The 114,107-nt window shown below is 30.3% G+C and overlaps 14 protein-coding genes, 1 long non-coding RNA gene and 1 other non-coding gene across 27 annotated transcripts in view; 9 read left to right on the top strand and 7 right to left on the bottom strand.

Annotated features, from left to right (window-relative positions):
- Positions 1-1,619: 1,619 nt before the first annotated feature.
- Positions 1,620-4,711, bottom strand: LOC122521093 (ATP-dependent Clp protease ATP-binding subunit clpX-like, mitochondrial). 5 transcript variants are annotated; one of them, XM_043641530.1, is made up of 7 exons: positions 4,625-4,711; positions 3,792-3,942; positions 3,510-3,716; positions 3,267-3,418; positions 2,997-3,183; positions 1,953-2,854; positions 1,620-1,878 (listed from the first exon to the last, which is right to left on the bottom strand). In XM_043641530.1, the coding sequence occupies exons 2-7, from the start codon at positions 3,859-3,861 to the stop codon at positions 1,624-1,626; spliced, it is 1,773 nt and encodes a 590-aa protein (XP_043497465.1). In that variant the 5' UTR covers positions 3,862-3,942; positions 4,625-4,711; the 3' UTR covers positions 1,620-1,623. The 5 variants fall into 5 exon arrangements, with proteins under 5 accessions (XP_043497465.1, XP_043497469.1, XP_043497467.1 ...); XM_043641534.1 differs by having other exon boundaries at positions 3,009-3,183; XM_043641532.1 differs by lacking the exon at positions 4,625-4,711 and adding an exon at positions 4,547-4,617.
- A 677-nt stretch (positions 4,712-5,388) lies between these two features.
- On the top strand, positions 5,389-6,968 carry LOC122521484 (serum response factor-binding protein 1-like). Its single transcript, XM_043642268.1, has 2 exons — positions 5,389-5,424; positions 5,523-6,968. The coding sequence occupies exons 1-2, from the start codon at positions 5,398-5,400 to the stop codon at positions 6,966-6,968; spliced, it is 1,473 nt and encodes a 490-aa protein (XP_043498203.1). The 5' UTR covers positions 5,389-5,397.
- Positions 6,969-7,589: 621 nt separating this feature from the next.
- On the bottom strand, positions 7,590-76,108 carry LOC122521480 (elongation factor-like GTPase 1). Its single transcript, XM_043642265.1, has 5 exons — positions 72,976-76,108; positions 72,770-72,892; positions 72,533-72,687; positions 13,084-13,271; positions 7,590-8,102 (listed from the first exon to the last, which is right to left on the bottom strand). The coding sequence occupies exons 1-5, from the start codon at positions 75,495-75,497 to the stop codon at positions 7,914-7,916; spliced, it is 3,177 nt and encodes a 1,058-aa protein (XP_043498200.1). The 5' UTR covers positions 75,498-76,108; the 3' UTR covers positions 7,590-7,913.
- On the top strand, positions 21,871-37,070 carry LOC122521482 (protein giant-lens). The gene is made up of 4 exons (XM_043642267.1): positions 21,871-22,139; positions 33,413-33,633; positions 34,303-34,474; positions 35,200-37,070. The coding sequence occupies exons 1-4, from the start codon at positions 21,894-21,896 to the stop codon at positions 35,443-35,445; spliced, it is 885 nt and encodes a 294-aa protein (XP_043498202.1). The 5' UTR covers positions 21,871-21,893; the 3' UTR covers positions 35,446-37,070.
- On the top strand, positions 39,783-53,234 carry LOC122521483. Of its 2 annotated transcripts, none has more exons than XR_006304779.1 (2): positions 39,783-39,913; positions 53,126-53,234. It is a non-coding gene; the product is annotated as an uncharacterized LOC122521483 (long non-coding RNA). The 2 variants fall into 2 exon arrangements; XR_006304780.1 differs by lacking the exon at positions 39,783-39,913 and adding an exon at positions 45,494-45,642.
- Positions 53,427-71,072, top strand: LOC122521481. The gene is made up of 5 exons (XM_043642266.1): positions 53,427-53,925; positions 68,917-69,171; positions 70,376-70,526; positions 70,640-70,762; positions 70,867-71,072. Exons 1-5 carry the CDS (start codon positions 53,494-53,496, stop codon positions 70,980-70,982), a joined length of 1,077 nt encoding a protein of 358 aa, XP_043498201.1. The 5' UTR covers positions 53,427-53,493; the 3' UTR covers positions 70,983-71,072.
- A 3,356-nt stretch (positions 76,109-79,464) lies between the features above and the next one.
- Positions 79,465-81,021, bottom strand: LOC122521068 (very-long-chain 3-oxoacyl-CoA reductase-like). Its single transcript, XM_043641488.1, has 3 exons — positions 80,361-81,021; positions 79,945-80,288; positions 79,465-79,830 (listed from the first exon to the last, which is right to left on the bottom strand). Exons 1-3 carry the CDS (start codon positions 80,772-80,774, stop codon positions 79,569-79,571), a joined length of 1,020 nt encoding a protein of 339 aa, XP_043497423.1. The 5' UTR covers positions 80,775-81,021; the 3' UTR covers positions 79,465-79,568.
- A 1,950-nt stretch (positions 81,022-82,971) lies between these two features.
- On the top strand, positions 82,972-84,946 carry LOC122521067 (caspase-1-like). The gene is made up of 4 exons (XM_043641487.1): positions 82,972-83,238; positions 83,447-83,706; positions 83,799-84,110; positions 84,229-84,946. The coding sequence occupies exons 1-4, from the start codon at positions 83,174-83,176 to the stop codon at positions 84,474-84,476; spliced, it is 885 nt and encodes a 294-aa protein (XP_043497422.1). The 5' UTR covers positions 82,972-83,173; the 3' UTR covers positions 84,477-84,946.
- A 569-nt stretch (positions 84,947-85,515) lies between these two features.
- Positions 85,516-87,886, bottom strand: LOC122521066 (ADP-ribosylation factor-like protein 13B). Of its 2 annotated transcripts, none has more exons than XM_043641486.1 (8): positions 87,868-87,886; positions 87,271-87,341; positions 86,909-87,042; positions 86,642-86,757; positions 86,298-86,474; positions 86,035-86,218; positions 85,908-85,941; positions 85,516-85,820 (listed from the first exon to the last, which is right to left on the bottom strand). In XM_043641486.1, exons 3-8 carry the CDS (start codon positions 87,014-87,016, stop codon positions 85,519-85,521), a joined length of 921 nt encoding a protein of 306 aa, XP_043497421.1. In that variant the 5' UTR covers positions 87,017-87,042; positions 87,271-87,341; positions 87,868-87,886; the 3' UTR covers positions 85,516-85,518. The 2 variants fall into 2 exon arrangements, with proteins under 2 accessions (XP_043497421.1, XP_043497420.1); XM_043641485.1 differs by lacking the exon at positions 87,868-87,886 and adding an exon at positions 87,425-87,552.
- Positions 87,887-88,245: 359 nt separating this feature from the next.
- On the top strand, positions 88,246-88,318 carry Trnak-uuu. Its single transcript has one exon. It is a non-coding gene; the product is annotated as a tRNA-Lys (tRNA).
- Positions 88,319-88,430: 112 nt separating this feature from the next.
- On the bottom strand, positions 88,431-91,438 carry LOC122520978 (ribose-5-phosphate isomerase). Of its 4 annotated transcripts, none has more exons than XM_043641331.1 (7): positions 91,403-91,438; positions 90,323-90,583; positions 90,102-90,162; positions 89,630-89,745; positions 89,416-89,549; positions 89,201-89,342; positions 88,431-89,103 (listed from the first exon to the last, which is right to left on the bottom strand). In XM_043641331.1, exons 2-7 carry the CDS (start codon positions 90,482-90,484, stop codon positions 88,915-88,917), a joined length of 804 nt encoding a protein of 267 aa, XP_043497266.1. In that variant the 5' UTR covers positions 90,485-90,583; positions 91,403-91,438; the 3' UTR covers positions 88,431-88,914. The 4 variants fall into 4 exon arrangements, with proteins under 4 accessions (XP_043497266.1, XP_043497265.1, XP_043497264.1 ...); XM_043641330.1 differs by lacking the exon at positions 91,403-91,438 and adding an exon at positions 91,200-91,287; XM_043641329.1 differs by lacking the exon at positions 91,403-91,438 and adding an exon at positions 91,183-91,269.
- A 228-nt stretch (positions 91,439-91,666) lies between these two features.
- On the top strand, positions 91,667-95,739 carry LOC122520977 (dynamin-1-like protein). The gene is made up of 8 exons (XM_043641326.1): positions 91,667-91,888; positions 92,234-92,798; positions 92,874-93,121; positions 93,214-93,744; positions 93,823-94,005; positions 94,184-94,487; positions 94,564-94,775; positions 94,874-95,739. Exons 1-8 carry the CDS (start codon positions 91,787-91,789, stop codon positions 94,928-94,930), a joined length of 2,202 nt encoding a protein of 733 aa, XP_043497261.1. The 5' UTR covers positions 91,667-91,786; the 3' UTR covers positions 94,931-95,739.
- Positions 95,692-98,541, bottom strand: LOC122520865 (SET and MYND domain-containing protein 4-like). Its single transcript, XM_043641183.1, has 4 exons — positions 98,397-98,541; positions 97,159-98,011; positions 96,361-97,006; positions 95,692-96,194 (listed from the first exon to the last, which is right to left on the bottom strand). The coding sequence occupies exons 1-4, from the start codon at positions 98,411-98,413 to the stop codon at positions 95,692-95,694; spliced, it is 2,019 nt and encodes a 672-aa protein (XP_043497118.1). The 5' UTR covers positions 98,414-98,541.
- A 1,072-nt stretch (positions 98,542-99,613) lies between these two features.
- LOC122520989 (RUN domain-containing protein 1) lies at positions 99,614-103,389 on the top strand. 3 transcript variants are annotated; one of them, XM_043641353.1, is made up of 11 exons: positions 99,615-100,079; positions 100,180-100,289; positions 100,402-100,586; positions 100,670-100,763; positions 100,837-101,004; positions 101,432-101,615; positions 101,700-101,794; positions 101,884-102,636; positions 102,746-102,843; positions 102,920-103,014; positions 103,091-103,389. In XM_043641353.1, exons 2-11 carry the CDS (start codon positions 100,287-100,289, stop codon positions 103,195-103,197), a joined length of 1,782 nt encoding a protein of 593 aa, XP_043497288.1. In that variant the 5' UTR covers positions 99,615-100,079; positions 100,180-100,286; the 3' UTR covers positions 103,198-103,389. The 3 variants fall into 3 exon arrangements, with proteins under 3 accessions (XP_043497289.1, XP_043497288.1, XP_043497290.1); XM_043641354.1 differs by lacking the exon at positions 100,180-100,289 and having other exon boundaries at positions 99,614-100,079; XM_043641355.1 differs by having other exon boundaries at positions 99,615-100,289; positions 101,435-101,615.
- A 1,369-nt stretch (positions 103,390-104,758) lies between these two features.
- LOC122520988 (tyrosine-protein kinase transmembrane receptor Ror2) lies at positions 104,759-110,206 on the bottom strand. The gene is made up of 6 exons (XM_043641352.1): positions 109,947-110,206; positions 109,666-109,856; positions 109,315-109,573; positions 108,994-109,236; positions 108,700-108,887; positions 104,759-108,614 (listed from the first exon to the last, which is right to left on the bottom strand). Exons 1-6 carry the CDS (start codon positions 110,005-110,007, stop codon positions 107,613-107,615), a joined length of 1,944 nt encoding a protein of 647 aa, XP_043497287.1. The 5' UTR covers positions 110,008-110,206; the 3' UTR covers positions 104,759-107,612.
- A 2,295-nt stretch (positions 110,207-112,501) lies between these two features.
- The window catches only part of LOC122521176 (S-adenosylmethionine mitochondrial carrier protein-like), a 6,616-nt gene continuing 5,010 nt past the window's right edge, over positions 112,502-114,107 (top strand). The window contains exons 1-6 of the mRNA XM_043641675.1: positions 112,502-112,672; positions 112,904-113,060; positions 113,131-113,240; positions 113,324-113,564; positions 113,633-113,771; positions 113,849-114,017. Coding sequence (XP_043497610.1) covers positions 112,607-112,672; positions 112,904-113,060; positions 113,131-113,240; positions 113,324-113,564; positions 113,633-113,771; positions 113,849-113,969 — 834 coding nt within the window. The 5' untranslated portion in view covers positions 112,502-112,606 and the 3' untranslated portion in view covers positions 113,970-114,017. The remainder of the gene's footprint in view (positions 112,673-112,903; positions 113,061-113,130; positions 113,241-113,323; positions 113,565-113,632; positions 113,772-113,848; positions 114,018-114,107) is intronic.

The following is a 114,107-nucleotide window of genomic DNA, read 5'->3' as shown; positions in this document are numbered from 1 at the left end:
ACATTTTCTTCGATTAAATATAATATATCAAAGTTTGATACATTTTAATGATTAATCAAATCATTGTGATTTATTTGTGCATGCCATATTCTAGAACAATATTACTTAAAATAATGAATAAATTTAATAGACATTATAATCTTTACGTAATTTAGCTTTCAATTATATTTTTAAGTAGTCCATCGATAAATCACTCAAATGAGTATAACACATAATGTATATTTCAATTGAATTTATTACAAATACCAAGTCATACAATATAAATTATTTATAATAACAATTTTTATAAAATTTTATATATAATAATTACATGTAATAATATGTGTATGTATATATGTATATTTATATGCATTATTATATATAAAATTTTATATTACGTTTTTATAGATAAATATTTTACATTTCATAGATTTTTATATTGTACACAGCCCATTCTAATTTCATATAATATAATAATGCATTAATAATTAATATAATTTCACACGTACATGGGTATTGTAATCCTAAATATTGTTAGAAATATTATTAATAATAATTTCACAAAAATAAAGTAATGATTCTAAAAAGCAGTTCTTCTAGATTATCATTTAATAGGAGTACAAAACTAAATTAAAACTAATAGTATAGAAAGGTTATCTATTAATATTTTGTGTTCGTTTTATTTAATATTTACGGTAGTATCTAATCACAAAAAGAAAAGAACTATTGATATCAATGTTAGTTAATTTCAATCGCAAGATTTCCATAGTTCACTAATTCTACCTACTTCTATTTACAATATATTACAATAAATTTCTATGTTAATATATATATATAATGATGTAGATAATTATTTCTTGAACAAAATTACAGAGATACGTTAAAACTTTATATTTTATTTTTATAGAAATATTGTACTTTTTTTTGGAAAATTATTTTTTAAGTAGTATTTAATTTTTTTGTATCTTTACGCTAATTAATTTTTCAATACAATAACAATGTATTTTTTATTTCCGAATTTCGCAAAAAAAAAATATTGATGACTAAACAAATATGTGATAACTTAATATCGATTTATTGATTAGATTTCGTTAAAATAACAGGCGATGAATCTATAAGTTAATCTAAGATAGAATAAATAAATTTGGCAGAATTTAAGATGTTTCATAAAATGCATATGTACATCGATGTTTATGGAATGCTTCATCATCTGTTATAATATATTTCTCGGTATTCCGTATATGGAATATTACTTGCATCTAAAATCAAATTTAATGAATATTTGTGTCTAAATATAATTAAGCTCCAATTACATAGTCATCACATAAAATATTTTATCAATTTATTCCTTTTTTTGTGAAACTATTTTACAGTTAATTAAAATATAAATACTTCATTTTTTTTTTTTTATTTGTGTGTATGTTGTTTTTTTGTGTATGTGATTACTTTCAGTTAAGAGTACGTACATTATATCTTTTCTATCTAAAAATCATAGTGTTCTTTTATTATCTGGAAATTATTTGATTCATCAAATTTCCATTTAAATTTGTATAGTGAATTTATATCATTTAAATGTTTACAAGAGACAATACTAATATAGCATTAAAACAGCTATATGTTAGTCTCTTGTTTTTTAATTATTTGCTAGTTTTGTACATGTTGCGCTTGTTGTAATTCCTCTTCTGTTGCTTCACCTCTTCTTATGTATTGTGCCTTTTCTTGACCACGTACACATGCTTCTGTTATATGGACTGACATCACATCGCTTCCTGGTACATCAAACATAGGTTCTAAAAGTAGAGATTCCATTATGGCTCGTAAACCTCTTGCACCTGTTTTCTTTTCCATGGCTAATGCTGCTATAGCGCTCAAAGCATCGGTTGTAAATGTTAATTCCACCTGTAATGAGAGTTTATTTAGACTAAATTATGTTCAAATATGTATATAATTACATCAGAAATATCTATATTTACCTTATCCATAGAGAATAACATCTGATATTGAGGAACCATAGCATTTTTCGGTTCGGTGAGAATTTGAACTAACATATCTTTGTTTAAAGTGTGGAAAGGTACAAGTACTGGAAATCTTCCTACAAATTCAGGAATCATACCAAAGTCTATTAAATCTCGCGCTTCTACTTGTTGCAATAACAAATCTTTTTCTTCGTTGTCCGTTGCCGCGGAAGTTGACATATTGGCTACATCGGCGAGACTGGCAGCTCTTCTTCCTGGACTTTTCGATGGAGGTGTCGCACCAAAGCCCAAATATTTTTCAGTCTTGCGTCGGGCGATAAGTCTGTCTAAACCGTTGTAAGCACCAGATGCGACGAAAAGAATATTTGTTGTATCCACTTGCAACGTATCACCTCTAAGCTTTCTCGAACTGTTTCTTTCAGGTACATTGACAATAGTACCTTCTAGCATTTTTAACATTCCTTGCTGTACACCTTCACCTCCGACATCTCGTAACTGATGTATACCAGGAACAGCACCTATTTTATCAACTTCATCTAAAAATACAATACCCATTTGCGCTCTATCCACTATATAATTGGCATCTTGCAAAAGTTTAGCTATAACACTCTCTATATCTTCTCCGACGTATCCTGCTTGTGTCAGTGTGGTACAATCACAAATTGCAAAGGGTACATCTAAACATTGAGCTATTGTTTGCGCCAATAAAGTTTTTCCCGAACCAGTTGGTCCGAACAATAGAATATTACTTTTTTCTAACTTCAATTGATGTTGTTGACTGTCCAAAATGTCAGATCCAGGTGGAGACTGATTCGATCCTTTCTGTTGATCATTACTACCAGAAATATTTTGATATCCGACTCCTAATGAATTCCCGACGCTAGATATGTGCAATAAATCTAAAAAACAAAAGAAAAAAAAAGAAAAAGCCTTTCAATATTTGTCCAACAATTTTTTACATTAAATTATATTAAATGTGGGAGAATACAAATATTTTCTAAATTAAGACAATAATAAATTATAATAAGAGATATTATTTACGTGGTTTAAGACCTCTGTGAGTAAACGGATGATTCATTTCTTGCGAACCAACTGAACCAGAATTAGGTTGAACACTCTGTGCTGGTAAATTGTTATATATCCGTTTATAATGATTATATACAGCAACACTGAGTACCTTTTTAGCAAATTCTTGACCAATAACATGCTTATTCAGATATTCAAAGATCTGAAATTATTCATTGATAGTATTTGTATACTATATAATTAATAATAATATTTAGTTTTATATATTAAGAGATATTGTATCACTTTTTTAGGAGGCGGAGGTGGTTTTCTATAAAATCCATGTTTGGAATCCGTGTCAGGTCTCAACGCATCTTTCAAAGTTCTTTTCGAATCTACTTCGGACAATACTACAAAGAAGTGATGACATTTTTCGCACTTCACAAATCTCGTTGATGCTATTAAAGAAAATAAAAATATTGATGTTAATATTATTAATTATTTTTAAAAGTCAAAAGAAATAAAATAGATAAAAGTATTTGTACTTACACACAAAAGTTTCAACATGAGTACAAGGGTCTCCGCACTTTGGGCAAATAAGAGAATCTTTTTTACCATTATCTCCACCAGATCCTGATGCTCCGGATGTTGTACTACCACCACTTTTACTTGGTGGTACCGATTCGGTTGGAGCCTTAGCTAAGCTTGTACTTGTCGTAAGTGATCGAGTAGCAACAACTCTAACAATTTTGTGAACTAAACAACCGTCAAATTGAATAGTTAAATGTTATTAAATATTGGTATATGCATATTATTAGAAATCATACTCACAGTGGCTGCTGACATGATTGGAAGATGCTAAACGTCCAGCACTGATCAAACAACATCTTACACAACTCATTATTACAATCACTACTTGCAATGTTATATCTCCAAAATAAAATATGTATTATACAGTGTAAGCTCCTGTATAAATTGAGATCTACAAAAGTATAAGAACATTGTAAGTAATATTATATTCAAGTGATCAATATTAATGAAAATACAAATTAAACAATCATTAATTGCCTTTATTTTTAATCAACAGGGATAGATCATTTTTAGAGAAGATATTATTTTAATTTAACTAATAACCTACATATATGTGCAAAGTTAATTAACATCGTAATGATATTATTAATTATCTTACAAAAAGTGATCTAATGGCGAAGAGTTAATATTTGAAAAAGTGAACTGCGTAAATGACAATATATGGCAGTAGATGACAGAAACAAAAATAATACACTGCACGAATTTACACGTCAACAGAGACTACTAGTGATCTTATAGATCTTCACACGTATATAAATACGCTTATAGACGATAATATAACTTTCATCGGAGTAAAAAATAATTTTTAAATCTTTCGAACGATTTGACAAATGTCATTACGAACAATCGAAACTATCGATGAACGATCGATAATAAAGGTAAAAGCGTTTCAAAAATAAAATCATACAAATATCTGACACATCATGAACGCAGGACAAAACAGGCTAATGTCTTATGTAGAGAAAAAAAATACAGTTCAAGGTCAAAGATAATACCGCAAATCATCCAACCGCATTCCTAACGATGCTCGTTTGCAAATTTCTTTGTAAAACTTAATACATTACATAATTTACCTCTATCTTGAACAAAACAGTGCAAGATGTTGCGATGATAGTTTTTACCAACGTTTCTAGTTTTGTAAACATATACGAATGTATACGTATGATCGTTGACCAACGCGCTATCTACTGAACAACTTTATATGCAATTAATGTGCACGCTTAAATAAAATGCCCGAGTTATATTAATTTTTATCCTTTAACTTTACGTACTTTCCTTGCTAATTATCATAATGTGTCTATATCATTTAAAAAATATAGCTATAGATAAGATGTACTGTATATTATTTATTTAACAACACATTCTATTTTTTAATAAGCATTATACAAATATTTTACCTATACGCGTTGTTGTAAGATATCATATACGATGGTGCAAAATTACAACTAATTTCATCGTTTACTTTTTTTATTTCAATATTTTATTTAAAAAAACGTTACTCTGTTTGTTTATTATTTAAACAAGAAAATTTGATTGTAGATTCCTTTATTTGATAATTTAAATTAATTCCATCTAGCGGGTAAATAATGATATTAAATTCGTTATCCATTATTTGTTATTTTCAGTATTTTTATCGACAACAGTAATTTAAGTTTTTATTATCTGCCGTCAGGGGCGCTAAAGTGCATTCGTATTTTGCATGTTTCTTAACATTTATGAGTTTATAAGTTTGGTGCTGTTTTTTATTTATATATATAAATAAAATATATATTTATATATATATTAATAATACATTATTTAGTATTAAATATTATATACAATTTAAGAAGAAAAAAAAAGTTACACGATGGAAAAAATCGAAATTAATGACGAGGTAAAAGCTATAGTAACTTATTCAATAATTTAGAGGTTATGAGAGTTTGTTGAACTTTAACAAAGTAACAAGAACACGTGTTTGTATGTTTATTACAGATTGTTCGAATGCGAAAATTAGTAAAGCAGGCCAGGGTACGTGTAATTCATAAATTGACTAGAGAAGCCAAAACATTACGTGCAAAAAAAGGGACTGAGAAACAACTAGAAAAGAACAAGAAGAAAGCTGACAAATTGATCAACGAGATACACTTTTTGAAAAAGTTAAAAAATGATAATATTACCAAATTTGGCATTAGTAATAAAAAGAGTTTACAAGAAATTTTACAAAGTAAAAAGTCTAAGGTAAGTACTCGTATCATGGCTAGAATAACGGAACACAAGTTGTTGAAAAATGCCATAATTCAATTTCGCGACAAGTATCCTGATTATGAACAACATTTACAACCTGGAAAAAATAAATCTGCTAAGCAAAATAATAAATTTGATAAGCAAGATGAGAAGGAAATAACAGTGAAGAGAGAAACACTTAATAGTAGCGAAATCACTGAAAGTTTAGTAAAAAATGAATTAAATTCTGACAACCAAGATAGTGATGTAAAAACAGAAATAGAAGATAACAGTATAAAATCAGAAATAGAAGATAATAATGTAAAATCCGAAACGGAAGATAATAATGTTCTATCAGAAACAGAAACCGGAGATAACAATCTTTTTAAAGAAGAACAAAATTCAGAAGAGAAACATGATTCAGAAGCAGGAAGTATTCTCAACATAGAACCTACGATATCTGAAAAAATCGAACAAATAGATAGTAGGAAACATTTGAAAAGGAATAGAAAAGAAATAACTGAATCTATAAAAGAATACGATAATAATGATGACAAGAATATCAAAAAAGCACGAATAAAGGAAGAAATATCTAAGACAAATGAGAAAAAAGGAACAGTTAAAGTTATTAGTAAAGAGGCAACAGTTAAAAGGTTTGTAGACATTTTACAGGAAGAAAATTCGGAACAAAATTCGGAAGAAAATGATTCATTGAAGGTAAACGATAAGAAATTTTCTAAGAATAAGTTAAAATCTGAGAAGACAGTTGATCCATTTTTCATTAGCGGGGATGGTGATGAGTATCTTAGTTTGGCACCATCGAAAACGAAAGAAAATTTGTCGTTGGACGAAGATAATAACTTTTATAACAATAACAAATCTAAACAGTATAATAGTAATAAAAGAACATTCACGAACGATAGATTCTTTAGTAATGTAAAATCTTCTGAAGATATAAGAGGAAGAAGGAGAAGACAGGAAGAAAGTCGATACAATGACAATAATTTTAATAGGGATAAAAGTTTATTTAAAAAGCAAAAGAACAATAATGGGTCATCGTTCAGAGATACAAAAAATCATAATAAGAATGTCATCATGAATGCGAATTCAAATGAAAATGAAAATTTACATCCGTCTTGGGCGGCTAAGAAAAAACAACAAGAAATTTTAAAGCAAGGTTTCCAAGGGAAAAAAATTGTTTTCGATGACGAATAATTTATATCTAATTTATCATTGATATTTTTTAACAGACGTTGTAAATAAATTATTCTTATTCTTATACGATATAGAAAGAAGAGATTTCTTTTTAGTACAAATTTAAAAGAGAAATTTGAATGAATATAATGCTCTTATATGATATTATCACTTACACCAAATGAAAAGATTACGGAAATAGAACAACTAGACGTGACGGGAAATGAATAATTTTATAAGCTCATCACTTACTCCGCTTTGATCAGTGATTTTCTACGTCGGAAAGCGATTACGTTCGCCAGGACGGTTCAACATCATTTATTTCTTCGCTTAAGAACAATTTTCGTACGCATAATTGTATTCCATGATTAATTATTTATTTTCAAGAAAGAAGAAAAAAATAGATTCCTTGAAACGTTTTTCATGTTTTGTATATTTTTAAAAAATATTGTATCGTTTAAACTAATATATTCAGATACTAGTAATACTAAATACAAATGAATGCTATTAGTCGAGTAGTTCACACTGAACTTTTATTATAACATGTATGTACATATATATACATATATATATACACAATGGGATACATTTTTATTATTAAAAAAATCAATTCTAATTAAATCTAGATAAAAAAAATTGATTAAACTTTTATAATTAAGTTTATGTAAATGTCGAAAATATAAAATAAAATGTAAATTAACTAAAATACGCTTAAGACTGTCTTAATTTTATGATGTCATTTAAATAAATTTAGAAAATAATGAATTACGATTAATGATCGAAGGAAACGATGATCACGTATAATATGCGACTAATTTTTTTTTTTTTTTTTACAAATTACAATATTTAAAAAATTATAGTATATCAAGGGTGGGTGGGGGGGTGAGGACAGGAACAAAATTTAGCTCCTCTCATGAGTCCGATTTCGTAAAGGAGGGATAGGAATCAATCTATTAAATTTTCTTCTTATTTCTTTTTAGACAAAGTACGTTGTTTTTCTCCATGAGTAACCAATTGTGAATCAACTGGAAGACCTTTCCGACGTCTTACTGCGTCCATGTATTTTTTCGCGCGATTTTCACTGTCTGCTTTTTCGCCATAATGAAGATATTCTTCTTCCGTGGATGGTACCCAATATGGATCTTGTTCGATTACCTAGAACATAAGTAAATAACAACAAAAATTAGATTAAAAATATACAATCAAATATATTATTAATGTGTAGGATAATTCTAATGGTTAACGTTTACTAACATAAAAAGATCTTACAAAAAGAAAAAAGAAAAGAAAAGAAAAAGAAAAAACGAGGGAAATAATTTCAATTACTTATTAACATAGATTTATTTCTTATTATTTGGGCCCATTCTGAATAGGTCGATTAAATTTCTCGAAACACGTCGTCGGTTCTCGTTTTACAAGAAGAAGACGATGAAGAAGACCCTAAAAGGTAAGAAAGAAAGAAAACAAGGTAAAAAAGAAAACAAAATGTCGTCGTTCCATCCTAGCTGTTAACCGGACGTTAAGAAATTCCGTCACAGGGTATACCTATCCTTCGGTTATATACGAAGACGCACCAGGAAGAAGAGGAAGACCCGAGAGGAACGAAAAGATATATCCGTGGGACGTATTATTTCACAACACGACAACGCTTCTTCTTCATATATTCACAAGACAAGTTTGATTATTACCATTATCCCTTATTATTATTAATATAACAATGTGTCAGAGGTTTGTATAAAAAAGAGACACGATTGTTATTTTTCTGCCTCCTTTTTCTTTCTTCTTCTTCTTCTTCTTCTTGTTGCTTTTTTCGCAGAAAAGAAAACCCTACGGATGAAAATCATGCAGGTGATTTTATTTTTCGTTCTCTCTTTTTTTTGTTCCCTTTTGCACCCTTAGAGTTCCTTTTTACATATATTCTCTTTTTTTTTTATTCCACTTTTTACGGATACGTAGTTCGTCGTTTCTCTTTTTCTTTTTCTTCTTCTTCTTTTCTTCTTTTTTCCTTTCTTTCTTTCTTTCTTTCTTTCTTTCTTTCTTCTTTCCTTCCTTCCATCCCTTCTTCCTCCCTTTTTTCCTTGCTATATATATATACATCTCTTTCTCTTTCTCTTTCTCTTTTATTCGTATTGAAATTTATAAGATGCGGACACCTGGTGCGAACCGAAGCAAACGAGAAGGATAATCTATAGCCCGTGGAATCGAGTTCGAGGGAGTCCGCAAGAAAGGACTATAGTTTTCCTCTTTATACCAAACAACGAAAGATGGTAAAAGACGGACGACATGCTCGCGTCACCCAACAACAACAACAGATGGTAGATAGCACTTTTTGTTTCAAGCCAGATTTGTTTTCGTAGGTTTTCGGAATATTATGTTCTACAACCAACCAACCAACCAACCAACCAACTAACCAGCCAAACACTGCGACGTTGTTAAACCATCCTATCATTTATTTTCCTTCTCCCCTTTCTAGTGTATCCCAATAAAACAGTGTATGTACAGTGTATAGTCATCTCAGTTTTCCTGCGAAACGATACTTTTGATTGATTTCTCGCGTTACAAGTTAACAACGTGTATCTCAACAACCCTTTCTCACCCTCCTCTATTCCTGTTTTAACAAAATCCTTCAACGCTATCCTTCTTCTATGCAAAATAGTAACAATTGAGGGCTGACAAACGGGGTTTCTTTTTTATCCGATTTTAATCTTTCCTATATAATAATAATTGTAAAAAAGAAATAGCCATAGGAACGATGAAAAATACTTTTATACTTTTCGCCATATACTTTTATACTTTACAACACGATCCTTCTTCTTCTTCTTCTATGCAAAATAGTAACAATTGCGTAGCGGCGGCGGAGCGGAGGGGGGAGGGTCAGGGTCAGGGGATGAAAGAGATTATTTTTTGATCCGATTTTCTATAGAATAATGATTTAAAAAAGATATTGAACGGAACGACGGAAAATACTTTTATACTTATTTCTCACTTGTATTATACTTTTTCCTTCTTGTTCTCGATCTTTTCTCGTTAGGATTCATAGTGTTCGAATTTAAATGGTTTTTTTTATCCTTATATATATATATATATATAGTTCATTCGTTCGTTTCGTTTCGTTTCGTTCGTTTCGTTTCGACTAGTGGAGAAAAGTGTGTTCGGTGAAGAGAAAGATGATGGTAGGGATAGTTTCCTTCTCCTACCCAGCACAGCAGCAGCAGGGAGTCCGTAGAAAAAGAAATGACCATCCTCATCCTCCCCCTCCCCCCTCCTACCCTCTTCATCTTCCTCCTCCTCCTCTTCCTCCTCATCGTTCGGTTGTTTACCAGCAGCGGTTCTTCGCGGTAGCCGAGCAAAAGATGATGATGGTCGAGAGAGAGAGAGAAAGAGAGAAAGAGAGAGGAGCACTAACAGCAGCGCGCGTCCTGTATATACGATTTCCGGTTCTAACTATCGTCATTATTTCTTCAATTTCCGAACGGAAGTACTAATTTCACCGATTTAATCGCGCACCTTCTTTTTTCCTAAGCCCTCTCCCCCTCTTCGTCCCCACCCCTACCTGCCCTTTCTTTTTTGTTTTTTTTTTTTAACTACACTAACTAACTTGCGTGTTGTCCCCTTTCCACCCCACCCTCTCCCCTCTATGTGTATTTCTATTTCTTCTTTCGTTCGTTATTTTCTTGACACCACGTGTCAAAGATCATTCATCTTATTTATCTATCTAGCGTAGAAGAGAATTATTGTGTGTGTGTGTTGCCCCTTATTATTTCAATCCAATTAAATTTGAAGGAATAAAATTGTTTTCCTTTTTTTGTTCAATTTTTTTTTTAAATCGTCGTCGTAGAATAAAAATCTTGTCGTTTACAAGGTTACCTCCTTCATTAAATATGAAAGTTTAATGATGAAATATTAATTAGTATACGGTATAATAAGTAAATAATAGTAATAAGTATATATGAAAAATTGTATCGAGAACATATTATTCAAATAAATCTTTATTAGAAAAAAGTTAACGTTCTCGATCTGTCAAATTCATTTATTTTCTTTAATCATTAGGGTTAATCAAAAGTTCGTGAGATTTCTTTTGAAATTAATATTACCAATGTAAATTATACAAAAAAACAATCCGTTATGTATAATACAATTTATAATAAAATAAATTCAGGAACTTTTGGTTTTCACCCTAATATTATATAATAATCTCTTTATTTAACTCTAATCAAAATATTCTATCCGTGACAAAAAAAAAGTGTATATCCCATTTTATTAATCTAAGGAAACCAAAAAAAAAAAAAAGAAAAGAAAAAAGATAGTCGCAAATACGCGCGTTCACGAAACGCGGAGGGGAGCGTTTAAATAAAAAAAGGAAAAAAAAAAAAGATAGGTAAAAATAATAACCATAAATTGTATAAAATTTATAACCAAGAATGTATCATCGTATCTCGTGTAACGAAAAGTTAAAAAGAAAAGGAGATAAGTTTCCTTCTTCTTCTTCTTCTGCTTCTCTTCAGGGTCCACGAAACGGCGTCAAAAGATTTACCCTACGATCAACGATAATATAGCATCTTCTTGGAAAAAAAAAAATACTTAGCGTGTTTAATAATAAACGTTTGAATTTCGAAATAGCTATGATGGTTGTTGGTTGTTGGGAGCGGGGCGGAGGGGGGGAGACTTGACTTCTTTTGTAGGAAGAAGGCGTATTTTTTCTTTTTTTGTTCTTTTCAAGAAGATAAGCGAGCTAAGATATCTTCGAGGGGGGCCTCCCCCTTTCCTTTCCTTACCTCCCTCCCTCCCACCATAACAATTCTGTCCTATCAACTATCAAAGGTTTTATATGTCCCCTCGTAAAGGGCTGGTGGTGGTGGTGGTGGTGGTGGTTCTTCTTCGAGGTATAGTCCTTTCTTCTTCATTGTCATCCCGTCACCGGTCGATCGTCTTCATTGTATGCGGAATAATAGCACGCCAGGGGTTTGAAAGTTATACCGAAAAATTTCAACCGTAAGATGGAAAAAAAGATCCTGACACCCTCCCCTCATCCTCATCCTCATCCTCATCCTCATTCTGCTCTTACTTTCATCATCAAGGGTCTTTGGCTACTTTTCGACTTCGTTCGAACTAACCTCTAATGCTTTTCCTTTTTTCCTTCTTTCCTTTTCCCTTTTTTCTATCATCTTTTCATCTTATCCTTAGATTTTTATCGAGTAACAGAAAGATCTTCTGTTAGCAATTCTGACGAGATTAATGAGGACTATTTTTTCTCCCCCCTCCCCCCTGCGGCCTACATTTGTATATATCTGAGGTTTTAGATCATTATATAATACATTATTATTATTATTATTTTCTAGGCTTACTAAGAAATTTCATTGATCATTTTACATTTGAAATATATTCGCTACTGAAAAAGAATATAGTACGAGAGAATGAAAAGAAATATCTAAAAAGGAAATTTGGTCTCTCGAATATATGAGACGATTCTCGAGTGTTCTTTGTTACCTATACCACCTGTTAAATAAAAAGAGGGTTGAAACAAAGGTGACTATTGACTTTTTGATACTTTAGATTTAGGGTTCGAAGGACTGTTATGTAAAACGATATTGTTATTAGGGGATTTGTCTGGAATTCATAATTTTGTTTTCTTTTTCTTTCGTAATGTTCTTCTGTCAATTGATTAATATTTATCAAATTATTAATCGTATTGTTTGATAGATTTTTAAATACATATAATTTTTTTAATATTATTAATTTTAATTATAATTTTTTAATATTATAATATTAATATTTTTAAATATTTATAATTTTTTAATATAATAATAATTATATATTATATTATTATATTATAATATATATTTATATATATATATAAAAGTGTGTAATCTAATTTTAAAATTTTCTTTCAAAATTGTCACGAATTTTTCGTATACAATCGAATATTTATTTTCTAATTATTATCGGCAAACATGGGGGAAAAAAAACTGTCGACGAAAGATAAAAGTGTTTTATTAGGAAACTATAACGGCGAGGAAAAGCTTTTAAAATAATCTCGAACTTTGGTTTTATATATCTCTTAAGCGTATATATCTTTGGTTAGGCAGATCTGATCTACCTATTACTACCTTTACTAGGTTTATGGTGGTCATCTTACCTCCCAATGGCTAAAAACCAGCTGAGGACTCGCTAATCCGGACGTTTGTGTTCTTAGTTCCCTCGCAAGTTGAAAGCTTTCAGGAACAGGTAACGTTGCCAGAACACGAAATTGTCCACCGAAACCCAAAGTATTTTCAGCGGCTACAACACGACCTTGTCTTTTCCCAAATGCTGCGTACAATTTGCCTGGAAATAGAAAACAAACAAAACAAATCAAAAATTATTCGAAACGTTCGCGCGGTTTGGTATCAGTTTTTTTTTATCTATAAACTTACAATTAAATTCTATGATTCAATTTTTTCTCGTTTTAATTCATACGTTTCCAATAAAGTATTACAAATTTGATTTTTGTATCGAATTTATCGCGTACAAAATAATAATAATCGAAAAAATAAGGTAATAAAATTATTTATATATTTAATATTATTTTATTTAATTAATATTTAATCAAATATTATTTAATATTATTTAATAATCGAAATAACCCAATACAATTATATTAATATTTAATATTATTATTATTATTATTTTATACAATATACGTACAAAATAATAATAATCGAAAAAATAAGCTAATAAAATTATTTATATATTTAATCAAATATTATTTAATATTATTTAATAATCGAAATAAGCCAATAAAATTATATTAATATCTAATATTATTATTATTATTATTTTATTTAATTAATATTCGATTTGTTCTATAAATATTCGAGAAGAGAACAAATTTTCGAAGTTTGTAATAATAAATTTAAATTAATCGTAATATGTACGATAGGGGTAGATGGGTGGGGGTGTATATTTATTGTTAAACGATGAAGAATAGATAAAAATCGTTTTCATCTCGTTTCTCTTCTCATCTCATCTCGATAACGAAATAAGATGACGACGAGGGATCGATAGAAAATAATGATTCGAGGCACGTAGAATCGTTGCAAACGTTCGCGTTGGAAAACAACAACCAAGGAACGTTCTCATACATTATTTATTCGATATATATAGTATATACCTGCTACCTTTTCTCTTTCTCTCCCCCCCCTCCCGTCTGCTGTACCCCACTATTTCTCTCTCTCTCTCTGTTTCTCTCTTTTACTACCGACAACACGCTCGACATAATCTGTGATACGAATAACCGATGATGATTTCTCGGCTCCGGTTATATTAGGTATATTACACCGTGAGTTACATCGTAGAATTACAATAATTCGTTAAAACTCGTAACGAAGATTTTGTTATATGATATTACGTTGTTTCCGTAAACAATAGAGGGAATTTAAATTGAAAAGATAAATTATATTATTATTATAAAGGAGAAGTAGAGACGAGGATTATATTAGAAGTTTGAAAATATACATAACAGGATCGAAGAATTCTATATATATATTAACATTTACTTTACAATCTCTTATTCTATTTCACAAAACGTATTATCCGTTCTACAGTTTGCATCTACCATCATATAGCAATCGTTTTAATTTTATCGGAATATTATAACAATCTTGTGTAAATATTTTTAAATTGTTCTCTAATTATCTTTAATGTTTAATCATTATTTCGTTTAGCAATATTTTTTAAATTCAAGTAATTTCGAATATATATTAATTAACACTAAACGTACCGAGATTTAATATATATTTATTCGTATATAACATATATTTTATTAATGAGATTTTAGATAGTGTGAACAAATATATCTTATTTTATTTAAAAATGAATAATATACATTTTTTATGCGTTTTCACCGAATTTTTTACACAAATTACCTATAGATAATATATTATATATATATTAGATAATATAATATTATGTAATATAGTTATTTACAATATAATATTATATATAAATATACTTTAAATTTACATCTTTATAAATTACAGAACGCAATCATTTGACCGGTCTCTCTCATGATACGTTTAATATTAATTAATAAATAATATATTACAATATATAAATATATAAATTAAAACACTTAGAATTGTGGTATAATATTAACAACAAAAAATAACGTAAAAATAATTCATTTCAAATAAGTATTAAAACTCTTCGGTTATATCCGATTTAGTTAAAATAAATACTAGGACAAAAATGGATCACCGATCGTTGCCACGAAGCGTATCGTTTGGAGATTCGAGATCGACGGGTCTCCTCCCAAGGAGTTTCCGGTCGAGTCTCTCTCGAGGCACCTGCGCGCACCTGCCCTGTTTCATTCGTCCCTGGGAGCCCCGTTCTTCTACTCGGAAACACCCACCACCAATGCACAACCGTGTTTCTTACCTCCCTACCACCTTCGTCGATGATAATCTTTCTCTTTCTAATACCTTGATTTTAGAGAGACACAGTCGGAGGCCTGTTGCTATCATCATCATCATCATCATCAACAACAATAACAATAGCAACAACAACCACGACAAGTACGAGAGAACAGGACAGACTTGTCTTAGGCGCCATACAGCCCCCTTTCCCTCCCCCTCCGACCCTCCGTCCCCCTTCGCCCCACCAAGTCATCCTCATGCGATTTTATAACATATTTATGAGCTACGTGACGTTCATCGGAAAGAGGAGCCCCAGTGAGTAATAGTAGTAGTATTAGTAAGTAACAAACAGCTACCGGCTTCCAAAGAGACATTTACCCCACTTTCATCATAGATCGTCTAGGATTATCGCGTATTTTAACGAGCATAATTTATCCAACTACCCGATGACAAACGCCGGCCGGGATTATTCGATGCCATTTGACACGATTAATAAATGGCTTATTTATGGAAATCATATAAATGTTAAGTGTGTATTTATACATATGTGCTCATAATTATGAAAATGGTCCAAGTCAAAATTAAAAAAAAATAAGTTTATTAGTTATTTCACACCACATTATTTGAAACTAAATAAATTCAATGTAATTTTTTTTAGTGTTTGTTATTTCAATATTATATAGAATTCATTTAATGTGCAAATGTAATCCTTTAAATATCTCGAAACAAAAAATATATGACTTAGACCACTTTCATAATTATGGGCACATATGTGTATTTATATATATATATATACTCTAAAAATAATTCCAACAGAGTATAATTATTTTTTTTCATAGTCTCATCTAAAGAGTTCAAGTTTAAATTATCTTATTATTATAAATTATCTTATTATTATAAATTATCTTATTATTAAAAATTATCTTATTATAATTGTCTTTCCGAATGATCTCGTCTTTCGTTTTCATAATACTGTAAGGAAAAAATATTATGAGAAAATGAAATTTAATTGAATATAATTAATAAATAAATAAATAAATACAAGGATTAGATATACCGTTAGATTTAATAGGAAAGATCGAACAACCAGTTGTTGGTTTCGTTGACAACGTTACCGATATCGTTTCCAAGAGAATTACTGAATCGGGCGAAAGGGTACAACAACAACAACAACAGCAACTACTCTACTACTACTACTACTACTTGGGTATTCTAGAATCTAACGACTAGTTTGTAAGAGAAGAGGAAAGGAGTGGAAAGGAGTGGAGAGTAGTGGAGAGGTGAGGTGAGGGAAGAGGTGACCATGGGGAGAAGGAAAGAAGAGAGGAGGAAGAAGAAGGTGAGGGGAGGGGAGGGGGAGTTTGTCGGGACAGGGCAAGCCAAGGTAGGATAGTGTACGATGCCGTGGCCCAACACGAGAACCTAACTTTGGAGTGGGGGTTTACTGAGAAATGGAGAGGGGAGGAGTGAATGGACCGCAGCCTCCATCAATGAACCAGTGTTTCCCAACTACTTTCAAACGAACACCTCTTCTTCTTCTTCTTCTTCTTCTTTCACTTTACCTTTCGATTCTCAATCTTATTCTTATTCTTATTTTTATATTTTTATTTTTATTCTTATTTTTCTTTTTATTCTATTTATATTAAACAATTAATTTTTGTGGCATAAAAATAAATAGGATAAAACGTGGCCATAATTATGAAAGTGGTTTAAGTTAAAATTAAAAAAAAAAGAAAAATAATTTATCAGTTATTTCACAGAACATTATTTTAAATTAAATTAATTCGATATAATTTTCACGATATTGTCAAACATGAAACGTTAGATGGTGTTTGTTATTTTAATATTATATAGAATTCATTTTAGTGTTCATATGGTAATCTTTTAAATATCTCGAAATAAGAGATATATGATTTACAATTAGATCATTTTCATAATTATGAGCACATATATCCCCCGTAAAAAATATATAAATATACGTTTGAAAAGTTTTTCCTATTTTTCTTTCTTTTTTTTTTTTAATTTATATGCTATAATACCATTAATAATAAATCGTGATTTAATTCGAAATAATTGTAATTGAAATATATAATTTCTACTTCTCTTTTTTTTTTGATACTAATAAATTTGGTAATAATTATTTACGCGTTTCTACGATTAAATACAATATTTGTATGTATACTCTATTACATATCTACATTTACGTTAAGTCAAAAGTTAATAATTAATATTTAAACGAATCTGAGTTTATTGCTCTTGAAACAAATAACGAATGAGAATGATGAAGGGGAGGGGGAGGGAAATAAGATTTTAGAAAAAAGTATGCTTTTAGTTAATACTTTTCACACCCTACTTATTGATACTGATTATTTTGTTTCTTTGCAAAGTGACGATTAGTAAATTGAAAAAAAGTAATTGTCTCATGAAAAATGATGAAAATTGATTGAACATAAATTATAAACAAATATATTACCATGAAAGATCGAAATTGGATAATGTTAAGATTCACATAGTCACTTGGTATATGTCCAAAATATTAATGAACCCAAATATTCGATCTTGTTGACACTTCACCGTGTGAAGAATCTTGAACAGTCTCCAATTTTCATTCTATCTTTCACCGGTAACCATAGATAATTAATTTCTCACGAGATACGATATATATATAACAGAAAATTCAAAAGAGAGATATTTATAAAAATTAATTTCAAATAATTAATAAAATTTATATATATATAAAAAAAGAAGAGAGAAAAGAAGAGGCTCGGTCGAAGACGAACAACAACGAGAAAGAAATAATGTATAAAGAAAAAAAAAAAAAAAAAAAGTAAGAAAAAATCATCATCGGAGAAATCGGCGCGAAGATCTTTTCTCGTCCCGAACCCGCCCACGCATTTGTTCGTTCGTTCGTTCGTTCATTCGTTCGGTGGTGGTGATGGTGGTACCGAGCGAATCGATATCATGGCTTCGAGCAAATATCTTTCTCTCTCTCTCTCTCTCTCTCTTTCTCTCTTTTTCTCTTTTTCCATCGTATTACACACATATATAATACACGAGTATTAATTCGAAGCCAGTGGTGAAAACGCGACTCGTTGATACGCCTACGCAAAAACCCTCCCTCCCTCCCTACCTAACTCCCTCCCACCCTCCTGCTGGCTGATGCTGACGCTGGCGTCGTTGCTCGTGTCATACGTGGGCAACGAACTATGTGTGCCATTGCGTGTGCTCTCGTGCATCGAAAGAAAACATCGAAAGGAATTGAAGAGAGAAAGAGAAAGAGAGACAGAGAGAGAGAGAGAGAACGTATCGTGTCTCCTTATACACGGGGTGACGAGGGGGAGGGGGGAGGAATTAAAGGAATGGCATGAAACGTTACTACACACAACCTACTACTATGTAAAGCTCGGAGAGTACTTGCGCAAGTATGTTCAAGTATACGATGTTTATACCTTTTGATCCACGTTACATACCATTTTACGTATTTATTTATCTGTATGTGCATATGTGTGTGTAAGAGAGAAAGAGAGAGAGAGGATCTTGACGTGTGTGTGTGTGGGTGTAAATTCTTTCCCTTTCTTTCTCTTTCTCGTAAACTTACGAAATATAACACGGAATCTACGATAAACCATCATTCAACATCTTGATTGGAATTTTCGAAACTATTCGGCCTAGCTCTTCCTAAACACACACCCACCCCACACCCTACTTTCTCTCTTATTCAATTTATTATTTATTATCAATTTATCATCATCTCGATAATAATTGTACGCCGATTTGATAACACGTGATGATACTGTTCGTTTTACCGTGATGATATTTATCGAACTCGAATTGTTTGTACTTTTGGTTTTTTCTTTTCTAATCATTAGAGTGACTTATAAATTCGTAAAGTTTTTACAATGAATATATCTCATTCGCGCGTATAAGGTAATTTTATTGATTTGAAAACAAAAACATTTGCACACTATCTATCCGAAACAACGCGTAATAAATAATTAAACACGCAAAGAAAATTTTAATTTCACCCTAATATTATTATTTGTCATATTTTTACGGGATAAAGTAATCGATTCGACGTTTATCATCGAATAGTCTGATATTTTTTCGAAATAGGAGACAAAAAAGAAATAAGAAAAAGTCTTTAAGCGAGAATAAAATGTTTTGGAAGCAAGTAAGCAAGCAAGCAAGCAAGCAAGTAAGCAAGCAAGCAAGCAAGGTTTCCTTCTCTCTCCTTTTCTCTTTCTCTGTTTCTCGTATGGAACTCGATATGCGTGTTTCCGAAGGACGTCCGTAATCCTACGTGCCACTCCCGTTGCACCTGGTGGATCCCAGAAGGAGAGAAACGACCTACATGAAGTGGGCCTTTAACGACACTCCGTGAGAGGAGGGGTGGTGACGAGGGAGTTTCCGAGTACGGAAACAGAAAGAACGAAAGAGAAAGAGAGAGAGAGACAGAGACAGAGACAGAGAGAGAGAGAGAGAGAAAAGAATGTATCCCACGAATACGTATACACGCGACAACATGTGGGCCACGCATTCACTTGAGCCAACCTGTGCTCGGTAAACCTGCAACGAGTAGAAGGTATATATATATTCCTTCTAGTATACCACCAAACGGTTTTCTCTCTCTCTCTCTCTCGCTCTCTCTTTCTCTTTTCTTTCATAGTCAAGAATAAAAATAAAAATAAGAATAAGAGAAGTGTTGAAGAAGGAAGAAAAACGCCGCGAGCACGGAAGAAGAGAAGCCGATAGAAGGTTTTTCCCCACTATTGAAACAAACAACACTGGGTGCACACCTCCACCTCTCTCTCTCTCTCTCTCTCTCTCTCTCTAGTTGTTTCACATACACATAATACACTCACACACACAGAGAGACGTGTGCGTAAAGTTAAACGCGTGTTCAAAGAGAGAACACGCGTTCCTACCAATGCGACGGTTCGCATAATTTTACAACCGATCCGTGAGTACGCGCTCTCCTAATGGATAAACAAATAAGGATGCTTCCGAGAAAGCATCGGAGAGTCCCTCTCCTCGAAGGTAAAGAAGAAGAAGAAGAAGAAGAAGAAAAAAGAGAATGAGAGAATGAGAGAGGAACAAAGGGGGAGGGGAGGGGTGTGGGGTTGGGGGGGGGAGAAAACGGCAAAGTTCCCCTCTCTCTTTCTTGAATGACGTTGAACGAACGGAGAGAGAGGGGGGAAGGTGTTCATAGGGGAGGAGAGGGGAGGAGAGGAGAAAGAAGGGTGGCACAAGTTCGATGGAGAAAGAGAGAGATAGAAAGAGGAGAGAGAGAGAGAGAGAGAGAGAAGAAAGGAATAGGTGGGGGCACCCATTCATGCTTTGCCTCTAGCTTAAGAGTCCAGTTCAGCTCACGACATACCTTCGTGTAGCCCGTCAGCGGGATTCTACTCTCTTCTCGTCGAACTCACTCGTAATAGTATTTTCTCGAGTCCTGAGAGAGAGAGGAGCCTTGGTTTAATCGAGTTGCGAGATCGGAAAGAAACAATATAATATATTTCTATTCTATCATCGAGTTTTTATTCGTGCGATTTATTATTATTATTATTATTATTATTATTATTATTATTATAATTATTATTGTTGTTGTTGTTGTTGTTGTTCGTTAACAGTTTGAATCTTGAAATTTGTCGCTATTTTATTTTGTTACTATCATTTACGTTCGTTCGTACGTACGTACGTACGTTCTTTTTTACTTTTCAAGAGATCATGCTAGTAGTAATAGTAGTTCGATCAAATGACCTATAAAGAGAAAGTGTAAGAAGAAGAAGAAGAAGAAGGTGGAATTAAAGTTGGTGGTTGTTTTTTTTTCTTTCTTTCCTTTTTTTACCCCCTCTCAAAGAACAATATTACACTTTGAAGGGTGTCTTGAAGAGAAGATTCAATTATATGTAATATTAATAATAATAATAGTTATATATATATACGTTTGGTGATAGTGCAGCGAAAGGACGACACGAACAATTTCATTGTTTTTTTTGTTCTTAATCTTATCAAGTAATAATTCTCAAATACAAGAATATAAGAAGAATAAGAATAAGAATTGTAATCTGCTTCGAATCTTACATGTTAATTTTGGAATGTTAAGTAAAAGCAAAAGAAGAAAAATATAAAACAAACGAGGAAGAAGGAAGGAAAAAAAAGGAATAGAAAATAATTAATTAATTAATTAAATAAACAAATCAATCAATAAATCAAGGGAAAAAAAAAGGAAAAGGAAAAGGAAAAAGGTCGCAGTGGGTCAGCCGTTCGTTGCATGTCTCGTCTATGTTAACTTAGAGTATGTACGTGCAAAGTGTAAACCGCACGTAGAGTCGACCCCGGGGCGGTGGGGGGGAGGAGGAGGAAGAAGAAGAAGAAGAAAAAGAGAAAGAGAGAAAGATAAAGAGAGAAAGAGAGAGAGAAAAAGAAGGCAAAACTCGTCGTTAAACCGACACACGAGAAAAGGATAAAAGAAGTTAGTGAAGGAGGTGTGGAGGTGGTGGTGGTGGAGGAGGAGGAGGTTAAGGTGGAGGTGGTGGAAGTTGGATTGCGGAGGATGGAGAATCTCTTGTTGTATCTCGTGGCGATCGCCGGGATCGTTCGTAAGAGCCAAGGTAGCTTATTGGGTGTTGGCCTCGACGAAGCTGGGGAAGAGTTCCTCAACGAGTACCTGTCCTTAGACGAAAACAGATACCTAGCCGAATTGCAAGAATTTCAGGACGCAGCAATCGAGATCGATCTTATTGGCAATAAGAAACATCGTTTACCTCATCAGGAACCTAGGGTACTATATCAAATTGGGGTAAGTTATATTATATACGATTTATAAATCATTTCGATTATATTATTTGAATTGTGTAATGCGTTAAAAAAGAATTCATTTGTAATTTCAAGACGATTATTCATCATTTGAATTCATTTATTATATTCATTCAAATTATTATATTTCTTTTTTCTATTTTTTGAATTCAAACAAACACTATCTAGGAACGAATTAATATGATATTACCTCTCGTTTGATCAATGAAACAATTTATTTCGAATAATAATATTGAATATATGAAAATAGATTGCTTGACGGTACGGGGAGGGGGCGGGATTGGTTTGTTCAACAATTAAAAGAACATTTTGTTCTATTCGTTCATTATTTTCAACAATTGTCTCGCAATAACTGAGATCAAGGTTGTATTGTTCTGTTGAAACAATTTATCGTTTTTATCTCTCTCTCTCTCTCTCTCGTAAGGCTTCAATTTACGCGAATATTCAGGTTAACCTTCGTTACGAAAAAAGAAAAAAAAAGACAAAAAATTCCATAATCTTCCTTGTAAAAGTTAGTAATAGAAACAGTAGTAATGGAATAAATTCTGCCGTTCTTGTGAATTCTCTATGCGTAAAAGATCGATGAAGCAAGCTATGACTTATTTTGTAAGATATCACGTTCTTACAACTTACGTTATGCGATACTTACAATCTATTGAGATTCGCAACTAGTTGATGCATGTATACTTTTCACATACACATACACATATGTATATATAATGTTAGCATACGCGATGAAGTAACGCGAGAATGAGCATACTCGTTGATTCTCAGGAAAAACTGATGAAAGATATGAAACGAAAGAAAGACTAATCTATAATAATAATAATAATATTAATAATAATAATAATAATAATAATAATAATAATAATAATAATAATTCACGTCTTAATAATCCTTTTATTTCCACGTAATTTCTTGCTATTATCTATTACTAAATACTAAGAAGACGTATTTAACAATTAGAACACATGCGAACAATAAGTAATCACCCCAGCCTGACCGTTGTTGTTGTTTCTACGATTCGATTGATTTCACGATCACGATCGAACGTAAACGAAACGTGAATGAAATACCATGAACGAGAAGAGAATAATATCATTTTCTTACCTTAAACAAATCCAACGGTAAATTCTAACCAAAATACATAAATACTTAATGACCAATTGAATATCCCTTCTAGAATTGGTAATTACAAATTTAATTGAGAAAATCGTTTGAAAAATACATTCCAAAAAAAAAAAAGAAAAAAAATAATATGCATTCGTGATAAAGAATTGTACTGGAATGTACTAATGAATATTCCACACACAAAAATTGAATTAATATTAATAAATATATATATATAAAATAAAATAAAATAAAATAAAATAAAATAAAATAAAATAAAATAAATAAAGTAAATATTGTTTGTAATATTAACGATACGACAAACATAAAATGATTTAATTGATCAACTTATTTGAAATAATACGGAACAAATTGAGATTATAATTGATAAACGTCTACCAAAAGTGTACAAATGAATGAGGATAAATCTTTTCCAAAAAATATAAAGAAAAGATATTTGGATTGAGATCTTTGTTGAACGAAAAGAGAAAAGGGAAAACTAAAAAAAAAAAAATCAGAAACAAAAAGATAACAAAATGGATTCGCAAAAGGACACGATTTTCTTTTCAATGAGCTGAACAACAACACTCTAATGACAAATGACATATTTCTCTCTCTCTCTCTGTCTCTCTCTCGTACTTTCTTTTAACTCTTTCTGTTAAAGAACGACGAACTTTCTCGAGGCCTCGATAACTCGAGCCACGATGTGACATTCCGGGGGATACGAGGCTAAATTACCCGCTTTACGATTGCGAGGAGGGAGGAAAGGGGAAGAAAAGGGCAGGGGGGGGAGATTGTCGCGGTGGTGTGCGGAGGAGGAGAAGAAAAGGGGGTAAAAAGTTAGCCGCGAGCTAAGAGTGGCGCCCACTCGGCGACGTTCGAACCTGTTGCCTCGTCCTCGTCCTCGTCCTCGTCCTCATCCTCGTATTCCTTGTCCTTGTCCTCCTCCTCCTCGTCGTTATCGTTGTTCTCTTCTTTTTCTTTTTCTTCTTCTTCTTCGTCGTTGTCGTCGTTGTTTCTGACTATTTCGCTAATTTTACGCAAAGTTACGCACCTGTGGGTATTACGCGGGTCTCCCCCCCTTCCATTAAATTTTCTTCTCCGTTATATTATCTCATTTTATTTTTCTTTATCTCATTGCACCTACGCTATTTGCACGAGTCTACTACTCTTTAACGCGCACGTTCGTTCGATTAAACTAAAGAATTAATGGGTCTTAAGTGAAAGAAATCCAATCCCCCCTTCCTTCTCTCTATACATGCATGTATGCATATATGTACGTACGTATGTATGTATGTATGTATGATCAATGCATGTGTGTATATATGTATGTATGTATGTATGTATATTTGAGTGTATGTATGTATGTATGTATGTATGTATGTATATTTGAGTGTATGTATGTATGTGTATATAGATGAGTGTGTGTATGTATGTATGTTTGTATGTATGAGTGTATGTGTGTAAGTAATAAGAAAAAGAAAGAAAAGATGAAAATAGAGTGAGTGAGTGAGTGAGTGAGTGAATGAGTGAGAGAGTGAGAGAGAGAGAGAGAGAGAAAAGTATATTCGTTCAGAAGTACCTGTTCCATTCATAACGAACTTGTACGAGTATAGAAAGAAAGAGAGAGAGAGAGAGAGAGAGAGATAGTTTCTTGTTATTTTCAAACAGCTTCTGAAGGAATGTCACCTTTGCTGTCGATCTCGGTGACGTGTTTTTCTTCGACTACGACGACGACGACGACGACGACGAGGAGGAGAAATGTCTTCTGTCTTTATTTTTCTTATTTGATAACCTCGAGAAAATAAAGAGTGAGAGAGAGAATAAAGAAAAACGTATAGGGACAAAGTTGGCAAGTTTTCTTTTCGAAACGATCGCACCCCAACCCTTTATCCTTACCCTTACCCCTATTCCTACCCTTTTAACGTTCAGTGTGTTGTTTTGTCTTGTCTTGTCTCTTGATAAGTTGCATTTAAAAGAGAGAGAGAGAGAGAGAGAGAAATATATGCGAACTTGAGTAATCACCGAGCTAGTATAAACGATTAACTTACGAGGTAGTACGGGTTAGCTTTAACAAGTAGTGGACGGGACAATGGGTATTGTCGATTGACTCGATGACGATGATACACCATCATTCGTTCAGCTTTTCTCTTTATCCGAATGAGTGAGTAAGTTTTTTTTTTATTCCTTTCCTTTCCTTCCTATAACACGTTGTTCCTTTTGGATTTCTTTTTTTTTTATTTTTTTAAGTAATTTTTTGTTGTTGACGTGAATATAGATTGACACGGTGAGTTGTTAAGTTCAAAAGAATGTTACAATGATAAGTGTAAAAAATGGATAATATATATATCTGTTATAAGAATAATCATATTATTATTATTATTATTTATTTATTTCTTACTCCGCCCCTTTCGGGTTTGGAGGGCTAATCATATTATTATTTAACAAAATTTGATTCCTAAATTATAAGGGTAGAAGCTTATTGGTCTACGTACTAAATTTGAATTTTTAAGCATACGTTGATTTAATAAAAAATATAAATTGTTATCATAAATGAAAATAAAATTACTAGAATAAATTAATTCGGATCATATTGTTATATATGAATAATAACATTTTTACGATAGTAAATAAATCGTACAAATTCTTAACGTTTCTTTTTTTCTTCTAATTCTTTTTTCGTTCCACTTTCACAGTCCACCGTCTTAATTATCGTTGTGTTAACGTTACGTAAATGTATTAGTTAAATGGTACTCTTTTTTCTTTTTCTTTTTTTTTTCGGTTCAATTGCATTCACTTTATGAGATGTTTAGTTAGTAGTATTCATCTTGACGATTACAAGAGAGAAAGGAACATTAGTAGTCACATACCAATTTACTGCAATTTCTAGCACCCGAGAAGTCATTTAGGTGCTCGTTTCCCCCCCCACTCCCTTCCTACCATTCATCCACCCACCATCCCCTTCTTCCTCTTTCTTTCTTTTTGTTTTTCTCTCATTGTAAGAGAGATAACCAGGAATTATAGTTACTTAACAGTGACGGTGCGTAGAACGAATTAAATACTACGCTTAAAATGAGTAGTGAAAATGGCCCGGTTGTCTGTTCCTGGATATACTGTTGACTACTACTACTACTATTACTACTACTACTACTACTACTACTACTACTACTACTACTACTACTACTACTACTACTACTACTACTATTATTACTACTACTATTATTATTATTATTACTACTACGTTATGTATTGTTGTTGTTGTTGTTGTTGTTGTTGCAAGCTAGTAGTAGACGTAACGAGACTTTCCGTTAGCAGAGTCACGTTCGCATATTATTCCCCCGTCCCGTAACGTTTCATCGCGTCAATTAAACCATTTTCCCTTTTTTTATTTTTTCCTTCATCCCTACCACGACCATCACCACCATCACCTCCTCCTGCTTCTTCCCTCTGAACAAGTTTCAAAGCAATAGAATAACGTGTACTCTGCTAGCAGAATTTCAAGCTTCTTTTCATTCATTCATTCATTCATTCATTCATTCATTCATTCATTCATTCGAAGAATATCCTACAAAAGGAAAATATCAAAAAGGTATATATTTTTCTTCCCTTTTACAAAAAAAAAATAAAATAGAAAACTACCCTCTACCGTCAAAATCTATCTGTACCCCTTCGTTGCTTTTCATAATAAATAAAAAAAATATAAATTTATAAAAAAAATATAAATAAATTTTCATAATAAATAAAAGAACACGTTAAACGTATAGAATATTAGTATTTATATAAATAACGTTTAGAATGAATGAAAAAAAAATGAAGAATATCTAAAAAAGGGAATAGTTTCGAATCTAACAATTCGATTCCTATTTTTTTTTCTTTTTTTTTTTTACAAGAAAAAAGGTAAGAGGGAAGAATGAATGAAAGAAAGAGATAAAAATAGATATATAAATATAAATATAAATATAAATATAAATCAACAAACGTGGAAGGAAAATGAAACGAACGGGTTAAAGGTTTGACGATTATTCTTATTCAATAATTCTCAAAGAAGAAGAAGAACAAGAAGTAGCAATGAAATAAGATGAAGATAAAGATGAAAAAGAAGAAGTAGTAATAAAAAAAGATGAAGATAAAGATGAAGAAGAAGAAGTAGCAATGAAAAAAGATGATGAAGAAGAAGAAGAAGTAGCAGTGAAATAAGATGAAGATAAATATGAAGAAGAAGAAATAGCAATGAAAGAAGATGAAGAAGAATAAGTAGCAGTGAAATAAGATGAAGATGAAGATGAAGAAGAAGCAATGAAAAAAGATGAAGAAGAAGAAGTAGCAGAAGTAGCAGTGAAATTAGATGAAGAAGAAGAAGTAGCAGTGAAATAAGATGAAGATGAAGATGAAGAAGAAGCAATGAAAGAAGATGAAGAAGAAGTAGTAGTGAAATAATATGAAGATGAAGATAAAGAAGAAGAAGAAGTAATGAAAAAAGATGAAGAAGAAGAAGAAGTAGCAGTGAAATAAGATGAAGATAAATATGAAGAAGAAGTAGAAGTAGCAATGAAAGAAGAAGAAGAAGTATCAGTGAAATAAAATAAAGAAAAAGTAGAAGTAGCAATGAAATAAGATGAAGATAAAGATGAAGAAGAAGAGGTAGCAATGAAAGAAGATGAAGCAGAAGAAGTATCAGTGAAATAAAATAAAGAAAAAGAAGAAGTAGCAATGAAATAAGATGAAGATGAAGATAAAGATGAAGATGATGAAGAAGAAGAAGAAGAAGTACCAATGAAAGAAGAAAAAGATGATGAAGAAGAAAAAATAGATCTTCCTACTCTCTCTCTCTTTCTCTCATTTTTGTCTTTCTTTTGGATCATGCGAGAGAGAGAGAGAGAGAGAGAGAGAGAGAACTCAAAGAGGAATCGTACCCTCTCTCTCTCCGTCGTTCTCGGTCATCCGTGGTGGTGTATGCGTAGCCGAGTGCCAGGTGTCATGTTCATTGCGGTCGTGAGAGAAGCGAGAGACGCGTGAGAACTTCCGGGTGGGTTCGCGAGCTTCTTCCGGTCCTTCTATTATCCCATTTTAGTTTACCGCCACCGTTTCGATGCGTCCTCCTGTATATTTCTACTCCTCCCCCTCCCCCTCCCCTCCTCCTTCTTTTCCTCCTCCTGCCGTAACACATCCCCCCTCCCTTTCTACATCCCCCTACACCCTACCCTACCCTTCCAGAAGAAACGCCTGTTTTTCGTTTCCTGAAGAAAAAAAAGAATAAGGAGAACGATCTGGGTGTGAGGGGGGATGGGAGGGTGAGGGTTAGCAAATGGGAAGGAAGAAGAGTCTCTTCTTTAAAAGAGGAAAAAGAAAAAAGACGAGAAGAAGAAGAAGCTGTTACGCATTTAACGTTATGTTGTCCTTTTTTTTTTTTATCAATGAGATGTGATTGTGTGATATAGGATTGATGGATAAATAAGTTATATGGTAAAAAAAATTCATTGTAATATTTTTGAATTAATTGGGAGACACGTTAAGTGAATACATTTAAGATGATAGACTTTTTGTATAATAAAACGCGTAATGATTTTCGTGAATTTTTTTTTTTTCTAATTTAGTTAGTTATATTCGGATGTCATTATATGTAAATATAAAAAAAAGAAAAATATATATATTTATTGATTAATTTTTAAGTGGATAATTAATATTGTAAATAATTATTATTCGGAATTTCTTAAAAAAAAAAAAAAAAAAAAAAAAAAACTATAATCTTTAAAAATATATTGATTATATATAAATAAATGAAAATATTTATATATAATAATATTTTAATTTTATTAATATATAATAAAAAAAAATATATATATAAATAAAAAATGGTACAAAGGATATACTAAGTCATTTTTCGATTATTTGTTTTAATAATAAATAATATAAGCAGAATATAGTAGAATGTATCAATAGTGTTCGAATAATAGAACGTTCGAATATTAGATCGTCGGGTAACTAAAGGTTCCACCGTATTTCGTTCATTCAATCTTTCCTTTTCCTTTTTCTTTTTCTTCGTCTTCTTTTTCTTCGTCGTCATCGTCGTCGGTTACCTCTAACCCACTTTTCTTCTCCGTTCGATCGAACTCGACTTCCGGTCGGAAAGTTTCCGTTATATTATAGTACAAATACTAATCCACCTATTTCGAATTTACTATAAGAATATCGTTCCATTTATTTATTTATTTTTTTTTCTTTTTCTTCAATTTCCTAATCCTTACAACAAATAATAGAATATTTTCTTTGATAGGAAAAAAAAAATAAAAAAGATAAATAAATAATAATAATAAGAAAAAAAAACAAGAAATCTTGTACAGAAAAAAAAAAAGAAAAAGGTGCAATTTGATAACACGGAAGGGAGGAGAAGAAAAAGAAAAAGAAAAAGAAAAAGTAAAAAGGAAGAAAAAATAAGAAGTACTACCACCAGTAGGGTGGTGGTGGTAGAAACGATGGTGGTTATGGGTGGTGTTGTTAGTGGTGTGCTAGTGTTGTTAGTGGTGGTGGTGTTGTTGTTGGCAGGATAGAGAAGAGGGAGCGGCCAAGAGATAAAAAAAAAAACAAAGAAATAAAAAAACATCGAAGGAAAGATAGTAGACGGACGTGGTAAAAAGTCGAATGCTCGGTGGTAAAACGGCGGAAGAGCGTTTCCTCGAACAGACTCGAAAGCCAACTACTACTACTACTACTACTACTCTACTACTACTATTACTACTACTACTACTACTAACTTTATCTTCTCTCTCTCTCTCTTTCTATCAGTAACACGACTCAGCGATGGCCTAACTGCCGTGGCTCACGCATGTGCACGCACGCACGCACCTTTTCGTGCAACTCGATCACAGGGTTCTGGGGGGGTCGAGCGGTTGGTGGTAGGGGAGGGTGGTGGTTAATGTAAAACGATTTGTTAAATCATCTTCGATTATTGGCACTCGTTTAAAAAGGTGTGTCGTCTTTTTTTCTTTTTTTTTGTTTTTTATTTTATTTCAAGGATTAGGCGTTAAGGAAATTGATTCTTCTTTTTTTCTTTTTCTTTCTCCTTTTTTTTTCGGTACGCAACATTTTTATACGCAACTATTGAGATTTATGACTCTCGAGATTTATCTCTCGTTTCGTGTAACCGGGTGGGGGGGAGGAAGATCATCGATTGATTGAGACACGTCGTTTTAAGGATTACAAAGAGTAATAAAAATTAAATAAAAAAAGAAAAAAAGAAGAAAAAAATGAAAAAGTCAAGATTAATCGTAAAGAATCTTTGGTTAGATATATACCTGAACTGCTAAGCGAATAAGATGACGACGAGGAAGAGGTGGAGGAAGAAGGAGTGGGAGGGGAGGGTGAATACGAAGAGTAGGACGAGTGGTGAGACACACAAAAGGGTTCACGACGCGCCGAATTAGTCTCTCTCGGCGGTAGTGAAATAATGGCTGAATAGGTTTCCTCGAGAAATGGCGGAAGTCGTTCGATGAATGAGCCGGAAGACCTCACTCCGAACCTTACAATGGTGACCACCACCGTACCGATCCCGGTATTACGGATCAAAACATCCTTACCGATCCAACAGATCCTTCCGCGATCTGTCGTCGTCGTCGTCGTCGTCGTCGTCGTCTCTTCTTCTTCTTCCTTCTCTTCTTCTTCTTCTTTCTACCTGGCGACACTAATCGAAAACGACTGCGCCAAATCGTCTCCGTAGACCGAGGATCCGACAAATCCACACTTCTCCACGACGGGAAGTCAAATGTCAGATCATTTTTTTTTTGTTTCCTTTCCTAACCCCCTCCCAACCCCCCCCCCACCCCGCGTATTACACCGGTTTCTCAACGAACGTTAAATTTTCTTGACAACTTTTAACACTTCGCTAACGACCGTTCTTCTTCTTCTTCTTTCTTTTTTCTTCTTTTTTTTTTCATGAAATTTCTCGCGATTCATTGGTGAAACGTAAAAAAGAAGAATGGCAATGAGATTTGCTCGCTTTTTGTTTCTTTTTTTTTTTTTTTCAATCTCTTTTCGTAACTTTCGTTGCTTTCGTAAGCTTTGCGCAAAGGTAACTCGCCATGAAAAATATCATACCCTGTTGAATTATGAAACTTATTTTAACAAGATAAAAAGAAAAATACTACCTTTACAATATATATCAATTGTTAGGTTAACAAATATTTGGATTTTTCATTCCCTCCCCCCACCCACCCCTAAAAAATAAAATATATAATAATATGTTAAAGATTTTAGGTGTTAAAAAAAACATTTATGACGAACATAAAAATCGTTGTTAAAAAACAAAACAAAAAGAAGGAAAAGAAAAGAAAAGAAGAGAAAAAAGATGTCGGAGACGACGGCGTACCCCCACCACTCGCTACTTCCCCCACCACCGAGAAAGCGCAAAGAGCTATTCGTCCTGTTCTCTTGTAAGCGCTTCTCTCATTCGGAGGTTGTCAATCCGGTCAATGAGGCAATCACGTACGTCCTGTCCAGCTCTACGTACGTACATACGAACGTACGACGTTCGAGCATGGCGCAGAGAGAAGAGAGTCTTCTCTCTTCTTCCCTGTCTCTCTCTCTCTCTTCTCTCTTTCTCTCGTTAATCCGATCTCGTCGGCTTTTACTCGGTCACGATTGGTCATTGACATTGCGTCGCTGCTGCTCCTCGGAAATCAGGGACGTCCTCGTCGTGCCAACACGATAACAACACCAATCTTTGCACCACCATTTCGTTTATTATTATTTGCTTTCTTCTTCCCACCCCCCGCCCTCCGCCCATTCTCCCACTCTCCTTATATCACCGTCTCTTTTGAAAAGACGTAAAGGGGGCGGAGGAGGGGGATTTATACGAACAATTCGACGTTAATTGGTTCGAATTAACATCCTTCGTAAAAGGGGTGGGGGTGGAGTAGGTGGGTTAGGGGAAAAGTGAGAAAGAAAGAGGAAGGGGAGAGGAAGAAGCATATCTTTCGTTCAAATTTGTTGTTTTCACAAAAATATTGATTGATTTTTTTTTATTATTAATACTTATATTTGTTGAACCATAAAATAATAATAATAATCCGACGATCAACAAAAGAAGCGTTCTCGTAGATCCGATATTTTTTTCTTTTCTTTTTTTTAAGGGATGCCTCAGTTTTCTTTTTTATTTTTGATTTATTTTTGTATTTTATATATATATATATTCATCAAACAAAAAATATCGTTTGTATATCTACGTTAAAAGTAGTATATATATATATAAGATGGGGGTTATTTACTTAGGTACGAGGTAAACTTATCGAAAGCTAGTCGTCTCAAAGGCGACCGGAAGTCCGTTGCCGCGAAAACACGTTCTTAGAGAGAGAGCTGGGGCAAGGAGAGGCACGTTTCGTTTCTAACAGGCACGAACGATCCAGAAATGGGAGCCGGTCGACCCTGAATGATATGGCTTCGTGGCGTGACGAAGATCAACGCCGTTTCTTTTCGAACAAATCCCCAATACCTTCTTTTTTTCTTATCCCCTCACCCCAACCCCCAAACCCCCAACACCAAGCCCCTAGACGATTTTTGATTTCTTCTCCTTCTTTTTAGTTTTCAATAAAAGATAGCGAACTTGTTATAGACAAAAGTATGTGGGGGGTGTATATATGTATATATACAAATATGGATTATGTGTATGTGTACTACTCGTTTAAAAATCGTAAAGCATGCGTGTCTGATGTATGAGAGGGGTAAGGGAAAGGGTAGGGAGATCTGGTCTTGCAACAGGCGAATTGTTGTTAGTTGGCACGTGATATAGTTTCTTAACTAATGTTAAGAAACTTGGTTTGCACGTGACGGAAACGTCTAATCCCTTTTTCCACGCGAATTAACATTAGAGTTGATATTTTCGATAATATATATCTGGTGTGATACTTTCGAATAAACAGGCGTAGGCAGGATATGTCTGTTGTTGATCAGTCGCGAATCCTGTTTAACTTTTACGTAATGATGATAATCAATCATTCTATCCGATCTACAATATTTTCATTGATTTTTTGTTTATCCTTTATCTTTAGCACCGATCGATTATTATTATTATTATTATTATTATTATTATTATTATTATTATGTGATCAGATTATTATGTTTTTGACAGATTAGTTTGAATTGATTTTTTTCTAGGACAGCGAAGAAGAATTGCCAGAGTGTTCGGATCGTAGCGAAGTATGCAGCAAAGTGGATCTTTATGGTGCACCATGGGTCGAGAGACAATGTCGTTGTCCAGGTGGCCGTGCTTGTCCTAGTAGCCTTCACGCGGATGATGGACACACGATAGTCGATAAAACTCGACAATATAAATTATGCGAACCCGTTAAAAGGCTTCCCATTTGTCGATATTTCAAGTGAGTAATGGTGTCCGTACTTATTTTATCGATGTTTCAACAACACATTGCTGCGAACGTATGACGAGTATAATATATCTCGTTTTTCGTATTTTATTTAAAAAAAAAAAAAAAAAAAAAAAAAAAGAAAAAGTAATTAAGAGAAAGAAACAAACAAAAAATAGCCAGATCATTAGGTACAGTGGGTGTCAACAAATGTTTCCTATACGATTACGTATTAAGTGGCGTGTTGATTTTGATATTACAAGTAACCCTATAACGAGATAAATAAGTTCCTAAAAAATATCATGTTGAGTGAAACCGTGTTATATACGAGACCCCCCCCCATAGTTCATTACTCCGCGTTATTTATTTAATTAAAGTATTTAATTTTATTAATTTATTTTATTTTAATTTTTTCCGCATTATTTATTTAAGTAAAGTAATTTATTAATTACTTCGCGTTAATTATTTTCAATTAATTTAATTTTTAGATATGTTATGCATAAAAATTCATGTTAATCAATTTGTCAGAATTTTCTTATCGTGTTATGGTTCCCCTCCATAATTATATAAGTCGTGTTAAAGGGTACCACGTGATAGGAGGGTTATGTGATACTTTCAATAATGACGTAACCTCATAACATTTTTGTTTTATTGGAAATAATTTGAGGATAATAATTGTTTCAGGGACGTCACGTGGACGTTGGCACCCGGAGGAGGACCAGCTAACGCAACGGTGCAACGTGTACATTGCCGATGTCGTCCCGGTAGTGTACCCTATCTCGTCCGAAGACAACCCCATATCTCTCCCGAGGGGAATTCTGGATTCATATATGCTTTTGCCTGTTCGCCACAAAGCGTAAGTAATTGTTCATGTATACAAATTCATATATTTTTAACTATTATTTTCATTTCTTATTGATCAAATGTTCCCCCCCTCCACTTTCTCCTTTTCTTCCTACGGTACTACAAATTGATTCTATCACTTATATTTCATTTAATATCAAATTTTGATACTATAATAATAGATAAGAAAAATAGTACTTTATATTATATTTATCTGTACTTGTATTAATTAAATTTTACTTATTACCATGTATTTTTGATATTACTAACATTATATTAATTAAAACTAATGATCATTTTTAATAATAACGATAAGAAATTTCATTGATTATCTCGATTATAATATATTATATTTTTATGTTCACGTAAATAATGAATTTAGTGATCAAAAATAAAAATGATGGTACCAAGGACAGATATAATATATAAGTACATGATTCGTTTCATAAATTTATATATTATAATATACAGAGGGTTAATTAATCAATAAATAAATTACCAAAAACGAAATAATAAACCCTCTATATATTATAATGTACAAAAAGTTAATTAATTAATCAATCTATTATCAAAAACAAAAATCATTAACCAAGAACAAATATAAACGAGTACACGATTCGTTCTACAATATACAGAGTGTTAATTAATTAATTAAAAATGAAAGATATTAAATGGAGAAGTAGAAACGTAATATTATGAAAGAAAAATAAATGAATTAGACATTTTGTCTCGTTACAGAGGCTACGTTGTCAGCACAAGGAACCCTGTAGGTTGTTCACCGTTCGTAAAAGAAGGAGTTCGCAGTTGGAAGAAGTTAATGCCTCGCCTCTTTGCCAATGTCCCAGGGGACATCGTTGTCCAAGACGTCACACGGATCCTGGATCATTGCCGGCAAGATCTTATTCTGGCATATTGGAGATCAAAACTTATAGCGGTTACTGCGTACCTTCTTCGCATCATCCTGAACCAGTCTACACAGTTTGAGAAAAAAAAGAGAGAGAGAGAGAGAGAGAGAAATCTAACGAGAGTGAAAAAAACAAGGATAACAAATATTTCTTCTTCTTCTTCTTCTTTTTATTCTTATTCTTTTTTTTTCTTTCCTTCTACCACAATTTATTATCTTCGTTAGAACATTAATATTCTCAACGAACTAACTAACAGAATTTTTCTCGTCGTAAGGATTTCTTATCGATCATTCTGAGAAATTAGGGAAGAATATCGACGATTAAACAAAATTGGTTAGGTAAAATAGAAACGAATGGGGGACGACGAGTAAAAAGACATTTGTTTTCAAAATCTTAATCATAATTATATATTTAGGAATAAGATAATTTCATTGTGACGTGAACGCAAAAAGAAAAAAAAGAAAAAACAAAGTGCGAGAAAGTGGTGTATTCGTCTGTCGAAGATATTTATTATTATTATTATTACTATTATTATTATTATCATCTTGTTTTTTTCTTCTCATTTTCTTTTAAACATCTAACGGAAGAAAGAAAAGAAATAGGTAGGGGAGGGGCAAAGGGGTGTGTGTGTGTGTGAAAAATTCGTTCGCGGTGCGACGATCTTAATTTCTCATCTCTCAAATTGACATTCGCGACAATCATGCGCGAGGAATTGTTTGTAAAGAGCTTTAAAGTATCGTGAAAAAGGAAAAAAAAAAAAAAAAGAAAAAAAAAGGAAAAAAAAAGATCTTTTCTTTGATATTGTGTACGTATGAGTTAGGATGTTATTTCGTTGCTATGTTTATATTATTGATAGTTAACAGTTTTGTATAAACAGAATGTTATAGTTCGCGTTCGTTTCGATAATTATTTCGAATCCTGTTATATACATATAGATATATAATTATATATAGAAATATATATATATATATATAGTTACACGTATATGTATATTAATAAGTATAAATTTCGAGCGAGTATCCTCGAGTAAAGGAATCGATTATCGAATCGAAAAAAAGGAAACTCGGTTACCTGGAAATACTCTCCTCCATTATCAACTTTCATAAAATAAATCATTTAGTTAGTTTGTTTCATTATCCCTTAGCTAGCGTTACATAATTTATGTTAAGCTTATTGTATTATTATTATTATCAATATTATTATTATTATTATTTTGATTATTATCATTATTTGTTAATTTAATTTAATCCATGAAATTTTTTTTAATTATGTCGAAAGTGGCAAGTTCCAGGCAAACAGGTTCTAATTACTATTATTATTATTACTTATTATCATTATCGATATAAAGTTATTATTATTAATGTCATCATCATCACCATCATTATCATCATCATTTTGATAATTGCATTATTATACGCTTAAAGAAGCAATCACTTCGATTGGATTTTGATGTATCGTTTTGTTAAGATATTCCGCTTTCCTCATACTCGACATTCTATCACATTCATTTCTTCGATAAACACATTATTATTAATATTATTGTATAATTATTTTTGATTTTAATTATTACTTGTAGATATATATCAATATTGATTATGCTACTTTTAGTTTTAGAGATCGTTCGATGATGAAAAGCCGGCTTAAACACATCGACGTTACTCGTGTTTGTATAATTTACATTAATTTAAATAAAGTATATCGCCTTATCTGTTGAAATAAAAAGAACAAAACGTGACGGAGGGTTTGTCGTGAATTTTTTTCAATTAGAAAATTAGAAAATTTATTTAAAATTTACAGCGATCGTCGGTAAGGTAGAACGCATCTCGCGATCGGTATATCAATCCTTTAGTTTGAGATCGCGACCGTGAGATGTCAGGTCGGAATTAATTTTCTAATATAGATGGAGCTAGTAGTTAGAATATAAAAAAATATCTCATTTTAAAATTGCAACCTTTTCGAGATAAGAGAAAAAGATAATTATTTAGATAATTTATATTGAAAAACATGTCTACAATCGTATTAAAATCTAACGATACTTCTTCAGAAAGGAAATTATTTTAATATTACCCTTAAATTATATATAAATGTTATACCTTTCGTACTTTGATTTTAATTATCGTAAACAATTAAAACTCGTATATACGGAACGGTATTTATAATAATATAAAAATGTAAGAACAGAATTATAACCAAAAAAAAGAAAGAAAAAAAAAAGAAAAAGAAAGAAGAAAACGAAAATAAAAAAATAAAAAAATTTATCATTATAGATTAAAGAAAGGAACTACTACGTCGCAGAGAATGAAGATGTTTCGAAACTCATCATCGTCGTTCGCTATTTATCGTCGTGTATCAACACTTTTTCTTGACCGCAAAGTGCCGACGATATCTCGTACGGGCCCTCGTTAATCCGCCGGATACAAGTCCCGATATTATCCCTTTAAAGAGCTGTACATTAATGGCCGCCATGTTGAAGACGCTCGTTGTTTTGTGTAACTCCGCGGGAAAATAATGAGATAACGACGGCCTTTACGATAATCCCGTACGTGCTTCAACCTTTATCGCGCCTTCGATCGAACATTTTTTTCTTTTTCTTTCTATTTTTTTTTTTATAAATTTCCAACCAAGTAGTTACAAAAATTCTCTTACTTACGATCAAATCGTTTTCGTATCGAACAAGATGAAAGTGATAGATAATTAAGATTCTTTCTGATCTATCTCTCATTCTTTCAACCTTCTAAACTTTTTTTTTCTTCTTTTTTTTTTTTATAAACAAAATTTATTTTCACGACAATATTTATGGAGTATACGATTTTCTTCTAAAGAAAAAAATAATGAATAAATAAATAAAAGAAGATATTCAATTACTTAATTGTACGATATCAATACGTTCGATGAGAATATTTAAAAAAAAAAAAGTCCTCGACGATCTCGCCTCGATCATTTTGTTTGATCAAAATTACGTTTAGAAAAAAGAAAAAAATATAAAAACCTTTAAGTACGTAGGTAGTTTAAAAGGCTCAAGAGTGGCTTAGCAAACGACTTTAAACCAACGACGACCATGTCTACTATCATCTTCGTTCGATCGATCTAATCTAATTAATTAATCTAATGAATTAATTCCGCGTAGCGTTCGTTTTATCGATGCACGGAATTCTTTTTTTTTTAAATTTTAATTTTCAATTAATTCAATAATGTTTTTCAAGTTTTGAGCGTTAAAATTTATTTTACGAGACCTTTCCTCGGTACAAATACGCAAGATTAAATATACATCCAAAAAATCTACACGATACACGTTAATAAAGAAATATTTTTGATTTCGATATTTAACCATTATTTTTCAAATACGACGAATAAATATTAATCCAATGTTATTTACCCAAAGAACAATTCGCTAAAAACAATTCGCCACCCCACGAAGTTCCATGGAACACAATTTAAGAACCACCGATTTAATCGATGCTTATCTTGTATCTTCACAAGATAAAAAAAAAAACGAAGAAAGGAGGAAGGAAAAAGTAATCATCGATATTAAATAATGTTACCTAGTTTTACCAATTATCATTTTCAAATCATACACCAACCATAAACAATTTTCATACAAAATTCATTTCACCATCATTCGACCAATTATTCTGCGTTGACTTTTTTTTTTATTAAAATGATACGTAAATAAATTGTTTCGCAAATATCAAACGATAATACAAAAATATTCTCATAAATTATATCTTAATGACGTTTATACAATATTAGTTTACAAAATCATAAATTGATAAAACTTGTTTGGAACACCCGTTTGTTTTCGATTAAAAATAATAAGGAGAAAAACAAAAAACAAAATAATATTTTGTATTAACAAATGACGATGAAAAGACAGTTTAGTTTAAAGTCAGTGCAGAAATTCATTGGAGCTGAATCATTTTACTCGCATCTATGGCGTTGAAGCTCTCTTATTCTCCTCCCCCTCCTCCTCCTCCTTCTCCATTGCCTTTCTCTGCTTCCACGTTTCTTATTTTCATCGTCAACGGTTTTACGCTTCACCGAGATTCCATCGTGAGCGAGAAAAGGAAGCAAGAAAATCGTTAGAAAGGAGGATTGGAATTTCTCTATCTCTCTCTCTCTCTTTCTCTCATTCTCATTTTCTCTCTGTTTCTCTCTTATCTCATTCGTTTTTGTCCACAAAATTCACCTCGTTTCGGTTTCTTTCCATCGATTTTCTAACTCGTTGGAATAATTCAGATTTTCAATGATTATAGATATTATTTAACCCCACCTATCCCCCCCTCCCGCCCCTAAAGAGAAAAAGAGACAATATTATTTTTATTTATATTTTTTAGTATAAGAATTAAGATTGCAACGTAAAGAGTAGTGGGGGGAGAAAAAGGAACGAGCTGACACGCTTACCGAGTAACTTGGAAAGGGTGGAGTTATGGTTAAATGATAATCATTATTATTCTCAATGCATTTGCCGAAGGTCAACTGTTAGTATTAGAAAACAAACCAGTAGCAGCAATCGACAGCTGCAATAGGAAGAACAACGGTAGTAGCAAGTAAGTAAACTAATCATAAATGCTTTAGGATTAATCTTACATTAGAGAGTAATATCGCACTGATGATCGTTTATGGGATTATTTTATTTCACCATAATATTCGTAATTACGGAATACCTGATTCAACTACAGTATAATATATCTCTCTTAGGAATTCTTGGTAAATTATTATTTTTTTTATTTTTTATTATAGCGGATAAAACCTCGCGTGTTGTTTTCCAACTATGAATCGTTCGCGTATTTTGTATCGATTAGAAATAAACTACTATATTATAAAAAAAAAAAAAATAAGAAAAAGTAGATATTTATTTGAATGTTATTGTTTAATTCATTGAGGAACTCGCGTAAATTTCAAATTATACGTAACGATAAATTCATTTTATTTTTTCATTTAACATTAGTAGCACACATATCTGTGTGTGTGTGTATGTTTGTAATTATGATCACGGATTATACAATGGGTGAAAAATTAATTTCATAATTTATTTGATATTAAAATGATTTATATTGCAAAAAAAAAAATCATAAAATAAATTTAGATAATTTTTTCGACTAAGGGGGCCATCTATATCGTAATTACCGACACATATACATATATTTCATAATCTTAATTAACTTTAAAAATTGTTCGTTACTATTTGTATAATTAATATTTGATTCAGTATATCTCGAGTTGGATAAATTTTTGTATAATAATCACGATAAAAAAAAAAGAGAAGAAAAAACAAGAGAATCGAATTCACAAAAAGTGATTAGAGTTAACTTTAATTTTTAATAGATTTTTGTTGTAATTTTATGAAATAATTATATTTGCAAATAAAATTGTGGACAATCAGTGCTCACCTTCTTCCAACTTTCTTTTTCTATTTTCCTTCTTTTTATAAATGAGATTTATGATTATCTCGAAATAATAGTAGTAGCGGCGGCGGCGGGTAGGATCTTTAAGAAGGATGACCTTGAAGAAGTTATAGTCGTTCGAGGACAAGGCTGAAAAAGATCGATTCGCGAGATCTCGACGGGAAATCGTGTCGAGACTTTCGTTTTGTCTCTCGGTCTCGATTTGAAAAGAAGAAGACACTTTATATGCACTTTTGCTTGCTAACACAATAAAACAAACCACCACCGAGTAGTAGTAGTAGTAGTAGTAGTACCGGGTTTAAAATGATTATTTCGCATAGGCTGATTATGAACGAGTAAAATGGCTTTCACCGCTCGAGGGAAATGATCTTCCTCTTATTATTCTTTCATCTTTCATCTTTCATCTTTTATCTTTTAATTTAACGTGGTGGTGGTGGTGGTGGTAGTGGTAAGGTGGTCTCGTTATCTTATCTTATCCTTTTAAGTTTGCTGTTATAATATTACAAACGTCTTCCGTTGGAAAACAAAAGGAACGAGAAAGGTGTTAACGAAAAAAAGAAAAGAGGGCGAAAGTTTAACGTGAGATAGTTTGTTCTTCTTTCTTTCTTTCTTGTTCCCTTTTCTTTTTTCTTTTTTTTTTTTTTTATCATTAAGTATACGCGTGTCATCATTCTACTTTCAACGTTCCGTGAATTTCATACGTTTCATAAGAAATATACACAACACACCTATTGTCCCTTTCGGAATTAATAATTAAATGTAACTGGATAATAGTATTTTTTTTGTATTGTATATAAAATTATATACATCGGAAAAATATATTAATAAGATGTATCGAATTTAATATCAAATTTATATGTGTATTTAAGGAAAATTTTATGGAAAATTTTATATCCAATTAAATGATAATAAAAAAACGACGAATGAAAATTATGCGAATATTACAATAATAATATATTATCATTATTAATAATTAATTATTATATTTATGTATTCAATTAACACAGGAGATCGGTTATCAGTGTAAGAAAAAAAAGTTAACAATACAAATTCACGATATATATCTATAATTTCAATGAAAATTTTCAAATAGTTCAAGAAGATTAAAAAAACAAAAAAAAAAACAAGAAAAAATCAACGTATGGAAATCATTCCTACTTTTTTCTTATTTCATTTCCCTTCACTTTTTCCTCGTTTAAAAGAAACCATTTTCCATGTCTAGGAATAAATTATAAGGAAATTTATTTATTTTCTTATTTATCGTTAAGTTATCGGAAGCGTGACCAAAGTGATTTCAATAGAAAAAAAATCGAGATAAGAGACTGAAATTTATTCACTTAATTAGTAATAATAATAATAATAATAATAATAATAATAATAGTAATAGTAGGTAGACAGACACGTACGTTCGCGTTAATTCGATATAAGTTTCAGAAAAAAAGAAAGAAAAGAAAAGGAAGAAAAAAAAGAAAATTAGAAAATGCAAAATAACTAATAAAAAAAAAATAGATCTCGGTGAGCTTGGATTAAAATTTAACGGAGGAATGGTTCGTATGTTCGTATGTAGAACAGTAGGTTTAATAGGGAGGAAATAGTAAAACCTGGTGTACATATATAATATCGTATACTGTCGAGTGAAAGCGACTGCTACTGCTGCTGTTGCAATTGCTGCTGTTGCAATTGCTGCTGTTGCTGCTGCTGCTGCTGATTTTGCTGCTGCATCTCGCGTGAGATTGCACCAAGAGGAAATAGATAATCATAACTTATTGAAGAGTAGCACGATTAATCTCAAGCCTGTATATGGACGTTAGGATGCGTTAAAATGAAATCAAAAGGAGATAACGAGTCATCCTCGATCTCGTTTCGAGTAGAAAAAAGAAAAAAAAAAGAAAAAAAAAAAAAGGACAAAAATATATACAGGAAAGAAAAGAGAGAAAGAGATATTTTACAACTCCATAAATTATCCGGATATATTTTGTTTTTTTTTAAATTAATTCATTTTTTTCCCACGCCTTTAAAATTCTATTCGTGCCACTAAATCATTTAGTTTATTTTCTTTTGTTTAAAAAAAAGAAAGAAAAAAAAATATATGTAAATCATAACTGTAAACACAACGTTAACGATATATTAGGACGAATCTAAATTTCGTGCGTTTATTATTATATCGTTTCAAATAATGCAATAATTTTGTTTTCAAGTTAATGGAATTAATTTATACACGCGAGTGAGAAATATTAATATTTAAGAAACACACGAACTTTTGATTCACTTTAATATTCGAGATGAATAATTGTGCTCATAATTATGAACGAGATATTTAAAGAATTATATTTGAACATTAAATAAATTCTATATAATATTGAAATAACAAACACTATCTCTAATGGTTCACTTTTAACAATATCGTGAAAATTACATCGAATTCATTTAGTTTAAAATAATGTGCTGTGAAATAACTGATAAATTGATTTTTCTTTTTTTTTTTAATTTTAACTTAAACCACTTTCATATAATTATGGGCAAAATTAAATCATATATATTTTCTTTATTCTATTTTCTCTTAAGTTTGTATAGGAACTTTTAGTTTCTTTTTTTAAATTACGTATATTATAATACAATGGGGTTTACTTATCATCCTACATTCGTCCTACCTCTTTCTCATACGACAAAACCGCAAACAATTCTCGCGTGTTCACCTACGCGTGACAACGTCAAACCGCAAATACTTCTTCGAAACCTGAACAAGTGAACATAATCGAAGAAGAAGATGAAGAAGAAGAAGAAGATTCCTCTTTTAAACGAGGTAACTTAGAAATTATTGAAAGATTTATTGAGAAATCGTTTATCTCGTAGTATCGTTTTAAAATATTGCCAGAAGGCAAACGCGTGCCACCACTAATACACACACAATACACAACACTGTTGTGTTGTGTTACGTTCGTTGTGTAGTTTAGTATACCAAGCTTCCGTAAAAAAAAAATAAAAAACACATTTCGCGAAAGTGCTTTTTTTTTCTTTTTCTTTTTTAAAGATTATAATAATCGTTTCAAAGAGAGATAAATCCGTTTGTAATTTTATTTCATTATTATGTGCTATCTCCCTCCCATTTATTGATAAGCAAGCAACGCAACAACGACAGCTGGCATATCTGTGAACACCGATGATGGACATAATTTATGTCTATTTTCTTTATTTTTTTTTTTAATCATCTTCTTCTAATCTTTCGACACGTTTATAACGAAGTGAGAGAAAGAGAGAATGAGAATTTAAATTTCGAATCTTTTAATCCGTTTTCTTATCTTGTTCATTTATCTAATGCATCATCATTTGCAACATCATTGGCCTACTTTATCGAAGAAGAAATGATTGAGGCAGGGAGAGGGGGGAGGGGAGACCACCCGAGTTGTACTTTCTCGATTGTTTCGACACCCTATATGCGATCGGTTGTAGTAGGACATCTTCATTTAATATTTTTTAAACAAGTTTAGTAACGAATCTATTCGATACTTTTATTTTCTTTGTAAAATTCATTTAAAAAAAAAGAAAAGAATATTCGAAAATTGTATTTTACAATCGTTTTAATCTTTTAAATTGGATATTCATTTCATCGCAAAATGATGAACATTATTATTCTCGGATAAATATAATTAAACAAACTATCAAGGATTGATATCTTATCTTTATATTACAAGATATAATATAATAATACAATGACTAATTTTTTCTAGATAGTATTAGTTAACTGTACCTACTTTGCATTAGCTTTTTGGGAACGATTTAAAGCCTATCTCGTTAGGCCTATTTTCTTATCAGCGTTACGTTAAAATAATATTTCTCTTAGAACAATATACTTTAGCCTACATAAAACAAAAAATTTCATATCGAATTAAACAAATGAAATAATTTCAAATTACGTTTCCGATCTATTCACAAATCTTCAACTATATCGTTATTTACGAGAAAAATAAAAAATATCGATCACTACATTTTTTTTCAATCGACAATTGTACAGAAAAGTAAAAAAAGAACATTTCTAATTGACTACGTCGAATGAAGAAACTTCGTGGTAAAATATTCCTAAGAGAAAAAGTGGAATACTTAATAGGGGGAAAAAAGAGAAAATTTATTCAAATTCGAATTATCATGAGAGAAATATTAATAGAAATAAATAATAAACGATGACAAAAGAGAAGAAAAAAAAAAAAGTAACGATAGGAAAATCTATAACGACGGTGAAAGATAAAGAGGGAGGTGGAGGTGGAGGTGGTGGAGGTGGAGGGGGAGGTAAAGAAAAATTTGGTCGTATTTTCCTTGGTATGGTGTATCGTTGTGTGGTAAAGATTCGCGTATAGAAGAAGAAGAGGAAGAAGAAGAAGAAGAAGAAGAGGAACTAAGCGAAGGGAGAGGATTGGCGGAGATGCGGCATAGGATTCCGAGCGCGGTCGAGTGCTTTCTGGTTGGTTGGTAAGTGGGACTAGCGGGGACTCATAGGCAGGAGGCCCCCTACGAGAGCCCGCAGTCGGACTCGAACCCCGAACCAATCTCAGCATTCAAGTTGTACCCTCCACGGAGTGTTTTCTATCTGGTTGATTCCCTTTTAATTATAATTATTATACATCATTTTTAACGTCCATTAACAAGATTTTAGATTTGATTTTATCATTATCATTATTATTATTCTTATTATTATTATTATTATTATTATTATTGTTGTTGTCGTCACGTTGTTATTTATCGTTGTTATTATTGTCAGAATTTTTCGTATCGAGTGCGGTTATCAAATCTCGTTCGTTAGTTTTATTCGAAAAGATTTGAAGGAAGAGGAAAAAAAATAAAAAGAAGAAGAAGACAAGGGATTCATCTAATTAAGGGTACGTTTATCGATGTTTTTTTTTTTTCAATTGACATTGATTAAAATAATTACATACGAATGGTATGTTAGAATGTAGATATAATATACGACACGAATTTTTGGGGTAATTGTTGGGTAATGTTAACCGTTTGAGTCCCAAGCAGCGCGATCGCGCTGTTCAGATTTTATGTCGAGAAAACCCAGCACATTTCGAGCATTGTGGACAACTGACGGTGCGTTACGTATTGTCGACATACATTAAACAAGCGCTATCGCGCTGCTTGGGTATTTTCGTACATATATAGGGAAAGCGCGATCGCGCCGTCTGGGATTCTTCGACAGTGTTTTTTCAATACCGTCTGGGACTCAAACGGTTAAGTGTGAAAATTAGATGGAAAGAAAATAACAGATAATAAGGAAACGAGATGATTTTCGGTTTAGGTTCGTCTTCGAGTAGTTCAAAGGTCGAGGTTGAAGTTGACTGACTGACCTTGCGTTAAAGCGCGTTCCCAACTCACGGGGTTGGGAACGAGAAATAGGATTTGTTCAATGAATATCAAGAAATATCAGGATCAACGATGATAATCTTGATTTAAAAACAATTTTTACGATAATTAATACTAATCGAATAATCACTTATATATAAAAATAAAATAAAAAAGAGTAAAAAAGAAAAAGAAAAGGAAGAAGAAGAAGAAACAAAACCAAACAATTAAAGTACAATGAAACACTAGAAAAAAAGAAAGAAAGAAAACCAACTACCAATAAGCGTATGATGAAAGTTAATACAAAATGACTGTCATTTTGTTCAATTACGATGATAATGATGATGATGATGATACTCGTTGAAAGAAGATTTGTTTGTTTGTTTTTTTTTGTTTTTTTTTTTTTTTTTCGTTTCTTTTCTTTTTCTTCTTCTAAACTTCGCATGACAGTTTAGGCTTTCACCCGTCATGTATGTAAATGATGATCTTGAGAGACAAGAGAAGAGACTAAAAAAGAAAAAAAAAGAAAAAAGAAAAGATCGACGGCGAAACTAATCTCGACCTCGACCCCCATGCATTAAACGTGGGTCTCGATGAAAACCAACTTCAAGTATACTACTTACTTCTTTTTTTTTTATTCATACATCTTTGTGCATGTTCCCCCCCCCCATCGCTTTTTCTTTGTGAGTGCATATTATTATTATAATTATTATTTTACATTATTATACATAAAAGAAAAATGTCCGTTCGCATAAGTAATGTGTTGTATATTATATATATGTATTAGATATACGATGATCTGTTTTTGGATTAGGTCCGTTATACGTTTCTCTTAAATAGACGTCTTCCTCGCGCTTCCCCCCTCCACCCCTTTCTTACCCTTCTCACTTTTTTCCTCTCATTTTGTTGTTCAATGGATCTCTTTTAATACTTGTATTAAAATTGTATTCAAATTTTTTGTATACTTTTATACAAATTATAAATTATCATTGTGTCAGAATATTTGGAATTTTCGTATATTATTTTTTGTTATTCTTCTATCGTAATAATAATTTGTCCAATAATTATTTTTCTTCTTCTCGACATCGGAGAGATTATTTTTTTTTTGTTCATTTTGATTATCTTATCGAAGAGATTAATTTTTTGTTGTTTTTGTTCATTTTGATTATCTTCCTGCCTACTTAGGCTAAAAAGATCCCCTCCCCCCTCTCTCTCTCTCTCTCGTTTACTGGGTTATCCTATATTAAAGTTATTTAACGTAAATCACGAGTTTTATCGTTGAGATCATTTCTCACGCGGATATTCCCCTTTGTGATATTCGCGAAGAAGTAGATGAAGAAGTAGATGAAGATGAAGATGAAGATGAAAAGATGGAAGATATTAAATCGACGATATTCAACGAAGAATCGAATAATTTTGTTCTTATTCTTTTCCTCGCGTTCATCTTTTTTTTCTTCTTCTTCTTCTACACACGTGGGAGCAGATTTAGTTCACACAATTAACATAATCGTGTAAGTAGAAAAAAGGGGATCTCCTTTTTCTTCTCCTGTCGAGAATATAAAGTTTACATTCCTCTTTTGTATTTCTTCTTCTTTTCTTATTCTTCTTCTTTTTTTTAATTAATATCGATTCATTTCCTTCGTCTCTTGCAATTAAATTCGATCTCAAATACTAGGCCTATTATCTCTATTTATTGGAATACAAACAAATTTCTTTTATTTCTTATTAGAAAAGTTATACAATGAAAAGAAAAAAAAAATAATTACAAGTCTCAGTGTATATTTATATATGTTTTTAATCAATGATGATATATTATCATTATCATTATCATTTATCATTCTTTTGAATCCTTCAATATCATCAACTTTTTCTAAACATTTTCAATGATTTTGAAAAGACTTAAAGGGACAAGAAAAAAATGTATTTTCTTTATCACAAAAATTGATAAGCCATATTAATTGGAAAATAAACAATATCCAATATCCATGCAAATCGTTGGAACAAACACAACCCCGAAGGGATTAATATATCGATTTCAGTATCCAAAAAAAAAACATACCTAAATCATTAATCCAAACATATAAAAAAAATTAAAAAAAAATAAAACCACTGACACGAATGATAGCAGTAAAAACAAGAAAAAAAGAAAAAAAAAAGTAAGACACTGTATAGTATCTAAATAACATAATAATGTAATAATCGAGCCCCGTTTATTTCAAAATTAGCCTAAGTCTCTCCTCTTATTATTTTAATATATATATATTATAATAAACATATTATGTGTTATAATAAATATATATATATATTTATACTGTGTTGACCGTAATAACATCTACAAACTGAAAACAGTTAACCATCATAAAAAAAAATTTCACAGAAGGGGGGAAGAAACAAAAGCAAAAAAAAAATAAATAAATAATTAAAAAAATCTACTCGGGTGTCACTATCCAAAATAAAAAAGGGGCCTCAATTTATATTATAAAATTTGTCAACAAAATTAAAAAAAAAAAAAAGACATTTCGAATGCAATGGAAGGTAGGGGGTGGGGTGGGGGGTGGGGGGAATCTCTCTTCTCGACACAGACGAATGATCTTACGGTGAAAGATAAGACGAAGGGAGTAAACCAACAACAGCAGCAGCAGCAGATCGCAAGATAGAATATAATAATGTAACGGGGATCGGAAGCTGTGCTTCGTCGCTTCTCCCCCTCCCCCCTTCCCCTCCTCCCCGCCCACCTCTTCTTCTTCTTCTTCTTTCACCTCTTTTACCTCTTTCTTTTCTTTTCTTCTCTTCTTTCTTGTACGTGCTCATGCGTGCAAAGATCCGTGCGACCTTGCAAATGCAAAGAGAAGAGATAACGGCCCGTAAGGAATGTACCGGGTGACCTAATTCCAAACAAGTCTGTACCGGTGAACGTGCGATAATTATCACGGCGCCTACGTTTCAGAGCATCGAACGAAACCGTAACGATGACAACGACGACAACGACAACGACAAAGACGACAGACGAAGATTAGGACGAGGACGAAAATAATATATATGTAAGGTCGTTTTTGAAATTAAAACGAATCGGAAATCAACTTAGGATAAAATAAATTGTGTTGGATTTTCTAAAGTCGATAGATCGATATTTCCGATGCTCGTAATGTTAAGTCAACGTTGACGAATGACTTCAAAGTAACAGTACAAAGAAGGTCTCGATTCGATGAATATAATACTTGTATAATACACACACACACATACGTACATACACAAAGAGAAAGAAAGAGAGAAAAAGAGAGACGAATTGATTATAATACTTTCGGGAAGAATAGAGACGTGAAGATACTAACTATTCATTTTTTATACTGACCCACATTAGTAAAACGTTTGATTTGTTATATGTAAACTGTGAAAGATCATAAAGTGCGATTAGAAAAAAGGAAAAAAAAAGGTAAAGAATGATTTATGTAGACCTCATACCACGTTTATATTGTAGATATATCCTGTAATTATATTTAAAAAAAAAAAAGAGAACGAAAAATAAAAATTGGATTCATAAATCGAGGGTCCGTTCTTATCAGACACGATCGTTGAAAATTATTCATGATACATATACATATATATTTGTGTATAAATGATGCATAAAAAATACGATTAGAAAAAAAGAAACAAAATATCTACGTGCTGCTTTTATACCCGTTTTAGGTGTCCTGTAATCGTGTTTAAAAAAAAAAATACAGGAAGAAAAGGGTGAGGTGGGGGAGATGGAGTGGAGTAGTTGTTGGTTGAGATAGAAAAAGAAAGAAAGAAAAAAAAAAACGAGTCACCATTGATCGGACACGAGAGTCGGAAGTTATCTCAGCTTTTATAAATATATTATATTATCGGAATAATCAGAGTGTGTACGTTGTCGTAAAAATCGCAAAAAGATTAGAAAATGTGGTTTGTAAATGAGGAATTAAAAAAAGCCAATGAAGGGAGGGGGGAGGGAGAGAGAGCTTTCTTCGAGAACGTTATCGAGTTTTAAAAGACGGGGTCTCGCGAGATAATCTTTTTAGCGTCCTGCGTAAGATCGTTCCGTTATTAGAACGAGAGAGTTAGAGTTAGAGAGAGAGAGAGAGAGATAAGCTGGTAGAAAGACCGGTGTTTCACTCATGGAAAATCTTAACTCGAAAGTTTCTCCATGAAAAGAGAAAAAGAAAAAGAGAAAGAGAAAAAGAAGCCGCGAGGGGAAGAGGATGAGGGGAAAAGGGGGATTATTAAATCCATGTCAGTGGACTAAATCGTTAAATTAATTTTATATTATATTATATGTATATGTTACACCGCGAGTTGTAAGATGGAAATTGGATAATATCAAGATTAACGTGGTCACTTGGTATATGTCCGAAGTATTATTGTACGATAATAAATCCAAATATTCGGGTGTTTCATTTAAACACATATTTGGTAAGTGTTGTTGATACTTCACCATGTGAATCTTGAGATTGTCTAATTTCGATCTTGCTGAATGTTCAAGATATAAATTTATAATAAACCCAAATATTCGGGTCTTTTCATTTGAACACATATTTGATGATACGTGTTGACAAGTGACCACGTGAATCTTGAGATTGTCTAATTTCAATCTTGGTGTATGTCAGAAGTATTATTGTACAACAATAAACTCAAATATTCGGGTTCATTCATTTGAACACATATTTGATGATACGCGTTAACAAACAACCATGCGAATCTCGACATTCTCTAATTTCAATCTTGATACATGTCCGAAATATCAAAATATAATAATAAACCCAAATATTCGGGTCTTTTCATTTGAACACATATTTGATGATACGTGTTGACAAGTGACCACGTGAATCTTGAGATTGTCTAATTTCAATCTTGGTGTATATCAGAAGTATTATTGTACAACAATAAACTCAAATATTCGGGTTCATTCATTTGAACACATATTTGATGATACGCGTTAACAAACAACCATGCGAATCTCGACATTCTCTAATTTCAATTTTGGTGCATGTCCGAAATATCAATGTATAATAATAAATTCAAATATTCAAATCTTTCATCCGAACACGTATTCGGTAAGTGTTGTTGACACTTCACCATGAGAATCTTGAGATTGTCTAATTTCAATCTTGGTGTATGTCAGAAGTATTATTGTACAACAATAAACTCAAATATTCGGGTTCATTCATTTGAACACATATTTGATGATACGCGTTAACAAACAACCATGCGAATCTCGACATTATCTAATTTCAATCTTGATACATGTCAGAAATATCAAAATATAATAATAAATTCAAATATTCAAATCTTTCATCCGAACACGTATTCGATGATACGCGTTGACAAACGACCACGCGAATCTCGACATTCCCTTTATATTCGATCATTCACTGTAACATATTATATCAGATTTATTGTAATTGATTGTTAGTAAACGTCAAGATAAAAAGAAAAAGGATAGTAGAAACTGAGAAAGAAAGATGGATAAAGAGAGAGGTGGTTGTTGAAAGTGACGGAGGGAAGGGGGAAAAGTAAGGAAATAAAAGAGGAAGGAGAATGGAAACGCGTACGGCTTGCTTGGTACTTCTTCCACCGGCACGCAGCATCATACCAACCATCCATATCGTGGTCCACCACCACCAGGCTGCTGCTAGAGTTTTCAAATAAAAATAATGTTACCGTTAAGGAAGGCTGAGCTAACTCTCAACGTTAACTCTCTTTCTCTCTCTTTCTCTTTCTCTCAGTTTCCTCTCCTCTTTTCTTCTCTTCTCTCCCTCTTCTCGTTTCGTTTGGATGATCTCGCGAGATCCGCTTGGACGTGAAACTCTTGCTTGTTGCTTCTATCCCTCTCGACGAATCGGAAAGAGATACTGAACGATAGAATGAAAGAGAGAAAGAGAGAGAGAGAGAGAGAATTGAAGACGCGTGGGAAATCAGGGACGTTCCCTCAGAACGATCTTTACGTATCGATAAATCCAAGTACTCAACAACTTGGTGTTGTCTCTCTTTTACCATCTCTCGAATCTATCTTTACCTTCGATTTTCTTCTTTTACAGTTTAGCCTCGTCGTACTACTTATACTTTTCTGTCTGACGTTTGTACACGTCGAAAAGGAATACCTTCGGGAAGATCGTTTAACTAACGTAATTAGCGAACTAGAACTGATCCTAAGAGAACGCGAATCTTTTAAACGGTGTTTCCCCCTCCCCAAGCTAACGTGGGACACACTCCCCCCTTTCACCCTCCTTGTTGTTTCCTTTTTGTTTATTTTTGAAATAAGAAGATTAGTCCTATCTGCTGTAGCATTTTTTTTTAGTTAGACGAAAATCCTGTGTCTGAGAAGCCACGTGATGTTTTTTAACGTTCGATAATTCGTGGTATTCGTGTTTGAATCGAATATTGTTATCAAAGTATGGCAACGGATTGAAGAAATTAAAAGAATAAAAGAGACAGGGGGAAGTAGAGAGGTGGGTGGGTTGATACTTTGAAAATGACAGGATGATACTCATGAGAATAATCGGCATTCATTCGCTCAATTAAAGAACTCACATTGTCGTTAAAGATAATCTTCATTTCTAGCGAGAGAGAACGGTTTTCACCTTTGTAAATAATACAAATGTGTGCTGTTATAATGAGAATTAGATTCGCTTGATAACGTTGTACAACATTAATCTATTCTCTTTTACGAGACATGTAATTTTACGAAATATACCCACCACCACCACCCCGGTTAATCTGAAACTCAAGTATTTTTTTATCAATGAATCGTAATTTGGGATTATTTTTTGTTGTTTACACTATGATGATATGCAAAAACGCATTTCTAGATTTTCAATAACTCTGACATGGTATATTAATTATTTGATATTAAATCTCTATTATTACTTTTTATCTCATTTTCTCACGTTTATTTACTATTTTATTATCTAACGCGTGTATTATTACTAGTTGGCACGTAAGATATTTATGTTAGCAATTAACAGTAACGTTCTAATAAAAATTCTTTTTTTATTTCAGGTGTATATTAACTTGAACGTTATTTCTGACATCGAAAGAGAGAAGAGACAACGGAAAGATCATAAACTGACACTACTAAAGTGTTAAGAAAAATCAAACGAAACTAAAAGTTAAAAAAAAAAAAAAAAAGGAATAAAAATAGACAAAATAGAAAAAACTAGTTAGAAGGAATAAAGATTAATCTTAGGCGTGAACACTCGTATAAAAGGAATTACCGTGAAATAGAAAGGAAAATGAAGACGATACGAACGATAGTATGGTTAGTATTACCAATCACCAGTTGTCTAGCTTTGCCACCGTCCCAACCAGAACACGCTCGTAACTCGGTTAGAACGAAACAACAAACTACAGCAACGTTGCCTAATAGAATGACATCTGGTGTCACTTCTACGACCTTGGCATCGATAACCAGTACAAGTTCGCTAATAAACCTCAACCATGTTTCAAGTTCAACCTCACCTACCACTGTTACTAATACTACCATTACTACTACTACTACTAATCCTACACCTATATCGAGTTCATCGTCATTCGTAACAACGACATCAGCCACGTCATCATCTTCCTCGGCCAATCCGATCGTATCGGTTGCTTCAACGGAACAGATTATGTCGAGAACGGCAGCCACTTCCGGTAGCGGAAGTACAGTATTCTTGTCTTCAACTAGAAAGGTCAGCACGAAATTGGATGAACCAATTAGCAGCACGATCCCATCAACTTCGGGTAAAGAGACTCGTGAATCACCTGGGAAGATTCGACCTCAGATCAAACTCACCACGAATTATACCAGCGCTAGCGAGGTAAGCATTTTTTTCTTTCTTTTTTGTTTAGTGTTTTAATTTCGTTTAACTCATTTAAACTGCCGATTACGAGATATCTCGTAATTTGTGCTACATGTTTAAATTTGATTAAAAATCAATTTTATTAGAAAGGATTCATGAAAATTTTCTATAATAATAATAGTTTTTTTCTTTTTTTTCTTTTTTGAAACATATATTATATATCTGTAACTTAATATTATCAGGTTTTATGAAATACCATGGATTTCTTTACAAATAAAATGTTGACGTACAAAATAAGACGTTCTAAATTTACCTAACAGTGAATAGGTTAATCCAATATTTTGTCGAGCTTCCCGATCTTCATTTTCTTTTTCTTTCAAGCCATTAATTTATTATCAGATTATCCATTCCGTTCGTCGTGAATCCATAAATCGTATTTTTAATACAAATACATAGAAACTATCTATGTTCCCTAGTTTGAAATCGTGTTCACGTTCCGTTAGTAGACTATGAAGTATCTAGAGTTTATCGTGATGGTCACGATTGTATTATTGTGATTCGATCGTAATTCGATTTAACCTTAAAAGGGTCTTTTCGTTGTTTTCTGGTAAAAGAACATCTCTTTATACAAAAGGTATTTCCCTTTACTGTACTTTTTCTCCCAACATAAAATTGATATATATATGTGTGTTACCGTGAAAGATCGAAATTAGATAATGTCAAGATTCGCATGATCGTTTGGTGTATATCCGAAATATCAATGAACCCAAATATTCGGTCTTTCACCGAATACATATTTGGTATATGTTGACATTCCACCAAGTGAATCTTGACATTCTCCAATCTCGATCTTTCACGGTAATAAAATAATTAAAAAAAAAAAGAAAGAAAGAGTATTTTTCTCAAAGGGGTTGGGAACTTTCTTTTCATCGAGATTCCCGTTTACCCGTCCTGATACGTCCAACGAGATAATTTATCGTAGAACAGTACCGACTGACTTTCCTGACAACTTTCTTCGAACTAAAAAGCAACAACTTGTTTCGATCTACATCGTCGAAAGAAGATTTTTCCTAATTAGATCCATCGATTTCTTTAAAACGCTCGGATTAGAATTATACGATCTTTTCTCCTCCTTCTCTTACGCAATATATTAATATAAAATAATAATAATAATAATAATAAAAATAATAATAATAAGATTCTAATGAAAAGCATATGAATAATAAATCGTAGTAACAAAAAAACAAAGAAAATAAAAATGAAATAATGATAAATTATATATATATATATATATATATATGAATAATAAATTATATAAAAAAATATAATGATAAATTATATATATAATATATATATGAATAATAAATTATATAAGAAAATAATGATAAATTATATATATATATGAATAATAAATTATCTAAGAAAATATAATGATAAATTATATATATAAAAATATATATATGAATAAAATAAATTATATAAGAAAATAATAAAATATATATATATAAAATAAAATATATAAATAATACAATAGAAATAGAAATACATATATACACGTAATATATTTGTAGAAACAGATATAGTAGTAACTTAGGTAAGATTTGTACGGCTTTAGTTAGAAAGGGACCCAGATTCGTACGAGGGTCGGTGAGTGTCGCGAGCTAGCTAGGGAAAAAAATGCCAAATGGGTCGACCTAGAAAGTAGCAAGCGAGGCAGAACACACCACGTGCCACGAGTAAGTAAGATACATACAAAGAGAATATAATACGTCCTACGTATATACGATCAACCAAGAGGATATACCTTTTCTCTCGTTTTAACATTTAAAACGTTATACTATCTTTCTACTAGGATAAAGCAATAACACCACTCTACACTATCCGGATTTGTCAAAGAAAAATATATCGTCATAATATAATTACGAATAATTAATAAACGCCCCGTATACATTTTCCTAATTTTCTTTTTCTTTTTATTTTCCTATCGAACGATAGGCTAGTCAAATAATCTCTCCTCCCCCTTCCAAAAAAAAAATAGGAACATTTAATTATTATTATACGATATTGATTATTATATATTATATATTATTTATATAAATAAAATATATATATATATATATATATATATATATTATTATATATAATAATATTATAATATTATTAATTAATTTAATCAATTAATATTAAATTAATATTAATTAAATTAAATTAATTAAAATTATTAATATTATAATATAATAATATTATAATATTATTGTATTATATTGTTTTTTGTGTTTTTATTATTTTTCATATCGTTAGTTAATTTACGAGATGAGTAGAGGACAACATTCATAGACAATCCTTGACAATTATTTTCCTATAATAAACCACTCGTCGCATTATTATCTCAGTAGTGACCCTCCAACCCTCCCTTCACCCCCCCCATCTTCCTCTATAACAACTGTAGAAAAGATGTTAATATCCGTGAAATTGTGAAATAAAAAGAGAGAGAGAAAGAGGAAGGGGGGCCAGAGGGTGGGGGGAAGTACACATAGCGGTCTAGTTAAAAGAAAAAAAAGAAGAAAAAAAAAAAGGAAAAAAAGGTACAACGTTTGATTATGATGAGTCGGTGACAGTAGTTGCTTGGAGAGTCTTCTAGTGGCTAACCGTAAGATGAAAAGATAGAAACGTAAACCAGGAGAGAAAATCATAAGCTAAGAAGAAGAAAGACGAGGAAACAAAAAAGAATAAAAAGAGAAGAAAAAAAAAGAATAATAATAGTAAAGAGCGAAAGAAAGATACACCAAGCTGAGAGTTCAGTGTTAAAAAAAACGCAGAAAGAGAAAAGAAGACAAAATTACAAGGAATGAACGAGGAACGTTTGGTAGTAGTAGTAGTAATAATATTAACGTGTGTCCCTGTATATATATATATACATCATACGCATCATACAGGGTGATCTAAACAAAAACTACTATGTATCCTAATTTAAAATAATTCTTAGCTTGTTGGTCGTATTAAAAAAAAAAAAAAAAAAAAAAAGAAAAGATCGACGTACATTAAATTTTGTTTTTACACGAACTTTACTATTTTTTTTTTTTGTTTTATTATTACACGATTATTTTAATTATCAACACGATCGATCCGAATTCTAATTGTAAGAAGAAAATTTTGGCTTGGTTTAGAATAAATCAGGCACTTTTGTCTGAGAACGAGTTAAAAAGTATTTTTCTATAAATGTGATATATATATTTTCTTTTTTACATGGTATTCTTCGGGAACGTATCTATCGTGTACCAAAAAAAAAAACCATAATTAGATATATCGCGTAATAGTAATATAAAGATAATATAATTGAACTTCTTTTTATCGTACAAAAAAAAAAATTATTCCAAAGTGTCTCTTTTTTTAAATAAGATAATATAATACAAAATTAAATTTTATTCTAATGAAATATATAATAAAATGTTACGTAATTAGTGAAAATTGTTGTCAATAGCAGTACAAATAGGGCTCACCTTGTATATGCATACATAACACATACACACACATGTACAAAAACGAAGTACACATCGAAATCATCATTACGTCTTTGCCGTCTTAGCAAAGAGACTAACAGAGAGACTCTCTCTCTCTCTCTCTTTCTCTCTCTCTCTTGCTTTCTCGCTTTCTTTCTGTCTTATTTTCTTTCTTGAGTAGGCAAGCCCGTGAATCTCGGCAATGCACTTCGCAAATGCACTCTCTTCTATGCGCTCCTTTTAGAAATAGAAAGAGAAAGAGAGAGAGAGAGATGCCATCTCGCGAGTCATTACCTTCAATTCAACTTTAATGGTCCGATTCTTCTTATTAGACGCAAGCCAAGAGAAGCGTTATGCATTTTCCAACGACTGCTGCAATCATCAACGCGCCTGTATAAACCTAAACGTAATTGCTCGTCTCTTTCTTTCACCTAACAAAAGCAAAATGCAAGTAAAGTTGCTTTCTTCGATTCCGAGCTTTAGCAGGCACGTGTCTTACGATGACAACGGAACGGGAAAATATGCACTTGTTAGAATGCACTTTGTAAGAGAACAAAGAAAACAATACTAATAATTAATAATAATAATAATAATCGAGAAAAAATACAAAATAACTTGGAAACGAAGTAGACTAATAAGGTGATGAGGAAGAAGAAGAAGAAAGAAAAAAAGGAAGATGATGAAAAAACGGCTAATTGGAAAAGAATCGTGTGGTTCGTTGTGTGTTCTACTAACTGGAAAAACGATCTCAATGTAAGAAAGTAGCAAATCAGAGAAAAAGAGAGAGAGAAATTTAATAATAAAAAAAGAAAAAAAAAGAAAAACACAAATAGAAAAGGAAATTTTCTAATTATTCCTAACGTGTTATCTTTTCATATTTTTATTTTGAAAACAAAATATATATATGTATCTGTATGTATTCGTCGAATAAATATAATATCGAAGAGATATTACACACACACACAATAATTATTATCAGTGAATTATATCAAGTAAGAAAAGAGAAGGAGGAGAGGAATCTAAAATATGTTGTAAAATTTTTATTGAAATCGTATTAAACTCATTTCTATCTAGCGTGCGTTCTTCGTATAAGTTAAACGAAGTATCTTCATTATGCTAACTGCTTTCCCTCTCTTCAAACTATCATTAAGAAAACGTAACGTATCTATTTATTTATTATTTTATTTTGTTTCGTTTCGAGCAACACTCATACTGAATAACAGGGACGTAATTAAGACACGAAAAGTATGCTTAACGTAGTTAAATCATTTCGGACGAATTAGAACGAAAAGAAAAAGAAAAGAAGAAAAAGAAGAAGAAGATGAAGAAAGAAAAAAGAAAAAGAAGATGAGAAGAAGAAATATAAGAAGAAGAAGAATAAAAAGAAATTGAAAGAACAAGCCGGATATTATCATCAACAATTTCAACGTAGGTTGTTATTATTGTAATTACGCGGATGTTTCCGCATACGGAAAATTTTTCGAACTGTTTTATCGACCCTAATTTTTCTCAACATCTCTGATACAGATTTTATCAACGTTTAACGTTTAAGATAAAATAATAAACGATTAAAAGTAAATTGATTAACGTTTTTATTATTTTCTTCGTGTAGGATCGATCGATATCGATCGGTAACTCGGATATAACGATGATTAGAAAATCGTTGAAAAATTAATAAACAATAATTATTCTACGAAGAACTTTTTAAACCAAACGTAATATTTAAAATAACCGAATTAACGCATATATACACGTAAAAGGAAATACGTGATAACTGTTCTCTTCTTTTAACGATTTCCTAGCTAATACGAGAGTATTATATTACACATACAGTAGGAACGTTAGGTTTTAGTGCCTAAGCTAAAGTCATGGGTGTCTTAGTTTATTGTTTAATTAAAATGTAAAAGAAACAGGAGAAGAAGAGAAAACTAGAAAGAGAGAGAGAGAGAGAAATTAAAATAAAAAAAATAAAATTATAATATAAAAAATTACGTAGGTAAAAAAAAAGGAACGATAGGTATTTACAGTTAAACGAGGAAACCCAAGTGTACAGATAGGTAAATTACTAGAACGCAATTCTCATTGGAATATAAGAATCTCTTACATATATTTCTTTCTTTCTCTCTCTCTCTCTCTCTTTCTCTCTTTCTGACGGTAAACCACGGTTTGCGGTTTCGTCGAGCGTCCGCTCGAACGAGCATTGATCGGAATACGAGAATTATTAGTTGCGCTCGCTTTACGGGAAAATACTTTACGAGTTCGTATCGCCGGTAACGTCCTTTCCTCGAAGATATCCGATACAAAGTGGCCTTACCGATTTTCTACGCTTGGTCGAACGATGATAATCTTTCAACGGTTATCCTCCCCCCACCCCTACATTATTCTGAATAAATGAAAAATCGTTCATAATCGATTCGATCGATCGGTAAAACTTAAAGTAGCATTTAGGAATTGGAAAGAAAAACTATAGATAAAATTTAATTAAGAGAAAAAAAAAACGAGAACGAATAAGAAAGAAATAAATTTCATAGAGAAAGAGAAAAAGATCTTCGAGAAAAATAATAAGCAATACGATTGGTTAAAGAAGAAAATGACAACTCTGTTTCTCTGTAACGGTTTTATAAAGACAAAGATCTTTTCTATTCTATGGACAAACTGTATATCAGAGGATATATTTTCAATTTCGACCGCAAAAGATGATTGCAAAAACGATTTTATTATTTCCGTTGGATTCGAACGGACGCGTCTCGCTCAGCTGATCTCTAAGACGCCCACCATTTTGTCCGCCATTTTGCCCGCCCTCTTTGCTAATTTCAAAACTATCTCGACTTATCGCTTTTCGCGTGATCACAGGTTACGACGGATTGAAGGGAATAGAAGAAAAAAAATATTTAAAAAAAGAAAAAAAAACAACGATGAAGAAGAAGAATAAAATAAAGAGAAAAAGAAAATATGAGAAAAAAAAATGTACACGGAAGGAAATGTCATCGAGGAATTCGCAATCGGCTAGGAATTATTGTATTTTTTTTCCTTTTCTTTCTTTCTTTCTTTTTTTCTTTCTTTTACTGAACGATTTTAGTCTATTATTCGTACGATCGTTCCTCGAAACGAACTCTCGAAGCAACTCGAAGTGTTAGCTCGGCCGTGACTTGACGCGATATACAAAAAAGTAATCCCGCAAAAAGCAAATTCCTCGCGAGAACGGACGGGTTTCCTAGCACGGGACAAATTGAAGAGAAGATAAATAAGTATAGAAGTACTATACTTAGATTTCTTATTGTCGCGATTCGAGACCGTTACCGAAACGAAATATAAATCATCTAGATAAAAATAAAATGAAAATACAAGAAAATAAAATTGTAGTAGTTAATAACTACTAAAAGGAGGACAAATGAATCGGTATATATCAATATCGCTAGTGGAACGTGACGATGATATTCAACCAAGTAAACCGATCTTTAATGACACGAAATATATACTTATTTAATTACTTTTTATACAGTTTAAAAAAATTATAATCATCTAGAAAGAAATTTGATCGTCAATCAATTTACATAATTATCTAACAAATATATTGAGACTCGCATTAAAATCTATTTCGTTTAAACACTACTCGTTGAAATAAGAAGAAATCATTTAATTTCTTTTTTACTTTCGAATCCTCTAGAAATCCGTATAACTTTGATATCATCATCAGACATCAATAAATTAATATTTCTTTATATATATTTCATAATCTTTATTTTGTAATCGATAAAAGATTCTTTATACACCGATTCTTATCAACTCTTACTTGAAAATGTGTAAATAAATTAAAAATATCTTTAACAATCGTGTGTTAATTTGTATTTTAAAACTCAATACTTGTTTCTTATTACAAGTTATATAATCGTTAATAATCAAAATTATTTTATCGTTTACTTCGAAATAGAAAAAGAAAAATAAAGTATAATAAAAAAAACCCCTGACAAGAGGATAAAAAATTAAAGACGCGGGAAAAATCTATTACGATATTGAAAGTAAATTGAAACAACACTTTCTATATCTTATTTTTAGCCAAAAAAGAAAAAGAAAATAATATCTTTTAACGTAAACGACGCTTTATCATCGCATCTTCATCTAAATCGAACGTGCGTTAGCGAATCCTTTGATCGATTCTTTCGAAAGAAGCGTATCGATATATATCGATCGATAATATAAGATAAAATCGTGCGATGAGGTAGATCCTTCTGATTAATTGTCCATTAATCATACGTGCGGTTCCTCTGATCTAAAAGAAAATGATCGATTGATCGAAGAAAATCAATCGATCGTTAAACTAACCGATCGATTTCTCGTTTACAAAAAATCGATAAACGAGAAAACCTCCACGAATACGCGGATTCATGGTCATCGAATGTATATGAATACGTAACAAAGTAAAGTATCTCTTCCTATTCATATACCGGGTGTCTCATTTCAAACGATATGAAAACAAACATATATTAGTTTTGTAAATAAATATTATGAAAGTTGTTTGATTTTGAATCCTTTGCGTATTACTTTCGCATATACGCGTCCCAAGTAATTACATCACAAACACATATTTACAATTTTCATTTCTAATTAAATAATAAACATTTTATTTATCCTGTTTGTGTGCGTTTTATAAATCTTTGCATCTACGTATGTTAAAAATTAGACATTGCGTAATCCTACAAACAAAATGTGCACTAGCAATTTCAAATAATTTTCTACAAAATAATAAGAGTTAAATATAATCATTTTATACTACAATCATTGTATATAAAAATACAATACATTATATTATAAAGATAGCAAAATGAAAAATATTGATTTACAGAAAGAAAGGTAAATAACAAAAAATCGTTCGTATATTGAAAATTTGATTTGTAATAAATAAAGATCCAAGGATCCAAATGATGTGTTTGATCAAATTGTTGAGATACTCGGTGTGAGGAAAATATATTTATAGGCATATATATACAGAAGGATGGTTGAATAATAAAAGAGACATTTAACGATCGTCACTTCCAGTTGCGTTCAAAGCCATTATTCGAGCGATCATTCGCAATGGGGTTACGTGCGGAAATCGCATTAGCCTGAAGAGATTAACGACAATGAGCTCAGAGATTTTTGTTTTCTTTTTCGCTACCGCGATGATTCTCCTCTTGCTTTTAAATTAGATTTATTCTCGTTCACATATATGAGAATAATCATAGAGATCCTATTATACCTATTCAGATAAATAACTTTACTTATTATCGGTGCATAAATTATGTCATCATTTTTATTTCTATTGATTGTTGTCCATCGCGAGAGAACGAAAAAAGAAGGGAAAAAATAATTTAGGGCTTGAAATCCTCAACAAAAGTACCATAAGCTATGAGAAAAATATTCGAAAAATTGATTCCACGAAGCTCTAGAGACTCGGTGATAAAGATAATAATAATAAAAAAAAAAAAAGAAAAAAAAAGAAGAAACATCCAAGAGGTAATTTATGAGAAAGAAAATAAGTACGTAGGATCATACTTTATCGATACTCGAGAAACTAATCGAAGCGTGTCGGTTTATAAGAGTAAATCGTTCGGAATTTAGACGTAGGAAGGATCGAGAAAAGTTCGAGTAGTAAGTAGTAATATTAGTAATAGTTTTGTGCCATCGTAAAAAGATCAAATTAAAGAAAAATATTTAAATGGGGGGCGCGGCATAATTCTACGCACGGTTAAACAGAATATTAATTGCTCGTCATAGTTGGAACCAGGACATCGAGAAAGCGTCTCTCGATGTCCTGGAAACGTCAACTTTGTGAACTACGACGTTGCAGAGATGCATTTCAACGATTTTCAAACGATTACGGATCATACTTATTGATTCGACATATTAACTTGAATTATTTGCGAATAAGAGTAAAAATATGGAAAATATGGAATACATGAAGGATTTGAACCGAAGGACAAAATAAATTTATACGAAAACAACATTTTTGTCGATACAAATACACAACACCTATATCTCCTTTTTTTTCTCTTTCTTGGATAAATTTTCATCATACGAGAATTTTAATCATAAAACATTGTCATAGAACTCAATCGTCTAACTTATTTAGTTTCTCTTTCTTATCACGGATTAATCATCCCTGGAATATTACGATCTAGTATGGTATAACATTAGAGTATAACGAGAGAAGAATACCGGTTTTACCTTCCTCCCTAAGAAGAAATGCAGTTGCTGCTGCTTTTGCTTCTGCTAGTGCGTTTCGTTAGAACAAAAATAAAAGAGAAGAGACAAACGAGCCTGAGTACTTTAACCATAGAATCCTTTATTCCTTTGGTTACGTTGGATAGACGCAACCTCGTATACCCTTAATTAACTTTAGTATAATACCTTTGTTTTTTTTCTTTTTTTTTTCTTTTTTTTTAATCTACGAAACATTTTTCCATTAAAACTCGCGATATTTTCCGTCCGATCGTTTTACCTTTGACGTTTGTTTTTCCATCACATAACACGGGGTAGAGATCGTTAATGCTGGAAGAAGCTTTTTACCATAGTAAAAATCATTTATTCTCTTTTTATTTCTATCTCTCTTCCTAATGCACGAAAGGTCCAGAGGTACGAGAGCAGCATCCAGGGGTACCGTGTACGATTTACATTTCCGTTTGTCTCTTTCTCTCTTGGCACTGTTTTCTGTCCGGTTTAGTCGCCGACACGTTTTTCTATGTCTACGTGTTGGTAGTACGTGTTAACCTGTACGTGTGTGCGAGCGGTTAGGATCGTGCACGTGATTCATGGGGCTTTCGTAGAAACGTGTCGATTTTGCATCTCCACGATTCGTGGCCTCCTCTATAAAACGTGAATCCTACTTATACGTTCACCGAAGGGGCAACCTCGCTGATTCTTCTTCTTCTTCTTCTTCTTCTTCTTCTTCTTCTTCTTCTACTTCTACTTCTCTTGCTTCTACATTGCGATTTATGGAGCAAAGAGAAGAGCTACGATCTTGTTTATTTGTGTACGTGTATGTATATGTGTATTCATGTACCCGCACATGAATATCATGACCACTACTATTAATGTTGCGGTTACTACTACTACTACTACTACCACCAATGAGAGAACTACGATTTCGTTTATATGTACGTGCGTGAATATCCTTATGCACTAACCAATACATTATTACTATTGCATCAAGATGCACACCTTTGAAGTTAGTTGAGAAAGGAGAAGGCCCCCGATATATCTCGGACGCGCGTGCAATCCACCCACGCGTGTCACAACGACCACGCGTTTTTCTTCTCTCTCTCTCCCCCCCTTACCCCCTACTCTCCCCATCTTTCTCCCTTTCTTGCCTTATCTTCTTTCTCTATACACAAGGACTACCGAGAGACATCCTATTTATCGCAAGGCTTCGAGTATTCGACAGGCATGAGCTGAAGAAAAACGATAAATCGATCTTATTATCGATCTTACGAAGTGTACTCAAGTTGGTTGCCAGTTAAAATGAAAAGAAAAATGTTCGTTCTTTTTTTCGCAAATTGATATAGATAAATTTACTCTTTTTTTATTATATTTATTATTATTATATCTAAACTTGATTTGAATAAATTTGATCTCATGAGTTTTCTTAATTGTTGTTATTATTATTATTATTAATGGTCATGGTGGGTGTCACAGGTGACCGCGGATTGTTTTGTTCGTGGAACCGTGATGATGATGATGATCGATCATCGGTGACTGTAATGCATTCGAATGTTTTTTTTTTAATACGTAATTGTAAAAATTTAATGAACATCAAAGGTCAACGAACTTTCAACATAATTGCTAGCTAATTAGCGAATACTATAGGATATGAAATTATTCGACGATTATGGATTTTTGTTTACATTAGAACGTGAATTATTTTATTGTAGAAAATAAATTTTAGCTGTTTAGTTTGTAAAAAGTAATTAAAATCTTTTATTCGTATATATCGCGTTTTGAATTTTTCTATATTTAATTATCGCGTATATAATAATAGTAATAATAAAAAAGGAATCGTTATCAAATGTTCCATCCAACAGTGTATTTGTATTTAAAAAACAAAATTTCTAACATGAATAAAAACTGACCAATGCGATCACGGTAATATGTAATAGTAACATTTTTGATTGGATTCTTCTTCAATCTTTGTAAATCAATATTTCGAGACAATAGTCAAATGTAATCGAGTGAATTACAAAACGTCACGTAATCCCTAACGAGATAAACGCAAAAAAAAAAAAAAAAAATACACAACCATAATTCGGCGTAATACGATCGATGCGTTAACAAAATTGCATTATATTTATTTAAAATTTATCTAACATTCATATTTGTCAAAAGTGTCCACCGAACAGAAAAACTTAAGAACCTAACCCCCCACCCCACCCCACCCTACCCCCTGAATTAAACGAATCTTTTTCCTTTCTTTCTTTATTTCAAAGAACGATGATCAAAAATTAATTTCTCATATGAAATCTCTTTCGTTCTAAAAACGAAACGAACAAAGTTGAGATTTTTGTATAGTTGTTGATTGTTCTTCGTGATATATGTACGAATGATAAAATAGATAGATGTAATTTATACAAAGTACTTAGGGCAGTCATAGATTTATTTCTATTCTTTTCATGACTTATAAAAGCTCGCCAGAAGATTGTCAGTCTCTTTTCCTCCTCGAGAGCTATCTTTCTCTTTCGCTGAATCATTGCACTTTCGAACAACGAGTAGCGAACTCTCCTGTCCACGAGCGTGATTCGCAGGAACGTGGCAAGGATAGGGAAAAAGAGAAACAAAGAAGAAGAAAAAAAAACACAACAAGAAGAAGAACAAGAAGAACGAGAAGAAGAAGAGGAAGAAGAAGAGGAAGAGGAAGAGGAATCACGTAAAGCAAACTCTAGGAGGATGATAATAATAATAATAATAATGACAATGATGATGATGATGATGATGATGATGATGATGATGATGATGATGATGACTATGGTGATGGTACTGATGTTACTGTTGATGGTATTAGTGATGGTTGTAACCTATAAGATAGGGTCAAGGTAACACACACCACGATTATCAACGGTGTCAGCGACCCCTTTCGAGATTATTTATTCCTAAAAGGAAAGCTTGTTAAATTCGATCAAACTATTAAACCAAGATCAAATATTATCCACAGAAAAAATGAGAAAGAAAGAGATAGAGAGAGAGAAAGCTTCTCGTAAAAGCTGTTGCTGAGACGAGAGAGAATGAAATCATCGGAAGAATTACATACGAGATACGTGAAATGGGATGGGATCGATCACGCGCGCGTGTTTTGTTCCCCGGGATAAGTAGGAGAAGAGGAAAAAAAAGTTCAGAAGAAAAATACTAAATCAGTATCTTTCCTTTCGTTGGTTCGGAATCATGCGAAACGATTCGAGGAAGTTCCCACCCCTGCGTGGTTGCACATTTAACGAAGGTTAAACGTTCTCGGCACGAAGCAACGTACGAGGAACGAATGATGAAGCAACGAAATGAAAAAAAAAAAAAAAGAAAAGAAATTCGAAACAAAAAGGTGGTATTTGAAAGAAAGAAAAGTTCCATCAAATCGAATGGTTGCCCCCTCTCCCCATATCTTTCTCCCTTCCTTACCAACCCCCCTATCTCCCCCCGTCATCCGTAGAACGACCGGACGGCTACCGGAAGCGAAACGGAGAATATCGATTCGACACGCGAAAGCAGCTGCACACGAAAGGTCGACGAGATTTCGTGATCGAAACTTCTTTATCCCCTTTTTTTTTTCCTTTTCTTTTCTTTTCTTTTTCTTTTCTTTTTTCTTTCTCTATGTGTATTGACCCCATGAAGTTAGCACGCGAATAAAGGACGACACAACAACGACGCGCGTGTAAGACACTTCCTTTCTTCTCACGTTTGCCATTGGACACGCCTACGAACTACTATGCTATACTAGAGAAAGATAGAAGGATGAAGAAGAAGAAGAAGAAGAAGTATAGAAACGTACGACCCGGAAGAAAGTGTAGATTAGACTCGTGCACCCTAAGAGCTAAGAGGTTCCGGTGGGGTGCATAGCTTCACGTTCCAGGAAGAACACAACTTGCGATGAGTATCCATCTTCTTCTTCTTCTTCTTCTTTCTTTTCCTTTCTATTTTATCCTTTTATTACTATTATTATTGTTATTATTATGTTTTTCTCCCCCCTTCTTCTTCAACTTCAACTTCAACTTTTTATTTTCTTCCCATTTGCGTTGGTTCTTTTCACCGTGTTGCACTAAATATATTTTTATTCTTTATTTGTCGATTTTTCGCTATTCCAATCATTCATTTTTCTTTCCCTATTATTATTATTATTATTATTATTATTTTTATTTTTCCCTTCTTCCCATTTGCGTTGGTCCTTTTCACCGTGTTGCACTAAATATATGTTTATTCTGTATTTGTCGATTTTTCCCTATTCCAATCATTCATCTTTCTTTCCCTTTCCTCCTCCCATCCCTTTTAACGTTACCAAAAGATTAACGATGTACACTCTTTCGAGAAAGAACGACGGTGTATCATGGTATTGTTTAAAAAATAAAATAAAATAAAATTACCTTCACCTTTTTGCTTGTTTTTTTTTTTTTAATTACACGGTAATTAACCACTAAGAAGAATTTAACGAGATCGTTTGGAAACTTACTAAAATTTGTTGATACAATTCGCTAAAAAAAGAAAGAAGAAAAATAATAAAGGAAATTAAAAAGAATCAAAATATAGAAAATAAACGATTATAGAATTCGAATTCCACTCGACAAAATTACTTGCCTTGCTTCTAACACTCGGTACAAGTAAGTACTCACTTACTTACTTACTTACTTACTATACACTTTGAAACAATGTCTCCCCCAAAGAGGTAAGCCCCGTTATAATGGTTACAACGCGTCGAGTTAACACGCTCAACGATATTTGCTTACGGTACCAACGTAAAGATACGTTTAGATCGTTTTAACGGCGTTCGACATGCGAGCGACGGTTGTTTAGTTCCTTTCCTCTACCCAAGAATCTTGTTTGGATCGATTAAAAATCATTCAAATATACGATTAACTTATTCAAATAAGAAATATTTTGAATAACATTTGATACTATGATACGAACATTCGGTATACTTTTCAAGATACGCGAAAAATTAATAGAAAAAAAAATTCATTTTCTAGAATACGTCATCCCATAATTATAACTAAATTACATGTAAAATATTTAAATTAATTAAATAAAAAATTAAATAAAAAATAAAAATTAAATAAAATAATTAAAAAAAACAAACTGGTATCACGGTCAACGTGTTAAGAAATAACCCAAAAAAAGAAAAAAAATGGAAAGATAATTCTTAATACAATTTACATGTTAATATATGAATATAAGTATTAATCATTAAAGTAGATAGGAACGTTTATACGAAAGCTATTTAAAAGTTAAAAAAAGGAAAAAAAAAGGACGTTCATTTAAAACACAGTACTCCATTTTGCAGACAGGAGTAAGATTGCCGGAAGGTGCAAGCGCGGCATTGGCGAAGCCCACCAAGTATCATTATTATCCTCACAATCAGCACATTTATTTGCTTCCGGAGTGCGCAGTCCAACAAGTTTGCAATGCCGTTTACGTGAGATTGAACTTCACTCAACCACTTTGCGCCTGTCCTGGACGTTACCGCGACCCCTGCAGTGCTTCCCTTGACAGTGACGATCATCACACCACCGAATTGGTCACCGATCCGCGTACCAAGGTAACAACATTACTATCTTTATCTATTTCGTATAGGAAGTTTATAAATGAACGGATCAAAATGAAACGACAAGTTTTTTTCAATCCAATCGTTCGACTAATTTTCATTCCCAATCACATTTGTCATATTCAAATAATAATAATAATAATTATATTCTTGCATTATATTATCTACCTATTAAATTCCCCTTATTACAGGTAACCAACCTCTAACACGATTACCAAAATTTGCTTCAAATATTTAATAACTAAATTACCATAGAATAATGAAAACTTTGGGTTCTCACACATATAACACGGTTTCACTCAACACGGCATTTTCTATGAACTTATCTACCGTGTTATAAGAAGGGTTAACCTGTATTAATATTCTAACAATATAGGAAAAAAAAGAAAAAGATTTAAATACCGATCGGATTCGTTTGATCTGAAGATAAATGTTCTATCACGATAAAACCCACCACCACCACCCCGTGTATTTCCTAGTACATGCGCGCCAATTACTCGATACATATTAATTAAACGAAAAGGAGGAGAATGAGGAGAATGAGGAGGAGGATGGCTGTTCGTCGTCACGAAGCAATTCCGTATGGATAATGAGCGGTAGGATTCCGGTTACCGGTTGTTGAGAATGCCTACGGCTCGTGCTAGTGCTCGTGCTCGTGCTTTTGCTTTTGCTCTTGTGCATTTGCTCCTCCTATTCGTCTATCTTAGTTTCTCTTCAGTGATGCAATGCAGAAACTTCGTGAAACTTGAGGAGGACATAAGGGAAGAAGAAGAAGAAGAAGAAGAAGAAGAAGTAGAAAACCGGCATGTCGGTCCGCAAGAAACGTTCACTCACTTTCAACCGGTGTAACGACCTCGCAAAACGTAACTCGTCTGCTAAAGAAACCGCAGTGGACGCACGTGTTCTCTTTTTTCCTTCTCTTTCTCTTTTATTTTCCTTAAAACCCACCATAAAGCAATGTAACTAAGAGAACCCATATACTTATATGGATATATACGTAATATATATATTTTCTTTTTGAAGAGTATAATATATAATTATATTAATATAAACCACGGAGAAAAAGAAAAACAAAAAGAACGAGAAACAATTTTTAATATTTTCTTATTAATTTCGACGAATGATATTGTTTCTATTACTATTATTAACTAATTAGAATTCTTAGAAAAAAATATATATATCGTTTATCTTCTTCCAGGCTCTAACACTCGTGAAAACATGCGAACCAGTGGCTGAAATGCGAGAATGCAGAGCACCGAGGGATTGGTCTCTCCTAGCCCTTCAGAATACTCGAACGGGAAAATCTCATTATTTGGTGATATGCCGATGTCCAGATTCAAATATACTTGGTAAGAAAAGGATAGAAAATAAGAACAAGCATATTTGGGGGAATATTCGTAAAAAATAAAAAATAATAATGGATGACCTTGGTAAACAAAAATTCTTGTCATTCTTATTGCAGAGGGTCCGATGAGCCACGATCAACCAACTTATGCCAGTGTACCAGGAATTCGCGTATATGGAATGATGTGCGTACAAGGAAATAGAAGAGGCCGACCATTAAGACATATACGTAGTCTTATGGGTCAGTTATGCTACTTTATCTTTAATCTTTCGATCATATATACGATATTTTTGTTTAAATTGACAAAGTTATGAGAGTCGGTTTTTTTGAACGAAATATTGCAGGTTTCAACAACAATTTGGAAGAAAATACCGAACAATTTTTATTCGGCGATGACGATAAGCCAGAATTTCCATGGGATAAGGTTGATCAGTTAATGAAGACGGCAATTTGGGAGTGATTTTCTTCAATTTCAATTTTTTACACATTAGCTATTTATCTCTTCTATCTTTGGAACCTTTAATTTTATCCTCTTTCACAAACGACCCATTACCTTTCTCTTTCCTATTCTTTCCTTTATGCATATGTTTTCTTTTTTCTTTTCTTTTCTATTCTTTTCTTTCCATTTTTTTTCTTTTTTTTTTTTTTTTTTTTAACCAAACCATCCATATACACCGCTTCATATTTCATCTCTTTATTTATTACGATATCATCCTTTCTCGCGTTTATACTTTAGCGTGCATATACTCGTATATTTATATTATTCATTAAGTTAGAACACCGAGAGCTCGAAATTATTGGCACAAAAGTTAGATGAATTAGAAAGAAAAAAAAGAAAGAAAAAAAGAACAAAAAAAAAAAAATACAGATCGTAGATTTTCATTATATTTTCCTTTATCATCGTTGAACGTCTCGGTAAAGAGGATTCAAATTGATGATTCGAAATTTTGATTGTTTGTCTCAGAAGGTAGATCTTATGAATGCATGTAATACGTGAAAGTGTATACTTACGTATATGTAAGTTATACTTACACGATCGAAAATATAACGATTAATTATGAGATATATATATATATATATATATAAGTATATACATAGATTTTTAAACGAATAGCTTTTTAATACTATGCTACTACTATTATTATTATTACGATGAAGTATCATCCCTGCTCGTCTATGCTAATGCCTCACGTAAATTTAATGTACTCGAAGTAGGATCGGAATGAAAGCGTTCATTAGTAAAAACGATCTTATAGAAGGAAAAATTCTAATATTGATTATAAATCGTCAGCGAGGTAGTTCGCTTAATTGCAAGTATAGAAAATCGATTATCGTTATATTACATCAGCCATTATACAGACTCCAATTAAGCGCGGAAAAAACAAATTCGCTTACGATTATGATCGACGTAAATATAGATATACATATGCCTTTACTTCTCTTCTTAAACTATTTATTTATGATATACGCTATTACTCTTTGGCAATAACACGAATTTAACTAACGTTACTTGAGGTATCGAGATCTATCAATTGAAATGTTTCTGGAGGATAGGATGTTTCTATTAGCATACAATTTAAATATATAATGTTTAGATCAAACGTTTTTTAAATCTTGAAAAATGTATGATAAAAAATAAAAGAAATATATAATAAACGCCTGCGGAAAATTCTGTGGCCATAAAATATATAAAAAGATGTTTAACTACGTAAATCAACGTATGATTAGATGAAATTTTCGTTATTGTATGTACGTGTGTACGATTAAAATTATTCTGAAATATCAATGTTTCCGTTCAATTTTGAACTTAATTACATATATATGAAGGGTCCACGAATGAAACATATTCACAACAGATTATGAAATTTAGAAGTATGGAATAACTATAAAAATTTATAATATTTTAAAATTCTCTCTTAAAATGTTTGCAAAATATGATTGAACGTGTTTTATCTCTGTATCCTTCGTATATATAATTGCATATATGTATATTTGTTAATTATCACTCACCGAGGACATCCGAATTGACCAAGACATTGCAACTGTACATCGGTGTGACCAACCGTGGACGTCTTAAATTGAATGCCTTCCTACAGGCTTCTTTACATGCCGACATCAAGTGACCACCAAGATGACCTTGACTTTGACTTCCACTTCCACTTTCACTATAGAATAACGAAACAAATAATACAACAAATATGAAATGCAATATAAATACATGTAACAATTGAATGAATAGTAACTTACCTATTTGCATCTTGGAATATCTGCCACTTTTTTACAACAAAACAAACACCCATTATTGGTTCTTCGCACAATGGGCCAGCGAGCGTAGCTAACTGGAAGCCGTTAACCATACTGCTGTCGTATCTGAAAACAATAATGAAAATTTGTAGTATAATAATAGGGCAAAAATAATTTTAATAGATTATTCTGTTGAAACGAATACTTACGAAACTCGAGGATCGGTTGATTTAGTTTGTCGTTTCCAAAAATTACGATGATTATAATCCGTCTCGTTTAATAAAATGTTAGGTCCACATTTTCGTGGTCCAAACGACCATATCTGGTCTAAACTTATGTTCCAGCCAGCTTCCTTAAAGGCGGCCATCAAATCATTTTCAAAACTTTCCATTGCTTTCTGCTGCTTATCCAATGTGGTTGAATTATAAGTAGATAATCCATTCAGATCGGAACAGTTTTCAACTTTCGAGGAATACTCTTTCTCTTTGGCGAATTTATTGAAATGCTGATCCATCCATTTTATTAGATCGGCATGTTTCTCTAATAGTTTAGTTACCTTTTCTGGAAGTGGCTTAGCATCGATTTCGAAACAGCATTGTCGATTAACTGTCCACGTTTCTAAATTAATTTCTTCTGCCTTCTTTTCAATAACTTCATTTACCATGTCCACTTTTGGAGGTGGTACAACTGTTTCTCTGAAGGGAACGATGGGTTCCGAAACGTTTATTTCAACCTTCGCGTATTGTGATGTTAGATCTTCTAAACATCTCTCCAGATGTACTTCGCCAGCAGTGTTCAAAATAATTTCACCTGTTTCTTGAATCTGTACGATGGCACATGCGTCTGCTTGATTAAGTAACTTCAAACCATTCATCAGTTTTTGTAAATCATTTGGATGTTTTGGTTCTAATGCTACTCGTAAAATTGGAACTGCGAGAGATGTTAATTCAGAGAATGATGGGCAAATTATAGTATTGGATAAAGTTGCAGTTTTTAATACATGCTCTTCTAATCCACCTATGCCAAATACATTTCCAGCAGGAATTTCAGTAATAGATTCTAGTTCTCTTCCCATTAACAGAAACAATTTTTCAATAGTTACTTTAGTAATATGTCTTCCAGGTTGCAAATCTTTTAACGTAGCCGCAGCTATATTTTCTCCTGCTTTTTGATACTCTAAAGCTTTAACAGGATTGTGTTTTGGTCCAAGAACATAGACTTCGCTGCCTACTTTAAGCGTACCCGAATATATTCTTGCAAAAGCTAATAAAGAAGTGGTGTTATCATTATCCGTTAAAGGTTCTTCATCTAATTTTATCTCAGAATTATTTATGCACTCTCCATTAGATTTTTCTTCAGATGATTGTTTTTGAAGCATCATCTCCGCATGTTTCTGCCTGGCAGCTTGTTTTCTTTGTGCCAACTCTTCCGAAGTTAAGAGTTTCACCTTATTTTCTGGCAAAGATTCCCGGTCTACTGGAAACATCTTAGAGATGAATACAATTACTGGTGCTTCTGATGAAGAATCGCAAGCTAAAAATGCTTCTTTAAGTTGTTGCATTTCCACAGGTAAAGTAGAAAAATCAGTATTTCCACTAATCAAACGTTCAATTTTCTCTTCAGATAAATTATGCGGTGCTGGTACTATTTCGCATATCATATTATTGCATGCTCGAGCCAAAGGAAGCCATTGAGAATACACAGCACGTAATTGTGCTTTAGGATCTGTATGCCTTAAGTCTCTTGGCGTTAATTTAATATTTAATTTCTCAGCAATGGAGGGTATTTTATCTTTGTCTTTTCTTACAACTATAGTTTCATATAAAGTCCATAAGTTATCGAGAATAAGTTGTACAAATAAAGGTTTCTTTGCCTTTTCTTGGGCTCCTTTCATAATTCTTTTTGTCTTACTATTTAAATAATAATCTCCCCAAAGAGTTTTCAGTAAAACTTTTTCACTGAAGCCCAATTTTGTAGAAAAAAATTGTGCAAATTCTTTTATACTGAATCCCCAAGCATCGACAGCACTGGAAAACAGAACGTTGCCTTGTTCTGGTGAAAAATATAAATTAGAATCATCTACTTGATTAAGTACAGATTGCCAATTGGATAGATTTGTTTCTGTAACGTTCTCATTCTTAGAAGTATTGGTATGTTCTTTATCTTCGCGTTCCATTATATCTCTAGCAAATAATTCTCCCATAACTGCATTAACTTGTTCCAAAAGTTGTCTTAAATGGAAATAAGTATCCAATGGCGACAATTTGATCTCTGTTATCAGTCTATCAATTTTATTCAAAATTAAAATAGGCTTGAGACCTTCGATATAAGATATAGAAAGAGCACTGCGAGTTTGGGGACAAATCCCTTCGACAACATCAATGATAATAAAAGCACCATCGCATAACCTAACCGCAGTTGAAACTTCTGATGCAAAATCAACATGACCAGGAGAATCAATGATATTTATCATAAATTCAGTGTTATCATAAACATGATAAAGAGATATAGAACTCGATTTCATTGTAATTCCTCTTAGTTGTTCATCCGGTCGACTATCCAAATATCGAAGTTTGCCAGCAAGTTTATTAGAGATGATACCATTACTTGCAACAAGAGAATCTGCTAACGTGGTTTTTCCATGATCAACATGTGCAAGTATACAAATGTTACGAATATGAGCAGGATCTCGTTGCAGCTCGCATAGCTTCTCTGCCTTTACAATCTTCATCGTTTATAATTAATGTAAACAAGAATGGAACAAAATATAAATAGTACTTACAAAAATAATGATGCAAAATAATGTATACGAATAAATAAGAGATCTAAGTTTCGAAGACAACGGAAGTCTCAATGCACTATAATAGTATACTAAATACTATTTCACGATGCACTATAATAGTATAATAAATACTATTTCACTTTACATACGTTCCAAAATGCACAACGTTCGCTAAACACAAAAGTATATAGTTGGTTGTTTGGCATATCTCTGGTCGTATAAAGCATACTCGCCGGTTCGAACTATAAACTGGAGAATGCGTGCCTGATGAACACGCCGGAATATTTTTCTTTTCAATGTTCCTAGTCGACATGCAATCGATGTTACAAAAACGTGCTTGAAATTTGGACAATTTTAAGGTTAGATGCATTAAAGCAATAATGATCTAACTATTTTCAATGATACCAACGATTTGCTTGCAATCGTAGCAATAAGAAATCTTTTCTGATTTTCAATACAACTAATCTTTCACTAAATCACAACATTTTTCGCGTAAAACATGAAAATATACAAAGAAATAACTCCACGGATGAAAAGGTCTAGCGTACATGACGACACATGACAATACATCCCTAGTCAAGTAAACATCCCTAGTCAAGTATACATCAGTTATATTATTGTAAAAAATACTTTCTCGATTTATATAATATATTATATTTTCATAAATTTACATATAATTTAAAAAGTATTACTTATGGATTTTAACTATATATTATTATGCTTTATAATTATATATTGATACCATAAGAAGTTTTTAAGAGTTAAATTTATCCTATATGTTACTAGCGCGTAATTCTTTAATATTACACCATAAGTTGAAATTTATTATTTCAAAATATAGCGTCACACACATAATTATAGTGACAAAATATTGATACTGTATTTATTTAGGAGATTAATAAGAATTAATAGAAAATGACTTCAAGAACACACGAATTAATTTATTCGACAAAATAATAAAATGTTTTTATTATTTAATGTATATTTTTTTAAATAATATCTTTCCAGATTTTTTTATGGGTCAAAAAATTTCTTCTTTTTAAATTTACCTAAATAACTATTTTATAATTCAATGATTAATAATATTTATTGCATTCTTCATTTCCAGAAAAATGATCAGATAAACCGGAAACTGGACAAATATCATTAAACCTTAAGTCTTCAAATGAAAATAACATTGCCGACAATTATAAATATACCTTCAGAAAAGAAAAAATTAACTAAAAGCGCTTTCAGAGAATCCTATCTTTCTTTAGATTTATCATAAGCCTTTATCTTTCGAATAAACCTTTATTCATCAGCAAAACCGGACAAGAATTGCGAACATAAGCATTCATTGCGTTAAGGGGTTATACGCAGTTAGGATTTTCAAAAAATCGATTTTTTTTTTTTTGCATTTTCGGAATGTACATATATTTAAGTATATTCTCTGAAAATTTCAAATCGATCCGACAAATATTCTTCACTTTATGTAAGCTGCAAACAAAAATTTTTAACTATGTGTAAACGTCTCTTTGAAACTTTAAACGCGTTTTTCTCAAAACGGTATTTTCAAAGTCGGTGATCTCGATTTTGCAAAAACGGCTTAACCGATCGGTTTCAAATTTTTACACAATCTTCTTAGATATATTCCTCAGGTATTAAGTATAAGGAATAATTTTTAAAAAAATTTATTACTATTTTTTTGTAACAATTTAGAGCGAAAATTTTAGTCAAAAACAACAACTTTTATTCAAATAGACGCCATTTTGTCAAAAATCAAAATTTTTAAAATTCCTCTCGTTAATACCTGCATTAATCTATCCTTTAAAAGAATCCACCATATTTTTTAATTTCGGATAATCCAAACCGCCAAAATGGAGATCACCGCCAAACGTCTTTTTTTAGAGGACGTTCAGGAAATCATCTACAGGAGCGGTGCAGATTAATATTTTTACAGAATCGATGCGCTATTGTATTCTCAAAAGTTCACTCTATTTGAATTACCAACAATTTTTTTTGAGAAATAAAAACTGTTTCTAGAAAAAATTCATGAAAATACGTCTTTTTCGAGCCTCGCAACTGCGTATAACCCCTTAATCTTTGCAAACGCATAAATAAATAAATAATATTGAACAATTATTACTATATGCATGTTTGTATATGTGTTTAAAACAAATTTGAATTTAATTAGTCTTACATCATCTTAACTTAAAAAGTAATTGTAAGAAAAAAATGTTCATGTTACACAATATAATTACGCAATAAATATTCGTACCGATGTTCTCAATTTATCAGACCCACGATCATAGTAATATCTATCTCAAGTAATTAAATAAAATAATAAGTGTCATTGTAAGAACAATTAAATCATTTTACAATAGTTACGTTTTTTATAAAACATTATTCTTGTTGAAAATGATTCCTATATACAATTAAGTAATTATCTTAGAAATAATTACTTAAATACTTTAATTTATTATGAACATAAACCTTAACGTGACAAAAATAGAATCAATAAGGAAAAAAATAATAAATTATGTAAACTTAGAGATAAAAATCGATGGTTTCCTGTGAAAAATATAAGCGTATCAATTTTTTCGTTTTTCGACCGTAACGAAATCGTAATTAGTAGGATTTATATAAAAGCGAGTCTAACGATTTTACAAGTAGAAGAAGTACGTACAGAAAGCAAATACAATAAGAAGCAAACATGATCAAATACGTTACTGTTGCTTGCCTCTGCCTAATGCTTGTAGTAAGTAATATTTATTTCTTTTTTATCATAAAATTGGTATAAATTACGAGTATCCAATTATTTAAATTTATTTTCACTCGTAAAATAAGTAAATTCGAACAATTATAGCCTGAGAATTCTAATCCTACGTATTTGATTTAAGAATAATCTATTCATAATTCTTATATACAGGGTGATATTTGTACAATACAATAAAATAGATTATGTAGATAGATAAAAAATGAACTTTAGTAGGTGTAGTAGACATAAAATTTACATTGAGTAAAAATTAACAAATACTTATCCAGAAATGTATACTTCGATAGAAAAGAGTTAAATTTCATGAAAAAGTTATCCTTTTAATATTAAAAATGTAATTTTAACGTAGCTTGGGCAAGCAGAGTCACAAGATCAACAGGAAACTACAACCAACAAGAGAGTACGTAATAACAAAACACATTTGATAATATTCAATAATCTTTTGTGAATATTAATGGTTACATATGCTTACAGGTCGAGCGTGATGTAAATATGCAAGATATGCCTCAACCACCTGATTTTCCAGGACAATTCTCTGATATGGCAAATACTTTTAAAGATGGGGTGAGATCTGGCATGAGTGCTGCGAGCGATTTTATGTCAAAGGCAAAAGATGCAATGGAAAGTGCTGCAGGAAGACGTCGTCGTGATTCAAACCAACAATAAAATTTGACCTAATCACTCATATTACGACAATAACATAACAGGTAGATATCGTTGAATATTATTTACGAGAATATTCTTCAAATATAATATTATTTTAGAAAATCGACTATAAACAGAAAAACCACCATTGTCACAGTTTGATTTTAGACTTCTTCAGTAAATTAATCGTGATTATATTTTTATCAATCGAATTTTATTTCAATTGAAATTTCTTAGACCGTACTTGCTATTGCAAATTGACGAAAGAAATTCTAATATATCATTATTATTTGAAGTTTTTTCTTTTTTTTTGAAATAATGAACAAAATATATTAATATCGATTGCAGGAAATATTGAAATGAGGCTTGTAAATCCGATGGACGATACTTTTTCAGCATTATTTTATTGGTATGCATTAAAACCTATTAATGATTATATATTATTACAAAATATACACAATTTTGTATGCACGAAATTTTAACGAATAATTTTGTAATCGAATAAAAACTTGCACGTTAAATAAATTGTCTTTTATTAAAGTATGCCTTAATCGTAACTTGGACCGGAAATACTTTGTGTGTGTTTTGAAATAGATTGTCTATCTCCTTGATGATGCCTGCTAAATTAAAGCATCATTTTTTGCTATCATTTCCATTTTTTGTTGTTTCATCATCTTATATTTAAGATAATTATTTTTCAATTTAAACATAGCCTGTCTTGTTATTTGTATTGCACCTTTCTCATAAACCCATGCCACAGTCTTCCCAAATGCGTAAAATAAATGATGCGAAAAATATCCAGTTGTTAATGATTCGATTCCTACAGTTTTCAAGGAAGATTGAGAGAAATCATCAGCAGTCGGTATCATCCAATTTGTTGACCTACGAAAAACAAACGAATAAGTATATTCAATTTTTCAATAATCGAAAACAAATCTGATCAAAAAATAAACTCGATCGTGATGAATAAATGAATAAACTAATAAGCATTCTTACTTTGTTTTTAACATCTTGGTGGCAACTGGTCCAGGAATAATACATTGCACGGTAATACCACTCGAAGATAATTCCGCAGCTAAATCAGCACTGAACTTAATGACATAAGCTTTGCTAGCAGCATAGACTGTTAAATATGGACTTATAAGATCACCCATTACTGAGCTTATATTAATAACAACACCCTTCTTTCGTTTTATCATGCCTGGTAGAACCACCCTTGTTACACCGGTAAGACCAGCCACGTTAATTTGCAAAATTTGATTCAGCAATTCTTCTGGCACTTCTGTCATCAATTCTGGATAATCGTAAGACATTGCAGCGTTGTTAATTAGAATACCAACCTGTAAGGACGTTTTCATTATTATCATAACTTCTATCATCCCTCTCATTATAAATGCAATAAATGATTGTACCTCGAGTTCTTCGATAACTGTAGCTATTTTAGAGTAAACCTCTTGAACTTTGGTTAGATCAGCCTCAATGATACGAGTCTCCACTCCATATTTCTCTTTTATTTCGGTTTCGACGTTTCTAAGCTTTATCAATGATCTTGATACTAGAACGATATCGAGTCCTTTAGCAGCGAGTGCTTTGGCATATGCTTTGCCAATACCATCGGTTCCTCCTGTGATCACTGCCCATCTACCTTGACTCTTCAAATCTATACCTAAGCCTAGATTTGGTGCCAATAATTTTATCCACGTAAAATAGCTTATTTTTAATAAAATTCGCAAGCTCACTACTGTTAGGATCACCAAAGAGATCATCTCTCGTTTTCCTGACATTCTTTTATTTTTTTTAATTTGATTATTTCTCCAAATTATCATTATCGACCATTCATCTATAATAACCGAATGATACTGACCAACTACCAGTTGATTAAATTTAATATGTGTTAAATGCTTTTACGTTTCATTTATTTTTTTATCAATAATGTTTTGTTTTGCATAGGATATAAATAACATTAACATATGATTGACCTTTCCACTTATGTTAATTAATATCTATTATTTTTACATATTTACATAATCATATTCTATATACTGTGTAAAATATGGAATGGTTCTTAGTAAACATTCTCTTGTAGATGTCATTACTTGAATGAGACAGGAATAAATCATAAATTAATATTATACATTCAGAATAATTATTTTTAAATGTGAATATTTTAAGTAGAAATTATTCATTTTTATTCTTTACAAGAACATTGCAAAAGAAATATATGTATAGTTACATATCCTTTGCGGATCGAGCGCTTTTCACCATTTCGTTCCAGCAGATCCGCGCTGGATTCGCAACCAGTTGGTCCGCACAGATTTCACTAATCGCTTATCCACTTGGTAACGTTTATTTTGGAAAACATTTATGACCTTACTAACGTAGGAGAGTAGAGACATAGAGAGACATAGTCGGGTGAGAAACTTGATACAGAACACAAAGCGATGTCGAGCCACACTCGACATAGGACCGCAAAGGGTTAAAAAAAATCCTCGTAAAATTAAGCAACGAAAAACTGATGTCAGAACTGATCGAAGGATCTATAGAATCTCCGAAGCAGATAAATTTAAAACTGCTGAAACTATTCGTTCAGAAATGAAGTTTGATTTAAAAAAAAAGTAAGTGTTAGAATGATACGTTATTATTTAAATTAGTTTGATTGAATTAGTCGAGTGACGCGTATCGAAACTATTTGAAAATGAACGCGTGAGAATCGCATTTGCCAAAGAACATTTTTATTTAACATCAAAACAATGGTCTAACGTAATTTTTCCGGACGAGTCGAGCTTTAATCGATTTCATTCTAATGGAAAACAAATATATAAAAAAAAGAATATCACATTAAAATTATTTAATATTCAAAGTATATTAATAAATATGTAATGCTTAAACTAGTACATTTTTGTTAAAACGATCTGAAATATAAAGTGAGTGTATTAGAGTATTAAAATAATTGTTAATTAATCGATGCAAGTGTCTGTTAAACGCCGTTAAACTGAGTCATTGTCCTCTATAAAATTACTTTTATTAAATGTTGTTTATATGACTTTCCAAATAAGGAAATTCTATTTATTACGAATATTATTTTTGTTATGCATATGTAGCCTTCGAAAAGTCATATAAACAATATTCAATAAAAGAACTTTCATAGAGGACAACGAGCCAGTCTAACGGGGACTTTTGAAAAGGAAGGTACCTCTTCAATTATATTCCATGTTTTTATACCATGATTTAAATTGTTTTCAATAAATTAACGATCATTCTAAGTATATCTGACATTCTAATGTATTCTACTAATATTTTAGATTGTTTTAACGTTCCAGATAAGCGATGATTTTTAATAGAAAATTTTTATTTAAAAAAAATATCAGATAGAAATTGTTTAATATTTTTGTTATATTGATAGATATGTAATTTTTGAACAAATGTACTTTGTATTATTCTTACTTTGATGAGTATTAAACTGATTCTGAAATTAAAAAAAAAAGAAATATTAAAATAACAATTAAAACAAAGGACGATCGACCACCAATCGTTAGCATGAAAAAATCGGATATTCCCATCGTTTTTATATCACATGTACGATTTTAAAGTACAGGTGTTTTCCGTGTATTATTTTCGTATTTGTTTAATTCACTTGTTATAAATAAAGCTTTCAAATTAAACTCTTATTAAATATATTAATGTATTTATTTTTAAATTTTTCTTATTTTAAACACACTATATCTCAAATATCTTTTAAGGATAAATCTAGTAAACCTAACAATGTACGATTTCAAGGTTCTTCACTGTATATGTGAATCAATTGATTATTGTTCACATGATAATACGAGTTTTATTTCTATAGAAGTTTTTACGTTTATTGCATATTTATTTGCATATTTGGATATATTTTTCATGGATAAAAATCTCAGCAGTCAAATTTATTACTGATGATAGAACACTAAGGCGAGTTTATAAGACAAATCTTATTGGTTGAAAGAATGCTGTTAAGCGACGCGCGCATTTATACGAAGTACAGTCACCTTTATATCACTTAAATATGGAAGCGTTGAAAGTTAAACGAATTCGACACATCGAAAATCAGTCTTGAATGTTTAGTGGTTATATACTATATGTATACATATGCATTAATTGTTCATTGTTCGGAGAACTACCATCGAAAGTGAAACAAGAAATTGGACAATTGATTAATTTATAAAATTGGATTACTCTACTGTTAAACAAAATGTCTTCTAAAGAATATAACAAAGAAACGGACAATGATGTTTCTGATGCATTTGGATGCTCAAGGTATCATTGTTTGCTGTACAATATTCAATTATCTTTACATCTCAATTGTCTTTTTATAAAACGTTGAATTTACGTTATCAAAAATAAATGTATCTTTTATGGTAGTATAGATTTTATCGTCAAATTTTAAAACATACTTAGCCTTAATCTGATATATTATATGAAAATGAAATTTATCAAAATTTGTAAATCATTTATATTCTTGCAGGAAAACTACTACTCCGGTTATTCGACCTTTACAAACATCACCAACCGAACGATATGCTTCACATTACAAAATGGATCATCCCAAACGTGGCATAGCAATTATATTTAATCATGAACTTTTTTCTATTAATCATCTTAAACCACGAAACGGAACTAATACTGATTGTGAAAACTTCAAGAATGCATTAGAATTACTTGGATTTACTGTTCGAGTTTATGAAAATTATACCTCTAAACAATTAGAAATGGTTTTGAAAGAAGGTATCAAAAGAAAGAATAGAATAAAGATTAAGTAAATTACAATATAAGAACATAAAATATAATCTCTAATTGATAACAATGTATTTTTATAGCTTCCGAACTAGATCACTCTAATCACGATTGCTTAATAGTTTCCGTATTAAGCCATGGAGAGTTAGGAACATTGTATGCATATGATACTCCTTACAAAGCTGATACTATTTGGTCTCCTTTTACTTCAGACAAGTGTCCTACTCTTGCCGGAAAACCAAAACTATTTTTTATACAAGCCTGTCAAGGCGATAAGTTAGATTCTGGTATAACTTTAAAAGAACGTACAGAAACTGATAGTAGTAGTACACATACTAGTACATTCCGTATACCAAGTCATGCAGATTTTTTAATTGCTTATTCAACAATACCAGGTAAGCTGTGATTCTAATCGTATATTTTGGATATCGAAAGTAAAAGAATACGTTCTCTATCTTTAAATTATTTTATTTAATTTTTTATTAATTAAATTCCAAAATAATTTCCATATAGGTTTTTATTCATGGAGAAATACGACACGTGGATCATGGTTTATGCAAGCATTATGTATAGAATTAAAAGAATATGGATTTAAACATGATTTATTAACGCTACTTACTTTTGTCTGCCAGCGAGTTGCAATTGATTATGAATCTAATACTCCGGATAATATAACTATGCACCAACAAAAACAAATTCCATGCATTACAACCATGTTAACTCGTCTAGTAAAATTCACTGCCCCTCAGAATGGTGTTTAGTGTTTTAAGATTAATATTATATATCTATATCAACACTTAGCCAATCACAGAGAACTGTATGGTTTCTACCAAATAAAAAATAAGTAAAGATAAGTAAGATCAACATGGGTTATCTCCCCGAATGGCTGGCTAAGTGTTAAGTAGCACATTTTACTTTATTGTAGCACATGTATTATATGTGTGCTTAGCTTTATTCAAGTAACATGTATTATTAATTTTTTAAATGGAATCACAATTCTACTGCCATTATTTGTTGCATTTATAATAACTATTTAGGAGAGTGGAGATATACACAAATATGAGAAGTACAAATTTTTCTGATCTCACAAATTAATGAGAATAGAACAAATTTTTGACATAAATGTTTTTTAAACTTTATATATTTACATGTAACGTGGCCCTATTAATTTTTAAACCGTTTTGTGCATTTAAAAGATACTATCATTAAATTACATCTTTCTGTAATCCAATATTATTACTTAGTTATTACAATTTTTTTTTGGTATTCCAATGATCTTATCAAATTACTTAATATTTTTAAGTTTTCGCATTATATAAATCACGTAAATTTTGTAAATATTTGCAATTAAAAATTTTATAAGAAAAAGTTTACAATTATAATTAAAAAGTTCCACTGTTTACCATTGTGTGAATTGTTGTGATAAAATATGTGTTAACCATGTAAATCTGTTATTATAACAATTCTATAAAAATAATTTCAACACAGGATAAATATATTTTATATGTAAGATAGTATTATCACATGCATACACATGCAACGCTGTGAGTTTTGTATAATCGAGTGTCTTTTATACTGTATACACTTGTACCTTTATACACATTTATATACAAAATTAATGTATAACTTCTTTATAGTATACAATAGCGATATACAATGAAAATGAAAAAACATATTACAAATAAAGTTTGTCAGTAAAAATTATTTTTTTTCCTTAAATAATTTGATTAATTTATATTCTATTTCATTATTTCATTTACTTGTACGCATTGGCCCCCAAAATATATAATATCTTATAGATCATTACTGAAGAACTTGTCCAGGTATATTTATTATCGATAATGTATTATGTGATGTAGAATGTGCTGGTGCTGTATATGGACGGTGATATTTATTATTTTTTTTATCATTAAGATGCGTATCAAAACTTGATAAATCTATACCAGTCATAGTTTGGGTACTTTTTTGTGCTACAGGTGTTATAATATTAGAATTATCGTATAAAGATAGATCTTCATTCATATTAAATGTACTTTCAGAAGGAAGTGGTGCAGTCTTATTTGACATGAAGATTTTCTTAAGTTGAGATTTCCCATTGATAACACCTGCGTGTTCACGTTATTTACATAAATTCATATTATAATGATAATTTATTAATATAATATAATCTAATTGAGATATATAATTCTTACCATTGACTAAATGATTTCCTGTATTATTTTCTTCCTAAAAAGAAAAAAAAAGCAGAAATTAATAATAATATAATATCGAATTTCTATATCTCATTGTACATCTATACAAAAATATTAATAAGTTTACCTTTTTAGATAAAAGTTCTGCTATTGGTTTAAAAGGATTAGAGTGTACTGATAATCTAGGTGGAGAATATTTGCAATCCTTTACAACTCTTCGGTTTTTTAATTCTTCGTTTATGATGTTTTGAGATTGCTTAACTCTATTATTTAAAACAGTATAATTCCTCAGGATTGTATCCAATAACCATCTAAGAAAAAATAAATATATTTTTGTTCAAAAGATGATTTCAACTTGATGAAAAAGAATTATGAACAAATTATCATTACTTATATCCATTTGTAATGCCTAAAGTACTACTTTTAACGTGGTCTTTGTCGGAAAAACAAGAACAAGTTTCAACTCTTGTAGGGCATCGTGTAGTATTCACTACATATTCTACATCTAAATTGTCAACAACATCCAATTCATCGATAGCTCCATTTAAATCTTGTTTGTTGGCAAGCCTATACATACAGAGTTAAAATACATGTAATATTTATTACAGCAATTAATCATAATTGATATATTGTTAATATGTTGCCAGACAATTATTAAAAATTAAAATTTCATGTGCGTATATTCAAACCAAAATGTGTGAGAAATAACACATAGAATGATTTATATTTCTTACAATAATAATGGTTTTCCCGAAATATTTTCATGCGCAACTAATTCACCAAATACAACTTTATTTTCTGCAAGACGGGAAATATCACTAGCATCCACCACGTATATAAGACCGTGTATCTAAAATATTTAATATTAAAGCACAAATGCATAATATAAATATGCTTTTTCTTTATAATAGAAATAACTTGAGAGAAATTTCTATAGATTGTAAATTATTAAAATATATGTATATAAAAGTCAATTATTTACTAAAATAACATGAACTTACATCATTATAATATTTTGGCCATAATGATCTTATTTGTGTGCTACCACCAAGATCATATATTTTTACAGCATAAGATTTATATTTTAAACATACAGTTCGGAATCCCATTGTTGATAATACGTGCTTATCAGGATCTAAAAGTTGAATAAACTTTAAAATTTATTTGAAAATATATATATAATGTAACAATGCTTTGTTTATATTAAAAATAAAATTCCAATCTTTGTGAATTTCTAGTAATTAATTTAATATTTTGAATTTTGCTAATATATATAATATAAATGAAAGAAAGTTCTCTCTCTAATGCAAAAAAATAACAAATTTTGAATAATAAAAAGGAGCAAAAACTTTTTATTACATACCACCACATATGTGATTTAAAATTAAAGTCTTTCCTGCGTTGTCTAGACCAACAATAAGAAGAGTTATACTTCTGAAATAAAAATAATATATTTGTATTTATATAAAGAAAAGATTTATATTTTTCTTATAAAAAAAAAAGTTAGAATACTTTACTTTTCTGAATTATGTTTTTTTGATAATTTTTGTATCGTATTTCGTAGACAATTACCCATTATAACAAATTACAATTAAATTAAGTCTTAAGTTATATCTCTTATAATTATTAATTTAATTTTGTAATTTATAATGCATAAAAATACATGCGTGATTTATATTTTACATGAGAGATATATAAATTTTTTTTTTTTATTAAATACACCGCGAGCATAACATAAGCCTATCGGCAAAATAAGATAAATAAATATATGTGTAATTCATATTTGATTATTAAACTTTATTTTTAACAATTTTTATAAAATTATTTGCACAATAAATCACATTTGAGTATTATAATGTACAAAATTACAATCGTAAAATATACAACTTGATTCGATTCTTGTTTGGTATAAACTTGACTAAGCAATCATAAACAAACATATAGTAAAACATGAACTTACTAAATAAGAGAAGAAATTGAACCTGCTATAAAAAAAGTATATACCTAACATATTTTATTTTAATATTACATATGTGTAAATAATAACTTGCTGTTAATGAAATTTTGATTAAAAAAAATTGTATATTTATATAAATGAATATAGATATAAAATCAATACATATTATAAATCTCCACACATGATTTAAATGTATATTAATATATTCTTTATTATTTAATTAATTGAAAATTTTTTAAAATGATATATTATATAGCATGAATATTTGATAATAGCAATATTCAAACTGACTTATGTATTTGAAAATATAATATAACGGAAAAAATATTTTTTTTAATCCAACGTTGATCAATAGGTGTAAAAAACGAGGAAAACTTCAACGCCTAGATAGCTCAGTCGGTAGAGCATCAGACTTTTAATCTGAGGGTCCAGGGTTCAAGTCCCTGTTTGGGCGAGTATATTTTTTTCTTTTTTTTCTTTCATAATAATTTTATAATGCTAGCAATATCCATCATGATCGGTGTAAAGAAAAATTAAAATTAATAAAAGGAAGAAAAAAACAATTATTAAATTTCAGATCATGTTTAATAATTTAATCAATATAATAATTTATTTAATTGTTATTGCGGCGACAATGTATTAATTCGTAAAAATTAATTCGATGCCTTTTAAAAATAAATTTAATATTTTTATTTATGGCACCGAAATCATTGATTAATTAATAATAAAAAATTACACGCACAGATATTTCCCACTAATCTACTAATGCACTTTTAAGTACAATATGGAAAATGAAATGACATTAAAATATACATAGTATAAAAATAACATCCATCAATTCGATTAAAAAAGAAATCGAAATGTAAATCAGTCGACATAAAATGACATTATAAGTATCTAATAATATCTTATTATAAAATAATTATACAATATAAAACGAAATTTTATATATGTAGGCAAGATATATGAATTTGCATAAATCCCGATAAGATCACATTATTGTAAGTAAGATAAAAAAAATAACATTTATTTATTTAAACAATAAATGTTTTATGATTGTTCATTAATGCTGCCATCCATCATACCAAAATATGCTTTATGTGCCATATTAATAAAAAGACCTGTTTCTATTACTCCAGGGTATAATAAAATTTCTTTATTAATTCTACCCCAATCGCTCAAATCTTCTGGAAAATGCCAATCCAGAATAAAATTACCATTGTCGGTTATAATAGGTCCCTGTAATAATCACATACAAAATTTAATACACGCAAGTGTATGTTTATTTTACATTAAAAATATATAGACAATAGTAAGATATAAGAAAAATATTTACAGCTTTAGCAACTGCCATTCTGATTTTTACATCGCCACCATAATTATCTTCAATTCTATGTTGAATAGGAACACATGCCATAGGAACTACTTCAATAGGTATACCATTCTTATATTGTTGTCCAAGTTTCTCCGATTGTTTTCTAAAATTCATTGTAATATAAGTACAATGTATAAGGAAAGATGTTATTAGATCGGTATAGATTTATAATTTACGTATAATCAGCTATGATAATAAATTGTTTGGCACACGAAGCAACAATTTTTTCTTGAAGCAAACATCCCCCGCCACCTTTAATAATATTCATATCGGCATCAACTTCATCTGCGCCATCAATGGCACAATCTATCTATAAATAAAATATTATATTATATAATAAATTAACAAACACACACACAAGATATTAAATAATATAAAAATATTGCTTACTTTGGGAAAGGAATCCAAATAACCTAATGTTAGATGATTATTAAGTATCAATTGTCGAGCTTGATACGAGGTAGGAATGCAAACCACGTTAAGTTTTTCTTCTCTCACACGTTCGGCTATAAAAAGAAATAAATAATTCTGATCAAAATATAACCTCTTAATTGTGTATACAATATTAAAAGCAACAACGTGGTAAAAGATATTCAGTGTAGATATGATTATATTATGTACATAATACATAAAAGAAGATATTGTATTCCAAAAAATTAAAGATTACAATCTAAGTAAGATAAAAATTATCTGTAATATATATACATAATTTATAATAATTATTTAATCACAATCTCTCAATATAGTTGTACTAGACAAAATATTTTACAAAATAACAAATATTCTAAGAACATAATAATAATTTAAAAAAAAAAATTAATGTGTCGAGTATATCTAAAAATAAATTATTAATAGTTCTTACCAAGTCTGTGTACGGCATGAATAATTGTAGACCCACTACCAATTCCTATTACACTATTATCCTGTAAATCAAATTCAATTATAATAAAAACATTAAATGTCAATACAAGTATCTATTACTAACCTCTATAATTTTTCTGATTTATCATTTTGCAATAAAATGAAATAAAATAAAATAAAATAAAATAAAATAATATATTAATACACATAAATATAAATTACCTTGACATGTTCGTCGATAGCTTTATAAGCAGCAATTTTTTTTGCAGTTTCAAGAGGTCCCATTTTTAGTGATGTATTTAGATAATTATTAATAAATCTCACGTTAGTAAAAAAGAAAAACGACGAAAGAGCTTTCGCGCCTACTGATGTTTTCAAACTCATTCTCTAATTTCAATATAGGATTTAAAATTGTACCAACGTAATGGTAATTTTGTTTTACCAACATAACGAATGTTTTACAATTTCGTACTAGGAAATTTCCTGAAAAAAAAAGAGACAAATTTTCAATTAATTAAATAACTTATTATATCACTACATGGTATCAGAGATTCAATTCATAGAGAATGTATATTAAATTAATTATTAATTATAATACTTTTAATTGTGTATAAGATCTAACGTGTATATTTTGTGTCACGTTGATTGAAAGTTAAGAGATAAGTATGGATGATAAGAAAATTTTATAATTATAAAATTAACACGTATTCATACATACCACATTGATTGATTATAATTATTTTCATAAATAGATGTAAATACATATAATATATAAATACAAAAATGCATATCTATATTTCTAATTACAAAAGATCTTAAGAACAAGCATGTACATATTATAAAATGTTTGAACTTTAAGAATTACACGTATATACATATTTATCACAAGTATATACATAATTATTAATTGTATGTCTAGTAATAATTAATGTTGTCTTGTTTAGGTTATGTTGTTTAGATCAGTAGTGACGAAACTAGGATACACGTGTAAGAGATTACATGTGAACGATTTACAGATTAAATTTATTTTCTAATAGATAAGATATCCTAGACTCGTCATTTTATATATAATTTTTTCTTACACATTAATATTTCGTACATATTATTATGCTGGTAATGCTGTTTAAATTGACACTAGTTATTGTTGACACGTCAGATAATTGATAAATAATATTTAGGAATTTTTGACATGCGCACATAAAAAGATTCGCCATCGGTTAATTTAAATTATCACAGAACAACTTCATAAACACGTGATACAAAAACGGTATTAATTAATCTATATTAGACTTTGATACGTACATATATACGTGTACCCATATATTTTACCACATAGAGAAAGAGATAGAGAAATAATAAAGTGCGCACGCGCTCACAAATAATGGGGTAATTTGGAACGGGTGGTCCCCCTGAGTGGGTCCAAAGAAAAGTGTTACAAAGTTGAATTCGTTTTCTAAGGAGATTTATTAACGAATGTGATATCACTTAAATAATACAATTAAATTAATTTGATAAGAAATATTGAACATTCGTTACACGCGTCAAATTGATATTACGATTTAAAATTAATAAATTTATTCGAATTATTAAATAAATGTTACACACTGAAAAGATTACTTACTAATCCTCTAACCGGTAGAGAATATTTCGATCGATTTGATATATACGTTTATATAGCTAAACATAATGGAAGCTTTAATACCAGTAATAAACAAATTACAAGATGTATTTAACACCGTTGGGGCAGATGCTATTCAACTTCCACAAATAGTTGTCTTAGGAACTCAGGTTAGTAAATATTTTCAATGTAATTATAATTTTCATGTTACACACACTTGATAATACTCACAAGTATTACATTTTGATCTTTATTTCTTTGTTTCTATTGTCGTTAAAAAATATTTAAATATTTATGTACAAAATTGTTCGATGATATTAATTTAATATTAAACGATTAATTACAATGATTCAATAATAAGAAAGTAGTTGTTGATATTTCACTATTAAATTTTAAATGATTTACAAATTATTTTACATTTTTATCATAATAATTACATGGAATGAAGTGTCTTATCATTGGTTATGTAGAATGAATTTATATACAAATATATATTATTTCTAATTTGTTTATAGAGTTCTGGAAAGTCATCTGTAATAGAAAATTTAGTAGGTCGTTCGTTCCTTCCTAGAGGAACAGGTATAGTAACACGTCGACCATTAATACTTCAACTTGTATATACGCCAAAGGAAGACAGAGAACATCGTAATGCAGAAAATGGAACATTGGATTTGGAAGAGTGGGGCACATTCCTACATACAAGAAATAAGATCTTTAAAGATTTTGATGATATACGTGGTGAAATAGAAGCGGAAACAGATCGAATGGCAGGAGCTAATAAAGGCATTTGTCCGGAACCTATCAATCTTAAAATTTATTCAATGTCTGTTGTTAATTTAACGCTTATAGACTTGCCTGGTATTACAAAAGTGCCAGTAGGAGATCAACCTGAAGATATTGAAAACCAAATTCGTCAACTTGTATTGAAATACATATGTAATCCTAATTCTATCATTTTAGCAGTTGTTACTGCTAATACAGATATGGCCACAAGTGAAAGTTTGAAACTTAGTAAAGATGTTGATCCGGATGGTAGACGTACTCTTGCTGTTGTTACAAAATTAGATCTCATGGATGCAGGTATTATATTTATTTTGAAGTATTTTTCTATATCAAAGCTCTTTTTAAAACTCATTACTTTTCTTTTGATAATAGGAACAGATGCAATAGACATATTGTGTGGTAGAGTAATTCCCGTCAAGCTTGGAATTATTGGAGTTGTTAATCGTTCGCAACAGGACATAATGAGTAATAAAAGTATTCGGGATGCATTGAAAGATGAAGCTGTATTTTTACAACGTAAATATCCAACATTAGCTAATAGAAATGGAACACCTTATTTAGCTAAAACGCTTAATCGATTACTCATGCATCATATACGAGATTGTTTGCCAGAATTGAAGGTGTAGTATCATTTAAATTAATAAGTATATTAAAACTATTCTTATAACTGTTAATAATAATATCTAATTTAATATGCGGTTTTGAAAATCAGACAAGAGTTAACGTGATGGTGTCGCAATTTCAAACATTACTTTCTTCTTATGGAGAAGATGTTGGAGATAAAAGTCAAACTTTATTGCAAATTATTACGAAATTTGCAAGTAGTTATTGTGCTACTATCGAAGGAACTGCTAGAAATATTGAAACTACTGAGTTATGTGGTGGTGCAAGAATATGTTATATATTTCATGAAACATTTGGAAGAACGCTTGACTCTATCCACCCTCTTGCTGGTCTCACTAAGATCGATATTTTAACTGCTATACGAAATGCAACTGGCCCAAGACCAGCACTTTTTGTGCCCGAGGTGTCTTTTGAATTATTAGTTAAACGACAAATAAGAAGGCTGGAAGAACCTTCTTTACGATGTGTAGAACTTGTGCATGAAGAAATGCAAAGGATTATACAACATTGTGGCACTGAGGTACAACAAGAAATGTTACGATTTCCTAAATTACATGAAAGAATTGTTGATGTTGTTACGCACTTGTTACGAAGACGTCTCCCTACTACCAATCAGATGGTATTATTTTAATTTTTTAATTTTCCTTACTTAAAATATTATTTGTATATATTTCTACTGAAATTTATTTTCATAAAGGTAGAAAATTTGGTTGCTATAGAATTAGCATATATCAATACCAAACATCCAGATTTTCATAAAGATGCAGCATTTGTTTCTTCATTATTGAAAAATACAGATATAGATAATATTAAATATAATAGGAAAGTACCTTCTACTAGCAGCAACTCTATATCTGGAGTTGCAATACCTACTGAAAATGTAAGTGAAATTTAATATATTGAATGTAACTGGTTTTATATTGTTCTAATCTCACATCTCTAAAAAATTAATTAATATTAGATATGAAATTTAAATAACAAAACATATACTTAATTGTGCATTTTATTTTTTGTTTTTTAATCTATTCCTTACTAATCATTCACAATCTGTATAACAGAACATAAAATTGACCAATAGTCAAGATGAGTTGACATCTTTTTCTGAGCAGAATAAAAAGATGCATGCGCAACAAAATCATTGGTTATTGAGTAATTTATTACCGCAAGAAAGGACAGAATCTGTTACGTCTGCTGAAGGATCTCCAATTAGAACTTCGGGAAATATTTCTCCTCAACCCAATTTAATGCACGACGTACAGAAACCATCGCCACAACAAAAGCCAGTAAATTTACTCCCTGAAGTGCCAATGCAAACACCACGTAAACTAAGTGAACGGGAGCAACGAGACTGTGATGTTATCGGTAATTATAAAATAATATATATATTTTAGTATTTATTATTATATAATATTTTGATATGCATTATTATATTTTCTAGAGCGACTTATTAAATCATACTTTTATATTGTACGAAAGTCTATACAAGATAGTGTACCCAAAGCAGTGATGCATTTCCTAGTCAACTTTGTAAAGGATAATTTACAAAGTGAACTTGTAACTCATTTGTATAAATCAGATCAAGCCGAAGCATTGTTGAACGAGAGTGAACATATTGCTATTAGACGAAAAGAAGCAAGTGATATGCTAAAGGTATATTATTCATTAATTATATTTTTAATACTACTATGTATTCTATAATGATCTTTTTTTAACAAATTATATAAAACTTCTTTACTCTTCCATTATAGGCATTGACTCAAGCAGGTCATATTATCAGTGAAATTCGCGAGACGCACATGTGGTAATAGTTTAAATAATATACCACAATAGCATCAGATTATAGATTAAAATAGGTATTATTATTGTGTTTGGATAGATAAGTCAATGAATGCAACTTATGTATATGCTAAAACACTGTACAAAATTTTTATTCTTCATGCAAACGAAATTTCTAGAACAATGAAGTAATAATTTTTGTCATCCCAGACATTATATTAATTTTTAATATGTGATGAGCATAAATTATGCACTACTTTGCTGTATATACATCTGGGATTGTTTAGATACTATAAAATGGAAATATTATGCTTAATATTATCAGTGTTGTGTGATGTCAAGCATGTACTTACAAACAAAATTTATGCATTTTTCATTTTCTTTAGTAATTTAATATAATATTATACAATTGGTACAATGTCATCGTACAACAACAATTGAGTACTGAACCGGTGAAAAACATTATATATATATATATAAGTCTCTGCATGATATAAAATTATATATATATATATATATATATATTTTCTTTCTTTCAGAATAATTTTTCTTTTTAAGAGATGATTATAGATGAATGATAATTTCTCAATTTATTTATTTATCTTTAACTGTAAATTTTTTGTTTTCTTTCTAAATTACACCTTCTTACTTTTTCACATATTAAATTATTTATGAGATATACGATATAAACATTTGAATAGAAGTAAAACAAACAATTGTTTTATAGATAATTTTAAGCTTTAAAACTGATTATGATACATAAAGAAATAATATAGTAATTAGTATTATATTAATTTGTAGAAATGCAACCAAAGGAATTATAACATTGAATAAGGCATTGCTGTGTTTTGATAGACTCTATGTTAGGTGTTTCCAAGAATTTTTCAACAAAATCTATATGATCTAATAGTTGATTTAATGCTTCTTCATAGTAACCTTGATACATTTTAGAAATTGCATTTACCCTCTTTTCAATTGATCTTCTAAGTTGCTTTTTCAATTTTTGATAGTCTAATTTTTTATTACATTGGGGACAGTGTTTTATTTTATGCATGCCATTCTTTGTCTCCGTAAATGAAGCTTGAGAACATGTTTTGCATTTAAAATTGAGCATATCTGGCAATGGTAATCGCCAATTATACTTGCAAGCATCGCATTCGCACATGAAAAGATATTTTTTCCATAAATACTCGCGCCTTGCCAATTTTTCTTCGCTAAGAAATTGTGGACCATAACAGTCTAGTATTTCATTTCCTTTGCTAATGCAACGTAATGTTCTTACAACAACTTTTCCTACAAAAGGATATATTTATTAATTGTTTGCCAATATAGTGCATATCTTTTATTTTCGTTGCATATAAAACTCATAAAGAACAAAATAGATGATTATACAAAAAAATGTTATGTTATTATATCATATAATATAATATATAATATATAATATATATATATCACTTACCAGATGAATAAGAATGTCGAACCACATTAGGATAACAACTATGATTTGTAAGACTGACAGTGGTGTAAATGGCACAACCTACATTTCTTGGTTCCCAAACATGCGTTACTTCATTACGTACGTTTTCAACGATCTCGTAAGCATTATAATTAATAGCCTGCAAATGCTGCAACGTAGCCGTCGCTAAAGCTATGAACTTGTTGTTATCCAGTGAATCTATTCCAATTTCATTGAAAGAAAAAATTAAACACTTGGCTATAAACACTGCTTCTATACTACGAATAGCATTTACATTAGGATCTACATTCGTACAATGTGATTCTAATTGTAAAACAGTTGTGTAATCTAATGGATCGTATATTTTATTTGCATTTGATATAACAGTGTCTTTTTCTTTTGACTGATGGTGCTTAAAAAACTCTGTATTAAGACTGGACGATTTATACATTCTTTCCGTATTATTATGTTTTTTTTCAATTGGAGATAAAGCTGCGATCAAAGTAGTTCTATAAGCCAACAAAAGATGGGAGAATTTATTTTTTCCTTCATTAAATCCTTCCTCAAAGAAAATATCTAATATAGGGCATTCATATTTATGATACATCTCCCATGACTCATTGCGACAAGCTTCAGTGCAATATGAAACCTGAAAAGGGAAATATAATTTCTGGAATATGGATGCAAAAGCACAGTTACACACTGAACTTCATAACGATTTAAAGAGGGGTAAAACAAAGTTAATTATTATTAAACTATATATCACTCTTGTACACACACAAAATCATGCATAATACTAACTGTTTGACACATATAACAAGGAATTCTAACATTGTTTTCCAATTTAAGGGAACTGTAACAATGCAAGCAATTCCTATCGAGTGCCTCTTTATCAATGCTGGAGGAGAAAGGCTGATCGACGATCAAAACACTTCCTGCGCAAATATCTCTGGTTGCTACAAGATGCCTGCCTCTGTTATTATCAAATCGAAGTGCTACTGCATCGGAACAACTTTTCAGACTGTTGTTCAACTTTCCATGCATAGTTGGTGTCGATACGACGGTTTGTTTTCTTATTATTTCAGCGGAAGAACAATACTTAGCATTTTCCTTTCCACGTATTTTCTGTTTTCGTCGAATAGTTATTTCCAGTTTTTTAGAGCACTCATGTTTAAAATTATAACATTCCTTTTTATGCTTTAAATAAACATTTTTACTATCTACATTTTTATCGTAAAAGCTCTGAGGAAGTGCTAACAAACATTCACTATCTTTAAGACAATTTATCCAAGCTCCTAATTTATACCAATATTTTGCACGCTCTAAAAGAGCATTCATAAATACTAAACTACATGCACTGGCTGCAAACAGTGCTTCGGTGAGAACACTACATGCTCTACTCTCTTCCTCCGCTTTATTTTCTCCATCTTTCATTATATTAAGTGATTTCTGATAAAGCAGTGTTGCTTGTTGATCGTTCTTACCCTTATATGATTTAGTTATCTTTGTATTTAATACACATGGTAATTCAATTATTACTTGAACCATCCCTTGTCTATCTCCCTTTTCCGAGAATTCTTTAAAACGGCTTATAAACGGTTCAGTTGTTACAGTATCATATGCTTGCCGACAAAAATTAACAAATATACTGCCACTATAATATATATATATATATAAATTTATTGAATATTTATTAAATATAATTAAGTGTAATTATATTACATAAATGAACGAAAAAAAAATAGATCTGATTGTAAATCAAATTTATTCTTGTTCTGCATATTGAATATATTATAATATATATCTATATGTTGTATGGTATTTGACATAGAATTTTATTAGATAAATAGTATATATATTTATTTATATAATATATAAATATATAATTGAAATTTGTATAGTTTGTATAAAAATGTAAATATATAATGTCACGATAAAATAGCATAAACTCTTTAAACGTTATTTATTAAATTTATCTATTTGAAATATAATTGAAAGAGAGAGAGAGAGATCGTAAAAAAAAATCATTTTTTACTTACTGATTTGTCATAGTCATTTTTAAATATTATTTGTTACTGTTCCCTCACAGTTTGTATCACGAATGTAGGACGGTTGTCGTACTTGTATATTCTCTCGAAGGCGGTTTACTAATGTGACGATTTCTAAAATTAGGTACCAAAGTTACTGTTGTAAATGCCTCGTATAAAATGCGTGGCAAATGCCAAACATAACACATCAATGAATTTATTTTGCTTTTCTTTCTATCTCTCTCTCTCTCTCTCTTTCTTCCTCTTTGAATTGAAGATAAAAAAAATCGTTCTGAATATATTGTAGATAAAAAACAAAATAAACAAATTATTTGAAAGTTCTTTAAAAATATTTACATAATTCGTCTTATGCATGCAATTCTATTGTAACGTATATAGAAGAGTAATTTATTATTAGTTCTATAAATGCATCAAGAACAAACGAAATCTTCTATGCAGTATTGCACTATCTACATTTTGAGAATAGACAAGTATAAACGAATTATTTTAGAAATTAATTATTGATAAAGTAAAAATACTGTTAATCGATTTTATAAATTTATTATATATAAATTTTTATATATTATATAATTTTTATTTATTACATATAAATTTTGCTTTCTTCAACTATACAATTAGACGATTATTAATCTATGTTAGTAAAGTTTGTTTTAAAACGTGACAAATGTGTTCGATAATAACAAAAAAGAAAAGAAAAACAATAATTAACAAATTTTACAGTTTTGCATTTTTATTTTAATCATCTTATTCATAATTAATTATTATTGTATACGTGTGTGTGGTTACACAATTGTAAAAATAATTATATAACATTTTAACTTTTCAAATGAAAATCATTTCCGCTTATTTCTAATATCCCGCGTCTCGATGATTTAAAAATAGCGGCGCGGGTAAATACTACAGATTTTTTGCGCGTTTGACCAATAGAATGTTAGCATTTATTTGCTATAAATATATGGCTTAGACTCGTGAAAAATAATAGATAGGAAAAGTTTAAGATTTAGTCGTGGCGCTTCGAACGTTTTTATTTGATGAACCTCAGTCGATAATGTAGGAAAGTGAATTTTTGTAGAAGTGGAAACGTTCAAGATCAAAGAATACAGAAGTATATAAAAGCTCACAAGTCTACTTTTTCCCCTAACCAGATTCATCTTAGTTAGTACCCTGACCACCAGTGGGCGATAGCAGGTACTTAACACAATGACGGTACAACATTATCAAAGAATATAGTTTAAACAAACAATTTACAAAACAAGATAGTTTTTCTCCAGATAAATTATCAGTCCAAAAGTTTGTGGTTAGGGTTCTAATCTGGTTAGGAAAAAAGTGGACTTGTGAGCTTCTATGTACTTCTGTATTTTTTGGTCATTATAAATAAAACGTTACCGACAATTCGTGGCAGAAGAATGGAAAAGAATATTACGAAGTGATGGTAAAGAAGATTTAAGCAAGAATTTAGGTTACTTTTGTAAGATCTATAATATACATTCTGCCTGTGTTCTAAATATACAATACGTGAAATCGATTTATTTAGCCTATTTCTTAAAAGTATAACAAATCCATAAAGTAGTCAATTATAACAATAGTGCTTTAATTATCGTAAGCTTTCCGTAACGATTTATAAGTTAAACATCATTCATTTGGATATAAAGTTTTGAAATTAATTGAAGAATGGTAAGATATTATTTTCCCGCCCGCCTACGCGCCTAAAATTTATCATCTTTTCGATATATCTTATAATACGAGTGACGTTTCTGGTTATACACGTGCGCAGAAGTTAATTCATGGATTAAACAGGATATTATCATACAAAAGTCTTAAATAGATTATTCTTCATTATTGGTATTGAATGTGTTATGTGGAGCATATCAATAAATCATTATGGTAAATAACAAAATGATAAATACATAGAAGAAATATTAAAACTAATTTGATATAAATAATATATTTATCTATCTATGTATATTTTCATATAATTAATCATATAATTTTTCAGGAACAAGAAGAAATATTAACGTATCAAGTAATGAATGCTGTTGAACGTAAGACTTGTGAAAATGATGATATTGAAAATTCAGACGAAAGTGATAGACCATCAGGTGAGAGATGGGCTCCTGTTGGAGCAAATGATGGAGACAATGATTTTGGGGATGAATATAAATACGTTGATAATATAGGAAAGTAAGTGATTATTTGATTAAACGTTTTGTATATTTTATTAATGGTTTACTATATACAATACTTTCCTTACATAATACTTTTAGCCTTTCTAATGATATGGAAAGATTAAAGTTATTAGAAGAAGAACAAGAGATGCTTAATTCGTCTCTCATAGCGTTAACTACACATTTTGCTCAGGTAGGTATAATCGTTTTTACTTATTTAGAATATATATTACTAGTAGATTTTTTAATATTTAATATTCTTATAGGTACAATTTCGTTTACGTCAAATTGTTGATGCTCCGACTAATGAAAAAGAAACATTGCTTAAAGAATTAGAAGAATTTGCATTTAGAGGGATTCCTGATGTACCAAATAATTTATTATTTGAAAGTAGATCTATTACACCCATTTCTCCGACATTTTGTAAAGAAAGTGTAAGTATTACACATTTTTATTTATTATTTAATTATTTCATTTTTTAATTTTAAAATATTTGATTTTAATCTTTCTAACATACGTTATTGCTTATTTATTAATATTATTTGTTTTTCTTTTCATTTTCAAATTATTTATTTATTTCCTTTTTGTTGTCACATTATGAAAAAGACATAATAAATTTTGTTTATACATCTACTATGAACCGCATTTATTATTCTTTATCCATCCATTTTTTCCCTATATTTCAATTTTTTTAATAACATTTTAAAATGCACTTGAAAATTTCTATAAAAAATGCTCAATGTATATTATGTAAATACTGAAACTATTTTGAAGGTAATTATAACAATTTCTTGTTTTTATTATATATAATAATTTTTTATATTAGCATTATTAATAACTTTATAATCCTATCTAATTTAGCAGATTGGAAGCATGGTTAGTGATGTAGAAATGGAATCGAAAATGGCATTACAGAGAACTAAACAAAGGGAGTTAATTAGTCAATTAAAGTTACAATTAGAAGATTTAGAAAAATACGCATATGAAATGGGTGATGCAGATTTACCACAAAGCGTTGTGTTAGAACGTCAAAGTATAATAATCAGTAAGTTATGATATAAAATAATTTAATATAATGCTTTAAAACATTATATTTGAATAACTAAACTTAATGGGGTTCTTTTTTTAGATCACTTAAAGGAAAAATTAAATTTTAATGTAGATGATTTGTGTAAGTTACCAGTAGATGATTTAAGGTGGCAAGTTGATTATGCAATAAGTCAGGTATATTTATATGTATATATTTCTTTTTTCTATTGTTTCTGTTTTATTTCCTGAAATATTTACAAAAATTGCAATTATTTATATTACAGATAGTTAGTCCGTTAAAAATGAAAGAACAATTGGTGTCTCAATTGAAAACACAAATTGCTGATTTAGAACGTTTTATAAATTATCTTCAAGGAGAAGTGAGTACAGAAACATTGGCATGCACTTGTGCTTGCCCGGTACATACTAATGGTTCTGCTGCATTTAATCATACTAAAAAATTTGAAAAAAAGGCAATAGATAATGAAAGTAAAACTAAAACTTTAAATACTGTTAAAAAGGTCGTAGCTCTCTTACATATGTTTATAATATCACAATTGGGATGTAGTAGTGAACAGGTTCGAAGAAATTTAAATAAAAATTCGATATATAATTGGCGTGATTTAAGAACTAGATTAGACATTGCGGTTGAGCATGTTTTAAGTACTATCGCAGAAAATGAACATCAACTTGAAGACGATGATATTGGTGCTGATGAATATACGTCTGACTCGGATTCTGCATCAATGCACTGTAATGCAAAACTAACATCGGCAATAAGAAAGCACCTAGCAGCTTCCATTAGAGATTTGTTACAACATGGTTTAATGTCTGATGTACGTTCTAACAGTGTAGTTCCGTTTATGGGATGTTTTCATCAAAGAAGTCCTTCCTCTGCTAATTTTATGCATGCCTGGGAACTTATCTTAAAATATTATGAAATAAAAAATGGCCATTATTACAATTCCAGTCCGGCACAAAAATTATCGCAAAGTTTTAATTTAGATCTTATCGGCAAAGCTACTTCTGCCAAACAGGTATTTTTTTTTGCTTCGTTCAATCAATTAATAATTAACAAACAAATATAAAAAATTCATAGTTACACACACACACACAGTTTGAACGTATTTAATTTATTATTTTTAGAGTCTACTAACTACTATAGGTAACATTATTGCTTCGCATAGTCCTTACAAACGGAGTCGTGATTCACATTTTAAAGCATTTATATGTGCTGCTTTAAAGTAAGTGAAATTGTTGTTTCTGTCTCAACACTGTGAATAATTATAGAATTAAATGAATTATAATTTTTAATTTTAGCGCAAATAAATTAGTGATTTGGCTAAAGCTCATTTTACAATGCCAATATCTTTTAGAATGTCACTACACGTCATGGAGTTATGTGGTGAAAACAGGTATATCTAATTTCGTATATTTACTTTATATGTCACAATGAATATTCATTTTTCTTTTTCCCTTTTTTACTATTAGGATTTCAAGACGCATTTCACACTCTCGACAAACTTACGAGATATAAGTTTGATCTGCCAGTTGATTTAGCTGTACGTCAATTTCAAAATATAAAGGACGCATTTTGATTAATGCATGGTAAATGATCCTTGTATAAAATCATTGTAATTATTAATGAGAACAAAAAAAAACTCTGATGCAACATTCCTTTATATGATATATATAAGTACACTTATATGAGTGGAAGATAATATCAGAATGTATAATTCAAATAAGTTATTAAGTTTTTAAATCTAAAAATTATACTGCAATCATAAGTATTATCAAGCATTAACTTATAACCAGTATTCTTTAGTAGTTCCTATATGCTTGCAAAAGGTAAATATTATTTATGAAGTAAATGAATAAATATTAAATAATTTCTATCTTGAGGTATTATCATATAAGATATATATTATCAGTATTTATCAAATATATTATCTTACATTTATATCACATTTTTCCCCCTTTTTTTCTTTCTAATTAATTAATTAATAATAATCCTTTTAACAAAAAATTACATATTATCATTACATACAGTGGTTTATTACAATAAATCACTTACGATACAATACATATTTATACACAATAGGGTTGAACTTAATAAAAACTAAAGAATATAATAAGTAATAGAGAAACTTATCTTTCCAAATACTTATATATGCAGTCGATGATTTAATACATGCATTTAGAATATTGCAAATATCATTTGCACAAAGTAAACGTAAATACAACAAATAAGAGAATAGGAATTAAAGATAAAAAGAACATTATAATTAAATGTTCCATTAAATATTCATAAAAAATTAGAAAAATAATATTAATTATGTATTTCATTTATACTAATAAGTAGTCACTTATATTTAACAATGAATCTTAAAACAAATTAAAAACCAAAGAATTATTATATTTATTCTTTTTAAGTAAAATTTAAGAGATATTCTTTATATATTAAGTAGGTTGTTCAACAACATTATGTACACTTATGTATGTAGTCAATATTTTATCAATTTTTATGCAATTTATATATAACAAGTATTTAGATTGATAATCAAAAAAAAATAATTTGCTATATAACTTATTATTTATATATTTTTAAGCAATCTTGTTTGCATAAAACTTATATATTGTCTTATAACCTAAATTAAATTTTTTTTATATGTTCGGAATTATTAATTAAATCTGACATAACATTAATACATATGCACATAATGTTGGTTTTATTAAATATTTTCTTTAATAAGTTCATATTACATCCAATAAATAACTATTAATTAAGAATGAAATTTGTGTTATACTAATTTAAAAAAATAATATGTACAAATACATGAATCTTATAAAATAATAATTTTACTTGTACTTGTACATATACGTATTATTAAATTTTTGCTAAATATAAGAGAACATAATATATCAATTATATCATAAAAATTATATATTAATTAATTAATAAGAGCTTTACGTAAAGATTTAAATATCTATTAATATAAATTAATTGGATAAATACATAAATAAATATCTCTAACTGTAAATTAATTCGGTATAAAGTAAAAATTAATCTTACACCAATTCTCTTATGATAATATATATCCTTTCCTCATCCTATACTATATTTTTTATTAGGCTGTGAATTAAATAAAAAACAATAAGTATGAAAGTGGTTGTTTATTTTTTGTAAAAGTACATCAGTAAAAGTTTGTAGCAGATTTCTTTTCAACAAGTTTGTAATCATTGTTGACTCCGTGATCTACACATTGATAATAAAAATATTTCATGGATTAAAAAATGATATAAAATTGACACATTTATGGAGCTTTACATAGAGTAATCGTTAATATTATAATTATGAAACAAATATATCTTTGTAATATAAATCTTAAATATACACATTCACAATCGAACAGTAAGCTAGGAAGGAAAAAAAAGAAAATGTAATAGAATAATTTGTTTGAAAAAACAAAAAAACAAAAAAAAGAAACGTTATGTATTGTCGTGGAGTCTCAATGCTTTCACAGATTAAGTAATAGAGTTTGTTGTACAGAAAATTCAGAATAGAGACTACATTTTCAATAACGAATTTGAAATCAACGAATTATATAATACCAGAAGTTTTTTTTGGTCAGAGACAATACGCTTAAAAATGTGTATTATCTTTGTATATCATATTACATAAATTTTTTGTCTACTTATGCAGGATACAAGTACATGGATGTTATAAGAGCACAGAATCGGTGTCTTCCCCTTTTTCATTTACAAAAATGTATATAAAAAGGTATATAGAAGAGCTTTAGTTCCATTATTATTATTATCTTGCATCTCTTACTTTTACTTATTGTTACATGCAATGGTAAATGATGTACTTGTTAGAACATACACATATTACATTTTCTTAATATTCAACAAATATGAAGGTATATGCGAATCAATACATCTTGCGTGTAAACATTTATCGTATCAATACATGATCGTACGTATTATAGTAAAAAACAATCTAGATGCGCTGACCTTGGTAGAAATTTGGTAGTGTTTATGTTTTTATATACGTAAAATATATTTAGGTATATATATATATATATAATATAAATGGTTTAAAATGATTATAAAATATATATAAAATACACAAAGAAATCTATCTAAAAATATTCATTAATTGATGGATTCTTGTTGGAATGTCAGTGTAATATAATAGCACTTTGTTCAATTTAAATAAAATATTACTTAAAAACACTATCGGAGAACAAAACATTAGCATTTAAAAGGTGAACAAAAAGTAATTACAATACGTTTTGATATTTTTGGAAAAGTCTATAAAAATCGTGTATAACAAATATGTGTATTGTTGTGTCGTCAAACAAGTAATACGTTAATTAAATAATATGCGATTTGAACATTCATTATATTGTTTTACAATACCATAATATAATTTACTTTCAAAATTTTACATATAACAGTATACATACTCACTTACATACATGTTCTCTTTGGTTTAACATTCCTCATAATCATTTTCCTTGACATAATTCTTATAGCACACATTTAAGTTATATTTTTGCTATAGCAACGATCTAATATACATATTTAACAAGAAAAAAATTTGTGAGCGATCAAAGCATTAGAGCTAATTTAAATATTATCACAAATGACAAAACCATAAAATGCACAATCAAGTTTTACATTGCGAATTTTTTGAATCTCTATAATTTTACTAACAGGATCTTAAAAATAATTCGTCACTTTGGTCACATATCTTTTGTTCAGTCTTCAGTTATATTTATTCAGAGTTTAAATTAATAAATCTCGTGTGTTATTTCTATCTCAGTGTTAAGTATAATCCTATTTTTAAATAATTTATTAAAATAACTTGGAGAAGAAATGGAATGTAAGTATTCTCTTTCAAGTAAATGTAAGTTCATACATACTCATATAATTTGTGAATAAACAAAAATGCATTTAATTTTAATGCATACGCATACAGTGGTGAACGTATGTATTGGCACAGTACGCTGAAAACAAATTGTTTATAACGCTTGTTCTTTTTATGAATCTTTATCTAGAATGTTTTATTACCAATATTTATGTTTACCACTGTATGTATATACATACTAATTCAATAATTCCATTATGAAATTGTATAAAGACTCTCTCTCTTTTTAAAGCATTACCTTCTGCATAATATTGATTATATATGATTCACATATTGCTCTGGAATGTTGCATAATATACATATAAATCTGCATAGCAAAACATGTAAAGATATAGAAAATGTAAATATATATATTAGGGCAGTGACCATTTACAATCATACTAAAACATTTCTATAATATTTATGGTTATTTGTATGTATATTTGCTAAATAATAGCCGTTCATATTCATATCACACATTACCGATTATAAATGCAAATGGCTAGGACAATAGAATAGAATATATATAAAATGAAAAACTTTGACAATTTACATTGCAATAGTGTGATTTAAATAGCTGATCAATTCCACAAGAATCTTTTCCAGTTCTTGCAATTATTAATATTTAAAAATTTTAAACGATATTTTAAGCCATAATGTTAAGTTTAAATACATCACTTTTTCATTATGTGTAAAGATATATAAATTGTTTGTGTACATCTATTCGATAGGATATTAAACTACACTTTTTATCCACAAAACAGTAAAACTTATGATTTAATTTTCGCATGTAGTTAAAAAGCATTTTGCTAAAGATATTCTCAAATCAATATAGTTATTACTAATATATGTAATAGCCACATTTTCTTTTTCTTTTTTTTTTTTCTTTTTATAAATATTCTTAGCTGTATGCCATTAACTTGACATAACAAATATAACAAAGAAGGCCTTTGTATGTAACATTTACATTTTACATTTTAATAATTACTTACCTTTAATGTCGAGTAAGTAATATATTAGTTATTACATTTATATATATATATATATATATATATATATATATATATATATATAAATAATCATGTACTGCTCCATTTGTATTCAGACGTGAATGCGCAAAGCCACGCTGTCTGTTTTATTCTCTGCTTCTATCTCGTGTTTTATTGTATCGAGTCTTTCATAAATTGCTCTAAATGTAGGCCTAAATAATGGTCTTCTATTCCAGCAAAGTTTCATTAATTCATATATCGATAAAGGTGTATTATCAGGACATTGGAGAACATTGCCTTCTTTGATGTATTTAACAACTTCTTCGTGAGTCATTCCGTAATACGGTTGAAGAGCAAAACTAAATATTTCCCACAAACATACTGCAAAAGCCCAAACATCAGATTCAACAGTATATTTGTTATAAAGTATACTCTCAAGAGGCATCCATCTAACTGGAATAGCATCTTGTTCGTCGCCTTTATAATAATCTTGAAGATATATTTTTTGAGATAATCCAAAATCCGCTATTTTCACAATCATTTGATCGTTTATTAAACAATTTCTAGTTGCAAGGTCTCGATGTACAAATTTTCTGTCTGATAAATATACCATTCCGGATGCTACTTGCAAAGCTATATTAATTAAATCCATATGTGATAATTGGGAATCTGTGAATGTACCATCTCTTTCTAAACTTCGAATAATGTAATTTCCAGGTGAACAAGAACGTAGGAATTCATTTAAATCACCACGTCCCATGTATTCAAATAAGAGACACATTGGACGTCCTAATGCACACACACCCAACAACTTAACAATATTTGGATGATTAAATTCTGCAAGTAAACATGCTTCTCTTTCAAAATCTACAAGCAAATCATCTGATGCTTCTTCCTTCAACATTTTCACCGCAACATTTGTGAATTCTTCACCTGGCACTAGACCAGGTGCTTTTGCCTGAAATACTCGACCAAAGGCACCCTGACCTAAATCTCGTACATAAATAATATTATTTCGTGGAAATTCAAGTTTTTCCAATTTTGGATTAAGCTTCGCACTTGTTTTGTGATATGCGTCATTGCTTGGCAATTTGTCTAAATCAATGTTAACATCCTATAAAGATATTACAATAGAAAAGTATAGTATTTTTCATCTAATTGTATATTGTCACTGCATGGGTGTATATAAATATGTATACCTGACTTTCAGTCTGATTATATCCTTGATGTCTTTTATGAAGTCTTCGCCTTAAAAGTATAGAAAAAAAAGTTCCAGCAATGATTATAAATCCCAATAAAGAGAGTGCTAATATAAATGGTGGAGTAATAACCGTATATACAGCCAAATCTTTTGGGTCAATTTCAATTATTGTATTTGTGGTATTATCTGAAAAATCAAAATATTAATTAGATAATGATGCTTTAACGTTTATAACTAACAAGAAGATAAAATAATCATAAAATAAATGTGCTTTTGTACACAAATATTTTACCACATATAGGAATATCACAATGTTGCCAGCGTGTATCAGGATCCATAGTGAAACACCATGGCATAGATTCAATGCCATCTACATTTCTACAATAATTTTCACCCTTTTGAATTTGTGGAAAAATATCTGGTGGTTTATCGTGATTTTGTGGAAACTGAGCACTCCATGGTTGACAATCTAATCCACCCTTTGTTTTATTTAATTTTCCCATGTAATATCTACCATTACCTTTGATACAGTCATCTATAAAATATATATTTCAAATATAAATGACATATTTTTCAAAATAATTACATTAAAAATGTATCCGGTAGAGCTTACAAGTAACAAGTTCTTCTTTTATATCAGTTAAATGAGCTTCCGAGCAAGTTACTTTTCCTTTAACTATCCTTGGTAAACTTTGACAATCTGGTAAACTAAAGTGGCCACGAGACCGGATATAAATTCCTTTTTGCTTTTGGTCCTCAATTATTATCCAGTTATTGAAACAAAAATGATGTACTGCTATGCAATCTTCGTAACACAATGGCAATCCTACTAACTCGTGGCATCGTGGAAAGGCATATAAACATAGCATTTGCTGTAATATAAAAACCATACCATATATATTAATACATAAACGCATTACAGATAATGAAATATATATAAGCATTCAATGAAAGAAATACGTACTTCTGCTGCTGAACGACATGGTTCTACAAGAGTTTCTATTACTTCTTCCCATAAATTCGTTGTTATTTGTTCGTTCAACAATCCACCGGGATTACCAAATGAACTATTAAACCATACCTTTCCAATGCCTGTGAGATATTTTTTGCATATTTTGCCATTATAAAAGGCGCAATAACCTTGTGGTACTACCTCTATAAAAGATGACAATAATAATTATATATATAATATGGTACCTTGTGATATAAAGTAATAATAATAAAAATATAAAAAGAAATACATACTACTTTGTACAATAGTAATGTGCAAAACAATTGCCGTGAAGGAAATAATCCAAAGCACCATTATTTAAATACAATAATACGATGTTGCAGACGAAGAAGAAAGATTACATGTTTAAGAAATAATTCCTTTTAGATAAAGATTTTTTCTTTGTTGAGTACACTTGATTCACCTCGTGTCACACAACACACTTTTAAATTAATATTGAAATTTGACATTTTCTTTTTTCTTTCTTCAAATTCACAATCTTATATTACAACAAAAAAACAACACTCATTCAAGAAATAATAATAAAAATATCTTTTTCATAAATATAGAGAATTATTAAATGAATTTATAACTTATAAAGACAATTTTAACACAAAAAATAAGTATTCACATTTATTTTCTGATGACTCTAGCATAAATGCATAAATATATATACATATGCATATATATATACATGTATATATATATTTTTTATAAAAAGTATGTAGTGTAATTATATATTTTGATATAATTTAATACTTGGAACTTTAAATAATGTATTCATTTATTTCTACTAAGAGTACGTAATAATAATAAACATTTGATTTTTTTTCTAACTGAATCTAATTAGCTCCTAGTTGCTACCCTTCAACTGACTACAATCTGTTCAATGATCCGTTACTAGCAGTTACTAGTAGTAGTAGTAGTAGTAGTAGTCCATAGTACCATGGCCTTTATTATACTTAAGCTTAGTTTGCAATGTATATACGTATCGAATTATTAAGAAAACAATGTAAAAATAAACAAAACAATTTATATTATTTAATATTAACAATATATATTTATCTTAATTCATTTATATTTATCATAATAGTTATTAAAAAACATTATTATATGCAACTTATATAAAGTTATACTTGTTTGTTACGTTGTGTGTGTTCCTTTCACACAGTTATGAAATTCAATCATTTCTTTTAAGCGTTTGTAACATTTTAAAAAATAAATAAGACAAGTTTTTATTTATAGAGAAAGAAATTATTTAAAATATGTGAATTATTTCAAATTACATCTATTATATAATAATGAAAAATAAATAAACTTTTATTGGTTAGTCATAATCGATTTACCCAATAGGTTGTATGCTTTAAAAGTAGTCATATATATATATTAAATGTGTAGCAATTAATTCGGTGCCTTGATATTAAATTCATTGTATTAAAATCGTTATGTTTCTTTTGTCAAAAAATTTGCTAGTTAATTATTTAGTTAACCTATGATTTAAATTTTCTGTAGTTTATTATTCTATTAATTAATTGAATTAACAAAATCAACTTTAAATTTGAGAAAAACTTAAAAATATTTCTTATTATATAGATTAGTAATCTTACTGTTATAATTAATTTACAAGTATAGTGGCTATTGATAATATAATAAATTTGTTTAATTATGTAATGTAAAAAGAAAGATCTATCTTTTGACTTTTCCCTTGTTTACTTACAAGGAGTTCTTATCGGAGATAGAAATAGAACTATTATCGGTTGACTTTTGCAACATAAAAACATTTCTTTTAAATTGTTTGTTCATAATCGAAGAACCTAATCTGGACATAGAAGTATTGTACATTTGCGTTCTAGTATATTGAGCGTTAACATATTTATCATTTATTAAAGATGGTATTGCAGCAATTGTTTTACTGTTATTATTATGTATTTGCACATATAATAATTGTTTATTTAAACTTTCCAAAGTTTTCTTCAATTTACAATATTCATAACTTATTTGCTTTTCATTGCGAACAGCATTAACATAACGGTTCTTTAATATTTCATATTTATTGTCCTGAAATATTGTTTAATGACATTAAAAAAGGCAATAGAGTTATTATTTATTAGAGTAAAGAATGGAAAAAATAAAACTTACTAGCTGATTAAAGCATTGCAAAATAATGTTTGTCTGTTCGGATTGGAAAGTTATTATAGGCTTTAGTGTTGTTAAAATATCGCTTAATGGTGCAAAAAATCTTGATATTTCTGGTTTTAAAGATTTTGTAAGCGGCACGGTTACAATTTTTGTAGATTTGCATTCAGGACAGTTTTCTTTAACTATAGGCAAAAACAAGTATATTTCTTAAATATTTCTAAGAGAGTTACAATTTTATAAAATAAAATATAAGTTTTTATTACGGTTTGTTATATAATATGTAATCCTGTTTTTATAATTTATTTATCATTACCTTTTCTTATACAATCATGACAAAAAATATGTCCACATTGAGTCAATCTAAAATGATCATTTTTAACATTATTGCAATAACATTTATTGCAAATATATTGTTCCATTATTATTTTTAAATTAGAACAATTTGTATTATAAATTTGTGATAAAAATTAAAAATAACTAAAAAACTAGAAAAGGTAATAGGCAACTTAATCTTAAAATATATAAGTTTATACTAGTTTTAATTATAGTAAAATATCAAATTTAAATAGATAATGAATCTTTTTATTGAATTTTAAATTTATTTATATTTTCGATATTTTCGATATTTACAAACTATGATCATACATTCGATAATCGCAAGTATTCTATTCGAGAATTACAATCGATACGATTCGAGATATTTTTGATAAAATGAATCTCATGCGGAATCGAAATTTTTTAAATATTTAATTATATTTCATCCTCATAATATGAAATGACATCGTACGAGAAGAATTTGAAAAACTTCCCCGGTAAAAATATATTATTTACATCTATATTTGTAAGTAAAATTTGATTTTTATGACCATATAACATTGCATCAACCACTGGCTGTATAACCTGTAAACGAATTTTAATAAGAACATATATTAAATTTCTTAAAAGTTTAATAAATAATTATATTATTATAAAGTAATAAAATTATTTAATAAATATTTATAATTAAAATAAATTTGTTGTATTCGATGTATACATTGGTTTTTAGTTAATTTCTAGTTATTTTTTATAACAGGCAGGAGCTAGTGCAGGAATTTGCGTGGATACAGTTTTATTTCCAATAGATACAATAAAGACTAGATTACAAAGTCAGCATGGGTTCCTACAATCAGGTGGATTTAAAGGACTGTATCGTGGTTTATATCCAGTACTTATAGGTTCTACGCCAACAGGTAAATAAATAAGAGGCCTCATACTTATTAATTTTATATTGAAATACAATCTCATTAATGTGTTTTGTAGCTGCACTATTTTTTGTTACCTATGAAAGTACCAAAGTATATGCACAACCTTTGGTATCCGAAAGATACCGTTCTTTAATTCATATGGGGGCAGCGTCGCTATCAGAAATGGTATTTCATTTTTATATATTCTTATGTCGTTCAAAGGATTAAATAAATACTCGTTAACACACAAAAAATTAATATTTTAAAAGGTAGCATGTATAGTACGTGTACCAGTAGAAGTTATGAAACAAAGAAAACAGGCTTACTTATTAGATAAGGGTAACTTTAGTATGAAGTTTTTGTACCGTGGTTACTGGAGTACAGTATTAAGAGATATGCCATTTAGTTTAATACAATTTCCACTATGGGAGTATTTTAAGAACATTTTGTCCCTTTATGTACAAAGAGATGTATATCCTTTTGAAAGTGCAACATGTGGGTCATTGGCAGGTATCATATATTCAAAACTATTGCACTGTAAATAAATATAAACTGATAATAATAAAATATAATTTTAGGAACTGTTTCAGCCGCCTTAACTACTCCATTGGATGTTGCAAAGACAAGAATAATGTTAGCTAATAAAATGGTACAAAGTTCAGATCTCAAATTATCTACAACATTACGTGCAATATATACCAAAGAAGGATTAAATGGGTAAACAAAAATGAACTTTTTGAAATAAAATTTATATATATAATCAACTAATAATTAAAACTATATATATTTTATAGCCTTTTCGCAGGTGTTAATTATAGAATAATGTGGATTGGCATAGGAGGATTTATATTTTTTGGAGTATACGAAGAAGCCAAATTATTAGCATTAAATGCATTTAAATTTACGAACTTATAGCAAAGAATTTCATCACGATAGAATATGCGAATATTTTTGTATAATATGGTTTGTATAAAACAAATTACAATTGTACAAATTTTATTTATAAAAAATTGAGATTATTATTTTATGCATATATTGTAAATATGCGTAATG

This window comes from Polistes fuscatus, unplaced genomic scaffold (genome assembly GCF_010416935.1).
Source record: "Polistes fuscatus isolate 324 unplaced genomic scaffold, CU_Pfus_HIC Scaffold4, whole genome shotgun sequence".
In the NCBI taxonomy this organism is placed as follows: Eukaryota; Metazoa; Arthropoda; class Insecta; order Hymenoptera; family Vespidae; genus Polistes; species Polistes fuscatus.
This window is presented reverse-complemented; position numbering and strand designations above follow the sequence as displayed.

Coding starts and splice junctions, on each gene's coding strand:
- LOC122521093 (XM_043641530.1), bottom strand. CDS start 3,861: ATGAGTTGTGTAAGATGTTGTTTGATCAGTGCTGGACGTTTAGCATCT. Junction 3,184..3,266: donor CACCTCCGCCTCCTAAAAAA/GTGATACAATAT, acceptor GAATAATTTCAG/ATCTTTGAATATCTGAATAA. Junction 2,855..2,996: donor TCACAGAGGTCTTAAACCAC/GTAAATAATATC, acceptor TTTGTTTTTTAG/ATTTATTGCACATATCTAGC.
- LOC122521484 (XM_043642268.1), top strand. CDS start 5,398: ATGGAAAAAATCGAAATTAATGACGAG. Junction 5,425..5,522: donor AAATCGAAATTAATGACGAG/GTAAAAGCTATA, acceptor TGTTTATTACAG/ATTGTTCGAATGCGAAAATT.
- LOC122521482 (XM_043642267.1), top strand. CDS start 21,894: ATGGAGAATCTCTTGTTGTATCTCGTGGCGATCGCCGGGATCGTTCGT. Junction 22,140..33,412: donor GGGTACTATATCAAATTGGG/GTAAGTTATATT, acceptor ATTTTTTTCTAG/GACAGCGAAGAAGAATTGCC. Junction 34,475..35,199: donor TTGCCTGTTCGCCACAAAGC/GTAAGTAATTGT, acceptor GTCTCGTTACAG/AGGCTACGTTGTCAGCACAA.
- LOC122521481 (XM_043642266.1), top strand. CDS start 53,494: ATGACATCTGGTGTCACTTCTACGACCTTGGCATCGATAACCAGTACA. Junction 69,172..70,375: donor TCACCGATCCGCGTACCAAG/GTAACAACATTA, acceptor ATCTTCTTCCAG/GCTCTAACACTCGTGAAAAC. Junction 70,527..70,639: donor TCCAGATTCAAATATACTTG/GTAAGAAAAGGA, acceptor TTCTTATTGCAG/AGGGTCCGATGAGCCACGAT.
- LOC122521480 (XM_043642265.1), bottom strand. CDS start 75,497: ATGAAGATTGTAAAGGCAGAGAAGCTATGCGAGCTGCAACGAGATCCT. Junction 72,893..72,975: donor TCAACCGATCCTCGAGTTTC/GTAAGTATTCGT, acceptor TATTGTTTTCAG/ATACGACAGCAGTATGGTTA. Junction 13,272..72,532: donor GGTCAATTCGGATGTCCTCG/GTGAGTGATAAT, acceptor TTCTATTTCCAG/GCAAATTGTACGCAGCATTT.
- LOC122521068 (XM_043641488.1), bottom strand. CDS start 80,774: ATGATAATTTGGAGAAATAATCAAATTAAAAAAAATAAAAGAATGTCA. Junction 80,289..80,360: donor CAGTTATCGAAGAACTCGAG/GTACAATCATTT, acceptor ACGTCCTTACAG/GTTGGTATTCTAATTAACAA. Junction 79,831..79,944: donor ACCAAGATGTTAAAAACAAA/GTAAGAATGCTT, acceptor TGTTTTTCGTAG/GTCAACAAATTGGATGATAC.
- LOC122521067 (XM_043641487.1), top strand. CDS start 83,174: ATGTCTTCTAAAGAATATAACAAAGAAACGGACAATGATGTTTCTGAT. Junction 83,239..83,446: donor GATGCATTTGGATGCTCAAG/GTATCATTGTTT, acceptor ATATTCTTGCAG/GAAAACTACTACTCCGGTTA. Junction 84,111..84,228: donor TGCTTATTCAACAATACCAG/GTAAGCTGTGAT, acceptor ATTTCCATATAG/GTTTTTATTCATGGAGAAAT.
- LOC122521066 (XM_043641485.1), bottom strand. CDS start 87,483: ATGGGTAATTGTCTACGAAATACGATACAAAAATTATCAAAAAAACAT. Junction 87,342..87,424: donor AAAAAACATAATTCAGAAAA/GTAAAGTATTCT, acceptor TTTTTATTTCAG/AAGTATAACTCTTCTTATTG. Junction 87,043..87,270: donor TTTAAATCACATATGTGGTG/GTATGTAATAAA, acceptor TTCAACTTTTAG/ATCCTGATAAGCACGTATTA.
- LOC122520978 (XM_043641331.1), bottom strand. CDS start 90,484: ATGAGTTTGAAAACATCAGTAGGCGCGAAAGCTCTTTCGTCGTTTTTC. Junction 89,746..90,101: donor TCATGCCGTACACAGACTTG/GTAAGAACTATT, acceptor TTCTTTTTATAG/CCGAACGTGTGAGAGAAGAA. Junction 89,550..89,629: donor ATTTGGATTCCTTTCCCAAA/GTAAGCAATATT, acceptor TTTTATTTATAG/ATAGATTGTGCCATTGATGG.
- LOC122520977 (XM_043641326.1), top strand. CDS start 91,787: ATGGAAGCTTTAATACCAGTAATAAACAAATTACAAGATGTATTTAAC. Junction 92,799..92,873: donor ATTAGATCTCATGGATGCAG/GTATTATATTTA, acceptor TTTTGATAATAG/GAACAGATGCAATAGACATA. Junction 93,122..93,213: donor ATTGTTTGCCAGAATTGAAG/GTGTAGTATCAT, acceptor TTTGAAAATCAG/ACAAGAGTTAACGTGATGGT.
- LOC122520865 (XM_043641183.1), bottom strand. Junction 97,007..97,158: donor CTTGTTATATGTGTCAAACA/GTTAGTATTATG, acceptor TTCCCTTTTCAG/GTTTCATATTGCACTGAAGC. Junction 96,195..96,360: donor TCGACATTCTTATTCATCTG/GTAAGTGATATA, acceptor ATCCTTTTGTAG/GAAAAGTTGTTGTAAGAACA.
- LOC122520989 (XM_043641354.1), top strand. Junction 101,005..101,431: donor CGACATTTTGTAAAGAAAGT/GTAAGTATTACA, acceptor TATCTAATTTAG/CAGATTGGAAGCATGGTTAG. Junction 101,616..101,699: donor ACGTCAAAGTATAATAATCA/GTAAGTTATGAT, acceptor TTCTTTTTTTAG/ATCACTTAAAGGAAAAATTA.
- LOC122520988 (XM_043641352.1), bottom strand. CDS start 110,007: ATGGTGCTTTGGATTATTTCCTTCACGGCAATTGTTTTGCACATTACT. Junction 109,237..109,314: donor AAAAGAAGAACTTGTTACTT/GTAAGCTCTACC, acceptor TATATTTTATAG/ATGACTGTATCAAAGGTAAT. Junction 108,615..108,699: donor ATAATCAGACTGAAAGTCAG/GTATACATATTT, acceptor ATATCTTTATAG/GATGTTAACATTGATTTAGA.